Source organism: Aythya ferina, assembly GCF_964211825.1.
Source record: "Aythya ferina genome assembly, chromosome: Z".
In the NCBI taxonomy this organism is placed as follows: domain Eukaryota; kingdom Metazoa; phylum Chordata; class Aves; order Anseriformes; family Anatidae; genus Aythya; species Aythya ferina.
The window spans coordinates 64,809,257-64,953,435 of NC_140299.1; the positions used below are offsets into that span (position 1 = coordinate 64,809,257).

A 144,179-nucleotide genomic window follows, 5' to 3' on the forward strand; every position below is an offset into this window, starting at 1 on the left:
GAGCTGGCTGACATCATTGCGGGACCTCTCTCAATTATTTTTCAATCTGGAAATTTTCACTCTGGGAATCTGGAGAGGTCCCAGTAGACTGGAAGCTGGTAAATGTTGTGCCAATTTTCAAGAAGGGCAAGAAAGAAGACCCTAGCAATTACAGGCCTGTCAGTGTCACGTCAGTGCCTGGTAAAATTATGGAGAAGATGATCCTTGAAGTTACTGAAGCATACCTGGCGGTCAATGCAGTCATTGGTCCCAGCCAACATGAGTTCATGAGGGGTAAGTCGTGCCTAACAAATTTGATTTCCTTTTAGGATAAGATCACCCATCTAGTTGACCAAGGGAAACCAACTGATGTGATCTTTTTGGACTTTAACAAGGCTTTTGACATGGTTTCCCATAGGATCCTACTGGACAAAATGTCCAGCGTACAACTTAACAAAAACATCATACAGTGGGTGAGCTGATGGGCAGGGCTCAAAGGGTTGTGGTAAATGGGGCCACATCTGGCTGGCGGATGGTCACTAGTGGGGTCCCTCAAGGCTCCATTTTAGGGCCAGTCCTCTTCAATGACTTTATAAATGATTTGGATGTAGGACTAGAAGGTGTTTTGAGCAAATTTGCTGATGACACCAAACTTGGAGGAGTTGTGAACTCGTATGAGGGTGGAAAGGCCTTGCAGAGACCTGGACAGATTGGAGAGCGGGGCAGTCACCAGTCACATGAAGTTTAACAAAGGCAAGTGCTGGGTCCTGCACCTGGGACTGGGCAACCCTGGCTATACGTACAGACTGGGCAATGAGATGCTGGAGAGCAGCCCCGCAGAGAGGTCTCTGGGTGTTGCGGTTGACAGCAAACTGAATATGAGCCAGCAGTGTGCCCTGGCAGCCAGGAGGGCCAACCATAACCTGGGGTGCATCAACCACAGCATTGCTAGTCAGTCGAAGGAGGTGATTGTCCCGCTCTACTCTGCACTGGTGCGGCCTCACCTCAAGTACTGTGTGCAGTTCTGGGCACCACAGTACAAAAAGGACATGAAACTGTTGGAGAGTGTCCAGAGAAGGGTGACGAAGATGGTGAAGGGTCTAGAGGGGAAGACATATGAGGAGCAACTGAGAGCACTGGGCCTGTTCAGCCTGGAGAAAAGGAGGCTGAGGGGGCACCTCATCGCGGTCTACAAGTTTCTTGTGAGGGGGAGTGGAGGGGCAGGTGCTGACCTATTCTTTGTAATCAGCAGTGATAGGATCTGTGGGCACAGTGTTAAGCTGAGGCAGGGGAAGTTTAGGCAGGACATAAGGAAGAGGTTCTTCACTGAGAGGGTGGTTGCACACTGGAACAGGCTCCCCAGGGACGTAGTCACTGCAGCAAGCCTGTCTGAATTTAAGAAGCAATTGGACTGTGCACTTAGTAACATGGTCTAAACTTTCAGGTAGACCTGTGCAGTGCCAGGAGTTGGACTTGATGATCCTCATGGGTCCCTTCCAACTCGGGATATTCTATGATTCTGTGACTATTGACTTCAGTACTGAACCCTGGGGACACCACTAGTTACCTGTCTTCCAGTTGTATGGGCTTTCTCCTGATCAAAGCCTTTGGAGCTCAGCAGTTTAGCCAGTTTTTGATTCATCTCACTTTCCATTTACCTCGTCCATATTACCTCAGTTTATCTATAAGGATATTAAAGAAGAGTGCATCAAAAGCCTTACTAAAGTGGAGATAAGCAACATCCATTCAGATAATATCCAGATGTTAGGATAAGCAACCTTTCTCTAACATCCACCCTCTCTATGATAAGTAGCATTGAAAGGGTGAATTAATTGTTCATTGTGCCTTCTAATACAGGAGTTGAGAACATTTAATAAACCCAGTAAGTCACTGCTTAAGACACAGAAAAAGAGATTGTTTTTTCTTAGAGTAAAATACATAGGAAGGACTTCTACAACGTAAGAGATTAGAGGCTGCACAAGTTCACATGGATTTTACAGTAGACAAACTTGCAGAAGAGAAATTCATTAAGGATTATCAAACACAATAAATTACCATATCTTAGTAAGTCCCTGAGCTGTAAAACTGCAAGTTGGGTGAATGTTTGGATAACGTAGCACTGCCTGCTTCCTCCATCTCTATACTTAAAGCATGCCTTTTTTTGATTACTGTTGTAGATGCTAGGCTAGATGACCCTTTGATGTGATACTAGGTTATTCTCAGGCATTAAAAAATGCCACAGGACTTATACAGCACATCATCTCCCACCCATAGTAGTCATTTATCAAGTTTCTGGATTAACTTGCTACAAGATTATGAAAGATAACTATATTTAAATAAACATCACCATTAAAGATTAACTATAAATTCAGAACTTGTTCCAATTAAGCAGTAGGAAAAGACCCTGAAGAAAAATACTGTGAAGATTTTATCTCATATCCCAATCAAAAGAACTCCAAAATTGAGAATGCCACTTTAAAGCCAAATGTTTCTTAGTCTGCCAAGACTAAGGCTTTCAGTTTTTCAGCGTTCTATGAGAAATAACTAAATACATTTGTCTAACACTACTTTTTTATATACATTCAATTTGCTTAAATATCAGCTGTATCAAATACTAAGGATGACTTCTAATTGTACAAATGGAGACAGACCTAGTGAACCACCCAGATACAACCTCCAGGACAGGAATATTAAAGACACTTTTTTTCAGTTTTTCAGATCAGCCATGTAATCAAGAAATGACAAAGATTGCAATTTAACAGGCCAATATTTTATTGCTATCTGGAAATTTTGGTATCACGTGCATTACAGAGTGGATTTTTGAGATACCTGATACATCCATGAATTTGTAAAGTCTATTCATGTTTAAGAGATCTTTTCTTCTCACCCAAGATGTATTTGATAATATAGTCCTAAGATTAGCACTTCAAAAGAGGTATTTTATATTCTCACCTCTCACCTGAAATACAAGCCCTCAAGCAGTTAGAAGTACACTTTTACAAAAACAATGCTCCAGAGAGTCTGTACTACTCCTACAAAGCACAAAGGGTGTTCCTAGCCCATTCAGTCACATTAGGATGTATTTCATACATGGTGGCATTATGTAACAGGACTTATAAACCAACTCCCAAACCAACGCCCATACCTTAGTCAACAGACAGCACGCTCAGTAAATGAAGCAATCTAATGACAATGCTTTTTTATAGACTGCAAAGAACAAGGAAGGTTTAGTAAAAATAATTTATAAAGACACCTAAACGTGACTTAAAAATGCATGAATTTGGAGACATGTAAAATTTTATCTCAGTAAAGATTTCTAGTCTGATTTCCATCCTTACCACAGAGAAAAAGTGTTCAAACAATGGTTGTTACTTCATAAGAAAGTACCACAGGATGCAAATTTACAAGAACCATATTTTAAAATCTCAATTTATATACAGTCTAGTCATCAAATTTAATCTTTTTTCCTTGGAATGCTGTAATTTGAGATATTTGTTCCCGACGTCTCTTGCTTGCTTCCCATGAAGGATGAAGAGGCTGCTCCAAACACGGTTTCTTACTGTCACATTTAAGACCCGAACCTTTTGCAAATGGTTGCTTTTTGAGCTGTGGTTCCTTTTTGAAAAGAGCTGTGCGAGAAGTACAACATGAAACATTAAGTACAGCACAAACCTTCATAAAAATGTGCTAAAACTACTTTGAGATTATAGACATTTTCAAGAATTTATTAATGAGCCATGGGGCATACATTCACCTGAATGCTCACAAGCAAGATTTTCTCATCTTGCAGCCCAGTAAATTGTCACTTGGTAGACTGCATATAGTTAAAATTTATTATTACCGACCACACTGTAAATTTGTGCAAATATTCAGCACAATCTCAACTTTTTCTTCACAATAAATCAATCAGGAATTACACAATAAAACTGAGAAGGACTGAAATGATACCCTTGACTTGAAGAATTCCAAAATGGAACCACATACTATAAATGGAATAAAATATTGAAGAAGTTAAGTAATTACTCACAAGGTAAACTATGCGTTAAACACCATAATACCATCCGATTGCACTTACCATTACCTGGGCACAGGTAGCATTAACTGCTCAATGTAAACAGACAGAAAAGCATTTTTCTGTGTAAACTACTATGTACTGTGTACATTTTCCTATGTATTACTTTAAGTATTTTTAATAATCAAAGATAGGACATAGCAAATAACATCCAGAAATAAAAATGAAAGCTAAAAAACCTGACAATTTTAACAATTTAAAACAAAAAAATAATGTTAAAATTGTTAAAATACATGCCACAATTAAGACTAGCATAATTTGACTGCAGAGGCAAGAAAATCTCAAGATGTTTTTATTTCTACAACTTAATCAGTAATACATACCTGTTCTTCTGTTTTGGAGAGGCTGATCTTTAGTATTTCTAAAAACAAAAACATAATTAATGACTTTTCAAGAAACTTGTAAGATGATAAACACAAATAAAGAATCATCATCACCAAAACACTCGTGCAATGACATTTCAAGCATAACAGTAAAAACCACATATAGTTTTTCCTCTTTGTTAATAAATGACTAAAACCAGAAGTATTCCACACTGATTTGATTTGGATGCAATACTAGTTAGGAATGCTAAATGTAAATCAGTGCCTGTATGAATATGAAAAATACCTTAAGTATCAATAAAGCACAAGAAGACTTAAGAGTAGTTTAGGCAAAAAAAGCTGTAATGGGCTGAAATTCTTGTTTAGTAACAGCTACTAAAAATCAGAAAAAATTACATTACTGGGAAGGAGGGAGGAAATGAATTACAAAGCAACAGGAATAGGTTTACCTTCCTCTGTTTTGGGATTTCTGATTGGAGGTAGTAGACAAAGAACTGCAGAACACTGATTCTAGCTTCTTTGCTTTTGTACTGGACTTTTCTTCTTCTATGATCAAATCTTGCACTGTCCTAGATCCTGTATTCTTTTCTTTGTTCAGTACATTTTCCTGAGGCTTATTCTTATCTTTTACTAAAGAAAGATCACTAGCTGCCGTTATTTTTTTCTTTCTTTTTACTTTGCCAATGAAGAAATCGTCACTGCTATCACTGTCAGAATCTGATGTCTGGTTATAAAACCTCTCTTCAGTACTATCATCAAAGTACTCCTCTTCACTATTTTGTTCCAGGTCACTATCATTACTAATTGTTTTTTTCTTTGCAGTTAATTTGTTCATATTCATATTTTCTTTCCTTTTTTTATTGCCAAGTTTATCTCCTGTTTTATTCTGAGTGAATTGTGGCCTTTCCACTGTCTTAAATGAAAACTCTTTTGGACTGCATGTTCTCTCCATTTCCATAATTTTCTGTTCAGATTCACTGTCACCGAGTTCTTCAGCCCCTCCGTTAGTCTGTATTTTCATGTCCATTTTTGTTTTGGGTTCACATCCTTGCTTTTTTTGATCTGGTTTAAGTACTCGTTCATCCAAACTGCTAATGGAATGTTGTCCTGATTTAGGCTGTGCTTCTGGTGTATCCTTTTTTGCAGGACTGGCTTTGTTTGGGTCCTGTCTTGCATCCTTAAACGCTTTTACAGCAGCTATAAGAGGGGAAGAAGAAAGGTCATTTGTTGCAGCTATGTAAGTTAAGCATGTAAGTTATTTTAATAAAATAAAACATTTTTGCAAGTTAAATTTATTGTATTGAGTAAACATTATTTGAACGTCCTTATCAATCTTTAACTGAACAGCTGAGACAAATAATGTCTTAGGCTACAGCACAAACAAGTGAGGAAAACCAACTAATATGCTGTTTTTGAAACTAGGTTTAACTGTGAACTCATCTTCAGCTTATAATCACGGTTTTTAATTGCTTGGGATGTTTTTTTGCATGTAAAAACTGCTAATAAATATTAATTTCATTGGATATAATTAAATGGGTAGTTGACATGGTCTGTTATTAATGAAATAATTCCGTGTTGTTATTACTAGGACTTGACCCTTTTTAACATTGTTTTTAGTTCGAAAATTTGAGTTTAAAGAGCACAGGAGATATTCTGAAGAACCAGGAAAGATTCCATAGGGAATCTATAGGCAGTTTACCAGAAAGTCTAAGGGAGTAACTGGCAGAACCTTTTAGCTACCTTTGAAATCCCAGCTGAAATGCTCCTTTTACCTTTGTATCTGCTTGTTATTATTCTGCCAGTTCAGTCTTGTTTTATTTAGAGATTGTCCATTACATCTATTCAATTTTTGGAATTCAATTAAGAGCCCTGTTTGTACTATACTTTGTATCTTACATGCCATGTGATGTCCTGTCACGTACAAGCCTATTTCAGACAGCACATATAACTACAAGCTTGTGACACTTGCTCCACTGCAACCAGTTGAGGTAGCTATAGGTGCTGATACACTTTTCTTTTTATACTGGTTGTTCATATCAGGAATTAACATGAACAAGGGAACACATCTTCAAGCTACTAAGTCGCATGCAAGTTAATACACTGTGTCATACCTTTAAGTTCAGCAATTTTGTGTTTCAAGAGGGGGTGTGTTGCAAGTCTTGCAATGGCTCGCTCACTTGCAGTAGCCTTTGGCTATACAAAATAAAAGGCATGAACAGAATAATTAATACTTACAGAATAGGTCATGCTAAAATGCATACTAATGTGATTCTGGACTATTGAACAAAAAGAGAAAAAGCTTAAGACATTATAACATTTGAGGATTTCTCAGTTTTCTTGTATTACTGTAATTCTAAACGAGGAAAAATCTGGCTGCACAGATTGACAGAAACGTAACAGACAATTCTGCAATTTCTCAGCTACCAAAGAAGCATAACATGATTTTTATTTTAGAAGTACCAACCACATATTTCAGACCTAATGCATGGCTATTATATTTTCTGTTTCTGATACGTGTAAAGCAAATTCATGAACCCTGTGAAAAAATAACACTGTATTGGTAGGAGCCATTCTGCGTGACGGAATAGAGCTGCCTGCAGGAGGTACAGCGCAGAAGCCTTTAAAGTTGGCAAAATCACAAAACAGATATTGCAGGAAGATACATTAAAAGTGTTTGATAGGCAAGGTCTAACCTGATCTTACAGTCAAACAACCCTGAGTTTGATATGGTAGAATAACAGATCTACATAGACAGATTCAAAGATTGAGTACTATCTTAATGCTTTAATATGAAGAAAAAGTAGAGAGGTAGGAGGAGCTAATTCTACTTCTGACTTCCTCTTTTATAGGCTGGAATTCACAAGTACTAGCTATCATATCTTCAGGCTCTTCTTATCACTTGGCTTACAAAACAAAATAAGAAGTACCTAAGACTTTTTCAGGAATAGCGTTTTTTTTTATTTTTTATTTTTTTTTTTATTTTAGCTCACTAGGAAGATTTCCTAATGCCTGCGGTAGAATTTATGAGAAAGGATAAAAGACACACCATTCTCCCTTCCTCTTAGTGGTACTGTAATGGGTATATTATTAAATTGCTGTAACCCATGAACTGAGCTGTATGTTACAGGAATTACCACCTCAACCAATGGATGATGAGCCTTATAAAGAGCTGGGCATGTGCCCAGTGACCCAACCTGGGCTGGCTTTAGTGCCCAACAACTCAGCACAACCTGCTGCTTCTGCGTCTCCTGGCCTGAGTAACCACTGTAAGAAATGGAGCCCAAGTCACAGGCTGAATTAACTCGGTGAGCAGTTAATGGAGGTGCTTCACAGACTAAGGGAATGACAACCTCTGTATATAGTCAGGGTATGGGGGTAGTCGATAAGGATAATATAACAGTGAATAATATATAATGAATGAGTCCTGAATAACTCATGACCGAGCATGATAGAAATGGTATGGAGGAAGCGATGGAGATTGTACCAGGTCTGTCCTGGGATGAAGTCCACTTTCTTCATATCAGCCACACTGGTGCTGTGCTTTGCATTTGTGACTAAATCAGAGCTGATAACACAGCAGTCTTTTCGTTACTGCTGAGTGTTGCATGCACAGCATCAGGGCCTTCTCCATTTCGCTCTCAAGAGAAATGCACGTGATGTTGGGAAGGAAATACAGCTGGGACAGCTGACACAAATTGACCAAAAGTATATTCCATTTCACATTAAGTCATGCTCTGCAATAAAAGCTCAAGAAAAGGAGGAAGAGGAAGGATGTTTGCTGCTACTGCATTTGTCATCCCAAGAATTGTTACCTGTGATGAAGCCCAGCTTTATGAGATGTGGCTAAACATGTGCCTGCCACTGGGAAGTAATGAATGAATCCCTCATTTTGCTTTGCTTGCACACACAATTTTGCTTCACTTAAAAAACTGTCTGTATCTCAACCCACGCGTTTTTTAACTTTTGTTCTTCCCAATCTGTCCCCACCCTGCTGGGCAGGAGGAGTGGAAGAGTGAGCAAGCAGCTGGGGGGTGCTTAGTGCTTAGGGTGCTTAGTCTGGTCAAGCCACCAGACATACAAACAATACCTAAAAGATCACAAATGCACGTTTGAAGTATTTGGTTTCTTTGACATAACAGCGTCGAGTAGGGAATCCTACTAGGTCGCAGGCACGTTTTCTTCCAGCACTCATGCCACTTAAAATTAACAGTTGTGTATTCATAGGGTAGAGATGAAGGGATACTTATACCAACCACGAGAGCTGGAGAGTCAGTTTCTGTGCTTTGGGTCTGAAGAAAACAGCAAATCCTGAAATTTGGAATCTGACGTGTCCCTGCTAAGTTTCTCAATATAACAAGACACCACAGTTACAGCAAAGCCAGTATTTCCAAATGAAAAAACATTTAACTGGTTTGCAAAATGTAAATTCTGTTCCTCAAACAATGCAAAGCAAATCCAATTTGCTGTAGTTGTATAGATTATAAAGTGCATGCTGGATATGTCAGTTCATATTTTACGTTTGAGTTGTGCAGAGCATCTGGGAATTCTAGTACTTTCCTTTCTCTTCAAGTCTCTGCTATTACAGCATTATTGCTTCAGATCAAGAAAAACTGGAAAAATATTTCGCACATAGAATGTCTACAGCATTAAAAACACTGGCCGGAGAAGATGGGTCAGAAGATGAGTCCATTTCCAAGGGCCACAGACTGGCTTACTCTCAGGCTAGTCTAGCTCTGAGAACTTGGGAGTCTGGATTTTTGATTCCCATGTGACAGTGCTGTATGCTGCCACCAGATTCCTGGGACAGCAAGCTCACATTTCTGAAGATCAAACAGTATTTTCTTTGGAGATTTTTCTATAGCTGGAAAATGTATTTCTGAACTTAATTAATACACTTTTTCCCTCAGCCGCTTCCTGTGGGTTTTGAAAGAATATACCATGAAGTTCAGAAAGCAGCAGCAGCTTCTGTGCAACATCTGGTGTCCTTTAATTCAAATATTTATAGAAAGAGTTTAAGCATATACATGCCAATTCATATGGAATAACCACATTTTTTCCTTATAGCTAAATGCTTCACAAATGCTACTCACACTGACAGACAGCAGCCAACAAACATACAATATGACATTAACATTCTCAAAAAAATCCCATTTTTCTATTTTTTGGCACATCCAATGCTCAATTTATTTTTCCTCAAGTATTCTCCAGTATTCTCCTCAAGTATTCTCCATAAAGCCTTGGCAGAAAATAAAACTTAACAGAAAAATGCCAACTGTATCTATAGCAAGAACACTCCCACCCTCCACCTTCCCCCAGTATGTTTATTTACACAGATACTGGAAATGTAAATATTTACTTTCATAAGTTCCTGCTACTTCCTGTATTATTTTGCACTATTCATTTTTTTCATGCAAGAATTTCCTAATGTTTTTCATAGGAATGCTCTGCCTCATTCAATTTGCAACTGAGGCACTGCAAAATGAACAATGCAACTCAGCACTGCATGATCATACTTTTCAGCCATGGGCTGTATGCTACCTGCAGAAGAACCAGAAAGCTAGAGACTCCTCACATGTTTTATCTTGGTAAATAATTCATTATTTCATTATATATATACATATTCATGTATAGCATTAAAGACATTTACCATCACTGTTGTGTTTCACTAAACTCCATAGGAACATTTGACAGAATTAACTGCATCAATCATTGTGCCTTTCAGATCTTAAAATTAAAAAGAGAAACTTGTGTTCCTTATCCTAAATAGCAGATGTTGACAGATGCACAAACCTCAAAACATAATTTGTTAGTTATAGCAAATAAAGTAATCTGTGCTTAACTCATATGTACAAATACATAAGGACCCCCTACACAGGGGAGACAAACTTCGTAAAATGTGGCAATGATTGAGAAAAGTATGGACATTAGAAGCTTGTTAAAATAGAAACAGATTCACACTTCAAGTTTTGAGATGAGCTGGACAGGGGTCAGAAGTACGGAATGACTCTGAGGGCTGGCAGCACCATGTAAAAAAAAAAAACTGTGGTATGGAAATATCATGCAGAATTTGGGTGTGTAGTACTTGCCTCATACCATGCAGGAGATAAAGTGAGAACAAGAAAGACTTGGTAGAGATGGGATTTGCTGCCATTACTTGCTACATGACAGTAGGGCTTCTGGAAGAATTTAACAGCAGAAATGTGAGATTAATTTGGGAACATGAAGTGGAGACCTCTGACCATTGCTTCATCCTTATTACTCATCCTGTTCAACTTTTCTTTAGATTTTACCCTCTGTGCTACAATTATAACCAATAACAGGGAAGAAAGAGGTCATACTTTTATTTCTGTTGGGTTCTGTACAAGAAGGGACTGCCTTGCTACAGATAGCCTAACCATGACTACTACTAGAAGACTACCAACAAGAATTTCAGCTGGGTCAAAGGACAGTGCCGCCAAACAGGCAATGCTTGGTGGCCCTCCACCTGTCACTGTACATGATTTATTATAATACTCACATGGACACAGTCAGAAAACCTATCAATGAGCACACAGTATACAGTACATCGCTAAACCTACAGCACAAAAGTAACCTAGAAACACGTCATATTGATATTTCTATAATAACTGGCAGTACAGTCTAAAGTGCAACAGCAGCCTGATTTCAAAAGAAAACAAGAAAGAAATTAAAACAAAACAAAACAAAACAACCAACCAAACAAGCAAGCAAAAAAAATAAGTTAAAAAAAAAAGACGAGAGAATGCTAACCAGGTTAAGCATAAAAAAATCCCAAATTCTGGGCCAAAAGAAGATGTCATTGTAATACCCTTTGTAGCAGATTAGTAGAAGAGCTCTCTCTGTGCTAAAAACATCAGAAAACCTCTTAATCCACATATTGTTCCCAGAGCTCTAACTAGCTACAGCTGTCTTTCACAACAGCAGGAGGAATGCAGTTAATGTGGAGTCACAGGGTGTCTGAAGGTGCTAGATGATGGCTGCCATCCAAGTCCATCCCATGACCTCATACTGCTTTGGAAAAAGATCATTGAGAAAAGTTACTTTCTGACTGTGAAATGCTGTCAGTTCTCCCCCTTCCTTTATGTCTGCAAGACATATGGTACGCGTCTTGTGGCCATCAGATCAACTGAAGATATTGGTATGAGAACCAATTGGTTATCGATCACACTTGTGGCAGCGGTGCTGCCCTACAGCTCCTGAGGTTGTTTGGCTGTGTCCCGTCTTCATAGTGGGAAGATGGATCAGATAGAGGATGCAAGAAACAGGTCTTTGTTGGGCATGGCAAGAGTTTAAAAGAGTGACTCTTCCAAATACAGAAACAACAGCAAGCATCACACAGTATGCACAGGACAGAAACATCAGCACTAACTGCTTCAAATTCTGCACTGGAAATAGATAACCAGAAATTATTGGATTTTATTCAACTTTTACTCATTTTTTACTCAAGTCTCCCCGTTTTTCCATCTAAGTTCAAAATGATGGTACAGCTATTAGGGAGAAGTAGCTCTATGAGCTTAGTATTAAGGCAAGTGAGAAATTCTTATGGCGATTAATTCTGTATGGATTTCAGGAAATCACGCTAGTTTATTTATTTTTTAAACTGTAATATACGTATAATTTTTAAAATGGGTTGAACATTTTCCAGTTGAAGCTAAAATGTATGTCTTAACAGATCTAAAGCCTTTGTAAAAACCTCAGTATGACAATGTCTTGAAATAGAAAAACAGGACAAAAATTGAACAATTTCTCATAAACCACCAAAATACACAGTAACCCCGAAGTCCCCTTTGACTACCTGTTTATTGTTCCTAAGACTTGTCACAATTTATGTTGGCTCGCCTAATTTTCTGTTATTGCCATAATTCAACCATGAAAATATATGAAAAATTATTTTACTTCTCTTGTAAGCACAAGGAAGTTGTAAGGAGTTGAATACTCACAGCAACATGGGGTACTCTGCACAAACTTTTTGGTCACTGCAGAACTACGCACAATGCAAGTCAGAGGTCTGGAAAACCCAGCTGGTCTTGCACTGATGGCAGTAGCACTGTCTGTCACGCGAACATTGAATTCTACGGACTTCTGAATCCAGCTTCAGGAAGAAGCATCAAAATCTTCTAAATACTGCTGAGCTGCTTACACTCCTCTAACTTAACTTGTATGCATGGATCAAAGTTATTCTCCCCCCCGCAATCCATTCACTTTATTTACCCTCAAATCAACATCCAATTTAGCTTGTTTTGTCTCTTATCAAAAATAAGTACAGAGCATAAACCTGTTTCTATCATTGTCTCCCTCTTCATTTAAAATGTGAGTTTCCAAAGATGCCAAAAACTCAAACAAAATAGACTTCCTGCTGTTCTTTGCTGTATGCATGATGAAAAAATACCTACAGTCCATGCATTTAACAACGTTTAAAGGCACTTTAAGAACAAGTGTTTCAAGATCAACTTTATTTGGAATACAGAAGAGTCAGAGTTCCTCTGGATTAACCTGTCACAACTAATTTAGCCAACCGTACAACTGTGAGGTAAATGCTTACTTTTCAGGTTGGGAATTGGTCAAAAAGAAAGAGTGCTTCATCACAAACTACCACAGTGATCTACAGCAGAGCTTGGAATAAAACCCAGACCTGGCCAAGTCCAAATCATTTATTCAATCTACTGCTAATTCTTTCCTTCTTCTCTTTATGAATAAAATAACTCCTATGATTGTTTCAATAAAGAAAAGTCAGAGCAAGAAATCCAGAATAAAACAGGCATGGATTCCTAATTATCTCCTCATGGTGAACAGGGTAAACCCTACATGTAAGCTGAAAGAGCAAGACTGTGGGGAATCGCAAATGCTGCTTGCTCTTCACCTCTTGCAGGGCCAGGAAGAAGATGTCTATAATCCCATCAATTTGGCCTCCCACGCAAACAATAAACACATTTTGAAGAAAAAAGTCAATTTCTTAAGATTGTGAAAGAGGTCACAAAGCTAGCATTGTGTCAACTCCTCCTTCCCCTCTCTAAATTGCAGCAGTTCAACCTATTGTTAGTTAGTCTACCCCAGTGAAACCTCCGCTGACCTTCAACAAAGCCTAGAATCATGCTGAACATTATTTTATGCTGGGAAAAATGTGTGCATGACGTCGACAAATCTTCAGTAGAAAGCAGCTGGAGAGACTGCTAACAAAGACTTCTTATATTTTTAATTGAAATATATTAAATGAATACAAAATTACATGAATTGTACATATGGTACAATTAACCAGCATTAAGTATTTATAATTCTGACATATCAATTTAAAGTCAAGTACGTAAGACTACAGCATAAAGACTGCATGGTTTTCCATATATTTTGGAAAAAAATATATGCATTTTGTGTATTTTTGTATGTGAACATTGAAGCACTACATCAGTACAAAGTATTTGAGTTTTGCCAAACTGAATAAAAAAATAAAAAATTGGCACAAAGCACAGTAAAATAGATGCCACAGGAGAAGGAAAAAAAATCAGGCAAAAGACAATGATAATGAGAAACTAAAGTGGAAAGCAAAATATGAAGAAATAGAAACCCTGAAGCAAAAAATGTACTTTTCAGGGGGAACAGGAACAAAATGTGTCTTGGATAACAGGCGGTAGCTCTGAACAATACAAAGAGAAAGGTCTTTGCTACAAAATTCACACCGACTTCTTAAGAGAATATATTGACATTTAGAGTGAATTTCATATATAAATTAATTTGACAAGTATTCCATATCAGATCTGAAACCACAACTGACTTTTCCAAGCATGTGAAGTATCCTGAAAAGTCGATTGCTTGCAATTGGCCACCTAGAATGAGGGTCTAGAGGCTCAAAATAGGCAGTTTACTAACTCCAAATGGAGAGTTAGCTGGCCAGTCTCAAAATTAAATTTGAAACAAGTGCTGTTTGGGAAAACAAAATAAATTAATAAATAAAAGCTTACTTACACTTGCTTGCTTGTTATAGAAAAGACAACAGAAACACAAAGAGACCAGCAATACTCAGACATGCATCTGAGTTCCCAAGATCCAACTGTGCATCATGGGCATGTCCAAAGACTCAAAGAGTGGAAGCAGATGGGAGCAAACAAATTGGCAGTGTACAAGGATGAGCTCTACATTACTAGAACTGCTTAATGGGCCAAGAAGCTCACAGTACTCAACCTTGGATGATCCCGTTAAGCTTCAGAATTGAGATATCCACCCGTCTCCTGACAAAATCAGTTTGGAGACAGAACTCTGTACAGAACTTTTAGGGATGTAATCCTGAGATGTCCTTACAATATTCTGCTGCAAGACAGATGCTCAAACCTCAAAGCATATCTTGTCAGCTGGAGCCTGATAAAGCGGCATAGATGTGAGCACATACAAGAGTTTATAACAAAGAACCACTGGAGAAAGTAGACACAGTTCAGATCTTAAAACTTTTAAAACAGATGCAAAGCTTCAAAACTAACAGTTGAAAACAAGCTCTGACTTAATCGTGTATATTTCAAATCACAGGCATTTAAAAGAATTATCTCTGAAAAAAAAAAACACAAAACAAAAACAAACAAACAAACAAAACCCTACACCATTCTGCTCACACCTACACAAGCATTAACACCAGGGAATTTGCCAATATATAACTAAAGACTTGTCAGGTCAGCATCCTCAGATAAAACTTCAAGAGAGAGATGTGTTTACGTTCAGAGCACTGCTGCAGAACCTACGATGGCCAGGGATCTGGGGGCACAGAGGACTTACAGACTTCACAAATCCTGCACACACGAACCAGGGGTAGGCCATATTAGAATATGCTATTCAAAACAAGACAGAGTTTCTTGGCATCTCACATTGCAATTTTTGTGCACAATTGAAAACAGATTTCTTTTAATCTATATGTTTTGCAGCCACTTTCTGAAAAAGACAATGGAAACACAAATTCAGTTCACTGAAAAACTATTAAACATCTGAGATAAACATACTGATTCCTTGGCACCAAAATACAGATTTTCCATCATTAAGTCTATTGAGGGAGTATATGCATTTGAAACTCACTCTAATCATAAACACATGTCAGATATATATAGAAGCCCTGCTGTTACTTAAGAATATCATCAGATGATGAATGTAAAATTAATGGAAAACCTGAACGGTCACATTTTCTAGCAGGTAGTTCACCATATGGTGCACAGATTAACCACCTTTATGCTCGGAGGCTCTCAGGCATCTTCTGGGCCATTACATTATTGTTACTTTGGCATGCAGAGTGTTCCTGAAGTGCAATCACTCAACCCTTTCAATCATCACACAATTATTGGTATTGGAAAACCAAGAAAAACTACACCACCCTTCAAATGTAATGCTGTTACACTTTCAGTAAGTAACTGGTTACATCACATTTCCCATACATTCTCTTACTTCATGATCTTGCCATAGAGGGGCAATATGCTCTAAACCCATGCTCTCATTTTACCTAACCAAGACTTTTAAATGTACCTACATTCACTGACATCTGAAGAGACAAGTTGTTTCCTTAAACAGAATTCCAATAACTCAAGAAAATCTTATTTTTCCAATTATACAGGCAGGTATTAAAACTTTCAAGCAATAATGTCTTCAGGATTTTTGATATGGTTTCCAGTGTTACAGACTCATACTGAGCTGAAAGAATCTGAAATTTCATAACTTTTTTTTTTTTTTTTAAAAAAACATTTTTTGTAACTGTTAATTCCTTAGTTCTAAATTGCAAGACTTTAAAAATGACCTGGATAGGAAGGAGGGAACAAGTACGAAAGGTTTTGCATTTTATTTCTCTATGATATACAACAAGGAACTGATAGTTTCATATACGCAAATAAAAAGAGCAAAGGACAGCAGCAGCTGTTTTTCATTTTTAGAAATATCAGAAATGTCATTTATTCTATTCTAATTTTGTAACACAATTCTGGGTTACACCACAAAGCATATATATAGAAAGAACTTTTTCAATTTGAAATAGGTTAGTAGCTGGCAGTCTTTAATGTAATCATAATTGTTTAAATAGCATCAAACTCATCTTAACACAGTAGGTTCTGTAAGCAACAGGAACAATGGAAGATGACAACTCATGTGCGTTCCACCTCACATCTTCTCTTCTTGCACACCCTCTGTGGTGTTTCTCAAAACAAGACAAAGAGGTGATGAACCGCAGTCACCTTTCTCTCCCCACTGATTTGGGTTTCTCACTCCTACTCAGGGAAGAGCTGTTACACACAGAAATAACCTGTTGGAACTATGAGCTTCTAAAACCACGTCAGGTAACCTTGATTGAAATTGATCGGTCGGTGCCAGTGTTTAGAACAGACTGACGGCCAGACAGGGCTTCCTCATCTGGTGGAGCGCATCCTCCTCCCTGCCCCTTCATGTGGATGAAGTTGAAAAAACGATTACCTTCCCTATGGATACATAAAGGATGAAATTTAGAGGCTGTCTTTAGTAACCAAATCATACTGGAAGGAGGCCCCTTCCAACCCAAGCCATTCTATGATTTCTATGATAGAATCACAGATTGGTTTGGGCTGAAAGGGACCTAGAAGACTATATTGTTCCAGCCCCCTGCCATGGGCAGGGACACCTTCCGCCAGCCCAGGCTGCCCAAGGCCCCATCCAGCCTGGCCTTGAAGACCTCCAGGGATGGGGCATCCACAGCTTCTCTGGGCAGCCTGTGCCAGGGCCTCACCACCCTCTGGATGAAGAATTTCTTCCTAATATCTAATACAAATCTATGCTTTTTAAGTTTAAAGCCGTTCTTCTTTGTCCTATCACCACACTTCCTGACAGAGAGTCTCTCCCCAGCTTTCCTGTAGGTCCCCTTTAGGTACTGGAAGGCCAGTATAAGGTCTCCCTGGAATCTTCTCTTCTTCAGGCTGGACAATCATAGCTCTCTCAGCCTTTATGTGTAGGAGAGGTGCTCCAGGCCCTTGATCATCTTCATGGCCAACCTCTGGATTCATTTCAACATGCCCATGTCCTTCTCATGCTGGGGCCCCAGAGCTGAACACAGTGCTCCAGGTGGGGCCTCACAAGAGCAGAGCAGAGGGGGAGAATCCCCTCCCTCACCCTTCTGGCCACACTGCTTTTGGTGCAGCCCAGGACACGGTTGGCTTTCTGGGCTGCAAGAACACATTGACAGCTCACGTCAAGCTTCTCATCCACCATCATGCCCAGGGCCTTCTCCTCAGGGCTGCTCTCAATCCATTCTCTGCCCAGCCTGTATTTGTGCTTAGGATTGCCTTGACCCAGGTGCAGGACCTTGTGCTCAGCCTTGTTGAACTTCACGAGGTTCACCCAGGCCCACCTCTCAGCCTGCCCAGGTCCCTCTGGATGGCATCCCTTTCTGCCAGCACGTCAACCACAGCACACAGCTCGGTGTCATTGGCAAACCTGCTGAGGGTGCACTCAGTCCCACTGTCCATGCCACTGACAAAGATGTTCAACAGTGCCCATCCTAATACCAACTGCTGAGGAACACCACTCGTCACTGATCTCCACCTGGACATTGAGCTGTTGACTGCAGCTCTCTGAGTGCGACCATCCAGCCAATTCCTTACCCACCAAGTGGTCCATTCATCAAATTCATGTCTCTCCAATCTAGAGACAAGGATATAACGTGGCACTGTGTCAAATGCTTTGCACAGGTTGAGGTAGGTGACATAAGCTGCCGTTCCCCTACCCACCAATGCTGTAACCCTGTCAGAGAAGGCCTCCACATTTGTCAGGGACCATCTGCCCTTAGTGTATCCATGTTGGCTGTCACCCATCACCTCCTTATTTTCCATGTGCCTTAGTAGTTTCCAGAAGGATCTGCTCTATGATCCTGCCAGACCCAGAATTAATGAATTAAATAGATGAATTAAAGGTAACTGAAATGTCTTGCTATTACCAGCGGTCTTAAATTTGTAGTTTCTATAACCTAGTTTATGGTTTTCTATTTGCAATCATCATTCTAAGTGTAAGTTGTAGGACATTACTAGTACCAAACTTTTATTACAGTTGTAACTTCCATTTTCAGGACTTCTTAGTGCTTCTGTTTTCCTGTTACATTTTTATGCTATTATACTAAAAACAATTATTCACAACACAGTTCTACTCTCATGCATGTACATACTGCCCCATCATCCCTGTAAAGACAGCACCTTTCATTAATAACCTTAAAGACTCTGAGGAGGATATCCATTAAATATGTGATGACAAAAAAAGGGAAACATTATTCCCATTATTCAGAAGGGTAAAAAGGAGGACCCAGGGAACTACAGACTGGTGAGCCTCACCTCTGTGGCTGGGAAGACCATGAAACAGGTCATCCTGGAAGCAATGTAAAGGCACGTGCAAGACAAGGTGATCTGAGACAGCCAGCACGGCTTCACCGAGGACAAGTCGTGCCTGACCACTCTGGTGGCCTTCTATGATAGACTGACTGCCTCAGTTAACAAGGAATGATCAACCAATGTCATCTGCTTGGAATTCTGCAAAGCCATTGACATGGTCCCAACACAGGTTCAACAAGTCCAGGTGCAAGGTGCTGCACCTGGGCATGAACACACACTGGGAGAACTCACTGAGAGCAGCCCTGCAGAGAAGGACCTGGGGGTTCTGGTGGACAGAAAGCTGAAATAGTTGAAATGAACTTATTCCAATCTAAAGAAAGGACATCAATTTTGATATTGAGCTTAGCTAAGGACAGGAATACATTTTAACAGATCCTTGGCTTAGTCATTTAAAACCTGACAGGAGACAGCCTTTTCATGTCAGAGATGCATGTGCTACCCCCATGAAAAGCTGTCAAAGCTGCTAGTAGTTTATTTCAACACTGAACTTTGAAAGTATTCTTTCGAGGATGGACAGATGCAGGCTGTAACTAAACTGAGATCATATGCTACTCTGGTGCTGAAGATGATTGTAAGTTCAGTCTTGCCTACCTCTTTGCTCACAAATAGTGACCATACTGAGGCACACGGGTGGCAGCTCAAGAATGGAGAAGGATTTGTCAAAAAATTGACAGACTTTTTAATACTTTTTATACATTTTATTCTGACACAGAACTTCAGTTGCAGCCATAGTGATGGGTTCTAGACTAAAGTTTCATGGGCTGCACAAAGGACACACATGCAGCTTAGCATATCTTTTGTTTTTATGTATACACATATGCTTATATATTATTTATATGTAAAAAAGACATGCTAAACAACTCACAGTTCAAATGATCAATTTTGGAAGATGAGAAGCCTTCAGGAAAAAAAAAAAAAGCCAACCAACCAACAATCAGTCAGATTGTACAGAGAAAGTATTTACGCCTGAATGCGATATTCATCGCTGAATGCAAAATTCTTCACTTCATCAGTAGTGTTAGAAAGACCACAGACATTCCTGTTAAAGTTAACATCTGGTGTTTGACATGGAAAATTTGCAGGAAACAGTGGTTTCATACATTCAGTTTAACTTCCATTCAAACAGAATCAAAATACTCAAGACAAAAGGAATCCAACACTGCAACACTGATTCCCAGCATTAATCCAATCCTATTAGCCTGTGTTACAGGAAATTGTGCTACAAGATCAATGCAACACGTTTCCAAAAACATGTATCATGCTGACAGATGCAACCATTACATAAAGAAAAGCATATCTAGTGTCTGATATGCAAATCATTGTCTTTACTTCCATACTGAAAGGAAAGGAACTCAACACGATGTCTTATCATGTGGGGATTCTGTGAAAAGTATTTTTTACGACTCTCATAATAAACATTGCTGGGGAAGGGAAACATCATTGTACATACAAGGTAATACATATTCATTCTGATGCAAAACTAAATAAGGGTAACAAATCTGGTCACATAAAACTGTTTTGACAGTAATGCTCCCAATCATTGTTACAAACAATGAAAAAGGAGATGGATATTATTAAGAGTACTGACAGACCATCATTAAAGATCATAAACATATTATAATTATGCACTGATTATCTATACATAATTCCTAATTTAAGGAGAGTATTAACAACCTGAATTTAGATTAAAAAAAATCATGGGCCCCACAAGAAAAGCAGCTGTTCTCCCCAACATTTCTAAAATCAGGCCACAAAACAGCTCAGTGCAAAGACGTAATGATAAGTGCGTGTATTGTACAAAGCTGATGGACTGTAACCCCACTATTACACAAAAGACTGATTCATACAGTAGTTCTTTCCCTATGGTCTATGGATTGCAAAAAAAAAATATTTTCATAAGCAAAGTATGTTAAAAATCCACATAAGTAATTATCTAGTTATGCTGCAACATAACTACTAAAGGTACTAGCAACAGAAACAGAAGTTTTATATCAATAATAGAATCTATCCTAATCAGAATGTTTTTGTAGCCAGAATTCTTCAGGGGGGCCTTGGAAGGGAGGGAAGGCAGGGGATTGTGGAAAAATCCCCCAAAGCCCAAACGAAAGACAGCAACTATTCTCTGCTTGATCCAAAGCCTTTGAAGTTAATGGAAAGTCTTCAATTAAACTGCAAGGGACTTTGCATCAGGCTCCTTTTATGATTTAATGTATTTCCTCAGATTAAATCCACAGAGAATACTGCGTGTTCTTTTTTTTTTTTTTTTTTTTTTCTCTTTAATATATTTTCCATTAGAAAGTACATTTTCAAATAAAGTAAAGCCAGAATCACAAAATGTACATTTAGGAACGTCAACTAAAATTGAAACCATTATGGTTTTCAAAGTTAGAAAATACAGATACCAGCATTTCTCCTTGGATGCTGCTGTTTAATCAAAATTGTGTGTGATTCAAAAATGCCATCTTCCTTTCTTTCCTCATTATAAAATTAAAAATTACGAGAAGTACCAAATTTAAAATTTCCTTAATAAATTTACATTTTAAAAAACAAGTTTATGCGTAAGAGTAAATATTATGTTTGTGTAACCATGTCTTGTTCATGTCTTCTGACCTAAGACTTCCAGTTAGTGCTATACTCTGGGGAACCTGACGCTCCAAATAATTGCTTACTGAGTGTGATACTCAAATGCCTCAAAGTTGGCAGCCTTTCACAAAATGCTTTTAACAAACTATTGGTGTGAAATGCATTTTTATTGTAAATATATGAAGAAGGACTTAAAGCAACACAATCTCTGTGACTACCCTATCCTTGCTCTTTTTTTTTTTTTTGCTCGCTGATTACAGAGTTGTGAATTTAAGAAGTTCAAATAATAGTTTAAAAAGAAGGATATGAATCTAATAATTGCTATTTTAATTTTGCAATGTAAACAGTTTATTTGAAATAAATAATGGTGATACACCATCAGTCTTGTAACTTTATCCTTTGCTCCATACACCTTTTTGCCCATTCACCTTTCTATCTCGTTCTCATACTCTTCTTGCTTGACTTCTTCAGTCCTGCACTTGCAATCCAGTGAGTTCATGGAGGAGCTTGGTAGGTGGAGTAGTCTCTTCTCAAGTGTGAAGTAACAGCATTTTCATTTGATAAATTACAGAAAATCTTTTATTATTGCTGGTAATATTTTAGCTAGTTCTTAAATGCCAGATTTGTATGAGCCATGGATATTAATTTCACTCACCCCCAAAATAACCCCCAGAACTGTAGCATAAAAGCCTTTAAGCATCCATTAAAAACTGACAGACCTAAAGCTAAACAGCACTAATGTCATCCCTCCAAAATCATATGTTAAGTACAGCTGTTATCAAAAATCTTAGTGTGCACCAGGCTGCACAGTCAAATCCTGGCTTGTATCTACCTATGGCCATGCATAAGCTGCCTGAGATCCTGTTCCTAAAGCCTTAGAATTCCATCTAAATTCCAAACAAGACAAAGCTGGTCGCTGAACACGAAGCAATCCAAAATAAGCTGACCAGGCCTTACATTAACAAAAAAGCTTCTAAGGCCTAGTAATGGATTACATTTCTGGACTAGAAGAAATTTCTCAACACGCCTGGAAATTGCAGCAAGCTTTTCAGTAATGCTGAGACTCAGAAGAATATGCCATGGCACCAGGCTTTGGTGATCATTATAAACTCCAAGTTTGCTGCACAGAATCCTCTTTTCAGACAAGCATCTGCATACTTCAGACAAGACTGGAGGAGAAGGTGAAAATACAGGATTTAGCAGGAAAAGGTGGTTCCAAGGACCACACATGAGAGCTCAGTGCAGAAAAGGAAACCTCTGTTACTAATGTTATGTATCTAGGAGCAAAAAACAGAGGACATACATTTATCATCTGCAGATTGACTTGCCTACTAAGATACAAATCATGTGCTCAGTTTAAGCTGCCATAGTAATGTATACTGGTGCTCTATTCTTTACTAAAGGAAAAGTTCATCGGGTCCTTTGCATTTTCAATTTCACATTTTCCCCTAAAAATCTGAAAGTTAATGAATTTTGAAGCATGTAGATTATTTAGGAAAAAATAAGAATATTTTGATTTAAGGCAGGATGGCATTTAAGATCTTTGCCTGGAGAAGAGAGTTCCATTATGCTGCCGTAGGATTCTGTAATTCTCACTGTTCAAAGCACAACTTTTTTTTTTTTTTTTTTTTTCATGTTCTATATACTAAGTTTGTACTGGAAATAAAACTAAGTGAGGTGCTACAAGAAGTTAGTATCTGTTATCAGTAAGGGAAACAAAAGCAACTGGAGTTACGATGAAGGTGCTCATAGATGGATTACTGTCCTCTTTTTTTGGAGAAAATGGTATTTCTCTAATACCACAAAAATATGATTGCGTATTAACCTATCTATCCAGCCTCTCTTAACCTATCTAACTTACCTTGAAACTATGTTAACAGTAGATAATGGTTATGGCCCTTGCTAGCTTCTAAATCAGTTCTCTACTTATAATAAAGAACTTTTTGTATGATTAGCTTTTGATTTATACTTCTGGAGTGCTGGAGCACACCACTAAGAAACCAAGCCTACCATATCAGTTCAGGGACACATGCTATAAAGAACAGTTCAAAATGTATCGCAGTTGGAAGGCAAGTTAAAAGAAAAAAAATAGACAACAAAACTGGCACGTTTTTCAGTTTTAATGACTAACAAAAACATTCATTGCTGACAGTACACAACTGCATACAAAAAGTGCATAAAACTCATTCAAAACCTAGAAAATAGCTTTCATTTTTCAACAGCTGTATCTAAGCACCAACTATATACAGTTGAAGTCACATGGCAACATTTATTACAATCTTTACAACAGACTTTATCACCTGTTAATAGTAATGGTGCCAGCTGCAGCAATATTAAAAATGGGCTTTGAAAGTTTAATCAGAGGTGCACAAATGACTGCTCACCCACTGCTTCCTGTCTTACATTAACATGGCCAGCCCTATGACATTTTTATTAATGAAAAACAGAAAAAGTCTAGTGTCATGTGGCTGGTGAATTGCCAACTCACTCCACAACTATAATTTTGATTTGCTTATCAGGAACCATCAGCATAACAATCTTGACAGCTAAATCATAAAAACTGCAGTTACAGTGTCACTTGCTAAATGGCACAATTTTATTGTACTTCACTGAAATCTATGCAAACTCTTTCTAAATAGAAAAGTATGCTTATCTTATTCTGAAAAATATATGGGAAAACATAGTAATAGAACATAAAATCTCAGTGGGCAGAAGGAATGAAACAACTATCTTGACTACACGTCCACTATGCAAAACTAATATTCAGCATTCCACAGTGAATTAAAAGCAGATTGCTTTTTATCAATGAAAACAAACCTATTCGGAAAATGAAAACAGCCACAGGATGTTTTGCTTCAAATATTTCGAAATTCGAGTTAATGAAAAGGTAAACAATGTGTTCGACATTTCATGTGACCTACAGAATATTGATATAGATTTTTTTTCCCCAAATTTTATTATTTCTAACTAACTGTGGGAAAAGAAGGAATAATACATTGGAAAATTAACTTCTGCTAAAGCATGCAAGGGATACATTCTTTAGCTGGGGATATGCTATGGCCAACCAGTGAAGTTAAGATGGCTAAGCTACCACTTATCAGCAGTGCTGCAATGCTAAGGATAACCCTGCCACCCCAGAGGTTTCAAAGAGCATCAGCCACCATCCAAACACTTGTTTTGAAACAGGAGACCTGTTCTCTACAAAGCATGAGATGAACAGACTTTCCCACAACCACAAAACATTACCAGCCGCAGAAAGTAACACAAATAACAAAAGATCTTAAAAATCAAAACAATTCCATGAAGACACCTGTATTATCTGTTTTCAACAATTCCTGCTAAATGAAAGTCTATTTTAAATACATTTGGAATGCACTCAGCCAGGACTATGAAAACATGAATCCTATTATCTGGGAGGAATATGTATACCCATGGCTAGGAGAATCTCACAGACTTCTCTTACACTTTTCCCCTCTGCTTACATCTGAGTAAATGCTAGGAAAAGCAATGAATACACAAAATGAATGGGTAAGATTAACAATACCTCTTGTTATATTCTTGGCAATAGAATTATCCTCTTAGACAATAAAATTCCAACTATAAACCTGTAAACTCTTTTAAAACTCTTTTATTTCATCTGGGGGCTTCTACACCTTTTGAGAATGCAATCAGCACAAGCTTGATGCATTTGAACTCTTGGCAGAGAATCTTCTACAGTATTAAATGACAAAATGTTTTATTGTTTGAATTTTAGCACCCTCTTTAAAGTCCCTCTCCACGTGTCCTCTCTATCATGAATCTTTTCACATCTGCACCATTTCTGACACCATAGTAACCAGTAACTAGCTCATATTCAGAATGGAAAATGTTGGTCAAGTAACTTTAAAAAGAATGCTGCCTTTTAGCTCCTTGTCATTATCTCTGTGGCCCTTTCCTGACTCTCTTCCATCATCAAGAGAAGCAAAAACATAAGACACTTCCATCCAAACACTGCTCCAAAAATCCTGAATTCCTATGATATGAAGTGTACTATACTATCACACGGTCACAGAAGGGCTGAGGCTTACAGGGAGCTCTGGAGGCACCAGGTCCTGCCCCTGCTCCAGCAGGGCCACCCCAAGCAGGGTGCCCAGGACCATGTCCAGGTGGCTTTTGAAGATCTCCAAGGTGGGAGACTCTAGAGCCTAAGTGGACAAACTGTGCCAGAGCTCGGTCACTGGCATAGCAAAAAGTGTTTCCTGATGTTCAGACAGAACCTCTGATGTTCCAGTTTGTGCCCACTGGCTCTTGTCCTGGCACTGGGAACCACCAAGAGCCTGGCTGCATTCTCCTTGCACCCTCCCTTCGGGTATTTACATAAATTAATGAGATCCACCCTGAGATTTCTCCTCTCTGGCATACTAATTTTATTTTGTTTCAGTGAAATCCTGCTCCACTTTATGCTGATGGATGAACTGCACCACACATGGTTGTGCTTTGAAATAGTACAGTTATATTGCGCACAAGTGATGCCATTATAGGAGGAAATGATCCAATTCTACATGAAAACCTAAGACTGTCCATGATGTACATTTCAGATCTCTGACTCTTCCCAGTCCTCAGTAAACCACCCACAGGAATTTAGGAGAATCTGGTGGAAATACACAGTTTCATTTTATTTTTTGATTCAGAATTGCTATGTATAATCATTTCTGCAGCACCTTTTAGAAGGGGACGTATTTCTGCTCTTCTTCACTTTTCTTTTAGAGTGTTATGCCTGCTCTCATCCTCAGCTACTTATTACAAAGAACATCTGCACACTTCTGTGCCTTCATTGCATCCCTTACAGGTACACTCGTTAGTTAATATTTAGTAACATACCATCATTAGTGGGTTTCAGGAGAAGCACTGCATTGAAATTCATGAGCCACGGTGGTGTTAATATCCCACCTTTATTTCAGGCTAATGTTTTGTTCACATGGGTAAGCTTCTCTCTGCCTCTAGAAGTATTTAGAGCTTATTTTCAACTGTTGTTAAAAGCTTTGATTATTTACATTAACTGATCCGTGTATATACACTACATAAACATAACAAATCCATTTATAAAGACAGAAAGAACACTACTATGCTTGCTGGTATGCAACTCTAGTTACTAGGGATTAGCTGGCCAGCCCTGATGACAAGCTACTCATGCTAAACAACTATATAGTGTTTTGTAGACGTGTCCTAGTGGATACATTTCCTTAGAAAAGGAAGGCCTGTAGGGAAAACCTTATATAACATACACAAGACAGCATGCAAATGCAGGTACCCACCCACATATGCACCTTTTCCTAAGGAGCTCGCATACTCTCTCACACTCATGGAACAAGGTGCAGAAAACCAAGACCAACAAGCCTTACCTTTTTGCAGACACTTTCAAAGTTAATTTCTTTCCCAAGTGCAAGTTTGGTAACTTGATCTGGCTTTATTTCCTGTGGATGAAAGATATATTTATTCTTTAGACTTCACTAAACATTTCTAAGTTTTATGTTCCTCATAAACATGATAACTTTATAGCATCTCCTGTTGATTAACTAAAGGAAGAAATTCAGTTTGTTATATACAGACTTTTTTGTTGTTGTTTATGTAAATACTACATTTACTTAAAAAAATTAATTTAAACTTCAATTAATTTAAACATTAATTTAAACTTATATCTGACTATCTAATATTACTAAGGGAAATGGAGATTTTCAAAAGCAAAGTACGTAGAATGGTGAAGTTATTTCTAGAAATTGTCTGTATTGATTGTGCTTCATAAAAGCTTTGAAAGGTTATGAAATTCCACAATTCTCATAGACTCTGAAGTTACATCAGAACTGATCAACATATGTGTATATGTAAGGTTGAGACGATGAAACTGAAGTTGAAAAGTAAAATAAAATGATTATAAAAAAATAGAAATCCTTCTTTTCTGAAGGTAATACACATGCAATTTCCATTCCCAGACTTAAGAATTAACTACTGTTATGCTGAGCCCGAATACCTTTCACACATTCACAGTTCTGAAAAATTTCACAGATAACACAGATAACTAGTTATTCTGATAGCTATCATTAAGATCGAGATTGTATCTAAATGCTGCTGGCTTCAACACTTGAAGAAAATTATCCATACACTGAATTTCTGAAACTCCAGGAAAGCAGATTCCTTAAGTCTAAATTACAGCAAATCACAACACTAGTGGTCAATTAAGAAGAAAAATATAAACTGGAGGTGCACGTGCAAAATATTAAAGTTTGACAAAGTGCTGCATGTCCAGATGACTGTGTGTGCCTGCAGTTGAATACTATGCTTAGATTAAGACAAGAGAGACACTAACTGAAAACCCTTTCAAGCAATTACTGCAACTATTAGGTCAGAATAATTAATGTACTAGCCAAGATCAAATGTAATCAAATGTAAGTCAAATTTTGCAAGACATTATAGTTTACACCTCTAAAAGGAGATTATGGAAAGACTTTCATGTTTACTTATTACTTTCTTTTATTACCCTAATTTATCATCCTCGATAAATATTCCAATATTTCCATTAAACATCCCACTCCATTGTTAGGTTTCCATATTTTATCCTCTTCCTAACTCAGCTCTACAGCAGTCTGTGCATGTACTTGGTTCTTCCTGAAATTAGACAGTCATACCATTAATTTCAAAATCTTACATTGTTGTTCTTTCTGTATATTAAATCCGAGAGTTGCATCTTACCTAGGTCTTTAAGATACTGTGTAAATACGTGTCTTAAAACTATGAGTAGGCATATAATAGCAAGAATAAGCTAACAGGACAAAATGGAGAAACTAAAAAAAATAAAAAATCAGTTTTTGTGCATGTCAGAAGAGCTTTCTGACAACGAGACCTAGATGCCTGCAAAATCATCTCCCAGAGGTACCGGTGGAAGCCCAATCATTTGGCATGCAGAATCCAGACTGGAAAAACACTGGTGAATATAGGAAACAATCTTACACTGGCAGATGGACAGACTGCATGACCTAATAGAATCTAGAGATGGAAAAGACCTATGATTCAGTTTTCCATGACTTTCCAAAGCGTTTCACAGATGGTGAAAGTAGGACACAGTAGTTAAGTGACATGCTTACAGTCACATAGTTGGTTGGGAGCTATGAATGAAGCTCTGGAACCCAGTACTGTTCATTAAATTTAGCTGTTTCTTTATATTAAAAAAGAACAGGTAATTTATATGATCTTCACTAGCTTAACGTTGCAGAATCACACATATTGATGGAGCAGGAATAACAGTTTGGAATGTGAGGTCGTGAATGGAGCTTCACTGAAATGCTTAATATACAGAATGAGACCGTGAACCTAAAAAGCCCGAATTTATAAACATCTTCTTCACTTTCCTTAGATTTAAGGCAGAACAAGCATTTCTGATTTATATGGCCTTCAGCAATACCTCATTTTTGTGAAAGTAGCCATATGAGTGAAATTACTGGGCTATACAGACCTTTCTTCTGCCTCTATTAATGGTCAGCAGCAGACAGGAGAACAGGAAGAGAATACCATGATGTTTTTCCCAGCACAGCCTTCTCAACTTTGAGGTGCACACTGCTGAAGGATTCCCAACTCACAGAGAGAACCTTTGCATTTACTACCTGCTTCCATCGCTTCTACTGGGGGCTGTTGTAAGTGGCTGGTGCCTCCTATCTCCGGGACCCATGGATTCCTCCTGCCCTGCTGCTGGAGCCCAGCCCTGTGCACCTTGGAGCCCCTCTCAAACACCAGCACCTGTAGGATCAACCTACAACACCCGATGCAGGAAAAATACAGACACTCTGCTGGCCCCTACCAGTAGGCTGGGTGATGCACTGACACCCTCACTCTCCCCGTCTCAGCAGTATCTGTGCACAGGACGCGCTGTCCCTGTCTCCTCTCTGCAGCTGGCTGTTGGGACACATGCTATTTCTTGCTTCCCTGGCTGAGGTGGAGACCCTCATCTGCTCCCCTTGCAGGCTCGGGCAGCTTACACACTGGTCTGACTCTAGCAGCTGGCCCGTACTCAGTCATGCTTGTACTGCTGCCCTTTATGGTGTTCATTGATAACCATCATCCACCAGCACACCAGTGGATGCCAGATAGGATGCTGTTGTGAACGGTGCTGGCTGTACACCCAGAGGTCAGTAGTTTCTGTCATAACTCATGGGTTTCATCTCTTTCCTACGCGAGGAAGGGCAGCCAGCATGCAGGCGATTTGGACATGGTGATCCCAATAGCTGATTTTTGTTTTGATCATCCCCCAAGAAGATAATAAGTGACTAGAGACAAGCTGAACAGATCATTTTGTTCTGATTCCAAACTGTCCCTACCTCACCAACTATCACAAACCCTTTCAGAGACAGGGACGTGAGCAAGGTGGGGATCTCTGCAGGCTGCTGCACACAATGTGAAGCACATCAGCACTGTCTGACCTGCCTGGTGCCTGGGCCGAGCTGAGAGCTCTGGCAGGGACAACAGCGATGAGATGAGCAGGGAGCAAGCGAGCAGCAGCACAGGACCAGCCCGAGTCCCTGCACCAGGCCGTGCTGGCTGCTCCAGCAGCTGCTCTGCACTTTGGGGGGAAATCAGGCTAAATGGACCTGTCAGCCAGTTGGATCTTGTTAAGGCTGCAGGCAGATGACTAGGCCTTGGCCCGAGATTAAGCTGAATAAACAGGATGTGAAAAACTACTGGACATGACATAATAAAATTGCTGGATGTGACAGATAATGCGAGAAGCTGACAATACGGCTGGATTTTACAGATCTTTAAGGGAGAGCTACGTGAAAAACAGACAAACTCCAGAGAAAGCTTAAGGAGTACTGGGGAGCCTTGGGGAGGACATCTTGTACGGTTGACAGTACCCGGGTAGCCACACCAGTTACACCATGTAAAGCCAAATCGCCTGAAATTTGGGTGTGGGTACAGCAATGGGGACAAACGAATTACAGGTGGGCAAAGGTTAGACAGGAATGGAAACAGGGATGGGCAAGGCAGTGAAAGGCTGGGCTGTGAAACGTGCAGATGGGACAACACAGCATGCAGCCAGACAGCCTCGCGCAGCCCCTCAGCTCCACGGCCAGTACCGCAGGCAGAGATTTCACTCCACCACCCATGGAAATTTAGAACAGCAATTTTTTTTTCTATAAATGATGAAGTTTATTTAAATAAGCCGGAACTGTCTTGCATAGAAAAACAAGGCTATATTGCACAGAAGTATGAATTTTCAGATGCCATTTATGCTTTGCAATGTCATACCAACACTAGTCATGGTTGCTCAGATTACACTTTATCCAGGTGATACTGAGGAAGACACACATTTTAATATAAAGGGAATGGTAATGTAATTTATTGAATAGCCTTCAGAAGACAGGAAAGACAAAAAAACCTGTCGGATGAGGCTTTGACACATCTCAGAAATGCAAGATTTTTCACATAAAATGTATTCCCGGCTATGCTGTCTAAGGCAATTTTAGATGACTCAGAAGAAAAAGTTGCCAGTAGTGGCCTGTGGAAGCGATTTAGGAGTTTAAGTCCTCACTCTGTTAAAAACCATACCTAGTACGCGACCTCAATTTTGTTTTCACTAGTATTTTCCTTTTACCTTCATAAATTCTGTCATTTTTATCACCATGTTTTCATACGTTCTTAACTGTTCAAGTCTTAAGCCTTTCCTTATGAAATTTCACCATATGTACCCATCTTTATACAATGATTTTTTCTTACAATGAGAAAATTTCTTTAAAAAGAAATAAGTACGTGATTCAGGGTATATACAAGTAGCTAACACAAGACTTGCACCTAGTATCAAATATTTCTGTTGAAATCTCCCCTGTAGTTTGTTGCCTACTACTGCACTTAGATCTTTTAAAACAATAACTTTTTTTTTACCCTTGAAACAGTTTGTTTCTTACCCATTACTGCACTCAGATCTTGTAACATATTATCCCTTGAATGGGTGTTTGAGGCTACCTTCTCATAAACTAAGTTTATTACCTTTTTCTTTTGCATTTAATCTCATTTTGTTGTCCCCTGCCATTTTTTAGGTCCTTTAGTAAGGAGAAAGGGGTAGAAAATACATTTATTTCAGTATAGGTTATCAGATCCTTTTTTTCTATGAGTAATGATTGTATCTAATGACTAATGACTACAGTCTAACGACTGTATGGTTTCCTGTCACAAACAGTTTGCCACCTTTTCTAAGCCTCTAAATGTCCTGTATTTCAGCCATTCAGAGCAAAAGTATCCTTTGACTCTGAAAATACCACCATTGTGAAGCACTTACACAAAAACAGATTATATGCTCACAGTATAGCGAGTATATATATACTCACCATATATACTCTACTACATAGTAGAATATATTCCAAAGAGTGAAAGAAATCAACAGTGCTTTACCTAAAAGGTTATGTGTTTTTCATAAATCCATGGTAAGAGTACAGGTTTGTTTCAACTGTGAAGGCCTGTTATCAAGAAATGCAATACCCTAATTGGTGATTATGAAGAAAAAGTGACACTAACTTAAGCCATTTTTTATTCCTGACAGTTGAGAATATGCAAATACTTGGCCAGCAACTGTGAACTAAATATACTTACATTACATATGTATTTATATATATTTATACATGAGTTTATGAGTTGCTAAGTCTCATTAGTGGATCATCATAACAAAATTAATGAAACTCTGCCTGTCTAAAAATAAAAACAAAACAAACCCCAAAACAAACCCACCTCCAAAACTCATCCTCCTCAACCCCATTTTATCAGATTTGAAACCAACGTGTATAGTACGGGAAAAGAAGGGAATTTGGATAATATTCATAGCAGAACAGTAGGACAGAAAATTTGAGCTGGTAAGTAAAAATTTAATATTATCTAGTTAAGTGTGGCTTAAGCTCATTAATAAATTTATTAAAAAGATCAATGCTACACTGAGATATTTATGTTATTATAAAATTTCTATGTAATTTTTCCAATAGACCAGAATTAAAGCACTTCTGGGTAGGTAGCCACCTGCCAGCCAGAACTGACAAACTATTACCAAGTCACCTCCCAAGATCTCTTTTGAGTAATTAAGTGCAATGAAATTTCTCTATTACAGGATGAAAATTTGTCCTTACATAACCTAGGTAATTCTTTTTTTTTTTTTTTTTTCGCATTTCTTCTCATTTTCTACTACCATTTTTAAGAAAAGAATAAAATGGGATACAGTGTCTGTCTTGGTAATATCATACAGAAGAAGACGACTCTCATTCTGGACAAAAAGCCCATAGCCTTTCTGGCTCCTGGAAATTTAATCTTTCATTTGGCTTTATTATTTTCCTCAGTGGAATCCAGGCAATCCAGGTCACACTCATCTTTATCCATTACATTCAAATTACATAAAATCCTTCCAGAGAAGTCTACTGATTTGTTGCAAATTTCCATAACTGCAGCTTGAAGTTAGGTGAATTCAGAGAATGTTAAAAGCTGCTTGCTTATGACTGCAACTTCTGCAGTAAAGCTTTTCATGGCTAAAGACCCACACTTGTTTGAATTATTTCCTGTTTTGTTGACTGTCACAAGTAATCCTGAAGACCCATTTATCTTCTCCGGCTGAATGACACTAGAATGCCTGAATGATGCAACTGCACCATTTACTTTACCTGATGCTAAGACAGAGATTGGATAATCATTAAAATGTTTCATTCCAAACTGACAACAATATCGGCTGATATCCACTAGGTCAATCAATATAGTACCAGTATCTTGGTACTAAAAATTCTATTGCTAGCAGCCACTAAAAATGTCTGTTCTTAACATCTATGTGTTTCTATTAAAAATATGGCATGTTCTGAAATTGTGGCAAGTAAAAAACAGAATTTTTCCATCAGAAATTCAATCTAGAATTTCAATCTTTCATTGTAAAAAGACCTACCATCATCTGCTGCTGCTGCAGATTGCAAACAGACACTTTCTATAATGCTTCATATCCATGGAAAAGAAGGCACTATGCTGGAGTTAACAAATTTCAGATTACTGTTGCAGAAGTATGAGGTTTTAAGTCCAAAGGTGTGAATCCTGTAAGAGCTGGTAACAGCCTCACTGGAGGTAGATTGATATACATGGAGTCTAGGATGGCACTGTCAAGACCATCCCCGCCACAGGTCCAAATTTAACTGACACCCAGAAAATTAAGGTATACCAGCTTCCAAGTCACTCATTCAGAATAGCTGCCCTTCAGAAGTATCTAAGCATCTTTATGTTCTATAAGCTAAAAAGTTTTTTTTTTTTTAAACAGTCGTTTGGTAAAAACAAGCTTACCGATCCTAGAAGTGTCAGCTCCCCCACCAGCCCATGCAGCTGAAATGGGTATTCATGCTACCACACCTAGGAGCTGGGCAGATCCAGCACTTCAGGTAGCCTAGTTTGCAGAAACCCTTCATACATGTTGGAGAAAGGAAGGCCTTGTTGTGTCTCAGTTCATGCTAGGTTTAAATAAAATGCAATTAAAAGCACTTATTTGTAAACAGACAATGGCAATTACAGATTTATGAAGTGTAAAGAAAGGAAAGACAAGATACACTAGGGTTCAGTATCTCTCTGCCTTACTCTGGGTGATTGGCTGCTCTTCCTGACAAGGCAACACTCAGGATTTTCAATGTTTATGCAACATTTACTCTAGAGCCTGCACTTTTCAGACAGAGAAAGTGAGGGGAGTCAGTTTAGGAGTCACGGCCTTGGTCTCTTCCGTGACTCACTGGCAGACTTGATGTAAGCACGTAAAGATTATACAAATGCACAATATCCTACTGCCTATTAACAGAGACTATAAAGTACAATAATCAACCACTATGGGGTGAAAGTGTTTGGAAGGATCGATTCCCAGTCACTTTCATCTAGTATAATCTAAGACACTGTCAGAGTAGGGACCAAACACTGAGGCATATGTGCACTCAAAGTTCATATAAGCAAGACAAACAAAGCAGCACATTACTAATTTTATTATTATTTTTAATAAATGAAAATTACAGGTCACATTGCAATGAGGGCAGGAATGTCTTCTCAGATGGCAATGCTCTCTCTGCATGTTGCATGAACTTCTCACTATTAAACTGTTTTTACACTATCAATCTTAAGAACGTTTACTGATACTGTTTGAATAAATACTCTTTTGGAAGTTTGCATGTTTTCAGGAGCGACTTCATATTTTAATAAATGACTCCACCAGTTAAACTTCTGCAAAACTTACAGGCAACATAGTCTGACAGAAATTGGAAGTATGTGGATATATAGATTTAGTTTTCCACAGAAGTCGGGTTTTACTGTAAATACCTGTGTCATGAAGAACAAACAGCTACAAGAAAGCAAAACCACAATAGAAAGAGATCTCATGGAACATTTTTTGGTCTACCAGTCTAGCCAAAAAGGCTTTTCCCGGCAACCTGACTGGATGACTTGATACTATATCATCACACACTGAAACCAAGGGTTTCATCCAGTAAAAATGAAGACATTTTCTCTCTAATTGTAGACAAATTAAGTGAATTATAATTTAAATACATTCTCCTGTGTCATTACTGTTGAAGATTGTTATTATGTCCTATAGTAATTATGGTATTTTTCACTTATCAAAAATCTAGATCCTGTATTACAAAGAGGAAGAACAGTATAAAAAGAAAGTGTTCTACAGTTGTTAATTTTCCTAAAGTATACAGTCAAGAAACTATCACGTTTTTAATACAACTTCGCAACTTCCATCAATTGCCTTATTTTTTTTTTTTTTTTTAAGGAATTTAATGTTGTTCTAACTTGCCTTTTATTCAACGTATGACTTTTATTAAAAAAATCTTCCTTGAAATAATTCATTTTTAGTTTTGTTGTATTAATAACAACATGGGCAAGAATACCACAGTACAGATTAAGAAAAACAATAGAACTTAACTGTATTTTAAAATAACAAAACAAAAGCAGTCACTAGAGGAAATTTTCAGAGTGGAATAGAACTTCCCAAAAACTCAAAAGCTGCACAGCAGTCTTAGTTTAGATGAATACATGGCATTCAATCTTGATAGGAACTAACTGTCACTAACCTGTTAAAAAAAATGCACTCTGAAATTACATTTACTCATTGGGAATGTAAGAATGTATTTCTAGTGGAACTTGTCTAGCAATTGTTCTTTCTGTAAACTACACTGGTGTCAGGTTTTTGCTGGCACCAATTTTAAACATTACTAAATGTCTACAGTATTGCTGTCTCAGTTTAGATCCAAGTGAAATTCAATGTCAACCTGCAAGTTTTTATCTACTAAGTTTCACACTAGAAATAAAAAAATCAACTTTTCTGTTTATAATGTTGTATAGAAAAATAACGTTATTAAAATCCTCATCAAATAACACTACACAATATTACTGTAAACACAGTTTTGTCCAAATGGATACTTTCCTCTAGCTAAATATCCTTAATCTGATATCCTTTACAAGCTCTCTTAAAAGCAGAGAATGAAGCTGAGGGAAAGATACTTAGTCATACAGTTTAATAATAAAACAAAGCTTAAAACCAACTTCCCAAAACAAGAGTTAACATAGTTCATTTGTTTATGCTGTTGTAAAATACCCAAACTTTATTTGGCAAGTATAGGCTGCTCTTTTCTGCCACGTTTATAAACTAATTTAATATTTCAAGAGGTATGCAAGTCAAATGCCAGCAATTACATCAGTCTACAGAGATGAACACTGTGAACTTGGCATTTTGTTTAGTCAATTAGATTAAATGAATTGTTTAATTTTGGAGGTTCCCATCTCATTCAGTAGCCACATTCGGGGAGAAACGTTGTTTTCACCATACATACAAAAAAGTTAGGAAGTCTGTAATCTTGTGACAATTTCAAAAGTAGTAGGTATTATGAAAGTAAAGTACAATTACAAGGATTCAAAAAAAAAAAAAAAAAAAAAAGCTACACAAAAGGAAAAAAACCAACCTCACAACATTATTCAGTGCAGAAAGCATGATAGCATGATGAGGCCAAAATTATCATTATTTGAATATTCTTTTCTCCTCAAACATCTTTTGGTTATTAATGTCAATGTTCACTCGGAATAGTACAATCTGTAATTTCACTCTGTACTGGCAATTTGTTCCACGCTGCTTTTCTAATATTAAAATAACAACCACATGCAATTTCAGGGTTAACATATTTCCAAGCAGTCCTGTGTTGGCTGGAACTATCTTCAGTTTTGAATTACTATCCTTGGTATTCACAACCATTGCCAATAGCCTTCGTTGCCAGATGAACTGTTTTTGCAAAAATTGAAGAAAAACAGCATTGCCTGCCAGAAGGGGACGCTATGCACAGCTAGCAGAAAGCTGCCTTATTTTCAGCTAAGCCTCTCTTCTTCCAGCAGGAGCTGGGGCCAGCAAGACTGCATGCAACCAAAGAAGCCAGGAAGGATATACTATATTCTTACAATGTTCCCACTGAAGACAGTGACTGACAAATGGATGCAATCCAGTTAATAAGCCCTACCTGCTAGATGCTGGTTTTAAATGGAAATGGAAACAGAAATGAATAATGAAGACAGAAGAACCCAGAGAGGTGCAGAAAGTGACAGAAGAGCACGAATACACAGAGCCATATATACAGCCTCTTTTTGTGTACTTCCAGACAGCATGAAAAGAAAAGAGTTCAGAGATTAGTCACAATTGAGTAAGAAAGAATTCCCATTCTTCATTACCTTTTCTGGTGTACCTTTTCTCCAGGAAAAGTACTCCTCCATCAGTCTTTTCTTAAAGTGCATAAGGAAGAAATTAAATTACCTTTTGACCCATCCTAGAGATCTTGATCCTAGCAGTCTTAGCGGTCTTTGTCTTGGCCTCCACAAGACAAACTTGCTATTTCACTTGCCCAAGGTGAGAAAAAAGAAAAAAAAAAAAAACAAACACCACCGCAACTGAACAAATACAGAACAAGACCACCATTTCCCATAGTTTCTAAAATCTGAATTTCAAGGAAGAAGTCAATTGTATCATATGTCAATCATGTCCTTAACAGCCTATTCATATCATTGCAGCATCTTTCATTAACATTACAAGCTCGAATCATTTTGTACATATGTGACGGGCAAAGGTGGAAAGCAGGGATCTGTCAAAAACACACGAAAAATAGGATTATTTTCACTACCTACAGTTTTCCTAATTGGCTGCCAGAACCTCCTGATCAAAATATTAGCATTTAGAGCACAAAATAAGTATCCAGCATGAATATATGAATTGAGCATACCTCCAAAATCAGTTTTCACCTTGTACTCTATTGGATCCAATTTTCTTATAGCTTACATAGATGCTAAGGTGTATCTGATCATCCTTGCCACTCTTTAACACTTTATCTATTTTTTTTTTTAATTTAAAATACAGTAGGAAGATGCAGCACATGGGAAAACAAGACAGTCAAACAGGAACACACTGTCTTCTGCCTGAAGATGCTGAATAACAAAACAGGATTTTCACACAGGTGTCTGCAGTAACTCCAAAATCCACCTTCTCACTGGTAGTAGCCAATTTAGATCCAACAAAAACCAAACAAATCAAATCTTTAATTTGCACCAATACTACATGCATTATTTTGCATTTATGTGTACTGGATTTCTTTGTCATTTTATTGAATGCTGCTCACTTTTATGGTATTGTTCTGCAGTGTTTTAGTGTAGTATCTGGCAATTTTGGATTATCAAGCTCTGTCAAATTAATTCTCTTTCTCTGAACCATTTCTAGCACTGATCCCCATAAAATGCCACTGCTAATGTTCCAGCACCATGATAGCTAGCCATATATTCCTCTCTTCTAGTTACCATGTCTTAACTCTGTTATAAAAACAAATAAACTTCCTTCTATTGATCAAAAGCTTTCCCTTCCCTTCCCAAACAGAGGCCTTGGTGAAAGAGGGCCAAGAGCTGTTTGGAAATTTAAGATGAGACAGTGACTCACTGGGCAACATCCATTTTATCTATTGATTTCTTCAAAGAACTCCCATTGATTTGCAGGGCATTACTTTCGTTTTCTAAAGGTACAATTATTCTGCCTCATCCTGCTCACCCACATGTTCACTAAATCCGTTGTTTAATAAAAGTGCCAATGAGTCTGTCCAGCACTGAAGTCATGTTTACATTAATATTACATTCCCAGAACAGACTTTATACATATTCTTTGTAAGCAGGAGGCAACTGTGGGGGAAATAAGGTTTTACACACAAAAGCAATCAATTAGAATAGAGTCATAGCAGCTGCAGTCACCATTCTGAATTAATTAGTTTCCAAGTGACTATAAAGAGATTTACAGTAGGTCTCCAATTTCTACCCTCCTCCCTTCCTCACACTCCCCCCTCATTCCACCGATTAAGAGGAAAGGAGAATAAAACTTTTACTACATTATTCAAGAAAAAAAAAAAAGTCAACTGTGAAGAATAATACATATAATTTCTGTTTTAAAATTCTTCAAGAGACAGGAGTCCCAAAATGGACAGCTGATTGAGGGGACTGAACCAGTTTAGTACAACTCCACCACACTGACTACGCAGACTCACTGTTTACTGCAGATATTCTTCTTAGCTGCTCCAAAATCAATTGAACTACAAAGAGACTGGCACACAGCAAGAGGTTGACTAGAACTGACTCACAGATGGTCCTTTTGTAACGACCATCGTATTTGGTGACTATGAGTGTACCACAGCATGGGATGGGTAAAATGTAAAGAAAACATATGCAGTGCTTACAGACTTTCTTTTCTCAGATTCAAATGAGTTACGGAAAAACATAACAAAAAGGCCCAAGGTAGTGAGCTACAGTGAAATACATGAGATGATGGAAGAAATTAACAACAGAAGAAATATACATTTGGAATATGCAGACATGTTTTCACAATGAGCACAGGAACATGCTGACACTTCTGTAGTTATTTTGAGTAACAATAACTAAGTGTTTTTGTTTGCTGTCACTGCTCAATTTTCATATAAATTAAGTCATATGGGTTGCATTATTATTTTTTGTTTGTTTTTTTTTGTACTACTGCAAAGGTTGCATCTTCACTAAAACAAGCAATAAAATTACCTATGCAGGACTTTGAAAGAAGATGAAGTCTCATCTGCAAGACATATTTTTAAAAAAGTGAAAATAGCTTATTTTGCATCCTTACAAAAAATAAAAAAAAAGTAAAATTCTTACACAAGACTTGAGGAAAAAGCTTCATCTGCAAGACAGATTTTTAAGATAGTTGACAACCTTTATTTAGAACTTACTTTAATATTTTCCTTAAGTTGTCTCAAATCCAACAAAATGCTTGCCTTTGTGATCTGTTTTCACTTTGTAACTAAGAATCTAGTGTGCATATGAATAAAAGCACGTAACTGCTTCTATTTAAGTATCTCATCAATGATAAAGGCTTGAAAATGAAGGTGGTGATATATTTAATGTCTTTTACATTTAAGAAATACAGACCATCTTTTTATGCAGTCCAAAGCAGTATTTGGTGTAAAAAAAATCATTACTTCTATTATCATAATGCAATAAAACAGTAGGAATGGTTGTCATTTTTTTTCTCATCCCAGCTTGAAATTGTACAGAATAACCCTTTTCCCCCACATTTTCCTCTCTTTTTTTTTTTTTTTTAATAAACTCTAAGTATTTGTTTATGCTTGCCATCCAGAAAAGCAAACAAACTAACAAAAAAAAAAAACAAACAGACAACACAAAAACCCAACAACCACCATAAAAGTTTTCTCTGTCAAAATTATTAAGTTTGCTTAGTTAAGATATCTTGCCACCTGGAAAGTAAAACACAACAGCTATTTCTAGACTGGCTTGGGAAAGCAGTTCTCCTAAACATGAGATTTCTCGTTGTAGCATAAACATGAAGTAATGTATCATTGAAAATAATATCAACTGCCATAAAGTTTAAGAACAGAACAAAGTTTGCGATTATACCAACCTACCTTCTTGCTGTTTTGAGGATCAGGAAAAGGGGGTGGGTAGCAATACTCAAGAAAAGTGGGTACTACTGAGGAGCCATGGTTAAGTAGTGTCTTTACAAAGTATTCCCCTTTTCATATTCTCAGTTATCAGGAATATCAAGAGCCAAGCCTCAAGCCACATTAACTCTGGGAAAAAGGAATCCCAATAGACAGTCATTCAACTCATCACTCTTCTCTATACTTTTACTCCACCTCAGCCATGTTTTTAATCAAAACAAATGTTTTCATTTAAAAAAAAAAAAAAAGAAAAAGAAAAAAAGCGTTGTTATCATTTGCTTCTTAGGACAAGCTTATATACATAGAATCACACAATCATTTGGGTAAGAGAAGAGCTTCAAGATCTTCAAATCCAACCATCTCCCAGACCTACCAAGTCTCATCTCTACACCATGCCCTTTAGTGTTATGATTCGCATATCCCTTACATACCTCCAGGGATGGGGACACCGCCCCTGGGCAACCCACTCCAATGCTTGACCGCTCTCTCTGTGAAGAAGTTTATCCTCATATCCAATCTAAACCTCTCTGGCACTACTCGAAATCACGCCCTATCACTTGTCACCCCAGAAAAGAGACCAACACTCTTGCTACAATACCTTGCTCTGTATTCTAACGTCAATATAGTGTTTCTTAATTTCAGAAAGAGAAGGAAAAAAAGTCATTTGTAAAAGAATTTGTTTAATATCAGAAAGTTGTAGCACTTTTGAATGCTCAATAACTTATTGAGGAACTATCTCCAGAAGAATTTCACAGAAGAGGAATTCCATGGAACATCATAAATATAATAAAGAGTATCAGTGAGCACATTCGATGACATATCATCTCACATATCACAGTCAGAAGGGGAAGCCGGAGAGAGAACACACTGCAGAAGTAAAGGTTCGGGTTTTGTCTCTTTCAAATTACAGCAAACAACACTTTTACAGTCTAAACTAATGTCCAAGATACTTTAATAGTCATATAAAATATTCAAATACAGAAATACATGATGGTTGCTTCCTGATCTCCAGTCATGAGACACTGATTGCCACACAAACCTCTCTGCCATTTTTGCATGGCAAAAGGCCATTTATTTACCCCTTATCTGAAACAAGTTGACTTGCTGGTAATACCAGTTCAATAGTACGAACTGGGACAGAACAGAAAGTCTACAAGTTTATCCATTACAGCAGTATCAAATACCATTGTCTAGCCACGTGCAGGTACAGTAGTACTGCACACTGTATATTCTCAAGCACTTTGTCTACCTGCTTGTATTCAATATTGATTATGATGCTCTTCTACACACTCTTTGGAAGGTGAATGTATGGTATTGTATGGTTATTTGTGCACATAAGCATGCAACTCTATTGACTTATTCCTAAAGATATTTTTAATGAGGAAAAAGAACAGGTGACAGGATGACATAGCTTTCACACCCAACAAAAGCTAAAATATTTCACTGTACATTTACATTTTTACCTCTCCTAACTTTAAAATCCCTCCTGCTTAGGACTGCATAATGATATGATTATGTAGATTGGGAGAGACCTCCAGACCTAGTCCAACCTTCTTCCCAAACAAGCTCCAGAGAAGATGACTGCTCAGAGCCCTTGAATTCTGAACACCTCCAGTGGCTAAGATCCCACATTCAGGTTGTGACTCGAGCCTATTGCTCACCATTCTCCCACTGGATACCTCTAAGAAAAGCCTGGCTTACCTCCTAGGCTATAGTAGGTAGTTGCAGACAGCAATAAGGCTTCCCCTTAGCTTTTTTTTCCCTGACGAGTGAACACAGTTCTCTCCTTGTACTTGCCAGCTATACACTCTTCCTAATGCAGCTCACAATGCAGTTAATATTCCTTGCGACAGAGGCACTTTTGCATGTCATGTTCAATTTCTTGTCCACCAGGGTGCTGAGGTCCTTCTCCACAAAGCTGCTTTCTAGCCAACTGGTATCCAGTCTCTAATTTTGCATGGAGCTATTCCATGCCAAACACAAGACTACATTTTTGCCTTTCTTGAACATGTGGCTCCTCTCAATGAGCTCATTCCTCTACCCTGTACAAATCACCCCAAATAGCAGCCCTGCCTTCATACATATCATTTACACTCCCCAGTTTGGCATCATCCTTGAACCTGCTGAGCGTAAACCCCATACCACCATTTAGGACATTACTATAACACTAGCCAGTATCGGTAGTAGCATAGCTCCTTAGCGGACACCGCTTGTAACCAGCAACCAGCTGGCATGTCCCACCACTGATTACACCACTTTGAACTTGACAGACCAAACAGTTTTCCACCCAGTCTTATTGCCGGTTGCCTAACTCTCAGAATCCAGAACTCCACCATCACATGGTCACTGTAAAGGAGGCTACCCTAACCTTCATATTCCTGACCAGTTCTTTCCTGTTTCTATACACCCAGTCTAGCAGAGAATCTCTTTTCATCAGATTCTCGATCACCTGTGTTAGAAAGCAATCATCAACACTACCTGTGTGCGTCTACATTCTCCCAAGCAGTCTGTCCTTGTTTCCACTTTTGGTGGACTGTGTATGTGTTTGGGATCAGTTATGAGCTCGCTGTTCATCCATGCTGTCTTCTGCATTATGTTAGGTGTTTTCTACTTGAAAGAGCTTTCCATTTCAGTCATGACAAAACTAGAGGTATCGGTTAAATTAATACTCAGTTTTTATGGCAAATATAACCTGTCTTATAAGGGCATACATTAAGCAGAAGAGCAAAGCAATGCTATAGACAAAGTAGAATGTGCTGTGATGAACTCTAGGAGTATAATTCAGTGTTTCCTAAAATTGCCTGATATGTTGCACATGTATGCCTTAAGTAATGTGCACATGGGTCCATCCATCACTCAAAGCACCAAATTTCCTGTATTACTGCAGAGAAGCACATCATGCATTCCTAACAAGTGAGACACTTGCCAAAGCATGGACTTGCACTACTCTACTGAAGCAGAGCTGAAGGACTTCAAGTTCTACCCTTTCCCCCTTCACTGCAATGGTCTGAAAGTGGCATCCGGCCCATGCCATTGTGAAAGCAGGACCCTTCTGTTTTTCCTTAAGAAGCAACAAGGACCCCTCCTAAAATGATTATACATTAGAGTTTAAGAGTTTCCCACTACTCTTTCAGAAACCTTTAGAGGTTAAAGATTTTGTAATGTTAATATGAAAGTCTGCTATCTATTATGAAATAAAATATGCAAGATTTGTTGGAAACATATGCTGGGAAATAAAACAAAAAGCAAAACTGCAAAAAGGTACTCTAGTCCTCATTCTTACCTAAGACAATATTACAGTGAGATATTAACTGAAAGCAAGGCTACATAAGATGAAAATATTAACTAAATAGGGAAACACTACTGTTGTAAAAAAAAAAAAAAAAAAAAAGGCTTTTTGAAAAAGCATGACATTTCAGGATACAAAAATTCCATTCAAAAAGTCAGTATTAAAAACAAAATCTATTACGCTCCATAGGCCTTTTGTTCAGGACTAGATAACCAGCTTTTTAACCAGGCCAGCCTTTCTCATCCACAACACTATTACTTTCATGAAACTGGATGATTTTTGTTCCATTGCCAAAGATGATAAAAACTTCAGACTGAACTTCTACCTTTAAAAAAACAGTTTGGCTTTCAAATGCCTGACTATTACTGGAGTTCATACTTCTGTTCATATCTTGTTAAAATACAAGCTTAAGAAAGAATAAATTACAACAAAGTCTTATTTTTTCCTATTTCTTTTGTAACAAACTCATTGTTTTACAATAAATATTGTGGTTTAAGTATACTAGAAAAAACACAAAACATTGATGCCCATCTATATGAAGGGTTGTAAGGAGGACCCGGGAAACTACAGGCCTGTTAGCCTGAACCCGGTGCTGGAGAAGGTTATCAAACAGGTCCTCTTGAGTGCAATCACACAGCACACGTGGGACAACCTGGGCATCAGGCCCAGTCAGCATGAACTCATGAAAGGCAAGTCCTGCCTGACCAACCTCATCTTCTATGACCAGGTGACCTGCCTGGTGGATGAGGGAAAGGCTGTTGACATAGTCTGCCTAGACTTCAGCGAGGCCTTTGACACACTCCCCCATAGTATTCTCCTGGAGCAGATGGCAGCCCATGGCTTGGACAGCTACACTCTGGGCTGGGGTAAAAACTGGCTGGATGGCTAGGCCCAGAGAGTGGTGGTGAATGGAGTGAAATCCAGCTGGTGACCAGTCACCTGTGATGTTCCCCAGGGGTCGGTGTTGGGGCCCATCTTCTTTAATATCTGTATTGATGATTTGGATGAGGGAAATGAGTACACCCTCAGTAAGTTTGCAGACACCAAATTGGGGGGAAGTGTCAACCTGCTAGAGGGTAAGAAGACCCTGTGGAGGGACCTGGACAGGTTGGGTCAATGTGCAGAGGCCAATGGGATGAGGTTCAACATGGCTGAGTACCGGGTCCTGCACTTTGGCCACAACAACCCCATGCAGTGCTGCAGGCTTGGGGCAGAGTGGCTGGAAAGCTGTGCAGAGGAAAAGGATCTGGGGGTGCTGGTCGATGCTCACCTGAACATGAGCCGGCAGTGTGCCCAGGTGGCCAAGGAGGCCAATGGCATCCTGGCTTGTGTCAGGAACAGTGCAGCCAGCAGGAGCAGGGAGGTGATCATCCTCCTGTACTCTGCTCTGGTGAGGCCTCACCTTGAGTGCTGTGTTCACCTTTGGGCCCTTCAGTACAAGAAGGACATTGAGGGCCTGGAAGATATCCAGAGAAGGGCTAAGAAGCTGGTGAAGGGAACACAAGTCCTATGAGGAGCAGCTGAGGGGACTGGGGTTGTTTAGTCTGGAGAAGAGAAGGCTCAGGGGAGACCTCATTGCTCTCTGCAACTGCCTGAAAGGAAGGTGTGGGGAGCTGGGGGTCGGTCTCTTCTCACAGGTAACCAGTGATAGGACTAGAGGGAATGGCCTCGAGTTGTGCCAGGGGAGGTTCTGGTTGGAAGTGAGGAGACATTTCCTCTCAGAAAGAGCAGTCAGGCATTGGAACAGGTTGCCCAGGAAGGTGGTGGAGTCACTGTCCTTGCGGGTGTTTAAGGAAAGGTTGGATGTGGTGCTTAGGAACATGGTTTTATTACTGGTAGGGTGATGGTTGGACCATATGATCTTGGAGGTCTTTTCCAACCTTAACAATTCTGTGAATATCAAATTATTTTTTTCTTCAGGAATAATTTTCAGGACAGAGAATGCATAAGCATCCATTTACAAGCAATTTAATAATAGTTGTAATCAACTGCTGCTCTTTTCTAACAATTGGAAGATAATTTCCTTTCAATCTTATCAAATAGCCTTTTGCCCATGTATCACTAATTCTCCAAATGAAATATTGCAATAGCAACAGGTGCCATAATAACAGTATTCCCTGTGAGGTATAGGCTAGTCCTAAATACACAGTAAAGCAACTACATTAAGTTACATTAAGATCTAATTTCAGCAAAAAAAATGTAAACAGTTCAAAGTAAGTTGCCCACTGCTAATAATTTGCTAGACTATCAGTCATAATTCTGCAAAAGATGCTTAAAAAATACTACAGCTTCATAAATAGGGTAAGAAATACTCTACGATTGATAATAAACCTGCTCTGGCAGTACCATCAAACCTGAAAATTAAAGAAAATCCTGTACATATGTACAATTTTCTCTTTCAAGAAAGTGAAATCACAGTTGAAAGACTAGAAAGATCATACTGTTCTTCCCTCCCCAACCCCCCCATCTTTCATGAATTGTTAAATAAATATTTTGTATGGATTTGGCAAAAGAAATTCTGAAGAACTCAAAAAACAGTGTTTTACTCCAATAGCTTTGAGAACTCCTGCAAACAATTAACTCAGTCCTGCAACCACGTAGCTAGAATTTTTAACTGCTCTCCCTTCTCACAATGTATGTATCTTGTTGTGCCTGAGACATTATTACTTGTATTTGCCTATTAAGTTCTTTTAAATCTCCAGTTCTAACAATCAAAACACACACAACTAGAAATTAAATGTCATTCTAACAATAACATAACAATATAAGTGTTTTTTTTTTACATGCAGCCCAGCACCAAAATTTCTTACATTTTCAATATATGCAGTACTGTCAATGAATGAATATGTAGAATTTTTAAAAAGTATACACAAAAATAGATACAGTATTTAACCTGAAAAGTGAGTATCTAATTATGTCCCACTCCTAGGAATCTGTATATTTACAGTGAAATTATGTCATCAGTGTCTTTCTGGGTGTACTTGAAGATAGGAAAAAGCACACTCAAGAGTTAGTGGTAAGGCAACAATTACCAAATGACAGCAATTATATTCCTCTCCCTGTAATATCAGATGGTAATTAGTAAAGACTCAAGCTAGAAAGAGAAGTTAAGATCTTTAATTGAAAGTTCACTTTTATATCATTCTAAAGGAACTGTAGCCCTCAGAAGTCCTCCTGAGCTGCAGGCAATTGCTAACAACACATGAGCCATTCGGAAATTTTCTTTTTCCTCGTTATTGTTGTTATAGTCCAGATGAAAGATAACACCTCCTCCAAGACAGTGAAAAGGTTTCTTGGTTTAATGGTAGATGAATGTATAAATATAATTCTTAGAAAGACAAAGAATTCTCCCTCACTGGTATTTCAACCCCTCAGCTTTTTTTTTTTTTCCCCTCAGAAAAATTTAAGTTATTGCATTAAAAACTTTAACAACACAGACAAATGTGTCAAGGTCCCAGTGTTTCAGTCTTTCTTCCCACAGCTGGAAACAAATTATTTTTGAAATGTAACTCTACTCTTACTCCTTCTGAGAACATCAGCATAACTTAAGTCCTTCACAAATGACACTGTCCGCACTGTCTGTGCCAGCAGTTCCCATAAAGTGCTATAAGCTGGTGTTTGTTTTTTTTTTTCTCCTGGATATGTGGGAGGGGAAAGATGTTCCTGATGTCTTCTTGACTGATGGAAGAAAAATGTGTATTTATAAAGTGTACTCTCTTTGGCAACGGTGGGAAAAACTCAGAAGAAAAATTATACTATTTTCCTTCTCTGGGATTTTCAAAGATGTATTTTTTTTCCCAATCTTCACAAACCCTTCATAGCTTTTGCAACTATTAAAGAAGTTCTATATGCTCTAAGCAGTCATCCCAAATAATCTTTTATCCATATATACACATGCTGTCAGATTCTGGTGTAACATCCGCTTTCTGGCTCCAAGCCGCTTTGGCCAGAGTAAGTATTTTTTTGTTGCCGTCTTTTTCTCTAGATTTACAGCTCAGTATACTCCTTAAGTGTAAACATTCAGTAAGAGAGAAGGTAGAGATTTTTCTTACATAAAATGATGAATGAGTAGAATTTCATGGACTATTTCTGTTAATTATAAGGAATACGACCACTTTTTACTTTCTGGACACACTGTCGGTTTCAAAACAATTTGTGTCTCCTCTGACAAGTGCTTGGGATCCACACATCAAAACTGCTGAATTAGTCTGGATTACACAAACCTGCTTTAAGTTAAAACTTTGTAGAGTATTAATCAATGTTCCTTATTAACCATTTCTATTCTTTCTTTCCTAAAAATGAGAAAATACCTTATCATGTTATGTGAGGAGTTATTTCTAAAACACCGATCATAGGATCAGTAACTTAAAAGAAAGGTTGCTGGGTGTGATGTTTCACTGGTAAAGAAACGCCCATTATGACAGAGAATTTCAATGATTTATGTGAAAGCTGTCTTGTTTCTCCACTATGGTGAATGAGGAAAATTTCTATGCCAACTCTGAAAAGATCTCAGTCTAGAAATCAAAAGCGGTGAAAAAATATGTAAACAACTAGAGCCTTTTAGGCTGTGATTCATAAGAAAAGAACAGGAATCTTTATTTCATCTAAGAAACAAATGTACTCTAGAGCCGTAACTGTCTACTTATTCTTTTTAAAAGATGAAAAAACAAACCAAACAACAGGAGATGCAACCTTTTTTGCTATTAAAATACTACCAATATAATATGGGTACTTTTAACACAATAAAGACCACTAACAGCATGATTTCAGGCAACTGAGATCATTTAATAGCTGTTTGCCTGGGAAGTGGGAGAGCTTTTCTTCCTTCTCAGCTGCTCACTTGGAAGTCTCCTCACTCTATATAAACTATTTCAAAGCAAGCTTTGTTTGCCTTTAGCTCTCCAAATTACAAATCTACCCTCCCTCAACAATCAGTCTTCAAGCACTTACAAGTCCTGCACTCAGGAAACTTATGTAGCATTAATGAATCACTACTGACAGCTGAGGTTCTCCCTTAATTCCACATGGCTCATTCTCTGCTTGACCAAACAACAACCTCACAATGAAAGGTCTTTTTCAAAGCAGTGTTTCACAGTACTAGTAACAGAACCAGCCTTTTATCTCAAGGCACCTCTGTTTACAAGCCTGGTTACCCTTCCAGGGAAACGGACAGGCAGTCCAGGAAGGTAACTCAGTCCATTCCACATCTGATTCTTTCTGGAGATATTTCTGTACCCATTTATGATACAGAAACCAGAAAGCACTGAGTTTTTTTAACTGACATTGCAAACTACCTAGAATCAGGTGGGATAAGTCTAACTGCTGCTGTTCACTGCAGGTGTATGGTGAAAAAAGCAGACACATTAAAAAAACGTACACCAACAGAAACATCTCTAATGTACGTGGTCAATACAGTTTGAAGTACAGGCAGCCTTCAAGATGTCTGCGTGAGCCAATCCTGGAAGTAAAAGCACTATGCAGACAAAGAAACACTTCTGTTGCTTGACTACTGCTTAACACTATAGTACAGTGATAACCATTTCCTTTCCCCCTTTATTTATTTGTGGAGACTCTTTTTCAAATACTATGCTAAAAAACTCTGTGATTCCACCTGACAAATAAAGCAGTTCTTAATGGTCAATGAAGCCTCTTCATTTGTCAGCTTTTTTTGAAGACCAGGATGAAAAATAAACAAATAGGTAAGGGCAATCGCTACTGTTACCAGGAAAAACAAAACAAAAACAAATCATCAAATAAAACTTCTGTAATTTAATACGAAAACAGCTTTCTTGGCCTATAATCTTGTGCTCAGACCTCATGAGTATAATATATACCTCCTGTCAACACAAAAAATTGTTAGCATTACCTGCTAAAATTGAGATATAAGTAGTACAGAACATTGTCAAGTTAAAAGATACCAAAACAGCAACGGACAGCAAGCTGGAAGATGAAAAAGGCCTGAATCAAGCGCTACCAGTCCCTTGCAGCTACAATTTCAAAAACTAGTACAGAACTTTAAAGATGAAAGTAGTACACTACTGGCATCACATTTAAAGCGACAAAAACTGACAACAATGATGCTATGGTCGGGCATATAAAGCACCATTTGCACTTCTAAGTGGCATGAGAAATTTATTTCCTGCACTTTAACTGTCACAGTAGAAACTTCAAGCACGATTCATTTCTAAACAGATTCAAGTTTTGTTTGGCAAACTTAAGACCCAAATTGTCTTAACACCTTGACAGATGCACCAAACAAACACAGAAATATGGAAATGTTCATAATTTTCCAGCTGTGTTACAGTAATGGCCAAGCTGACTTTGGAAATACTTCAGCTAAGTTTCAGTAATGCAGTCCTAGAAAACAAAGCTTTTAATTGTTAAAATTAATTCATTTTAATATTTAAATATCTAAATATGGTATTACCTTCATAGCATGGATTTCTTCTATTAATCTCTCAACTCGTTTTTGGTTCTTTAATTTGAGGTCTTCTGAACCCCTGTAAATGAAGTCTGTCTTTATTAAAAAAAATCTGACTTCTCTTCACTTTTTTCTTCCAATATGGTGATACTAAGTAGCAAACTAAAAATATCACAAGAATGAGCACAATTCACATTCCCTTGCTGTTAAATAAAAATTTTAGCAGAGTTGAACATAATATAATGCTCCTACTGTTCAGAACAGAGGAAAACACACAAAATTTAGCAAAATAATCAGAAAGACAAATGTTATTTACTAGGTAAATACATGGTAATTACAATTCCAAACAGTAATAAGTAGGAGACACTGTTATCTCAAATATGATTACATTTTAAGATCTGTAGTACTTAAATATAAACATTCATTGGGTGGGCCTGTTTCTTATTTTTCACGATTTGCTAGGTTTGTGGGAAAACAGTATGTTCAATTTACACTTTGAACACAGTAACAGAGTTATCTTATGTTGTCTCCAGTGAAAAACATCACCAGTCACTTTGGGCCAATCTACAAATATTGTTTTAATTAACTTAATTAATATAAACTATTACAAAATAAGTATTATTTATATAACAATACATACTAAATATTTCTTAATATAAAATATTGCAGACAACTGCAGTGAGAAAATATTGGACAACTTACGTGCAATAGTAGAATAACCTCAAAGATCAGGTTTGATGCTTTCAAAAGCACCATAAAAAGTTGTGTTGGGATTAACTTCAAATATGCTAAATATGTTTAATAAATTTTACCCCTATTCTACTTTACAAAACTACTTTTTAGTTGGTATTTTGATTCTATCTAAAATAAAGAAAAAATAAGACTAATAAAACATATACATCAGAGTGCCTTCAGTTTTCTATGTAATAAATGTTTCTCCCTGTTATTTTGGAAGACATTTCAGATACTGACTCATTTATAAATACACAAACAAGAACACTGATATTTAAAACTGACTTTTTCAACTTCAGCTTCCCAATGTGTCTGGTTAGTCTGCGAATAGTCAGGACTCGGACTTTCTTCACATCTTTTCTCATCTTCACAACCTGTCAGAAAGATGGAAGACATTATAAAGATTGTGTTCCTTGATCAATTTCCATATACAATACATTCATTGCACTGATTTAAATTTTAGAAATTAGTTCAACAAAAAAACATTCTTGAAAACAGAGTGCATTCCCTTGCTACCCAAACCCAAGTTCAAGTGAATTCAGATTTCATTTAAAAATCAAACTGCTTCCATAAACAGAGGAAGAACAACCAGCAGTCTAAAAATGTGTCTGAGGTCTCAACAGAAGACAAGACATTCCTAACTAGCCATACTTTAATATTATTCTTTGAGCTAGACTGAGCTACATATTTGTAAAGACTCACCTTTTGCCTTCACTTTATTTTTGTCCTGGTGAAACAGCACCAGTACTTTTCCATTGTTAAATATTATGTAAAAGCATTTTGTTATGAAACATTTTGAAAGATATAAGGAAAGACTCCCAAGCTAAACATTATCTGTTATAGAACAGATTTTGTGATGCAAAAATCTTTTTATGTATTCGAATTGTTGAAAAATTGATTATATGAACCTGTTGAAAATAAAATCAAAGTGATTTTCAACTTGCTACACTCATTTTCAACTTTACACTGCCTACTTCCCAAAATGTATTTCAAAATAGAAAGTATTAAAGAAAAATGATAGAGATGTTCTGGTCTTGCTTCTCTCACACTAAGAGGTGCAGAATTGAAACTATTAGTAAAAGGTGGTACAAACAGAAAAATCTCTAGAATCTTTTGCTGTAAAGTTCCATCATGGGAAACCTTAGGCTGAGATGTTGCCTTCACAATGATGAACATTTTGAAGAGACAGGGACTTGATACTGACTTATGAAAGTGCTTTTTTAAGTCACAGAATCACAGAATTGTAGGGGTTGGAAGGGACCTCAAGAGATCATCAGGTCCAACCCTCCTGCCAAAGCAGGTTCCCTCGAGCAGGTTGCCCAGGTAAGCATCCAGACAGGCCTTGAATATCTTTAGAGGAGACCCCACAACCTCCCTGGGCAGCCTGTCCCAGTGCTCCATCACCCTCACCGTGAAGAAGTTCTTTCACATGTTGGTGCAGAACTTCCTGTGATCCATTTTGTGGCCATTGCCCCTTGTCCTGTCCCCACAAACCACTGAAAAGAGGTTGGCCAAATCCCTCCGTCTCCCACACCTCAGGTATTTATACACATTGATGAGATCCCCTCTCAGTCTTCTCTTCTCAAGGCTGAAAAAAACCCCAACTTTTGATATATCTGAATCACTATCTAAATATGAAAAAGATTTCATATTTAGATTTACAAAATATGAAATATTAAAGCATTAAAAATACATTGTTCCTGACAAAAAGCTAAATTTGTCTTAAATTCAAGCAGTATGGTTCAAAAGAAATTTTTAAAGAAGGGTAGAAAGGAGGATGTGGGGAATTGTGGACCGGTAAGCATCAACTCTGTGGCTGGGAAGACCATGGAACAGGCCCTCCTGGAAGCAATGTAAAGGCACGTGCAAGACAAGGAGGTGATCTGACACAGCCAGCACGGCTTCACCAAGGACAAGTCGTGCCTGACCACTCTGGTGGCCTTCTATGATAGACTGACTGCCTCAGTTAACAGGGGATGATCAACCAATGGCATCTACTTGAAATTCTGCAAAGCCATGCACACAGTCCCAAATGACATCCTCATCTCCAAATCTGAGAGATTTGAAGGGTGGACCATTCAGTGGACAAGGAATTGGCTGGATGGCTGCATCCAGAGGGCTGCAATCACTGGCTCTTTGTCTAGCGTGAGGCTGGTGACAAGTGCTGGGACCTGTACTGTTATCTTACCTTACTGTTATCTTACAACATCTTTACTACAACTCAGATTGAGTGCACCCTCAGCAAGTTTGCAGATGACACCAAGCTGAGTGGTGCAGTCAATACAACAGAAGAAAGGGATGCCATCCAAAGGGACCTGGACAAACAGGCTCATGTGAACCTAATGAGGTTCAACAAGTCCAAGTGCAAGGTGCTGCACCAGGGTTGGGGCAATCCCAGACATGAGCATGGACTGGGAGAAGAACTCATTGAGATCAGCCCTGCAGAGAAGGATTTGGGGGCTCTGGTGGATGAAAAGCTCAACATGAGCCAGCAGGGTGTGCTTGCAGCCCAGAAGGCCAACTGGGTCCTGGGCTGCATCAACAGAAGGTGAGGGAGGGGACTGTCCCCCCTCCTTTGCCTTCATAAGGGCCCACCTGAAGTGCTGCATCCAGGTCTGGAGCCCCAGCACAAGAAGGATGTGGACTTGTTGGAGAAGGTCCAGAGGAGAGCTACAAAGATGATCAGAGGGCTGGAGCACCTCTCCTGTGAAGAAAAGCTGGGAGAGCTCAGGATATTCAGTCTGGAGAGGAGAAGGCTCTGGGATGATCTTACTGCAGCTTTTCAGTACTTAAAGGGGGCTTATGAAAAAGACAGAGTGACTTTTTCCCTTAGCAGCCAATGACAGGACGTGGAGTGATGGCTTTAAACTGAAAAAAGGGAGATTTAGACTGGATGTTAGAAGGAAATTCACTCAGAGGGTGGTGAGGCACTGGAAGATGTTGCCCAGAGAAGCTGTGGATGGCTTTGTCCCTGGACTAGGCCCTGGCCACCCTGACCAGGGCAGGAGGGTTGGAACTGGATGGTCTTTAACCCCTTTACGATCCAAGCCACTCTATGAAGTTGGCAGCTCTTTCTTGAGGAAATACTTTACTTCCAATTTCTCAGAGGCAACATCAGACTGACTGTGTGCTGCCCAAATACCTAACAGTTGCCATCAAACCAGTTCCACCAAGAATATTGGCATTACAAACCTGCAACAAGCTAGACCAAAAGCAAACAAAAATTTTCAAAGTCCCTGTAGGAAAATATAGTAATAAACTATGATGTGAAGTTCAGGACCACAAATTGAGAAGATTATTATTTTTTTAAATGCATATTCTGAACACTTAATTATCTTTGTAGCTAAGTTACCTGCACAAGCAAGCATTTAAGTCCTAACTGTGCTCAGTAGTAGCTCTACCGAAGGCTGAATCTGTTAGAATAAAACAATTTATAGGGAGAGGACCTTTGAATACAGGTCCCAGCACTGTCACCTCTAAGAAGAAACACATTCAGTAGTGCTTCTGCTAAAAGGAGTGGAGGGAAACTCTTCTGGGGTAGTTATTCACACTTGCACAAATAAAAGTGAAAAGGTGTTGTTTGGGGACAGGCAAGATGACTTCACGAAGGGCAAATCATGCCTAAATTGTGGCCTTCTAGGACAGAGCAACAGCATCGTTGGACAAGGGAAAGCAACCTGGACTCGTGTAAAGCCTTTGGTAACAGTTCCCCACAACATCCTCGTCTCTAAGTTACAGAGATCCAGTTCTGGGGTCCCCACCATAAGAGAGACATGGGTAAGTTAAAGAAAGTTCAAAGGGAGCCCTGAAAAAACGATCAGGGAGCTGGAGCACCTCTCCAAGACAGGCTGAGAGACTTTAGCCTATAGAAAAGAAGTTTTCAGTGGAGGCCTTATAGCTACCTTCTAACACCTAAAGGCAACCTATAAGAAAGACGGGAAGAGACTCATTACTAGGTAATGTAGTGACAGGACAAGGAGTAATGGTTTTAAACTAAAAGAGAGTAGATTTAGATTAGATATAAGGAAGAAACTCTTCACTTCTTGGTGGTGAGGCTCTGGAACAGGCTGCCCAGTGAAGCTGCGGATGCCTCCCCTGTGGGAATGTCCAAGGCCAGGCTGGATGGGGCTTTGGGCAGCCTGATCTACTGGAAGATGTCCTTGTCCACAGCCAGAGGTTTGGAGCTAGATGGTCCCTTCTAATCCTAAGAATTCTGTGAAAAGGGTAAGAAGGTTTTTGGGCCAAGAATGACTGACATTTAAGATCGGTGTCCTGTTCTAAAATCTGAGTATCAGAAGTCAGTACTTTACCCAGGCGAAAAAAATCCTAAGGCCTACAGAGCACTTATACATCAGTGAATAGTAAAAGCCACAAGCACCAAGCCAAGTCTATGCTAAATAACTACACTGTTTAAGTTTCCACGCACTAAGGAAAAAATGCTTAAGATTACCATTTGCCATCTTGGCATGTAAACATATCTCTTTATATGATATCGAGGGGAATTATCACTTTTTTTTTTTTTAAAATAGAGCAACAGTTCACTGTAATACATCATCTTGTAAATGGAGGAGACAAAATGAACCTTCTGGTTGAATACGTCTTAAATACTAAATACATTCAAAAAGATGAAAACTGGGTATGCATGCTTCAAAGGAAGATGTTTTTCTTTTGTTTAATGACTATTAAAAGCATCTCCAAGCTACAAACACATTTGAATTCAAAGAATTCATACAATAACTTAACATGGTAGTTACTGCATATCCGAATACTAACTATATTTAACTTTCTCTCCAAAATATTTTGTAATGTATTTTTTTTACAGAAATATTAATGCAGACACAGCATGTTTCTGGGGCTTAAGTGAGCCAAGACCCAGCCTCTCCAGATGCCAGCCAATGAAAGCTCTGTAGACATATGACAGCAGGAATGAGGGAAGGTATTCACTCCTTGGCAGACTAGGCATATCAATTTATGTAATCCACAGTCACTTCTTTCACACGGGACAGCATGCATCAACTCTGTTCTTGGAAGTACTCATAAAGTTCTCAAGAAAGCAGTCTGCTCTTTGGGACAGAAATCAAAAAGTCTTTGCTTTAGAGTGTGCCTCAAACAATGGGTCTTAGACCACCAGTGCGGCTCCTAGGACTGATAGCCTCTCGTGTTAAAAAGTGAGACAGACAACTTTCCCTTGAGGTAAACAAAACCGTAACAAAAACAAAAAACAGACGTGATTTTTTTCAAAATAGTAATAAACATTTATTCACAATAGGTAAGATATTCTTTTATATAAAAGATAAGACAACAATACAGGAGTCTTTGCAATGCAACTTGTAAAGGCTGCACTATAAACAGGGTTAGACTTACCAATGCTTCAGTGCACGGTGACAAGGATTTTTAAACATACTTAGATGTGAAAGTAAACTCAAAAGAATAATTATAGCCTCAGTCAAAACCCCAAGCAAACAGCTTCTTCTATCAATAGCAACACATTTTAGGATTCCTAGAAATTCAGGAAGCATGCCGTTGTAAGTGGAAATAACCACTTCAAGGATTTTTTGCAATAAAGGACGTGGGATGCTTTCCATTTTGGAAGGCATTTTTTTATTCTTTAGAAAAACATTATCTAAGAAGCAATTGCTTCTATCTAAGAAGAATTGTTAAATACTAAGTAAGAACAGGTCACTTTTACCAGGACAAATTGACCTTCCACACATGTATTAGGAATAATTTATAAATTTTTAAATCTAAAAGAAATCACAGTGGAAAGGTGTTCACTTTTAACAACAACGAAGGCAGTGAAATGTATGCTGTGGTTTAACTCAGCGTTCAGATGAGCAACACTCAGCTGCTTGCTCACTCTCACAGGTGAGATGTGGGAGAGAATCAGAAATGTGAAAGTGCGAGAACCCAGGGGTTGGGATAAAGACAGCTCACTAGGTCCAGCAACAGCTGCATGCACAAGTGAAACAAAGCAAGGAATTCATTTGTGGCTTCCCATCGGCAGGCAGGTGTTAAGCCACTCCTGTGGGCAGCCCCCGCAGGCTCAGTTTGGGAAGGACGGCATCCCTGGGAGGGACCCCACGGGGAGCAGGAGCTGAGAGGGACCGTGAAGGAGCAGCAGAGACCAAGTGCCAGGGACTGACCACAGCCCCCTTTCCCCGTTTTCCTGAGCTACTCAGGGGGAGGAGGTGTTTTGTTTGTTTGTTTTGTTTTGTTTCTCACTGCTAATAACAGGTAGTGAAACCTGGATTACATATATCTCCCTGCGCTGAGTGTTTTCCCTGTGACGATAAATGTTATCTCTCTGCCCTTATCTCAACCCTTGAGCCCTTTCCATCATATTTCTTCCCTGTTCCTTTGAGGAGGGGGAGTGAGAGAGTGGTTGTGGTGGAGCTCTGCTGCCCAGCTGTGTAAAACCACCACAATCATGCCCACCATTATGTTGGGCAGACAAACACCATCACTCACAATATCCCTCCCTCCCTCCTTCTTTTCCCCAGCTTTTATTGCGACCACGATGCCACATGGACATTCCTTTGGCTGTCCTGGGCCAGCTGTCCTGGCTGTGCCCCCTCCCAGCTCCTGGTGTACTTCTTGCTGCCAGGGCAGCACCAGAAGCTGAAATGAAGGTCTTTGGCTCTGTGCAAGCACTGCTCTGCAACAACTGAAGCATCAGTGTGTTACCAGCATTCTCGTCCTCAATCCTAAACACGGAACCATACCAGCGAGTAGGAAGAAAATTAATTCTATCCCAGTCAAAACCAGGACAACATACTAGCCTGAAAGAACATTAGCATGTTTCAAAAGCTACAATGGTAGTGTAGGAGCTGCACTAAAAATTACATCCATTATACACTATGCCTTGCACAGATACCTTAAGTAAAATAGGTATTTCTACTACTACAGATCCCAATTTGTATTACTACAGATCCTAAATGAGGATAAAATACAAAAAGACAAACAAATAAAAACGTCAAAGGTTGCAGCTATTCTACACATAAAGAAAGCTCCATAGTCCCAACAGCTTGAAGTCTACAGCAAGCATTCCTCAAAATACAATGCACACCAGCCAGCTTCACACAAGCCCTTTTGAGTCATACGCAAAGTAGTGTCTCCTGTTTCAAGACAGGACGAGACATAAGATCACCAGGAAATTACTGGCCAGACAAGAACTGTAGAAATCCTCTCCTGTGGTTTACCTTTGCCCAAGGAGTGCAAGTTATTGAGAAGGACTATAACAGGAGTTACTGATTTCAGCACAACCCACGTTAAAGTGATACTGACCACAGAGGCAGGAGCTCCCAGGACTCACTGCTAGTAATGGCAGTGACAGGGAAGAGATCACGGATCCTCCTGGCAGCTTTGTCAGCGCATATGGAAGGCAGGGAGGTGACTCAAGACAGCCAGCACAGCTTCATAAAGGGCAAATCGTGCCTGACCTACCTAGTCACCATCTCTGATGGAGTCAATGTTTGTGGATGACACTAAGCTGAGTGGTGCAGCTGATACAACAGAAGGAAGAGATGCCATCCAGACGGGACGGCTTGGGAAGGAGGCCCATATGAACCTCATGAAGCTCAACAGCACCAAGTGCTGCACCTGTACCAGAACAATCCCCAAATTAACGTAGGCTGGGAGATGAAGATGGAGAGCTGCTCTGGAGAAAAGGACTTGGGGGTACTGGTGGATGGGAAGCTTGACATGAGCCAGCAGGGAACACTTGCAGAAGTGTTGGCCAGAAGGTGATCGTATTCTGGGGTGCATCAAGAGTGTGGTCAGCAGGTCAAGGGAGGGGACTGAACCCAACTACTCCACTCTCATGAGACCCTACCTGTAGCACCCAGCTGTGGGGCCCTCCCTGTAAAAGAGACCTGTTAGAGCAGATTTAGATTAGATATAAGGAAGAAATTCTTCACCATCAGGGTGGTGAGGCACTGGACCAGGTTGCCCAGAGAAGCTGTGGCTGCCTCATCCCTGGAGATGTTCAAGGCCAAGTTAGACAGGCTTTGGGAAGTCTGATCTAGTTGAAGATGTCCTTGTCCATTGCTGGGTATTTGGAACTGGATGGTCTTTAAGGTCCCTCAAACCATCCTGTGATTCAGTATCTGGCAAGAAAAAGAAATCCCCAATTTGCTCAGACGTATATACTTGGCTTGTTAGGTCAGAGGTTGTACTCTGTGATCTTGGAGGTCTCTTCCAACCTAGATGTTTCTGTTATTCTGTGAAGAGGCTGTCTGCCAAATCAAAAGAGGATGATCCCCAGGAAATATGGAGTCTAACAAGTCTCCATTTAAAGACATCATAAGAACTATATTTAACCCAGCATTTAGAGCTAAGAAAAAGAGAAATTAACAGCTTCAGCCACTGACTTCTTATTGCAGGCTGCTCCTGCCTTTGACAGGTGAAAACCACCTCCAGAGCTTTTCCCTCTCACATGGTAGCCCTACAAAACCTTCCCCAGTCCTCAGCAGTTTCACAACTGACTATGTCCAAGCGGGGGGAACAGAGGGAGAACAGAAACTCACAGAAGACTGTTTAACCACATCTTTGATCTCCAAGTTTCCTCCTGGTATCTTCTGCAAGAAATTCATCTGTTTTGAATAGTGATATTTCAGCCATAGTTGCCAAGTTACTTAATTTCAACTAACAAAGGACTTGACAGGTCTAAATTAGTGCCGGAATCAGTGCTGGAGTTACTGGAAGTTGTTTTTGATCACATACATTATGCCCTTTTAAATTAACAGAGCATAGACATTGTATAGAATAAAAAATATCTGCAATAGTAAAGAAATCTATTATGAGAGTCTCCCATACAAATTAATTGTTGCAAAAGAACTCTCATGAAAATGTTCATGTTTCCTGAAGAGAAACCTAGTGAATTTGTAAAGAACCAAAAATAAAAGCTTGTTTTCGGTTCCAAATCCTGAATCACGACAAAAAGGTCCTCAGATCTGTGATGGCAACAAAACCACATAAAGCAACGGGGACAATATGACAGTACAGGCACACTTCACATTCAAATTTACATGACTAGTCAAAGGTATTTGTGTTCACATTTCTAAGACAACAGCAGCAAAGTTCTCAGCGAAACACTACATGAGAATAAAATGTTATGCTTGGCCAATTCTGAAACTTGTTTTGAGGTCTGTACAGGCAACTTGCCTCCAAACTAAACTAGTGTTCAGCCAATTAGAAAAAATAGAGGAAAGTGTGACTAAAGATTTGTAGATGTATCAAGAAAGGTACGTGTCTATTCTGAACTATAGCATCAACTATGCCTCAAAAAAAAAAAAACCACAAAATCTTCAACTAATTATAATCCAATGGATTAAGAGCAAAAAAAGAAAAGCAACATTTTTATGCCTAAAACTTGTTTAATATAATATACTCTAAAAGACTGACAATTAGAAGATCTGTATAGATTTATAACATGAATTTTTTCTTTATAACATGAAAGTTTTTCTTTCATATTATCATGTGCAAAAACTAGTTCCATAAATGAATATACCTGAAAGACCTAGAACATCTTAAATTCTTCTTAACTTAAAGTTAATACAAGCTTACTTATGCAGCTGACCCCAGTTATCCAAAATTCATGGAAGCCAAGAAACTGATGGTCATGTCTTTTCCCTCTGAACAGTTTGAAGCACACACAACCGTTCTCCTTAGGATTCAGCCCATAGGGTGCTGAACATCTTGATCATGACCCAATAATGCACTTAAAGTATTAAACCCTTAAAAACAGCACTGGACAACAGATGGGAGTTTCTTCATCCACTTCTGCTTTATGCCAGCTCACAGTCTAGTTCGAGTTCCTGTACAGGTACAAATCTATCTGTTCTCATCATTGAAGGCCTCTGCATTGAACCTAATTAAGTAAAATAAACTCACCAAGAGGGGTTACGGTGTTCTGAAATATCCATACAATTACACAAACATGCAATCGATGAACCAAGACCTTCCTCCTCTCCCCTGGCACAGTGAGGTCCCTACTGTATGAAGACTGTATTCGGGGTCCAGACACAACTGAAGAAACTTTCATTTACAGTTTGAAGATACTCCAAAGCAATGCTCTGTAATTTTACATAGAAATGCTTGAGTCCAGTTGAGTCCATGAGAGACATAAGGTCTCTCACGTCTTTCCCTAAGAAAAGCTGCAACAAAACCAGATACATGCACTGGAAATGCTCTCATGGTATCAGCCACGAATCCTTTGATATTACATGAAGAAAAAGAGGGTAGTTCTGAGTTTGCTTCTGTACTTGAGGCCAACAGGTTCTATTTGACACAAAGTTCAAGCATAATATAAGAGTAGGATGACAACAAAAATTCAAGAAACTACCTTGTAAATTGCATCTCAGAAAAGAGCCTATTTTCAATACACCCAATCATATCACTACCAACAAATTCTAACGTAACTGCAAAAGCTGGGTCTAATGAACAAACTGTTATAAATGAAACAGCCACTAGCTGTATTTCAGCCTTAGAGGAGCCCTGTCATGAGAAAAGAATCCCAGCATACTGCAATAAGATTCTGTTCCATTAACAGCAGAATGGCTCAAGGCAAATAGAAAAAAGATGTTTAAATGTACCCAAAGGCAAACAACAGCTTGTTGATTGTATTTCACATTTTTTCCTGAACCCCCTAAAGTTTAAGTAGCCTTGCTTATATACAAAGGGAAAAATTCACCAGAAATGCACCAAAAACATTTGCAAATATTGCTTAAGTTATGTGCAAACAAGTTCCACAAGAAATCCAGTTTAAAAGACAAAAAAAAAAAAAAAAAAAAAAAGGAAAGAAAGTACTGAAGAGACATTGACTACTTAAATACATAGCAAGAAAAACATGGAACTAAGTAATGTTTCAGTTTTCACCAATCCTTCCTTTCCTAGCAGAGGGCACACCAAAAGTATTGGTTTCATTTTTGTTACTTGGCAGTCTGCTAACCAAGAAATTACCATGGCAACCTAGTATTCTAGACGTTAATTTTTGGTGCTATTTGGCAACAGAGAGCTTTCAAATTCAAAACACCTGCAGCTAGATCACTTATTAGCCAAAACTAACAATAGTATATAATCTTTTGAGTGAATGATTTCAGTGAAAAAATGTTTCTGGAACTTCATTACAAATATTTCTCTCCATTATCTGGAATGTCACTTGAAATATCTAATGATTTTTGAGATTCTTAGGAAAAGTTAGTAATTGCCAAGTTTACTTTTTTTTAAAAAAGTCACTATATTACAGTATATATTTTATACATGTCAAAATATCTGGAAGTAGTCAGTATTAGACTTATTACAGCTTCACGTATTTGCATTATAAAAACATATGTAAGCAGGGAGAGAAAGGCAGCAGGAATAACACATACACAGCGACATATAAAGATCAGGGCTCAGTCGTTCAGTTCCATGACAGTTTTACACAAATACACATCCACAAAAAATATCCTAACCTTACCAAAAAACAAACCAAGGTTAGTCTTCAGCCAGATCAGTTTCCTGAGTTGGTTCCCCTCATGGCCACATGAATGCTAGCCAGTTCCAGGGCAAAAGAACAAGGTGGGAACATACAGATGGAGATGGAGGGAGAGATGGGATACCACAAACCAGACTAAAATCAGTAAGCTATCCCTTTATTTGATACAAGGATCAAGTCCTAGCATAAGAAGAGCTAAGGAACACACTGTTTCTTTTAGCTAGGGTCTTCTATTTTATTACAATATTAGTCTTGCTTTTTCCATCTTCAGCTACACGCAATCACATTTGTACCAAGTGGACTGGGCAGGACCATAATGCATCAACACAAATGGTATGCAAGTTCATGAAACATGGGACAGCTTTTTTCGGGATTAAAACACAGCACCCTGCTGCCCAAAGCGGGCAGAGGTGCACTGCTGGAGGCACCTGCAGAGCAAAGCACCCGTAGTCTCTCAGGATTTGGGCACTCATGTCATCAGGCTCCCCACAAAGACTCCTTAAGATGAATGGGGAAAAGCTTGCTGCCCTCTTGGGCATGTTTCCACCTTTCTCATTGGCAAAGCAATGCACGCACTCCTTGTGAATTACCATCAAACCCTTTCTCTGCTGTCTGACTATGCTGCTTTCCTCACACCTTCTCAACTGAAGCACTGAAATGAGCTTTTTGGTATTATATTTTGAAATATAAATTTATTTATTTATTTATTTTTAAATACAGGACTGATTTTTCTCCTGTGTGGAGAACAGTTGTCATTTCTACCATAATTTCTCCAAATGGAAACCGCAATGAGTACTCAGACTGCTAGTATTTTCATCTAAAGGTTTTGAAAAGCGATTCAAAATATCTCAGATAGTTGGGAGGGAGTAAGGATAGTCTAGAATTACTTGCTCATTGCCAAAGACCGAAATTTAATGGATTTACTGCTGCAAAATCGGTGTCTCATTGTAAAGAGTCAGGCTGCATGCAGTACTTCAGAAAGCATTTGAGCTCTCAAGTCCAAACCAGGATCATGAGCTAGCTAGACATATTTCTGCACCCTAAAAAAACAGTGGTAGCTGTAAAAGGACAGAGTAAAACTAAACATAAAGAACTAGTCCACAGATGCCACACTACACAAACCAGCATAAGTTACCACATGGACAGAAAAAAAAAAAAAAAAATAAATACGTATATTTATATATATATATGCACACACACACAAGTCCTCCAAAACTGAGGACTAGCAGAAGGTGACTTTGTAACCCTATATTTAATTGATCAGCTGGACACACATTCGAAAACCCATAGCTAGCACTCTGCTGAAGTATTTCCAAGGAATGTTGCAGGGGGATGTGATTAAGGCAGTCAACACAACTGCACACTAATCAGTGGATTTATATGTTCAAGATTTCTTAATTAGACCACTGATCTAGCTAGAAGCCTCATGTGAATTTCATCCCTCCTTATGCTTTGATTTCACAGAAAAACAGTAATAGAAACTACAATAGTGATGTAAGAATTATCAGAATAAATACACATGAATAAATATTGAGAGTAGCAAGGGTTGTTTTTTTTTTTGTTTGTTTGTTTTTTTTTTTACTTTTACTCTTCAACAGGTGGACTTTCCAAAAGTAGATGAAGAAGAGTGCACTGCTCCCATGATAACATTACGAATTCTAAATAATCTGAAGCACAACATCATACCTTGACTAACAATCTGTGTAACTTTTTGCAGTCATCATACAAATCATGAACATTACCCAAGCACGCAGAGTTCAACTGGTGCCATAAAACAAAACAAAACAAAAACACCTCTGGCAGAACTGGGTATGGAACCTGTTCATACAACAGTCAGAAACACACCACCACCATTCCCAGTATTAAAGGGGAGGGAGTATTGATTTGTTGAATCTCCACCCAGTGTGTCTTAAATTGTGATGTTGCTACTCCCTCTTTTTCCATTTTGAGAAAGAAAGGCATCTTTCTATATAAGTGGCATGTTGTATAAAAAAAAAAAAAAAAAAAACAAAACAAAACACAACCCTCTTCAGAAAATATTCTACATTTAAAAAAATACAATTCATGTTAAAGTTTTTTAAAGGTTAGAAGTTTAACATCCTTTTATCTAAAAACAAGCTTGAGCAACACTGTTGAGCACTTGCCGCCCTCTCAGTTACGACAATTCACAAACTAAAGCATTAACCTTAATCACCAGTGAGGAGCTACAGCTCTCACTTCTGACTGCCCGGTACATGATCAGCAATGGCTTTAAATGTGCGTGAAATTCAGGCCAGCTGTCAGAGCCCCAAACCATCAAGGAATGGACTTGTCTGACCGAACATGTGGACAATGGACTCCTAGCTACGTAAGTCAGTAGGGATCTACCACGTACCAACTCCTTTGCAACAGAATCTGAAACTGGAGCAACTGAATAAGCGTCATTCCTTCTTGCAAGCAGAGAAGCAGCAGAACAACCAGCTGGCAGTTCAGCTGAAAGAACAAACCAGCACATCAGGTCATTTTCCCTTATTCTATCTCAGTAATGGGATATAAGCCACTCGAAAAAGGGCACAGTAGCAGTTTACCAGAGGAGAATGGTAAGAGAGTGAGTAAGTTCTGACAAACTGTAAACAGTGTTCTGTTGTAATCTTCTTTAGTCTCCCTCACTTACTTGCTCCTCTACTTCCACACAGCAGTTCACTGTTGAATATTCCAAATAACTGGCTAGTAAATCGTGCTGAATTAAATGATTTCAAGCATCCTCACAGCATTCTTCTTCTAGTTAACCAGCTGCTCCTTGCATGCCTCGGTTTGCTTTCAAAGAACTGCATGACATGGGCTTTCATGCATCATCTATCACCCGCCCACGGGCCTCCAATATCCTTTGCCCAAGCAGTCAGCATGCCACAGGAGCAACTGCAGGTCAACTGTCTCAACTCAGAATACAGGGTTCGGGCAATTAACGACTGCTGTTGCAATGAGATGGTGGTATTGGCCTCTTAAGTCACCACAGAAAACTTCAGAGTCCTGAGAGCCAGCACATTACTACTTTTCTCAGCTATCCTGTAGGAGCAGAGCATTAAAACTTTGTGTATTCTGGAATTAAATTTGTTAACCTAGTTTCTGAGGAAATTAAGTTTGTCATCACATTGTTTGCCTGTCAGTATCTCTCCCCAGTAACTTTCAGGCTTAAGAAACAGACACCAGGTCTGACAAATCACCACAGGCCAGAGCTCCCGCACATTTTATGAAAATTGGTAGCTGAATAGGTCACGAGAACTAAAATTAGCTTGTCAAGCATGGAAGATACATAAGCAGAATTCGTATCTTTTCCATGTGGGCTGCCAATTTGCATGCATACTCACTCACCAGCATGTCTGGCTCTGAACCAGCCCCAGAGCACCAGCCACATCTCTGGGTCAGCCAAACAGGTGGGAAACATGGTCTGTAACTACAGCTACCGCTTAGTGCTCACAGAGGGCAAATCCCTGGACAATAAGTAAAAAACTGTACAGACAGAGGAAGAACTGAGGATATCAGTATGAGGTTTTAAGGAACACTGGATGCAAAGTTGTAAGGCTTCACTGTTTCTGCAGCTTATGTATTAAGTATGTTTTACTCTTACACGTTCTTTGGGCTGATGCTTTTAACCTGGTGACCGAAGTTCCAAGGGGAATTAGGACCTGACACCTTGCTGAAGTGGATAGATGAAGGTGAGGTTCTTCTGTGCAGGAGATATCACGTAAAATGAGATATTTTTATTCTGATTTGAATTATCTTCAGCTCAGACTAGTCCCCCATACAGAGATAACAGGGAATGAGTGGGATGCCTGCGAAAAATTATAGTTGCACAACACCTGGCAAATATCTGTCTTAATATTACCAGAGAAAGAACTAAGTATTTTTGTGAAGCTGTCGTTCAAAAACAGCCACTCATTTCATAGTAAGACACCCACTTCAAACTCACCCACTTCAATGTCACCATACAGTTGTTATTATGCAGACAGAGAGGAATCATAAAAGGAAAATGGTTTCAAGTTAATAAAACAACACAAAACTTCATTATTATTTGAATGCTAGTACCAGCTGAGGAATGATAATATCGAAGAAACACTGGTTAAACTGCTTTTCCATTTCTCTGTAAATATGAAAGATAAGAAATGGTTTGTAATTTCCAGATTGTATATAAAGTACATCCAAACTGTGCTTTTGTGAAAAATGAAAATAAAAGTACTTCACATTATTATTACCAAAAAAAAACCAACCAAACACCACCACAAACGTATACATTTTTAATATCCACTATTTTTCTTGAAATTCTTCCTCAGCAAAGTATCTCCCAGTCCATACGTGTAAGAAGGGAAATCTGGAAAATCAAAAGACAGAAAGGCTTCTTCAACTATGTGAAAACTGCCAACAGAAAGAGGGGAAGGCCTCAACTATCAACTCCTACCAGTGAAGTGAAACTCAAACCATTAAGTTTAAATGCATTCTGGATAGAAGTAAACCATGTCTCATATTAAACCTTGTAGCAGGTAAACCAAATTTTCATCGTATGAGTAAATATCACCAGTACTGGTGGACAGTGGAGACAGGAATACGCAGCACTCCTTGCACTACACAGGTCCTGCAAGCTGAAGGAATTTCTGCCATGCAAGTGTACTTTAGCCGTAACATTTTTTCTTGTCTCTAATCAGTAACTCTGAAAGTTTCTACCTTCTTGTCTGAAGGCAGAAGTATGATTCTTCAAAAATTCAGACAGGAAAGAAAGTATATGCCTAGCAACACAGTACTGCATCATGAGGGAGATAAGCAGAGAGGTATGTCACAGAACAAGGGAGTATAAAGAAAGTGAGAAATGGTGTCCCGTCCAACAAGGTGATAAATCTCCAACCCTTGCCAGACCAAAACAAACAAACAAAAAAACACAGAACAAAAACAACAAAACACCACAAACCATAAGCCCTCTGTTTTCATGCCTGGAAAAAACAGCTGTGGTAATAAACATTTAATAAGGATGAAACATTCAGAATTTCAAAGGAAGAAATCCAGAAAGGGAAAGCCAAAGAAAAGAAAGGGAAAGAAAGGGAAAACCAAAGGAAAGAAAGGGAAAGCCATGAGATAACCTGAAGCCAGTGAAAGAATAGAAAAACGTATGTAATTTTCCATTTCCTAAATATTTTGAACTTTTCGATAGTTTTCCACAAAACTGTCGTCTTCCTTATTTTATTGATAAGTGCTAACAAAAGACAACTTCCAACTTATTTTACTAATGTACGCCTAGTCTAAGGCTGTTCATGTGCCCTATGCAGCCCCTAGCACAAAGCTACCTACCACGCATATCAATTACATATATATCAACACATTAAATGAGTACAACACCAGTTCAGGCCTACAGTGTGCTAATGAGTGACAAAAAAAGCCATAGCCTCAGGGACCACACTCTGATAACCACTGATAAAAAGGCAATTCAGTCTGCATAACCAATTTTTTGGAGTTGTTCAAAGAGGATGAGTATTCTGCTAGTGCACCAAAAAGTGGGGTGAGCTCCTGGTTTCAAACATTAAACAACATTAACCATGTGTCAGATTACAAAGCACAGCATGCTATTTCCCCTACAATGCCTGCCTCCCCCCCCCCACTTTTCTTCCATCAAGATCATTTATTCTAGCATGTCTCTGCATTTTTTTTTTTTGTTTAACAACTACAGATTAGGCCAAATAAATCTTAAAACAGAAAGAGAAGCCCTACATATTTAACAGCACTACCATATAACTTATTTAATGTACTTTTCAGCAAGTGTAGAAAATACAAAGAACACAGAGTTTACAGAGTTTAAAACATCCCTCCAGATATCTGTTTGACACTGTTTCACAAACATACCTTCAATTCTTCATTGTGCAGTTGACAAAACCCCAGATCTAGAAGATACAGTAACCATGCCAGTGTTAGTAAGAACTTACAGTTGCACAGGACGGTTCCTGCAGAACCTTCTTTGTTCTGACATGACAACTGCTCTCACATACACACCTGTTTTATATATGTTGTATTCACTGTTCAGCCATTTAGAACTTTCCTAGTTTTCCCACCTGAAGAGTGGCTTTTTACCCAGGCAGACAATGACAGAACAAGAGGGAATGGCTTTAAAATAAAAGAGAGGAGATTTCGATTAGAAGTTAGGAAATTCTTCACTGTAAGGGTAGTGAGGCCCTGGCACAGGTTGCCCAGAGAAGCTGTGGATGCCCCATCCCTGGAGGTGCTCAAGGACAGGTTGGATGGGGCTTTGGGCAACGTGGTCTAATGGTGGCATCCCTGCCCACAGGAAGAGGGTGAAACTGAATGGTCTTTCCTCCCCCTTCCAACACAAAACTTTCCATGATTCTAGTATTGGGTTTTGGGGTCATTCCCTTCTCCTGAAGCTTGCTGCTTGCTTCGTTGATCTCCAGATTTTCCATACCAAACATAAACATTTTCCCTTACGAAATGTGTCCCTCATTCCATTCCCTCCTGACACACATCGCCCACTGATCATATTTGACTGATGGAATACCTGAAGTTCTGTCCCTCCTCCCTTCTTTCCATAACCCTTGTTATTTCTGAGCTGCTAACAACAGCAAGCGATCACTTTGACAGCCTGTTGCTTTATACTCTTCTCTGGAATTCCCATCTCATCGTGCAATTAAGTGTTAGTTATGCTATCCTTCCTATGCAGCAGTCCCCCAGTGATCTTTCCCTCTGGATGAAATCCTTTATTTGTTCCTAGGAACCAGCTGCTATTCAAAAACAGTTCTTACCAGCCTCTCAGGCAAGCAGTCTACCGATCAGCACATAAGCATATCTACACAGGACCTCAGACTTTTTTCTAATGTATTCTCATAAAACTGCAAAGAGGAATGGCTAATTCTGAAAAAGATGAAGATAGCTTATTATCACAGAAAAAAAAAAGTAAGAAGCCATCTACTCAATGAATTGTAATAGGTAAAAAATTAATGGAAACTGTTCCCTTAGGTGCTTAAGGATTCAGATATTCACACCCAGCACTTACTGGCAGCTCTATGCCAATGATATACTGTAGGTACTGCTTATATAAAATCTTGTTTCTCCGTCCTGCTCAAATAATTTTTTGAAAGGGGTGGGCTTTCTTTGAATACTTTAATTCAAGACAAAATAAATTTAATTTCAATATTTTTAGTTTGAAAAAATTTAAGAGTTATACCTGCTGGAAGACGTTTTGTTTTCCATTGGCCCATTTTGCATTGCTGGCTAGTTTGCATTTTCCACTGGAAGTATCAAGGTCAGAATTTAGGGAAATGACCTACAAACTCCTGAACCGCAGACCAAAAAGAAAAGAGAAATAATGAAGACAAACATAATTTTAAAGCCATTTTAAAAACATGTTTGGAGACCTTTATTTGAAACTGGCTTATTGTCGTTTTAGGTATTTGGAAAAAGAGTAAGCCAAATCAGAAGATGGCACTCTTTTTCTTAAATAGCTTCCAAACAAAGAGCCATTCCAGGTTCACTGCTCACCTTACCTTAAGGCACACACGCCCTAAGAATGGGAAACATGAAGTCCCTAACATTTTACTCCTCACCCTGAGCTCCTGCTCCTACTGGGGTGGTACTCCTCACTTCTGCTGCCAAAAAGGACATGACATGTTTGAGATTGCATTCTTCCATAGTGTATTAATTTCAAAGACTTTCTGATCTGATTTCTTATCTTGCCAAGCTGCTAGACAATCATATCTTAAGCTAACAGATGTCCGATTCAACTTCTGAGAGATGCTTTATATCCAATGTTTGCATAAATAAAACATTTAAACAAGTCTACTAATGTATGAGAAACCAGCTTCCGTCACAATTGGATTGATCCAATCAGATCTCTACATTTTACACTCAAATTAGTGAATTAGAGCCCCTAAATTATCTCTGGCCAGTATTAAGCTTGCTAATGATTTCAATAGAAGTTCTCTAAGAGACTTACAGAAATACTTCGCTGGACTCAATTTTGGCCTGTTTACTCATTATAGAATGATGATGAACAGAACATTTTCATTCTAAAAACATGATAATTGATTCACATTCCAAGTAAATTTTGACTATATACACACACACATTTCATTTAGTACTAAATGCAATATGAATTCATCGTTGTAACCCATCTTTGCATCAGAAATAACGTATTTGTAACTGTTCATACAAAACCAGTACAAGATTTTAAAATCCCTTTCCCTGAGATGACTTCAAGGGCAATCAAAGAGTCACTGAATGTAGTAACTGATCACTTCTGTGTAAAAAACCCTAACAGAAATTTTTTTCCCTTAATTGCTCTCCACTACCAATCTCCACAGCATAAAATAAACTAAAAGAAACTTATCACTGGTGAATTTATCGTCAATTGTTGATGATAAATTCACAATTGATTACTATTCTTCTTCTAGGACACTCCTGTACCCTAAAAATCTAGTAGGAAAAAATGCAACACCATAATATTCCCCTTTTCAATCAGTTCACCCTTTCTTCTTTTTCATTTGGCAGCAAGCTTTATACCCAGTAATGCAAAGGTTGTAGAAAGATGTCTGCTATAACAGCAGTAAGCAATTCAGCACATTTACTACAATAAAAAGGATTTCTATAAGAATATATATATTTCAAGCATGCATATACACCTATAAATTACATCCGATAAAAGTCTAGAGTGTGTACTGCAAGTATCTCAGTTCCTTTAAAAAACAAGTTGCAAAGTTTCCCATGACTGTTTGCATGTTTTTTTCATTATTGTATACTACCACACCAAGGAACCACAGATGTTTTGTTTTATGAGAGCATCTTGCTAGCCTACGTGGCCTACCACACACACTTTATATAAACCACTTGAGTTAAGGAAAAGTTTTCATTTCTGTCCCGAAGTACGGTAGTTTGATAAGGGCTGTATACAATACTGCCAGAAGAAGGCAAAAAAAATAGGCACAGTTTGCCATGTTTAATTGATTCAGTAATCTGATGAAAGAAAATCTGTGTGAATGGCTGATCAGAATTTGCTGTTAATACTCATATAACTGATGATGTGGCAACTCTAGAAACTTTAGAAACAGCTGCTGGAACAGTTCCTAGAAAAAAAAAAAAAAAGCCACAATTCCTCAGAATTCTATCTCACAGAGTATAAGTTTGGAAATTTCATAAGCTTTCAAAAGACCTTTTCCTTAGGACATTTACATGGTCTGTAAAAGAATGTCAGTAATTTAACACTTGAACTGTTTTAAACAGAATTCAAGCCCAATGTAGCACAGTTTTTTCTCCTGCAAGAAACTGTTGTGCTTAGAATTATTTATTAGTAACACAACTAATGCAAGAATTTTTACATGCATTTCCACAGAGCTAAAATATGACTGCTGCCAAGTATTCCAGAGTTTAAAGAGAAAGCACTGCTAGCTTTCTAACTTTGCAGAGACTTGTAATTTACAGCAAAAAGTAGCAATTTGCCAATATATTGAGAAAAAAAAAGGAATAGATTAGCTATCTGGTTTTGAATTGTGTAGGTTTTATAGATTAAAAAAAAGGGGGGGGGAGGGTTAAACTCCTGTATTTTCTTATACCTTTCCAATGAAGTTTAGTCTGATTTCAGTGACATGTAAGAGACTGTGTGACCAGCTCCAATGAAGTATTTAAGACCATGCACGGATCCTGGCAATGCCACAATTCAGCCCACAGACAGCTTCAATTTCTACCACAGAACATCCCCAGACACCTGTACTTTTTTCAAAAGTATCTAAGTGCAAACACTTGATATCAAGATTAATTCTGAAGTGGTCACAGATGAGCCTAAAGTTGACCTAAGTTGCCTAAGAGATATCAGATACAGCAGATAGCTCAGGGTACCAGGATGGGTGCCCACCACCAGCAAAGAGTCTGGATTTTGTAGCACTTCCCAGAATTGAAAAGGTTAAGATTACAAAATGAGTTCAATGAGAGGGAGTTTAAGATAGCTGCTTCTGCTTAAAGAGAGTGTCTTGGCCAACATGCTACTGTAACATGGTGCTGGAACAAACAAGAATCACAAGCCAGAGACAAAATATTAAAAGAGAAGTCATCTGTAGACCTGCAAGAGGAATTTCTTCAGGGTAAATAGTTCTGAGTTCCGGTATTTCCTTTGAGGGAGCTCATGTATTTTATGTTAATTGGTGGATAAGCAGCCTTTGGAGCACAGCCAAGAACTTTTCCTAAGGAAATTCTCCCACTGGTTAACTATACGATGAGGCTCCCCTCACCACGTCAAGTCTACCTTCTTTCCTTGACAGTAGCCTATTATTGCTATTTGTTAAAACTTGTGATTAGTGCTCTCTGCTGGTGATTGAGATCGCAGGATTGAACTCATCTCAGACAGATACTATAACCTTTTCTAACAAAGCCACAACACTAAAATGCAGCATTTTCCTCAGCAGGGAGACACATGCCTTGAAAGAGAGCGTGGTATTTTGACATACGAGCAATCAGACATCTCGTAGCTCAGTGCAATACCAGGTAACTGGTCAGGCACCTCACCTCATACCCCACTCCCCCTTTAGACAGCTAAAAGGTCAGAGTAGAGGATTATTAAAGGAGCTCCTAGATTCACCACAGCCCAGAGGATAGCACACAAAATGGATCTTTGGGGGCAGCTACTATATTTCAAAGAGAAGCCTGCATAACCGCATTGGGCTGGCTGCCCAGTATTTCGGCCTGCTTTAAATACCATAATGCCTAACAGCACTCAGTCATTGTTATTTTGAAGGTTTCAGTCTAGGATTCTTTTTTATCACTGGTAAAGAAGGTCCAGGAATGCACTTAAAAACATCATAACATTCTTTAGGTAACACTAGCTATTTGGATATAATACACTAAAAAAAACCTCAACGCTCCCACCCAGTTTGTGCTCAAAAGTGAAAAGAGATTAAAAAAAAAAAATCTTGAAAGAAGACTGTGGGAAATAGAACTCCTGAAAATTACATTTCGACTTTACTCATTACAGGGCTGCAACTTGGTCTAAAAGCTCTTTTTCAGGTAAGAGAACAGGTGTTGTTTTTTCCCCTTCAGATACTCTTGTTCACATTTTCCAAAGATAAACTTTTGAAAGTGTAATAGCGAAATGACATGATTCTTCTTACATAAGGGTTAGTAACTACTCTCCAACGAACTCGTTCTGCAAGATTAGCAAGATCTAAGGACTCCTTTGGACTTCTCTTTGAACCCTTTAGTTTTCCTGTCCCTATAACCTTGATCACTAGTTGACTTCCACAAAAGGAACACCTGCTAGACAACAGAACTGTACACCATACAATCACCCTGGCTATTTAGGTTTGTTGGCTGAATGCTCTCCCCAGACCTTCTGTCTATGCAGAAGCAGAAAACCACCTTACCGAAAAGTTTATCCTGCTCAGAAAAAAAGGACGCATGGTCTTGTGGCTGCAGTGGGTGAGGAGCAAGAAGAGTGAGAAACTCCAGCACCTGATGCAGTGAGGCCCATGAAATCACAGCCTGAGAAAGATACAGCTGTGGCACGTCACATGTGACCATGATGCTACACTGAACAGCACAGCACTTCTGAAAGTGAAGACCCTTCAATGCTAAAAGATGGCCCAGTTTCTGCAGTCTGAAATGTGGGGGAAAAAACTAACCAGTAAGATACTGAATTACTTGCGTAAATTGTCATCAAACATCAATGAAAACACATAGATTTGTATCGCATCTGAGTGATGTGGCAGTCAAAATACTGAAGACTGGAAATAAGGAAGCACTTAAGCAACAGCAAATAAGTACCAGGGAGCAGTCCTGAACTACATTTTATCTGGAATGTCTCTCTGCAAAAATGGGGACTATTCAATGAACACAGAACTTCAAATTAATTTCATTTGAGGTAAGTTTTAAATTGAAATTTATGAAAACATGCTGGGCCTACTGGATCAGTAACAGAAATACACAATGTGCTAAGGGCTAGCTAGGATGCTGTGCTAATATTCTGCATTTAATATACTTACCAAAATGATAAATGCATTTCTGAACTGTACAAGTCAATTCAGCTTCAGGAGGAATGCGTGTGCCTCTCAAACATCCCCCTCCCTATTCTTCTTTAATAATTCCACCTGATATCCTGCTGAGAATACAACTTCTGGCTTCCACTATTACACAAAGTTTTATCACTGGAAGTTAAAAGAATATATTTGGCCTTACTGTTACAGGCTGATGCACAGCAATGCGTGAGTGAAGGTACGCCTAAGGGCAAGCGTGGTAACTGATTTTCCATTGATGTCTGTTACCTAAGCTGTGACTGACAAATGCAAAACCAGCCTAGGCTACACGAGGCAAACCATATATAAACATCTACAAATTTACATTTCCTTCTTGTGCTGTGATAAAAGATGCAAGTTTCACACAATTAAGGATATAACAAACCACAGTTTCAGACCATATGCCAGTCATTTTCCACAAGTTAAAGCTCCCTCCCATGGCTTTGTGTGTGATTTTTTTCCTCATCATTCACACTATCCATCATTGACTCTGCTGTACACCAGTTTAAACACTTAACCACATGTCCAGATTGGTTTCTGACCATGTCATTCATCCACACTGCAGCCAAGTCAGGATGACAGCCCTAAACTGAAAATGTAAAAGGGCCTGAGAACTGTCGTGCTGAACATTGCAGCACAAGGGTTTGTGACCCAGAAAACTGCTGAATGGAATCTACAAACTGGAGCTTGATTACGAATTTCCTTGTGCAGATTAAAGGAATTCTACATTTCTATTAGGAGCCTTAAAAGTTTGTGTGCATATATATCACTCCAAAGACAGACTTTTATCTTGACTTTACCTCGCAGTAAAAAAGGAAACCTTTGCACTGAGAAGGATAAATATCTTCTAAAAAGCACAGCTTTATAAATAAAGCTAGACTTTATACTGAATCAGTAAGAAGTTCACAACATCATTAATGGCAGAAATTATTTTAGAGCACGTACCTAATTATTAAATACAAATTTAAGAGAAAAATGCAACTAATACAAAGTTTCCATAACCAAACTTGGCAAATTCAGTTCATATGTCCCAGAGAAACAACTCTCAGCTCCGCAAAGGCTTAAGCTTGCTTTCCAAAATACAATGCCTCGCTAACACTCAAACTTAGGCCCTTACAGCACCAACTTAGGTACATATTAGAACTATGCATTTTTAGAAGTATTCATGCAAAGATCATTTGCATTGGCTTCATGGGCTTTCTGCAGCTTGATTCCTTGAGGTAGTTGTAACCAAATGAATTCCAAGAAGACAAAAAAGGGGGGTAGAGAGAGAGACTGCCTCTACACGACACAAAAAACACAAGATAACACTATTAGAGAAGCATGAATTCTGAAGAAAAAAAAGAAAGAGAAAAGAAAAGGCAAATCTGACTTGGTTTCCATTCACAAGCTTCTGTTCCATGCTGTTGTATATTGCTGATCAACAAAAATAATTTTTCACACTAAACACGTGGTCTTTCCCTTTAAACTTACCCTTGTCCATGGCAGTTGATGATTATGTGCTGCCATCTAGCAAACGCTTCCAGAAAAGTTTAGTTTATATGGTGCTTTTTTTTTTTTGTTTTTAATATTGCAAGATATTTTGTGACAAGATACATCAATTTCTTTTAAAAGCTTTATAAAATAGGAAACACATATAGCACAGAAGTATTTTTTAAAGATTTCTTCAGCCTGTATGCCTTTTAAGGTTAAACATGAGATAGGAATAGAAATATAGCTTACTATAGACAAAAAAAATGCATGTTATATTTTAACTATGTGCAAAAAAAAAAGTCACATCTCCTAAGAAATATTGTATTTTCCGCTTCCTTCTAAAAAACTCTAAACTTCAGTTGCCTCTTTCTGCAGCCATTACTTCTCCCTGCCACTTACTCTACCTTGGGCACAGAAATTGAATGACTGAATGTCTGAATTGAAAAAAAATAAAATAAATTAAAAAAAGAAAATCCTAACTTCTAACTTCATAGTCACAATATAGCACTGAAATTGCATCATGTTATCTGATGGCAGCAAGCTGATAGCTTCTTAAAATAGCAGATCTTGCTCCTTGTATTCAGATCTTGCTGTTTTCTGTAATTATCTAGGTATACATGCAATTAGAAAAAAAAAAAAAAGAGCATTTATACACTTTTGGCAGAGTATCTATTTGTTGCCCTGGAAACACTGTGACAGTTTCTGGGGGTGTTACACTGATATCAACAACTGTGCATGAAAAAATAAAACAAAGGACAAGCAGAATGTCTAAATGCATTATTCTGTGGATAGCTAAATAAACTGCGTTTTCATAACCTTGTCTTAATTCACCTTATCACAATGACCGCAGTCCATCTCAATTTTACCCAGAATCCTCACCACTCTACAAAAACTTTCAATCTGTTCATACAGTGACCAAATAGTATCACAGTTTTTTTTTTCCATTTTTATTTCTGTTAGATCAGAACAACTGAGAGCTTGCTGCTTCATGGAGTTACTGTTTTCTATCCAAATTACACCTTTTAAAAGGCTTGAGGTCTCTACAACTTTACACATTTTCTGAAATTATCAAATGAACTCAAGCTGTCAGAAAGGAGACATGTCACAGCCTTTTACTTGTTTAATTTCCTTGGAGAATAAGACTTGCATTATATTAACAAAATTTTAACTTTCACATTTCTCTGTTGAGAAGAGGTGGAATAATCACCCAGTTCAATATCTGCTTTCCATTTGTGACAAAATACTTGCACACTTCATGACGATACTGGCACCTGAAGTTTGAACTTTTCATTAACAGTGCAAGTTTTTTTGTTTGTTTCCACCAGAGCAGTAATACCTGATCCCCTGCCACTGAATTACACTGAACCTACTCAGACACTAAGTTATTTACTTCTCTCATCCAGAAACAAACTGAATAAATATATCTTATTAGCACAGAACAACTGTGCACAGAACAATACCCTCTTTCAAAGTGTATGAGTATACAGCTCTTACCTGTGCCAACATAGTTTATAGGAACACTGTAGCCACTGTGTAACAAAGTTTTTGCACACGAGTGACTATTCATTTCTTCAGTTACCATGTTTAGGTTATGTATTGAACACACAACAGGAAGTAATTGAAATAAAAGTCAATTAGTATCATGAACGGCATCAATTTATGTTACTGAGAAGTGTTCTTAAACTACTTCATCTTCCTGTACGTTGGTTAACAAAACATTGAAACCTATCAAACTAAGATTACGTGACTCCATCATATAGCTTATTAATTAATTAATAAAGAAGCGTATCACCTATTTGACACTTAAAGTTCTTTCTGTAATAATTAGCATGATATGATATATATTGATATAGCCTGACAGAGGAAGAAATGTGTATGATCCCTAGTGCTTGTTTGCTGCAGAACGCCAAAGCCACACCGCACAAAGCTGCTTTTTACTTTCCGTACGCCTGCCCTTAGCAGGCTGGACGAATATCCCCCCAAAAAAACGATAGTTTTAAACACCGGGCTTCCTGAAACCACCCCTTCACTCGTGCCCACACCCCACCACGCCACCTTTACCAGAGAAGGGCAGACATCTTTTAACGGGACGACAAATCCTCTCAGCAGCACCCCAGTAAACGGCGAGCGGCCGTTAAACCGTCCCCCGCCCCCCCCCCTCACCTCGTTGTTGAGGTTCAGCACCGGGCCCATGGCGCCGGGACCCCGCGCACGCCGCCGCCAAGCGAAACCCCGCGCATGCGCCGCGCCGGGCTGGAAACTCGGTGGTTGGAGGCCCGCTCTATGCCGCGTCTCTATGGTCCCGCTCCTCCCGCCCCGCCCCGCCTCAGCCGCGGCTTCCCCTCACTCCCCCCCCCCGCCCGTCCCAGTAACGGTCATAACGGTCGTAACGGTCGTAACGGCCCCTTCTCCGCCCCGCCGCCTCTTCCAGCCTCGGGGGTGCTCGTCAGCAGGCTGGGTGCTGGCCCCTGGATGGCGGTGTTGTGCCTGGGAGTTGCGCTGCTTGGTCTGGCGTGGAGGAGCTGGGGGCATTTTTGGCCGGTGTCCGGGCATCGCCTGTGGGCACACGAAGTAAAGCAAACCAAAAAAAAAAAAATAATAAAATAAACCAAAAGTACTTTGAGCGCGTTCACTCATAGTGCAGCAGAGGTATCTTTTTTTTTTTTTTTTTTTTTTTTTTTTTTCCACCAACAGCTCAATTTCAGGTTAAATCTGACTGCTTTTACCCATTATGCTTTGTTGCTAACTTCAGGTAGGGTGTATTTTTAGAAAAAAAAAAAAAAAAAAATTAAAAAAATCTGACTTGAGCAGTTCAGTCCTGCCAACCTAAAGACAGTCAGCTACGTATAGCATTCTTCGCTGTTTGGTACCGCTGAAGGCAAGTAGCCGTACTGGGAACTAGATGCATGTGATCATGGCTGCGTATAAACAGTTCCGGATGAAATGCGCTCGGTACAGTCAATACGATTTTAAAAGTCAAGGAACGTAATCGCATATCTAGATTAGATTTGTGTGCAGGATGTAAAACTAGAATCAGAAACTCAGTTTGGAAAGATCTGCCAAGGCAAACGAAGGGTACTTCCCTTTGTCATTATATTTTATGCAAAATTCCTAAATATGCCGTTCTTAATTTCCCTTGTGCACCTTACCAAAGAGAAAGACAAAAGGGCACCATAGAGCCAGCTACGGTTCTCTGGCTGTAACCACTGTCTGCCTGGCCTCACATGAATTAGAATTGTTCCCTGACTCTGTAACCCACTGGATCGTTACCTCAATTTTCCTTTCCATTTCCTCTGGACACTGAAATAAGTTGCTTTGGAAGTGTCTTGCAGACCCTGATGACATGCTTCTGGCCTTCTTCATCCAACGGTTTTATTTTCTCATTATTCACTCAGTCACTGGTGAAAATATGTGTTTTGCTTGCTTTTGCTTTCATCTTTTAAACTTCAGAGTCCTTCCAGAGTTTGGAATCATTGTGCCTCACAGCTGTTTTTTTGGCTCTTTCTCATACTATTCTTTGACTTAAATTCATTCTAAGTTGAGATTTTCTTGTCAGCTTGCCACAGTCAGGATGCTTTGAGGCATTGTCCTGTGTAACACTTCCATACCATGATGCTTTGTTCTGACCTTCCTTTCATCTCAGGATTTCACTCAGAAATGTCGGCAGGTTTTGTCAGCGTTTGAACACCTTTCTCTGAACCATCATCTCTACTTTGAGAACAGCTGCAGTCATGTGCATGTGGCAGGGTGTCAGCAGGACACGGTATGTTGCGGAACACCACAGGGGAATAGAAGCAGTAAGATATTTAAGGCAAAAGGGGTTTGTGGTTGGGTCCATTTCCCTCCCTTTATCTGGGCACGGCTTTTTTTTTTTTTTTCTCTCAGCTCTTTATGTATGTGTAATAAGAGAAAACCTCAGCATCACACAATAAGCAACTGAAATATCCAGGTATGAACTACTAAAATTGCTGCTTATGAAAGGAAAATGTCACAAACATAAATTGTTAAGTAATTGATGATGGATTGCAGAAAACAACCAACCAAACAAACAAAAACAACAAAAACCAATATGCATTAAACATTTAAACTTAATGTCCCAGATCTGAGTTCAGCACAAAATCATCCTTGTAGGCTTTGTTTTTCATATAAATTAAAGTATTATTTATATTCAGAAATATTTTTCAAAATTTAAACTATCAGAGCGTGGCTCGTTGTTTATTAGGTTCTTGGGAAGAAGCAGTCTCAAAGTTAATTCTGTTCCTTTAAAAACGCAGGGATGTGATCACTTAGAATTGAAATACATTGAATTTCACTAAAGAGTTCTAGGTGCATACACAACAGTGTGGTAGCTGTTAAATATGTATGAAGAACCCAAAAGTTTTAGAAGTTAACAGCAGAATATGAAAAATAAGTCTGCAATAACAAGAGCCATCGTCTACTTTTATATTCTGCCCTAAAAAGTCAAAATAACTCAAGTCATTAAACATTTTTAGATGTTATCACGGAAGTTTTTAAATAAGTTTTTCAATCTTTTTCTTATGTATATGAGAATTCACATTTCAATACTATAATCAAATTATTAACCTAATTTGCAATGTATACATCTTGCTAAGATTTTAAAAATAAGATCAGTTGCATTTTTTAACTGGTCTTTCTCAAAAGAGCATGTTCACTGGATTTTTGATGTGAATTAATATGATTGAATTACTCATAAAATACTGATTACAAGGGGTCCAACAAACTCTCTTACAGAGAAATAATGATAAGAAAATAAGATGCAGGTTGAGAAAAGGGCAGAGAACTGAGCTCCCTCCAATCTCTTGCAGGAGGATCACTCAAAAAGTCAGTTGCAAATGCACACTAAAGAGATTGGATGAGCAGAAGCTGCATGAGAAAATGGTAGCAAGATTAACAGTCTTAACGTTGGCTCGTTGTCATGCCACACAAACAACGTGTTGGGAAGGCTGAGAATGGAGAAGTGGGTCTGACTCTTGCTTAGAATGTATATGGAACCTCGGGAGAAAAATAAATAGGGTTAGTCCTAATATTGAAACCCTGGAAGGAGATTTGAAAGTAGGTAGTGGAGCTTAGAGATGGAAGGAGAAAGAAAGAGGGTAGGACAATATTTGGAGTGACTGATAGGGTTAGTGGTGCTGTCTGCCAGCTGTACTGTAAAGAAAAAGCTGAAGAGAATGAGTGGAAAACGGAAATGGATAAATAATGGCATAACATGGCTTTATCAGCACTAATGGAGAGGTGTGAATATGAGTGAATGAGAAAACTAAAACAGAGGAGAATTTAACATGCACGGGATAATATTAGTTACTTATGTGAATATATAAAACAAAGCATTATGACTTATTGTACTCTTAGAATTAAGAAATTATTTTGTTCCAGAATTTTAATTTTGTAAACATAAATTTTGTGTATTAAAAAGGCAAAAGGTCAAAGAACATCACATCGCACATTGTGCATTTAAAGAGGATATTTAGTCAGAAGTCAAATCAGCATTAGTTGTCCCTTCCATTCCCTTCAGGGAGATGCAGAGGGATACTTCCAGCTAAGCTCAGCTAAGGTCTTGCTGCTGAGAGTAACAGAATTTGAGCGTGAGTGGATTCTTAACCTAAAGTCCTCAGCTGAAGTTTACTTTTTAGGTAGGGTGAATCTTGGCATGGGTATCACAGATGTGAAGAAAAGCTCAAAAAATGGGAGGAGTGTAGTTGGTATTTAGTGTCTACCTAAGTCTGAAATCATAAGTGGATGTGATTTACTCCAGTTGTCATGAAATGTTTCTTGAGTGCTTCCAGTGCTAATTAAAAGGCAGTGTTTGAGTCAGTGTCAGTCTTCATCAAATTCGTGTACAAAAGCAGCTGGGGAATTGAGAACTCATAGTCTATTCCAAGGGACATCTAATTAATGAAGCACTTGTCCTCTCTCTCTTTTCTTTCCCCTTTAAAACTGATCTAGGAGTTAAGCCTCTGGAGAGGAGAATTCTAGCAGAATTCATTCAAGATTTGTCGTTAGGAGGAACTGAGTCAAAGGAATTTCTCAAACTCCAGAGACCAGAAGCTGACCTAAAGTTTTCTGCCGGGCCTATATACATTTTCAGTGATGTCTTATTTTGTTACAGCTTTGGAATTGCATATCTGCACGATATTGTTAGGTGGTGAGTTTATAAGAAGCCCATTTGGTATTTATGATACTTTTGATATATCAGGAAAGATAACTGACATACAAAAACAAATTTGTAAGGGTAAAAATTCTCTGAATTTCTTCCAGTCTGCTAATTAACGTGTTTTTACCAGAATGTGAAGAGGATTGCAGCACTTTACCTATGCTCCTTAGAGGGATTGTTTTCTCATCCTTAATGTAAACTGAATTTACATTAGAAAAAAAAATCTTTTATTATTATTTTTTTTTCCCCCGAAGAATCAACAACATGCAAACAGAAGTCAACAATGCACTGTAAGTCTTCCTTGAGCAATTAGTTATTCTCAGCAGTTCCTTGGAATTATCACATTTTCTATCCTGGTTCTTCTGGCTTCAAAGAAGCAGCTGCTGGAGTGTATCTCATAAGCATAAGCACTTCCAAAACTAAAGCAGGTTCTATAACATTTCTGTGGGGTAACATAGAATATGAGTAAAAGTTGTTGTATTAGCTGCCTTCTGTGTTTTAAGTTATCATACATATTTCAGAAACTGCTTTTATGTGTCTTTACTTGTCTATCTGTTACAGAATAGCAAAGGACATTCCTGGTCAATTAAAAAATGCATAGAACAGATTGTAGCAACTCAAGAGAAGTAAGTTCTATCTGCAAACACATATGAATCCATACAGTAGACACTCATTTGTATGTACCATTTCTCTAATTAAAATGAGAAAAAGATTAAAACTATGTTTAGGATAACATCTCTGCAGAATGTGGTTTGTGAAGCACGCTGATTTTTTTTTTACTTCATGTTTTTAAAACTGTTTTATATGGTACTGGCTTAAAAATAGTTTACAATAATCTCAGAAAGCAATCTGAAGCTGATGTTCATCCCTAAATACATTTTTATGATGTAGCTTTTTGAGGAATAGCTTGTAGTGGAAATTCTGCCTGATGAATATGTAACTTCTTCAGTGTTAACAGAACTGTGTTTTGAGGCTTTTAGAAAAGGAGATGAAAAATACAGATAAAAAAATTAATTCTTACTTTATAAGGTTGTACAACCAGCAAAAATGGCGTCATTTAAAAGCACTCTGTTTTGTTGCAGAAGTGTACATTATGTGATACAGCCTGAGTTTATGTAACATGTGATCCTCTGGCAAAGATTAAACTTACAGAGCTTCCAAGCCAAAACATGATGGAAAAAATCTGGTGTATTTCCAATGCCAAAGCAATTGCTGAATGTTTGCTGTGAAACCAGTAAAAACTGGACATAATTTCCTGGATTCTGAGGGCTTAGAATGTATTACTTTTAACTTCAAATACATCTTCTTTTCTCTGTTTTCAAAGAAACATCAGTGGTTACATTCCAGTTGCAGTATTCAGTTTGAAGAGATGTGTTTTTGGCATGGAAGTGCTGATAAGGGAATCACTGCCGTAATATTTATGCCACAGACACAGATACTCCTTATTTCTTAGCTTCCAGAAAATTTATGTTGCTGACTTTATGTTTCACTTTTGGTTTGTTTTCACTGAGAGAAAAGAAGAATTCCTTGTGGCAATTTATATATGAAATTTCCAGTAGTAAACATCTTGTACTTCTTAATCTGTTGCACTGAATACTTCTAATTTGTGAGATAATTAAGCCTTTTCATTATACATTTATTTGGCAGGTGGTTGGTTTTGACACTCTAACACAAGTACAATCACACATTAACAATCTCACTAAAATTTTAATTGACTTTTTAGTATTACCAGCAGAATCCAAAAGTTACAGAGCGGTTTTAAAAGTAATCTTTAAGTAATTTCCAATTTGTGAAAAGAGTAACTTTTTTTTTTTTTTTTTTAATATCACAAAGAGAAAATTGGATTGGCGTACATAACCAATGGAGCATGGATTCTGAACATCCTGAAGTGACCCATGAGGTAGGCAGTAGATATTGTTTTCATAGTTTTGGGCTCTGTTCTCTATATAATTCTCACTGTTTGCTAGGTTTAGCTCCTTCTTTCCCATATAAAATGGTCACTGGACATTCTGGGTTCCTTTTAATAGATTTTTCCAATCAGATGTGATTCTTGATATGTAACAGTTTACCAGCTGCACAAACCTGATATTTAAAAATTATTTCTAAAAGGAAAATGAAGAAATGTTTGGATAAACATTACTTCATTCTTCAGTTTCTAATGTTTACAAAATCTGTAGAGTCCATATCTGAATCTAAGATTATATTTTGTAATGATTTGTAGTCTAAATAAAGAAGGAAGGGAAGGCTTATAAAGATGAAAGAGATTTAAACTTCAGAATTGCAGAGAAAAAGAAGGGGCTTTCTGCTAATTTAAAATATCCTGATGTCTGTCCTGTTACCACAGTCTATAAAAAGTCTTACAACTTCTGTCTTAGAATAGGAGAATCTAAATAAGAAGTAAAAAAAGTGCAAACGCAGGCACACAGATTAAGTTGTTTTGTGGTTTTGTTTTTCCTTTAGATAATAATAACAAACCCCACAGTATATGTAAGTTTTGTGTATTTACTTTTCTGCTATTACACAGAGCATTGGTAAGTGATGAAAAGAATCACAGAATCATAGAACAGCTTGGGTTGGAAGGGACTTTAAAGACCATCCAATTCCATGAGGGCAATCCTCTTCCTCCATCTGTTGGTCACACCTCCTGAGATGCAGACCCGGACACACTGCTGGCACACCCTCCTGGCTCATGTTGAGCTTTTTGTTCACCAGACCCCCAAGTCCTTCTTGACAGCTCTGCTCTCAGTGAGTTTTTCTTACAGACTCTGCTTATGTCTGGGATTGCCCTGACCCAGGTGCAGCACCTTGCACTTGGACTCATTGAACCTCATGCGGTTCACACTTGTTTAGGTTGTCCAGGTCCCTTTGGATGGCATCCCTTCCTTCTGGTGTATCAGCTGCACCACTCAGCTCGGTGTCATCTGCAAACTTGTTGAAGGTGCACTTGATCCTGCTGTCTGTGTCTATAAAGGGCCCATGCAGTTCCTAACTGACCAGTGTTTATGGTGCAAGTTATAACTCTGTATTTTTTGTTTGTTCTTAAACTTAATGTCATGTCTTTGGGGAACACATCTGTAGTAGATTCTAGCACTTTGGTCATCTGACTTCCTGTTAGAATAATAAACAAAAATTAGTTAACAGACATGAACGGTTTGGACAAATAAGGATTCATTCCTATTTATTATTTTTTCTCATGTAATTTTCTAAGAAGGTAGACTATCTGTAGTGAGTGGAAGAATATGCTAAAATATTCAAGACTCATGGACTGTATTACTGCATAAATAGGCATCTTTCATGATTTGCTTCATGTTTTCCAAATTAGTCTCGGCCTTTGAAGAGTACACTGAGTAAAGGCTCTGTCTGGTGATTGTCAGTGGTTTCCTGATTTTTCTTACTGTCTTTTTTCAAATCTCCTAAATTTTTGTCTGTTTGTTCTTGGTTCAAACTTAGTCTACCTTTCTTTTCTGTAATAATTTTTCATCCTGTCATGGATACAATAAGCTGTGAATCTGAATGTATAAGCATTTTTTTCCCTTTCATTTTGTCTTTCAGATGCATTGAAGTTTTCAGTTAGCACTCCAGCAATTCTATCAACCTCTATATTTTAATCCCTAATAACTGTATGAAGAATATTCTAATTTCTGATTTGATTTTTCTTCTTGCTTTTTTTTAGTATTGGCAAAGTTTTTAAGCCTGCTAATAAAGAAGTTATCATACATCAGTGTGTCTTTTTTATCACTGTTTGACTTCTCTGCGTATGTGTGTGCATATGTGTGCCTTCATTTTGATACTGCATGAGAGAATAAATAGAAAAGTCTCTTGTACTACTGATAAAATCTTACAGGAATCCATTTACAAGGTCATCAGCATAAGGTTGGTGCAGCAGCACTAAGTTACTGTAGCTCTGTACATGTTTCTTTTGAAGCAAATAAAATAGGAAGGGAGCTAATTGAATTTCTCGGACTCCCCGTTGCTTCTGCTGCCCTTAGTTTATCCTTGGAAACTCCTCAAAGCTTTGACAACAGTGGCAAGAAACTGTGCAGTCACAATATTCTGAAACTTGCTGTAGGCTGTTGGCATTTTATTAGTTTTGGAAAGGAATGATTGGCTTACAGTAAGTAAATATACATATGAGTTTTCCTGAAAATTGTCATTGAAAGTGCATATTCATAACTGAATGGCAGTTATGGTGATATAAGGTGAAGATGATGGGTACTGTACAAATAACAGTTATTTTCTGAAGAAATGCATGCACATAGTGATCTTGTCTGCCTCTCTGCCTATGCAGGTACAAAATCCTTGCAGCCTGTAATAATAGCTTGATTAATACCTGATTGTAATTCTTTCCTTCATGGCAGTCATGCCTGAAGAATGAACAACTATATTCAGTTTGTTCCAATCAAAATGGCACATATTTCAAGAGCAATTTTCAGATGAATATATGAATAAGAAATCCTGTGCAATGACTTCATATCCTCTCCTTTCTTGGTGTCCAATAATGTATAACCACCTTTAGGATAATTTTAGAGAGAAAGACTGCTAAGAGAAGGTCTTTTCAGACTGCTCAGCATTTAAGAACTGAACTTACTGAGGTCCTAAGTGGCTTGCCCAAAGTTCTTGCACAGTTTGTGATCAATCCAGAGAAATAAATTTGATTTCTGTTTTTCACCTTCATGGCCTATGTGCTGCACTAGTGACATTTAATCAATGCAAAAGCATTGTTTTCCAATGGAAGATTATGTTGCTTCTTCCTCTGGTTCCTAATTCGTTTATTTATAGGTCAAAGGCCTGAGTCTGCATGACTATCTTGCATTGCAATAGTTTTGGAAAGCAGATAGAAATTTGATAGCTCAGCATACTTGGGACTTCTCTGTGTAACTTTGTAGAGAGAAGGGTGCTTAGTGGATGGGGGAAGAATTCTTCTGGATTCTGATTGTATGCCTCATCTGGATATGGAAGCTCCTGGGGAAAAGATAGTCAAGGACAGTCCTCAGCTACTTCATTGTTCTCTGCACTTATTGGCAGCATGTTATCCAGATGCTTTAATTTATGTGAGGATCAAATAAGCCAATTGCAGGTCTGGTAGAAGTTCAAAACTGGCAAAAATGCATTGCTGAGCATAGCTCAACTGGGAACATGAAAATCTAGGCTGAAGTTGGTGCAGTGCATAAGGACCCCTGTGCGTAGGCTTTACAAATAAAAAGTTTGGCTTCAGCTCATGGAAGTGATTAATCCATTTAGGCAGGGCTGTTTCATACAACTTAATTCGAAGTCTCTTGTTAAAGCTCACTAAGTAAGATTAGAGTCTGGAGGGAGGACTTCTTAGGGGAGGGGCAGAAGGTTAATCCTGTTCTAATGATCTTACTGATAGGGATTTTTTTACTTACTTTCTCCAGAAGGTATTTATTTTAGAAATAATGAGTTCACTTACGATATCGTTGATATGCGGAACAAGTGAAAAAGTCCAAAAGCCGATTTCTACACTGCTTTTTAAATGATTATGTAGTCATTAAAATAATTAACGAGCCTCCATGGACTATGCAAGTACAGCAAGAAGAATAAGCAAATTTACCTTGTGTGCATACCCTTAAAAATGCTGTGAGAGTAATTGATTTCTGTGACCTAGTGGCAAACCGGGAAACCTGAAGACAAAAAAAAAAGTTCAAAATGACCTATTTTTTATTTTAAAATAGTGGTCATTTACACATTTTTTTCCACTTGCTGTTTAAAACACATCTTTTGTATCGTAGAACAGCATTTAAAAGGGCATCAAGAAAAAAAAATTTTTGCTTTCTATTCCTTTCTTAGTCTTTCAATTTATTGAATTACTATCAATAAACTACCACCAGTATATTCAAAGAAGTTGCTGAACAATGTTTGTTTTGCCATATTGCTTTCACAAAGGCTAGCTAAATGGCTGAAAATCCACAGTTGCTGTCATGTATGGTATTTTGGATGATTCTGTTATTGAATAATAAAATGCATGCTCTGCCTGATGTCCCTGATTTGAGTAATCTGTAGTAGCTTACTCTTGTAACATTATCACTACTAAGTGATAAATTCTTATTTTCTGATTTTATCAAAATTTAGATATTTTCTGCAGTTTTCTCTCTAGAGTCAAGGTTTTGCTATTCTCTCTGTTGTATTGCTTAAGCAATGGGTTCTAGAGTCCTCCTCATGCTCTCTGTCTCTCCATCCCAATAAACACATTCATGGAACAATTTCAAAAAGAAAAAAATCCCTCTTGGCATATACTCTAACATGAGTTTTGAATACTTTCATAAGGAATAGTTGTTCTGGTACCTGTGGTGAAGAATGAAATAGAACTAAGCCCAGCCACTGGTCTTTGAGTAAAGCATACAATATCTCCCTCTTTGGTTTCTGAGTTCTAGTTTCTAATCCCCAATTTTTTATTTTTTATTTTTTTCCCAGATGTACTGAGTAAGTTTATCCCAAAATTTTTGTTAGCTTTGAGTTGCCTATAATTTTTTGTTTGTTTGTTTTTTTGTTTTGTTTTTTCCCAGCAAATAATTTATTAACATTTGCCACTCCCTGCGCCATATCATTTAGAGCTTATGTAACTAAACCTTGTTCATTATTACATTCATCAGTTCAATGGCAAAAGACAATAAATACTTCTTTAATTGAGGAGTGGTTGTACTGGCAACAGTAGTTAGTGCTTTCTGTCATGTTTTGAAAACTTAAAAAATGAAAGAATCTTGCAAAATCTTCTTTTACATGATTCAAAAGCCCGATTTGCAATTACTATAATCCATCTAAATGAAGAAGTCCTACAGAGTTTGTTATTGGCTATTATCAGTAGGAGGTCTAGAAAACACCAAAATTCAATTATGTGCATGTTCACATGCATTTTGTGGTGTATTTGTAGTGATACATTGATCAAATGTATTTTCAGTCTGCTTGAGTCAGCAGAGAGAAAGCAGTTTATAATAATTTCAAAGTAATATTGTCCAAATTCCATCTGCTTTATGAATAGAAATCCATGAAAATACTCATTGAGTACTGTAAGCAGGTCTTATGTCACGTGTGTGTAGTTTGGTAATTCTACACCATAGCAATCGCAGCCTGTGAAAATAGTTAGCCATATGGTACAGGTCACGGGACATACTACATTTATCAGAACAGTAAATGTTTTCTTTCTTTTACAAGAAGAGTAAAAATTTAAAGTTGATACTGGTATGTTATTCAACTACCAATTATACAGAAAGAGACAGAGAAAGATAAATTTTCCAGCTTTTAATATCACCAAGCAATGCCTTCAGACATCACTCGAGTCAAATCTAATCATGTATTACATGATTAAGATTTGTAAGACAGCTGGTCTTACAAATTTTGCCCACTAACAAAATAATAGCCTGTCTTCTACCACAAAAACTTAGAGACAGCTTTGGGAAGGGAGTATTCACTGATTTAAGGAGTCTTTCATGCGTTTATGTGTGCCCTATCTTCTGATATGCTAATGCTGAAATCCTTTTATTCTTTATTTATAACGAAGCAAGTTAAAAATATTGCTGGAGTTAATCAGCAGTGCTGGAAGGGACAGCTTTCTAAAAGTTCACACTATTTCTCTGAAAGTTCACACTGTTTAAGAGAATTATTTATTTTTAAATCTTCAAGTGGAATCTTGACAGTGAAGGCGAGATGTGAACATGTTCAGGTCATAACAGTTCCCACTTTCAAGACAACAAATGCTCCAATACTTTGTATATCATAACCTGGTTTAAATTCTCTGGAGTTGTTTTCTCTTATCTGTATTCAATATCTGAGACCTAGAAAATATCTGACTAAATTAAAAATCTACCAATATTTTTTTTTTTTGAAAGACAAATCAAGTTATAAAGTCCTTGTTGTTATTTTGTTATTTAAAGCTATGAGAAATTGGTTGCAGTGTCTTTACTGTTTTTAAAATTAACCCATATATGCTCTCTGGTATGACAAGTTTATCTGTTCTTCCAAAATTTAAGTAAGTTTTGGTTTATTTAGAATATGTATGAACATATAATATACATATATGCAAGTATAAGTATATGTAATACAAATGTATAATATATATAAATGATGTAATGCTTAGATAATATCTTGATGTTAAGGATGCAGTTCACAATTTTTATGAATAGTGGGTGCAAAGACTTTCATTTATCAAGACCTCGTAGCTTAGTATATTGCTGGAAATAATTTTTGCATGTACAGCCTTAAATCCTATGCTGGTGTATAAAACTTTCTTCTAAAAAGTACACCAAGCTTTGTCTAAAGGTTACTTTAATATTCCCCTCTCTCTATGTAAAATGTATCACAGTTAGAACTTTGAATTTCCTTAAATACATAAAATGGTTCCTGCCACCTACAAGCTACTGTCATTCAGGTTAATATGAGAAGACCAGCTGACATCTGCTATCTCTAGACATTAGCAGAAATATGAGGAACAGAGTTACAGGAACAATAATACTACAGTTGATTCACTGTATTGATACCAAGATGATTATTGTACCAGCCTTCTATAAAAAGCTGTCTTTACAAATGGTCGTTGCCAATATGGCTCATGGCAAAGAGTATGATGGGCAGTAGCTGAAAGCAAACCTGTAAAATCAGATTACTGCAGCTGAAGTTAGTGGATAGAGTTTAAGAATTTCTCAAATATTTGAATTCTTTTAGAAAAGGCTTCTTTGCTACTGCAGAACAGGCAGGAGAATTCAAGATATGTAATATGTGAAGCAGTGAGAGATGCTCACAGATACCGCTCAGCCAAAATATACAAATATATACCAATCTATACATAAACACAAATACACAAACATATACAAATCTATACATGAAGTAGTCACATATATAAGCAGATGTAGCTCAACCAACAAAAGAAATGTGTTTCTGCAGTTGTTCCTTTTGACATCTTTGCAAGCAGTAATGCAACTTAGGTGGCATTCCCTTCAGAAAAATATAACATAACAAAGTGCTTTTGAAAAGCATTTGGACAACCTAACCAGTCACATGTAATCACGTAGATGCAACATGATATGACATAGACTGCTTGTAAGGAAAGAAAATGGAGGAACAAGTATCCCATGGGTTATGTTCCCTGCCCACCGTATGGAGCACAAAGTGTAATGTTGTCATAGAAAAACCACCTTGCTGTACATGCTCTGAGATCCTCACTGGAGATGCCCCTATGTTCTTCTGACAAGAAAGGACAGTTAGTTGGCCTGTAGGGATAAAGGTGGTGCATAAATATGCTTACTTGTATCTGTCTACACTATACCTTTTGAAAAAAAATAGGACAACCAGTTCGGAAAAGTCTTCATGGTCACTGGTGATTTAACATTTTTTTGTTTGCAGGTACTGAAAACTGGTTGGCCACAGAAGTGCCTGCTGGTGAAGCTGCATTGCACTAATTATGGTGCTCCACCTCCATTGCTAGCTTTCATTTCAGTTATGTTTTTGCCTATGAATTTGCTGCCTGGTAACTTGCAAAACTGTGTTAGGTTAGAACTTAATTAGATAAATTATAAATGAATTAGATCATGAATAATTATTTATATGTGGAGTACTGTTTTAGTATTTTTTATTCTCTACGGTTAGTTAAAAAAGATGATGTGCTGTTAGTTTCCATTACCATACTGATAGGTGCTTAGTTATTAATACATATTCATGACGCTCTTGGGGTATTCAGGGTGCTGAAACAAATAGCTCTTGGAACACTGACTATTGCTTCAGCACTTTTTCCCAACATCTGCTTTGTATTTCAACTTTCTGCACTCCCCGATTTTCTTGCCCAATCTGGGCCTCACCGTAAAACAGAGCTGCCAAAAGCGAGAGGTGAAAAGAAGTTTCTGGTTCCTTTAAGCTGTGGTCAGGCAACACTGTTCTACAATGTTTTCTTTTTATACAACCAGACACCTGAGCATGCTCTCACCTTTATTCTACATTTTTTGCATGCAGTTAAAGCTCTGGCAAAACCTTATGACTGAAAAAAGGCAGGAAAAAAAAAAAAAGCCTGATAGATGATTCTCAGCTTCCCAAAGAGGTTTTAGAGATTGGGGTCTGCAAATAGATCTGCCAGTCTGTTTGTCTGGACAAAGTCCTTCTTCACAGCACAATAAATTGCCCAGACTTGGTGGGTACTAATCCCTCTTTTGAGATCTCTTACTTCAGAGGTGCAGGAGGCTCCACAGAATTGTGAGGACTGGCTATCATGCTCCATCATTCTGCTAGAGCTGGGCCAGCTTTCACTGACAAGAACTTGCATTATCACCCATTTCCCATGTCGTCAAGCATCCAGTGGAGCACGATATTCCTTAAAGCAGATTTATGGAAACTAATGTGTCTCCAGATTTTCTTAACAAAAAAAAAAAAAAAAAAAAAAAAAAGCGACAACAACAAAAACAAACAAAACCAGAAAATTATTATTAGAAAATTTTCAATGGATTTTACAAATAACATGTATAAGAGTATTATAGCTGAAATTTCTCTAGAGAACATTGACAGGTCAGTCATGAGCTGCCAAGAAAAAGCACTCTGACTGTGGAAATCTGACATTAAATAGGCTGACACTGACACAAGAGTGTACTTCCCTCATAACAAAGTTGTATTTGCACTGTGGTTCAACATAGAAACTACTCACAAGTAATCTTTGTGGCTGTTAGGTAGCTATTATCATCGTTTTCATGTGTGGAAAACATCCTAAAGGTATCAAGGAACTGAGAAAAGACTGAAATCTGTTGACCTCTAGGCCTTTGCCTTAACAAAAAAACACTGGGAGGATAAAATAAAGGATGAATAAAAAGACTGTTAAAGAGAGATTGCTTCAATAATTCAGGTCATAGTAACTCTTGTGAAAATATGATATGATCAAAGATGGGGACCTACAACACCACTGATACTAATTTAGTAGCACGTGCCATTGAAGCTATTGTTATATATGCAGAAGTGCCTCGCTCAGTGCTCTAAGTGTAATGTTATCAGTCTTAGTGTCTTGAAATTCAGAAATTTATTACTCCCTAGTGCAGATTAGTGGTGTCTTCAGAGACTTTATCATCATTCTCAGGCTGCTGTATGACAGCGTTTCAGATGATGCCAGTCATATCAATGGAAATAAAAGATTATTGCACAAGATCTGAAATGTGAATAGTGACTTTTTCTACTTCAGGGTTTTGTAAGATGGGGACAAGAATGTGATTTTAAAACAAGATTTGTGTTGCCGAGCTGACTCGTGTGAGGTAGAGCTACAGACACTTTTAGCAATATCACCTAGAATTTCTCCTTGCCTTCCTGAAGGCCAGTGTAAGAGCTTCTTTACTCTTTTTGAAAGGAAATGAACTGATGGACATGAGCAGCCTGCCTGAAAACATATTGCTGATGCAGACCTTTTACTCAGAGTACTTAAAGTTTGTGATTTATTGTTAAGACAAATGAGTGGCAGAATATTACCCTCCATTTATGTTCCCATGCATTTAATGAGCACATAATGTAACACTGAAGCAATTCTCTTTTAATTGGACCAGACTCTTGCATGCACCCAAGAGAAACTCTTAATCTAACATGCTATACCTTATAGCTATGAATTATAACTTTTTAAAATCTATCAAGATTTTAAAATCTATCAAGATTTTAAAATGGAAATTTTCATGAAAAGCTGTTGAATTGTAAAACTAGATGGTCTTCAAGGACTCTTCCAATCCAGATCTTTCAATGATTGTATGATTCTATTATCTGTCACAGAACAAATATATATCCACTTTCTATGGGGGCTAAGTTTTATAAAACAGAAGATTTGTTTTCCTTATTATCTTCCTAATACACTTGATTGCAAATTGTTTGTGTTGCAGAATTTCCAGTTCAGCTGAGGACACTGAACTATTGCTTGTATGACAATAGCTCTTAGGACATTTTGAATAGTTCCCCAGTATTTACACTGGCAGGGAGGGGTTGTGCCTACTTTTGAAGGAAAGAACAATTTTCACTCTCTTTTCCCATGGTGTATAATGATCCTAATTAGAAATCAAGATTTTTCTTTAGAAACCAATACTGAAGTCTTTTAGTGAAAGGTAATACTTGCATGAAGTTATAATTTGGCTGATTGTCTGTGCTGCTTTGCATGTCAAAAATCCTATGAGGTATTAGTGTAAGGTTTAGGCAGGAATTCATTTTGAGGCTGTAAGGCTAATTTATTATAATATGTTGAAGTGTTAAAGAAGAGATGCGATACAAATTCTTGCCTGTCTTAATATGTCACAATGAATATATTGTCAATCTTAGCTAATTACCATTGCCAATGCTTGCTGTGAGACTCTATTTTAAAAATAGCTGATGATCTAATGGCAAATGGAAAATTAAAATTCTCTGCTGACATATCTATCTATTGTTCCATCATTGTACATATAATTTCTAAGAAAAGTGTAAATTTTTTTAGCACAATTCTAGTATCTTAGTGATTGCATGTTTTACTTATAGCTGTTGAATTCGAATATAAATCCATTCAGATTCCTTTGAATTACTAAACTCTGAACATTCTACAAAGGAAATATACTTGAGTAAGTGGTGTTATATATGAAGTCTCAAGTCAATCTGATCTTTGTAATATTTATACGTATAAAAGGTATAAAAGCTATAAAAGGTATAAAAGATATAAAAGGCAAGTAAACACTACTGGATGTGCGGGGAGTCTACGCTCCACCAACATGCACACACAAACATCAAACATTCTAAATATACAGAACATTGCTTTACATACTAAACTCGAATACGCCTTTAAATATGTAAAATCAGAAAACGTAACAAACAAACCTTCAAGTTGCATGATGTAACAGTCTACATTTTCCATTCCTTTTATTGATTACAAACAAGTCTCCATTTTCCATTCCCTTTGAACAATATGTCTCACTTTAAGTTGTCAAGCAACTCGGCATACAGGCCTTACGTATCCCGTCCTTCCTGGATCAAAGAAAAGCATATCCATCTCCTTTTCAAGGCCAATAGGCCTGGGACAAAAAGCACGTCCAGGTCACCAGGGGACAAAACAGCAAAGGCCTTCGATGGCTGTAGAAGCGGGGGGGCCGATGGCGTAGCAGCGGGATCAGTAAAGAAGCGCGCAGCTCCCTCACTGTCTGGCAAACCGCACGTGTCTGACTGTGGGCCCACATGGCTCTTTAAGGCCTCAGAGGCTGCTCGCCAGGTGCCGAGCAATCCCGCTGCAACCTTGTCGTTTTTAGTTGCAGAATGCCACGCCTTGACCTCAATTTGGCCCCATATTTCAGGCTCATTAACTGTCTGACTGTTAAGAAGGAGAATAAGCTGTAAGCTTGCCAGGACAGTCTTTGTTCCTAAGGACGTCCGATTCCCCCTAACGCGCAACTGCTGACCAGCGAGGGGCAGTTGTGTGCGCGGCTGCGCTTCTCTCAGCTTGAGCTTCTTCCCAGCTCCGCTGCGCCCATTTGCAGCGACTTTCTGGACAAGCTTCTCGGAGCGGTTTGCTGAGTTTGGCCGAGCCCATCTTCCTGAGGCCATCAATGTGCCTGTTCCCATCCTGGTCTGCGTCCCGCTAGCCTGTTCCTTTTCATTCCTTCTTGCTACTTCTCTATTGATGCCATAACTTCATCGGGTTGCCTTGTTCATCTTGAGGACAGGCTCCCCTCTTATAGCCTTCTCCCCACGGCAGTCCTTTTCCAAAAGAGCTTTTCATTGGTCAAACAACTTTGCATCTACCAACAACGGCAAACACCCAGCAACATCCATGCCTTAATGGCTGGAGAACAAGCAAGCCGAGACTGCATGGAGTCTCCTGGATCAGCCTTTGGTATTCCCTCTAAGCTCTTTTTCATTCCTGATGGCCTCATCGTTCAGAGTCAGACATTCCCACCAAGCATGGGGCTTGCTGACCCCCGTGGCCACACTCCCACATCTCCCCCTTCTTCATTCATACCAACCATCTTCTTGACAGGAATTCGTATGCCATATATGACAGTGGCATCCCTGGCCATGGCAGGGGGAGTGGAACTAGGTGATCCTTAAGGTCCCTTCCAACCTGAGCCACTCGACATTTCTATGCCCGTAGGATTGTGTGATTCGACGAAGAAGACCAAGACACTGTGTGTGGCAGGGGGACAACTCTTTATTTGGATGACAAGCACGTGTGCCCTGCTAAAGGCGCGGGGGCCTCTTGCAGGGCTGGGGAGAGTCCGGGTTGCTGTCGGCCCTCCTCTTCCTCCTCCGCCGGGGCCTCCCAGCTGAGTTGTCCCTGCCCTGGCCAGGACGAGAGGGCTCATGGCTGCAGCCCGGCACCACGGCATCTTCTTCTGCCGCCTGTCGCGGCTCTGAGAGGGGCTCCTCCTGCTCCGCGGGGATGGGTGCGGTGGGCGGGAGGTCAGGACCCCCACGCAGGGTGGCACCGGAGGTGCTGGGCATCTCGTCGAGGTCAGAAGCCTCCGGGCTGCTGGAGGACAGCAGCATGGTGACAGGAGTGTCCCGGGGGGAGGCAGCAGGGCTGGGGGTGGGCTCGGGGCTCTCTTCTGGCTCCGAGGTGTCTTGGGAGCCCTGGAGGTCTGGCTCCCAGGTGTCTTGGGAGCCCTCGAGGTCCACCTCAGGGCCGTTGTAGAGCTGGCTGGCAGGCCGCGGTTGCAGGAACCCCACGTGCTCGAGGTACTCCTCGCTGCACGTCTGCAGCATGATGGAGATGAGGCGCTGCACAAAGCTCAGCGTGTGGCCCTGCAGCAACGGTTGCAGCTCCCGCACCAAGGCCTGCTCATCCAGCCCGTAGCGGCACAGCCAAGCGATGACGGTGGCCTCCAGCATGTCCTGGTCCCACCAGGCAGCGTCAAACAGCTCCCTGGCTTGCTGTCGCACCCAGGAGCGCAGCGGACCGAGGACTTCCAGGTGCTCCCTGAAGAGGGCCGCCCATTCCTCGGGCAGGAGGCCTCCCACGGCAGGCTGGGGCACTGGCTCTGCAGCCCCCTGCTCGTCCTGCTGGCTGTCATCTTGGGCCTCTGCGTCGGGGGCAAGCTGCACCTCCAGGAAGTCGTCCTCCGCCCAGATGGAGTAGCGGATGGAGGTGATGTGCTGCCTGCAGAGGGGGCAGGTGCTGCTTCTCTTGGCCCAGCGCATGATGCACCCGAAGCAGAAGTGGTGCACACAGGGGAGGGTGTAGCTGGGCTCCTTGGGGGCCCCCTGGCACACAGGGCAGGTGACGTCCTGGGCCTCACTGGCCATGGCGTCGGCTCGCTGCAGCGGGCTGGGGAGAGCTGCAGATGGGGAGCTGCTTCCCCTGGCTGGCACCGCTGCCACAGGTGCTGTGTGCTGCAAGAAGGAGAGAGGCCAGGCTCAGTGGCTGTGGCGGAGCGGGCAGCGGCAGTGCCCCGGCCCCTCAGCAGGACAAAAGCCCAAGCCGAGCCCCGGGCCACGTGTCCCCGCACAGCTCACCTGCACTGCTGCGAGCACTCCCCGCACAGCCCCAGCTGCCTGAGCCAGGCAGGGCCGGGGAAACGCAGGCACTGGCTGTGGGGATGGGCACTGAGAGCAGCTGCCAACAGCCCCACAGCACAGCTCCAACTAATCCTCTCAAGAGATCCTTGCTCGGCACTCCAAGCCTCGCACACACGCTCAGCGGGAGTCCAGGCACGAGCCAGGCTGGGCCAGGCTCTGCCGGCGCCCCAAGATAAGCAGCGAGGACTGTGAGGTCACAGCCCATTGCCGGCTGACCTCAGAGCCCATCGCTGCCTGAGCTCAGAGCCCAGCGCTCTGGGTGACCCCCAAAACCAAAGCACGTGTCTGAAAGCACTTCCCAGACAGTCTGTGAACTGCAGCACGTTTGCTGCCATGACCACTTCACTGGGAGGCCTGTTTCAGTGGCCAAGCCCCGTGAAAAAGTTGGTGAAAAAGCTTTTCCTCACCTCCAGCCAGACCCTCCAGTGGCCCACCTCCTTGCCGTTCCCTCGAGTTTTGTCAGTGTCCCCAGAGAGCAGAGCTGAACAAACACGGGGACCTCATGTGCTTCTCATCCATCTTACTCTCCAGAGCCTTGACCACTTTGAAGCCCTCCTTTGGACACTCTCCAATAACTTGATGTCCTTCTGTTCGTGTGCTGCCCAAAAGTGCACAGCGGACAGGACTCGAGGCGCTGCTGAAAGAGCGCAGAGCAGAGCACAGCAATCCCTGCCCCCGCCCGGCTGGTGACGCTGTGCTGGAGGCAGCCCAGCATGCGGTTGCCCCTCCTGGCTGCCAGGGCCTGTGCTTGAACCACGTTCAACTAGCCTTCGACCCAAAGCCCCAGATCGCTCTCTGCAGGGCTGCGCTCCAGCCTCTCGTCCCCCCGACTGTCCGTACCGCCAGGGTTGCCCCTTGCCAGGCGTGGAATGCCTCACTCGCTCTTGCTAAACCTCATCTGCTTGGGGATTGCCCAGCTCTCTGATTTGTCAAGATCTCTCTGCAAAGCCTTCCTCCCCTTGATGGAGTCAGTCACTCCTTCCTGTTCAGCATCAAGCCTAAATGGACTCCATCTGCCCTCAAGTCCTACATGCGAGTCAGTCAGGACAACCCTGAAGAGAACAGGCCCTAAAATGGAGGCCTGTGGAAGCCCCTAGTGACTGGCCGGCAGCCCGATGCAACCCCATTTACAGTAACGCTTGGAGCCCGACCCGTCAGCCCCTTGTTCCCCCATCGCATTCTGCATTGCTCTAGCTGTGTGCTGCCCAATTTGTCCAGAAGGAGACCGTGAGAAACAGTATTGAAGCTGTGCTGAAATCCAAACGGGTGCCATTGGCTGGCTTCCCTTGGGCAACCAGATGGTTGGCCACTTCATGAAAGGAAATCAATGGGGGTGGGCAAGTGATGGGGAGGGGACATCGCCAGGGCAGCTGACCTCCACCAACCAAAGGGACATTAGAGAGCACCTGAGGCCACACTCAGCAAGAAAAAGGGGGGCTCCCGTGGGGAAGGGGCTGTCCTCCTGAACAACCGCTACGCATTTTGAGGCCCTGCTTCCCAGGACATGGCCGAACATGGCTCGTTGATGGGAAGTAGAGAATTTTTCTTTTTCCTTCTCTCTGTGCTTCCGCGCGGCCTTATTGTTCCTTTGGTTTCTTTTTCTGCCCATTCCCCTTCCCTTTCATTAAAGCATTCTCATCTCCAAGCTCGAACTCTTTGTGCTGAATTTTCTCCCCCATTTTAAAAGCCGCTCCTCTGTGTTCGCAAGAAGTGAAATAATTTGAATTCCTAGCTTACTTTTTGAATGATTTTCCAATAGCTTCAGCAAGGTCTGTGGGACACCAGAACACCCAAATCATTGCCATCTCCCCTGGGTGATTTGTAGCACCATTGCCATGCGTGTGATGGATTGGATACCAAATTTGTGGAAAGGTTTAGGTGAAGTGGTCGGACTTAAGTGTTTCCCCCTGCTATTTGTAGAGATGCTGATATCTCTGAGAAAAGCAAAGTCTTGGAGCTCAGGCAATGTCCCAGACAGACAGCTGATGCAATCTTTGTCTCCAAAGAGCTTTTCCCCCTCAAAAGAAAGCAGTTTGTGCCTTTTGCAAGGAATTGGCTTCTAGCCAATGAGCTGGTGAATCCGCAGGAGGATACGATAGTTGGGTTGGAAGCGACTGCAGAGGTTTCTGCTTGAAGCTCCTGCTCGAAGCAGAGTCAGACGCAGTGTTTGAGGGCTTTATGCCGTGCCATCTCCAAGCCCTGCCATGGATGAGGCTGCACGCTCTTTCTGGGGCCGATGGCGTAGCAGTGGGATCAGTAAAGGAGCACGCAGCTCCCTCACTGTCTGGCAAACCGCACGTGTCTGACTGTGGGCCCACATGGCTCTTTAAGGCCTCAGAGGCTGCTCGCCAGGTGCCGAGCAATCCTGCTGCAACCTTGTCGTTTTTAGTTGCAGAATGCCACGCCTTGACCTCAATTTGGCCCCATATTTCAGGCTCATTAACTGTCTGACTGTTAAGAAGGAGAATAAGCTGTAAGCTTGCCAGGACAGTCTTTGTTCCTAAGGACGTCCGATTCCCCCTAACGCGCAACTGCTGACCAGCGAGGGGCAGTTGTGTGCGCGGCTGCGCTTCTCTCAGCTTGAGCTTCTTCCCAGCTCCGCTGCGCCCATTTGCAGCGACTTTCTGGACAAGCTTCTCGGAGCGGTTTGCTGAGTTTGGCCGAGCCCATCTTCCTGAGGCCATCAATGTGCCTGTTCCCATCCTGGTCTGCGTCCCGCTAGCCTGTTCCTTTTCATTCCTTCTTGCTACTTCTCTATTGATGCCATAACTTCATCGGGTTGCCTTGTTCATCTTGAGGACAGGCTCCCCTCTTATAGCCTTCTCCCCACGGCAGTCCTTTTCCAAAAGAGCTTTTCATTGGTCAAACAACTTTGCATCTACCAACAACGGCAAACACCCAGCAACATCCATGCCTTAATGGCTGGAGAACAAGCAAGCCGAGACTGCATGGAGTCTCCTGGATCAGCCTTTGGTATTCCCTCTAAGCTCTTTTTCATTCCTGATGGCCTCATCGTTCAGAGTCAGACATTCCCACCAAGCATGGGGCTTGCTGACCCCCGTGGCCACACTCCCACATCTCCCCCTTCTTCATTCATACCAACCATCTTCTTGACAGGAATTCGTATGCCATATATGACAGTGGCATCCCTGGCCATGGCAGGGGGAGTGGAACTAGGTGATCCTTAAGGTCCCTTCCAACCTGAGCCACTCGACATTTCTATGCCCGTAGGATTGTGTGATTCGACGAAGAAGACCAAGACACTGTGTGTGGCAGGGGGACAACTCTTTATTTGGATGACAAGCACGTGTGCCCTGCTAAAGGCGCGGGGGCCTCTTGCAGGGCTGGGGAGAGTCCGGGTTGCTGTCGGCCCTCCTCTTCCTCCTCCGCCGGGGCCTCCCAGCTGAGTTGTCCCTGCCCTGGCCAGGACGAGAGGGCTCATGGCTGCAGCCCGGCACCACAGCATCTTCTTCTGCCGCCTGTCGCGGCTCTGAGAGGGGCTCCTCCTGCTCCGCGGGGATGGGTGCGGTGGGCGGGAGGTCAGGACCCCCACGCAGGGTGGCACCGGAGGTGCTGGGCATCTCGTCGAGGTCAGAAGCCTCCGGGCTGCTGGAGGACAGCAGCATGGTGACAGGAGTGTCCCGGGGGGAGGCAGCAGGGCTGGGGGTGGGCTCGGGGCTCTCTTCTGGCTCCGAGGTGTCTTGGGAGCCCTGGAGGTCTGGCTCCCAGGTGTCTTGGGAGCCCTCGAGGTCCACCTCAGGGCCGTTGTAGAGCTGGCTGGCAGGCCGCGGTTGCAGGAACCCCACGTGCTCGAGGTACTCCTCGCTGCACGTCTGCAGCATGATGGAGATGAGGCGCTGCACAAAGCTCAGCGTGTGGCCCTGCAGCAACGGTTGCAGCTCCCGCACCAAGGCCTGCTCATCCAGCCCGTAGCGGCACAGCCAAGCGATGACGGTGGCCTCCAGCATGTCCTGGTCCCACCAGGCAGCGTCAAACAGCTCCCTGGCTTGCTGTCGCACCCAGGAGCGCAGCGGACCGAGGACTTCCAGGTGCTCCCTGAAGAGGGCCGCCCATTCCTCGGGCAGGAGGCCTCCCACGGCAGGCTGGGGCACTGGCTCTGCAGCCCCCTGCTCGTCCTGCTGGCTGTCATCTTGGGCCTCTGCGTCGGGGGCAAGCTGCACCTCCAGGAAGTCGTCTTCCGCCCAGATGGAGTAGCGGATGGAGGTGATGTGCTGCCTGCAGAGGGGGCAGGTGCTGCTTCTCTTGGCCCAGCGCATGATGCACCCGAAGCAGAAGTGGTGCACACAGGGGAGGGTGTAGCTGGGCTCCTTGGGGGCCCCCTGGCACACAGGGCAGGTGACGTCCTGGGCCTCACTGGCCATGGCGTCGGCTCGCTGCAGCGGGCTGGGGAGAGCTGCAGATGGGGAGCTGCTTCCCCTGGCTGGCACCGCTGCCACAGGTGCTGTGTGCTGCAAGAAGGAGAGAGGCCAGGCTCAGTGGCTGTGGCGGAGCGGGCAGCGGCAGTGCCCCGGCCCCTCAGCAGGACAAAAGCCCAAGCCGAGCCCCGGGCCACGTGTCCCCGCACAGCTCACCTGCACTGCTGCGAGCACTCCCCGCACAGCCCCAGCTGCCTGAGCCAGGCAGGGCCGGGGAAACGCAGGCACTGGCTGTGGGGATGGGCACTGAGAGCAGCTGCCAACAGCCCCACAGCACAGCTCCAACTAATCCTCTCAAGAGATCCTTGCTCGGCACTCCAAGCCTCGCACACACGCTCAGCGGGAGTCCAGGCACGAGCCAGGCTGGGCCAGGCTCTGCCGGCGCCCCAAGATAAGCAGCGAGGACTGTGAGGTCACAGCCCATTGCCGGCTGACCTCAGAGCCCATCGCTGCCTGAGCTCAGAGCCCAGCGCTCTGGGTGACCCCCAAAACCAAAGCACGTGTCTGAAAGCACTTCCCAGACAGTCTGTGAACTGCAGCACGTTTGCTGCCATGACCACTTCACTGGGAGGCCTGTTTCAGTGGCCAAGCCCCGTGAAAAAGTTGGTGAAAAAGCTTTTCCTCACCTCCAGCCAGACCCTCCAGTGGCCCACCTCCTTGCCGTTCCCTCGAGTTTTGTCAGTGTCCCCAGAGAGCAGAGCTGAACAAACACGGGGACCTCATGTGCTTCTCATCCATCTTACTCTCCAGAGCCTTGACCACTTTGAAGCCCTCCTTTGGACACTCTCCAATAACTTGATGTCCTTCTGTTCGTGTGCTGCCCAAAAGTGCACAGCGGACAGGACTCGAGGCGCTGCTGAAAGAGCGCAGAGCAGAGCACAGCAATCCCTGCCCCCGCCCGGCTGGTGACGCTGTGCTGGAGGCAGCCCAGCATGCGGTTGCCCCTCCTGGCTGCCAGGGCCTGTGCTTGAACCACGTTCAACTAGCCTTCGACCCAAAGCCCCAGATCGCTCTCTGCAGGGCTGCGCTCCAGCCTCTCGTCCCCCCGACTGTCCGTACCGCCAGGGTTGCCCCTTGCCAGGCGTGGAATGCCTCACTCGCTCTTGCTAAACCTCATCTGCTTGGGGATTGCCCAGCTCTCTGATTTGTCAAGATCTCTCTGCAAAGCCTTCCTCCCCTTGATGGAGTCAGTCACTCCTTCCTGTTCAGCATCAAGCCTAAATGGACTCCATCTGCCCTCAAGTCCTACATGCGAGTCAGTCAGGACAACCCTGAAGAGAACAGGCCCTAAAATGGAGGCCTGTGGAAGCCCCTAGTGACTGGCCGGCAGCCCGATGCAACCCCATTTACAGTAACGCTTGGAGCCCGACCCGTCAGCCCCTTGTTCCCCCATCGCATTCTGCATTGCTCTAGCTGTGTGCTGCCCAATTTGTCCAGAAGGAGACCGTGAGAAACAGTATTGAAGCTGTGCTGAAATCCAAACGGGTGCCATTGGCTGGCTTCCCTTGGGCAACCAGATGGTTGGCCACTTCATGAAAGGAAATCAATGGGGGTGGGCAAGTGATGGGGAGGGGACATCGCCAGGGCAGCTGACCTCCACCAACCAAAGGGACATTAGAGAGCACCTGAGGCCACACTCAGCAAGAAAAAGGGGGGCTCCCGTGGGGAAGGGGCTGTCCTCCTGAACAACCGCTACGCATTTTGAGGCCCTGCTTCCCAGGACATGGCCGAACATGGCTCGTTGATGGGAAGTAGAGAATTTTTCTTTTTCCTTCTCTCTGTGCTTCCGCGCGGCCTTATTGTTCCTTTGGTTTCTTTTTCTGCCCATTCCCCTTCCCTTTCATTAAAGCATTCTCATCTCCAAGCTCGAACTCTTTGTGCTGAATTTTCTCCCCCATTTTAAAAGCCGCTCCTCTGTGTTCGCAAGAAGTGAAATAATTTGAATTCCTAGCTTACTTTTTGAATGATTTTCCAATAGCTTCAGCAAGGTCTGTGGGACACCAGAACACCCAAATCATTGCCATCTCCCCTGGGTGATTTGTAGCACCATTGCCATGCGTGTGATGGATTGGATACCAAATTTGTGGAAAGGTTTAGGTGAAGTGGTCGGACTTAAGTGTTTCCCCCTGCTATTTGTAGAGATGCTGATATCTCTGAGAAAAGCAAAGTCTTGGAGCTCAGGCAATGTCCCAGACAGACAGCTGATGCAATCTTTGTCTCCAAAGAGCTTTTCCCCCTCAAAAGAAAGCAGTTTGTGCCTTTTGCAAGGAATTGGCTTCTAGCCAATGAGCTGGTGAATCCGCAGGAGGATACGATAGTTGGGTTGGAAGCGACTGCAGAGGTTTCTGCTTGAAGCTCCTGCTCGAAGCAGAGTCAGACGCAGTGTTTGAGGGCTTTATGCCGTGCCATCTCCAAGCCCTGCCATGGATGAGGCTGCACGCTCTTTCTGGGGCCGATGGCGTAGCAGTGGGATCAGTAAAGGAGCACGCAGCTCCCTCACTGTCTGGCAAACCGCACGTGTCTGACTGTGGGCCCACATGGCTCTTTAAGGCCTCAGAGGCTGCTCGCCAGGTGCCGAGCAATCCTGCTGCAACCTTGTCGTTTTTAGTTGCAGAATGCCACGCCTTGACCTCAATTTGGCCCCATATTTCAGGCTCATTAACTGTCTGACTGTTAAGAAGGAGAATAAGCTGTAAGCTTGCCAGGACAGTCTTTGTTCCTAAGGACGTCCGATTCCCCCTAACGCGCAACTGCTGACCAGCGAGGGGCAGTTGTGTGCGCGGCTGCGCTTCTCTCAGCTTGAGCTTCTTCCCAGCTCCGCTGCGCCCATTTGCAGCGACTTTCTGGACAAGCTTCTCGGAGCGGTTTGCTGAGTTTGGCCGAGCCCATCTTCCTGAGGCCATCAATGTGCCTGTTCCCATCCTGGTCTGCGTCCCGCTAGCCTGTTCCTTTTCATTCCTTCTTGCTACTTCTCTATTGATGCCATAACTTCATCGGGTTGCCTTGTTCATCTTGAGGACAGGCTCCCCTCTTATAGCCTTCTCCCCACGGCAGTCCTTTTCCAAAAGAGCTTTTCATTGGTCAAACAACTTTGCATCTACCAACAACGGCAAACACCCAGCAACATCCATGCCTTAATGGCTGGAGAACAAGCAAGCCGAGACTGCATGGAGTCTCCTGGATCAGCCTTTGGTATTCCCTCTAAGCTCTTTTTCATTCCTGATGGCCTCATCGTTCAGAGTCAGACATTCCCACCAAGCATGGGGCTTGCTGACCCCCGTGGCCACACTCCCACATCTCCCCCTTCTTCATTCATACCAACCATCTTCTTGACAGGAATTCGTATGCCATATATGACAGTGGCATCCCTGGCCATGGCAGGGGGAGTGGAACTAGGTGATCCTTAAGGTCCCTTCCAACCTGAGCCACTCGACATTTCTATGCCCGTAGGATTGTGTGATTCGACGAAGAAGACCAAGACACTGTGTGTGGCAGGGGGACAACTCTTTATTTGGATGACAAGCACGTGTGCCCTGCTAAAGGCGCGGGGGCCTCTTGCAGGGCTGGGGAGAGTCCGGGTTGCTGTCGGCCCTCCTCTTCCTCCTCCGCCGGGGCCTCCCAGCTGAGTTGTCCCTGCCCTGGCCAGGACGAGAGGGCTCATGGCTGCAGCCCGGCACCACAGCATCTTCTTCTGCCGCCTGTCGCGGCTCTGAGAGGGGCTCCTCCTGCTCCGCGGGGATGGGTGCGGTGGGCGGGAGGTCAGGACCCCCACGCAGGGTGGCACCGGAGGTGCTGGGCATCTCGTCGAGGTCAGAAGCCTCCGGGCTGCTGGAGGACAGCAGCATGGTGACAGGAGTGTCCCGGGGGGAGGCAGCAGGGCTGGGGGTGGGCTCGGGGCTCTCTTCTGGCTCCGAGGTGTCTTGGGAGCCCTGGAGGTCTGGCTCCCAGGTGTCTTGGGAGCCCTCGAGGTCCACCTCAGGGCCGTTGTAGAGCTGGCTGGCAGGCCGCGGTTGCAGGAACCCCACGTGCTCGAGGTACTCCTCGCTGCACGTCTGCAGCATGATGGAGATGAGGCGCTGCACAAAGCTCAGCGTGTGGCCCTGCAGCAACGGTTGCAGCTCCCGCACCAAGGCCTGCTCATCCAGCCCGTAGCGGCACAGCCAAGCGATGACGGTGGCCTCCAGCATGTCCTGGTCCCACCAGGCAGCGTCAAACAGCTCCCTGGCTTGCTGTCGCACCCAGGAGCGCAGCGGACCGAGGACTTCCAGGTGCTCCCTGAAGAGGGCCGCCCATTCCTCGGGCAGGAGGCCTCCCACGGCAGGCTGGGGCACTGGCTCTGCAGCCCCCTGCTCGTCCTGCTGGCTGTCATCTTGGGCCTCTGCGTCGGGGGCAAGCTGCACCTCCAGGAAGTCGTCTTCCGCCCAGATGGAGTAGCGGATGGAGGTGATGTGCTGCCTGCAGAGGGGGCAGGTGCTGCTTCTCTTGGCCCAGCGCATGATGCACCCGAAGCAGAAGTGGTGCACACAGGGGAGGGTGTAGCTGGGCTCCTTGGGGGCCCCCTGGCACACAGGGCAGGTGACGTCCTGGGCCTCACTGGCCATGGCGTCGGCTCGCTGCAGCGGGCTGGGGAGAGCTGCAGATGGGGAGCTGCTTCCCCTGGCTGGCACCGCTGCCACAGGTGCTGTGTGCTGCAAGAAGGAGAGAGGCCAGGCTCAGTGGCTGTGGCGGAGCGGGCAGCGGCAGTGCCCCGGCCCCTCAGCAGGACAAAAGCCCAAGCCGAGCCCCGGGCCACGTGTCCCCGCACAGCTCACCTGCACTGCTGCGAGCACTCCCCGCACAGCCCCAGCTGCCTGAGCCAGGCAGGGCCGGGGAAACGCAGGCACTGGCTGTGGGGATGGGCACTGAGAGCAGCTGCCAACAGCCCCACAGCACAGCTCCAACTAATCCTCTCAAGAGATCCTTGCTCGGCACTCCAAGCCTCGCACACACGCTCAGCGGGAGTCCAGGCACGAGCCAGGCTGGGCCAGGCTCTGCCGGCGCCCCAAGATAAGCAGCGAGGACTGTGAGGTCACAGCCCATTGCCGGCTGACCTCAGAGCCCATCGCTGCCTGAGCTCAGAGCCCAGCGCTCTGGGTGACCCCCAAAACCAAAGCACGTGTCTGAAAGCACTTCCCAGACAGTCTGTGAACTGCAGCACGTTTGCTGCCATGACCACTTCACTGGGAGGCCTGTTTCAGTGGCCAAGCCCCGTGAAAAAGTTGGTGAAAAAGCTTTTCCTCACCTCCAGCCAGACCCTCCAGTGGCCCACCTCCTTGCCGTTCCCTCGAGTTTTGTCAGTGTCCCCAGAGAGCAGAGCTGAACAAACACGGGGACCTCATGTGCTTCTCATCCATCTTACTCTCCAGAGCCTTGACCACTTTGAAGCCCTCCTTTGGACACTCTCCAATAACTTGATGTCCTTCTGTTCGTGTGCTGCCCAAAAGTGCACAGCGGACAGGACTCGAGGCGCTGCTGAAAGAGCGCAGAGCAGAGCACAGCAATCCCTGCCCCCGCCCGGCTGGTGACGCTGTGCTGGAGGCAGCCCAGCATGCGGTTGCCCCTCCTGGCTGCCAGGGCCTGTGCTTGAACCACGTTCAACTAGCCTTCGACCCAAAGCCCCAGATCGCTCTCTGCAGGGCTGCGCTCCAGCCTCTCGTCCCCCCGACTGTCCGTACCGCCAGGGTTGCCCCTTGCCAGGCGTGGAATGCCTCACTCGCTCTTGCTAAACCTCATCTGCTTGGGGATTGCCCAGCTCTCTGATTTGTCAAGATCTCTCTGCAAAGCCTTCCTCCCCTTGATGGAGTCAGTCACTCCTTCCTGTTCAGCATCAAGCCTAAATGGACTCCATCTGCCCTCAAGTCCTACATGCGAGTCAGTCAGGACAACCCTGAAGAGAACAGGCCCTAAAATGGAGGCCTGTGGAAGCCCCTAGTGACTGGCCGGCAGCCCGATGCAACCCCATTTACAGTAACGCTTGGAGCCCGACCCGTCAGCCCCTTGTTCCCCCATCGCATTCTGCATTGCTCTAGCTGTGTGCTGCCCAATTTGTCCAGAAGGAGACCGTGAGAAACAGTATTGAAGCTGTGCTGAAATCCAAACGGGTGCCATTGGCTGGCTTCCCTTGGGCAACCAGATGGTTGGCCACTTCATGAAAGGAAATCAATGGGGGTGGGCAAGTGATGGGGAGGGGACATCGCCAGGGCAGCTGACCTCCACCAACCAAAGGGACATTAGAGAGCACCTGAGGCCACACTCAGCAAGAAAAAGGGGGGCTCCCGTGGGGAAGGGGCTGTCCTCCTGAACAACCGCTACGCATTTTGAGGCCCTGCTTCCCAGGACATGGCCGAACATGGCTCGTTGATGGGAAGTAGAGAATTTTTCTTTTTCCTTCTCTCTGTGCTTCCGCGCGGCCTTATTGTTCCTTTGGTTTCTTTTTCTGCCCATTCCCCTTCCCTTTCATTAAAGCATTCTCATCTCCAAGCTCGAACTCTTTGTGCTGAATTTTCTCCCCCATTTTAAAAGCCGCTCCTCTGTGTTCGCAAGAAGTGAAATAATTTGAATTCCTAGCTTACTTTTTGAATGATTTTCCAATAGCTTCAGCAAGGTCTGTGGGACACCAGAACACCCAAATCATTGCCATCTCCCCTGGGTGATTTGTAGCACCATTGCCATGCGTGTGATGGATTGGATACCAAATTTGTGGAAAGGTTTAGGTGAAGTGGTCGGACTTAAGTGTTTCCCCCTGCTATTTGTAGAGATGCTGATATCTCTGAGAAAAGCAAAGTCTTGGAGCTCAGGCAATGTCCCAGACAGACAGCTGATGCAATCTTTGTCTCCAAAGAGCTTTTCCCCCTCAAAAGAAAGCAGTTTGTGCCTTTTGCAAGGAATTGGCTTCTAGCCAATGAGCTGGTGAATCCGCAGGAGGATACGATAGTTGGGTTGGAAGCGACTGCAGAGGTTTCTGCTTGAAGCTCCTGCTCGAAGCAGAGTCAGACGCAGTGTTTGAGGGCTTTATGCCGTGCCATCTCCAAGCCCTGCCATGGATGAGGCTGCACGCTCTTTCTGGGGCCGATGGCGTAGCAGTGGGATCAGTAAAGGAGCACGCAGCTCCCTCACTGTCTGGCAAACCGCACGTGTCTGACTGTGGGCCCACATGGCTCTTTAAGGCCTCAGAGGCTGCTCGCCAGGTGCCGAGCAATCCTGCTGCAACCTTGTCGTTTTTAGTTGCAGAATGCCACGCCTTGACCTCAATTTGGCCCCATATTTCAGGCTCATTAACTGTCTGACTGTTAAGAAGGAGAATAAGCTGTAAGCTTGCCAGGACAGTCTTTGTTCCTAAGGACGTCCGATTCCCCCTAACGCGCAACTGCTGACCAGCGAGGGGCAGTTGTGTGCGCGGCTGCGCTTCTCTCAGCTTGAGCTTCTTCCCAGCTCCGCTGCGCCCATTTGCAGCGACTTTCTGGACAAGCTTCTCGGAGCGGTTTGCTGAGTTTGGCCGAGCCCATCTTCCTGAGGCCATCAATGTGCCTGTTCCCATCCTGGTCTGCGTCCCGCTAGCCTGTTCCTTTTCATTCCTTCTTGCTACTTCTCTATTGATGCCATAACTTCATCGGGTTGCCTTGTTCATCTTGAGGACAGGCTCCCCTCTTATAGCCTTCTCCCCACGGCAGTCCTTTTCCAAAAGAGCTTTTCATTGGTCAAACAACTTTGCATCTACCAACAACGGCAAACACCCAGCAACATCCATGCCTTAATGGCTGGAGAACAAGCAAGCCGAGACTGCATGGAGTCTCCTGGATCAGCCTTTGGTATTCCCTCTAAGCTCTTTTTCATTCCTGATGGCCTCATCGTTCAGAGTCAGACATTCCCACCAAGCATGGGGCTTGCTGACCCCCGTGGCCACACTCCCACATCTCCCCCTTCTTCATTCATACCAACCATCTTCTTGACAGGAATTCGTATGCCATATATGACAGTGGCATCCCTGGCCATGGCAGGGGGAGTGGAACTAGGTGATCCTTAAGGTCCCTTCCAACCTGAGCCACTCGACATTTCTATGCCCGTAGGATTGTGTGATTCGACGAAGAAGACCAAGACACTGTGTGTGGCAGGGGGACAACTCTTTATTTGGATGACAAGCACGTGTGCCCTGCTAAAGGCGCGGGGGCCTCTTGCAGGGCTGGGGAGAGTCCGGGTTGCTGTCGGCCCTCCTCTTCCTCCTCCGCCGGGGCCTCCCAGCTGAGTTGTCCCTGCCCTGGCCAGGACGAGAGGGCTCATGGCTGCAGCCCGGCACCACAGCATCTTCTTCTGCCGCCTGTCGCGGCTCTGAGAGGGGCTCCTCCTGCTCCGCGGGGATGGGTGCGGTGGGCGGGAGGTCAGGACCCCCACGCAGGGTGGCACCGGAGGTGCTGGGCATCTCGTCGAGGTCAGAAGCCTCCGGGCTGCTGGAGGACAGCAGCATGGTGACAGGAGTGTCCCGGGGGGAGGCAGCAGGGCTGGGGGTGGGCTCGGGGCTCTCTTCTGGCTCCGAGGTGTCTTGGGAGCCCTGGAGGTCTGGCTCCCAGGTGTCTTGGGAGCCCTCGAGGTCCACCTCAGGGCCGTTGTAGAGCTGGCTGGCAGGCCGCGGTTGCAGGAACCCCACGTGCTCGAGGTACTCCTCGCTGCACGTCTGCAGCATGATGGAGATGAGGCGCTGCACAAAGCTCAGCGTGTGGCCCTGCAGCAACGGTTGCAGCTCCCGCACCAAGGCCTGCTCATCCAGCCCGTAGCGGCACAGCCAAGCGATGACGGTGGCCTCCAGCATGTCCTGGTCCCACCAGGCAGCGTCAAACAGCTCCCTGGCTTGCTGTCGCACCCAGGAGCGCAGCGGACCGAGGACTTCCAGGTGCTCCCTGAAGAGGGCCGCCCATTCCTCGGGCAGGAGGCCTCCCACGGCAGGCTGGGGCACTGGCTCTGCAGCCCCCTGCTCGTCCTGCTGGCTGTCATCTTGGGCCTCTGCGTCGGGGGCAAGCTGCACCTCCAGGAAGTCGTCTTCCGCCCAGATGGAGTAGCGGATGGAGGTGATGTGCTGCCTGCAGAGGGGGCAGGTGCTGCTTCTCTTGGCCCAGCGCATGATGCACCCGAAGCAGAAGTGGTGCACACAGGGGAGGGTGTAGCTGGGCTCCTTGGGGGCCCCCTGGCACACAGGGCAGGTGACGTCCTGGGCCTCACTGGCCATGGCGTCGGCTCGCTGCAGCGGGCTGGGGAGAGCTGCAGATGGGGAGCTGCTTCCCCTGGCTGGCACCGCTGCCACAGGTGCTGTGTGCTGCAAGAAGGAGAGAGGCCAGGCTCAGTGGCTGTGGCGGAGCGGGCAGCGGCAGTGCCCCGGCCCCTCAGCAGGACAAAAGCCCAAGCCGAGCCCCGGGCCACGTGTCCCCGCACAGCTCACCTGCACTGCTGCGAGCACTCCCCGCACAGCCCCAGCTGCCTGAGCCAGGCAGGGCCGGGGAAACGCAGGCACTGGCTGTGGGGATGGGCACTGAGAGCAGCTGCCAACAGCCCCACAGCACAGCTCCAACTAATCCTCTCAAGAGATCCTTGCTCGGCACTCCAAGCCTCGCACACACGCTCAGCGGGAGTCCAGGCACGAGCCAGGCTGGGCCAGGCTCTGCCGGCGCCCCAAGATAAGCAGCGAGGACTGTGAGGTCACAGCCCATTGCCGGCTGACCTCAGAGCCCATCGCTGCCTGAGCTCAGAGCCCAGCGCTCTGGGTGACCCCCAAAACCAAAGCACGTGTCTGAAAGCACTTCCCAGACAGTCTGTGAACTGCAGCACGTTTGCTGCCATGACCACTTCACTGGGAGGCCTGTTTCAGTGGCCAAGCCCCGTGAAAAAGTTGGTGAAAAAGCTTTTCCTCACCTCCAGCCAGACCCTCCAGTGGCCCACCTCCTTGCCGTTCCCTCGAGTTTTGTCAGTGTCCCCAGAGAGCAGAGCTGAACAAACACGGGGACCTCATGTGCTTCTCATCCATCTTACTCTCCAGAGCCTTGACCACTTTGAAGCCCTCCTTTGGACACTCTCCAATAACTTGATGTCCTTCTGTTCGTGTGCTGCCCAAAAGTGCACAGCGGACAGGACTCGAGGCGCTGCTGAAAGAGCGCAGAGCAGAGCACAGCAATCCCTGCCCCCGCCCGGCTGGTGACGCTGTGCTGGAGGCAGCCCAGCATGCGGTTGCCCCTCCTGGCTGCCAGGGCCTGTGCTTGAACCACGTTCAACTAGCCTTCGACCCAAAGCCCCAGATCGCTCTCTGCAGGGCTGCGCTCCAGCCTCTCGTCCCCCCGACTGTCCGTACCGCCAGGGTTGCCCCTTGCCAGGCGTGGAATGCCTCACTCGCTCTTGCTAAACCTCATCTGCTTGGGGATTGCCCAGCTCTCTGATTTGTCAAGATCTCTCTGCAAAGCCTTCCTCCCCTTGATGGAGTCAGTCACTCCTTCCTGTTCAGCATCAAGCCTAAATGGACTCCATCTGCCCTCAAGTCCTACATGCGAGTCAGTCAGGACAACCCTGAAGAGAACAGGCCCTAAAATGGAGGCCTGTGGAAGCCCCTAGTGACTGGCCGGCAGCCCGATGCAACCCCATTTACAGTAACGCTTGGAGCCCGACCCGTCAGCCCCTTGTTCCCCCATCGCATTCTGCATTGCTCTAGCTGTGTGCTGCCCAATTTGTCCAGAAGGAGACCGTGAGAAACAGTATTGAAGCTGTGCTGAAATCCAAACGGGTGCCATTGGCTGGCTTCCCTTGGGCAACCAGATGGTTGGCCACTTCATGAAAGGAAATCAATGGGGGTGGGCAAGTGATGGGGAGGGGACATCGCCAGGGCAGCTGACCTCCACCAACCAAAGGGACATTAGAGAGCACCTGAGGCCACACTCAGCAAGAAAAAGGGGGGCTCCCGTGGGGAAGGGGCTGTCCTCCTGAACAACCGCTACGCATTTTGAGGCCCTGCTTCCCAGGACATGGCCGAACATGGCTCGTTGATGGGAAGTAGAGAATTTTTCTTTTTCCTTCTCTCTGTGCTTCCGCGCGGCCTTATTGTTCCTTTGGTTTCTTTTTCTGCCCATTCCCCTTCCCTTTCATTAAAGCATTCTCATCTCCAAGCTCGAACTCTTTGTGCTGAATTTTCTCCCCCATTTTAAAAGCCGCTCCTCTGTGTTCGCAAGAAGTGAAATAATTTGAATTCCTAGCTTACTTTTTGAATGATTTTCCAATAGCTTCAGCAAGGTCTGTGGGACACCAGAACACCCAAATCATTGCCATCTCCCCTGGGTGATTTGTAGCACCATTGCCATGCGTGTGATGGATTGGATACCAAATTTGTGGAAAGGTTTAGGTGAAGTGGTCGGACTTAAGTGTTTCCCCCTGCTATTTGTAGAGATGCTGATATCTCTGAGAAAAGCAAAGTCTTGGAGCTCAGGCAATGTCCCAGACAGACAGCTGATGCAATCTTTGTCTCCAAAGAGCTTTTCCCCCTCAAAAGAAAGCAGTTTGTGCCTTTTGCAAGGAATTGGCTTCTAGCCAATGAGCTGGTGAATCCGCAGGAGGATACGATAGTTGGGTTGGAAGCGACTGCAGAGGTTTCTGCTTGAAGCTCCTGCTCGAAGCAGAGTCAGACGCAGTGTTTGAGGGCTTTATGCCGTGCCATCTCCAAGCCCTGCCATGGATGAGGCTGCACGCTCTTTCTGGGGCCGATGGCGTAGCAGTGGGATCAGTAAAGGAGCACGCAGCTCCCTCACTGTCTGGCAAACCGCACGTGTCTGACTGTGGGCCCACATGGCTCTTTAAGGCCTCAGAGGCTGCTCGCCAGGTGCCGAGCAATCCTGCTGCAACCTTGTCGTTTTTAGTTGCAGAATGCCACGCCTTGACCTCAATTTGGCCCCATATTTCAGGCTCATTAACTGTCTGACTGTTAAGAAGGAGAATAAGCTGTAAGCTTGCCAGGACAGTCTTTGTTCCTAAGGACGTCCGATTCCCCCTAACGCGCAACTGCTGACCAGCGAGGGGCAGTTGTGTGCGCGGCTGCGCTTCTCTCAGCTTGAGCTTCTTCCCAGCTCCGCTGCGCCCATTTGCAGCGACTTTCTGGACAAGCTTCTCGGAGCGGTTTGCTGAGTTTGGCCGAGCCCATCTTCCTGAGGCCATCAATGTGCCTGTTCCCATCCTGGTCTGCGTCCCGCTAGCCTGTTCCTTTTCATTCCTTCTTGCTACTTCTCTATTGATGCCATAACTTCATCGGGTTGCCTTGTTCATCTTGAGGACAGGCTCCCCTCTTATAGCCTTCTCCCCACGGCAGTCCTTTTCCAAAAGAGCTTTTCATTGGTCAAACAACTTTGCATCTACCAACAACGGCAAACACCCAGCAACATCCATGCCTTAATGGCTGGAGAACAAGCAAGCCGAGACTGCATGGAGTCTCCTGGATCAGCCTTTGGTATTCCCTCTAAGCTCTTTTTCATTCCTGATGGCCTCATCGTTCAGAGTCAGACATTCCCACCAAGCATGGGGCTTGCTGACCCCCGTGGCCACACTCCCACATCTCCCCCTTCTTCATTCATACCAACCATCTTCTTGACAGGAATTCGTATGCCATATATGACAGTGGCATCCCTGGCCATGGCAGGGGGAGTGGAACTAGGTGATCCTTAAGGTCCCTTCCAACCTGAGCCACTCGACATTTCTATGCCCGTAGGATTGTGTGATTCGACGAAGAAGACCAAGACACTGTGTGTGGCAGGGGGACAACTCTTTATTTGGATGACAAGCACGTGTGCCCTGCTAAAGGCGCGGGGGCCTCTTGCAGGGCTGGGGAGAGTCCGGGTTGCTGTCGGCCCTCCTCTTCCTCCTCCGCCGGGGCCTCCCAGCTGAGTTGTCCCTGCCCTGGCCAGGACGAGAGGGCTCATGGCTGCAGCCCGGCACCACGGCATCTTCTTCTGCCGCCTGTCGCGGCTCTGAGAGGGGCTCCTCCTGCTCCGCGGGGATGGGTGCGGTGGGCGGGAGGTCAGGACCCCCACGCAGGGTGGCACCGGAGGTGCTGGGCATCTCGTCGAGGTCAGAAGCCTCCGGGCTGCTGGAGGACAGCAGCATGGTGACAGGAGTGTCCCGGGGGGAGGCAGCAGGGCTGGGGGTGGGCTCGGGGCTCTCTTCTGGCTCCGAGGTGTCTTGGGAGCCCTGGAGGTCTGGCTCCCAGGTGTCTTGGGAGCCCTCGAGGTCCACCTCAGGGCCGTTGTAGAGCTGGCTGGCAGGCCGCGGTTGCAGGAACCCCACGTGCTCGAGGTACTCCTCGCTGCACGTCTGCAGCATGATGGAGATGAGGCGCTGCACAAAGCTCAGCGTGTGGCCCTGCAGCAACGGTTGCAGCTCCCGCACCAAGGCCTGCTCATCCAGCCCGTAGCGGCACAGCCAAGCGATGACGGTGGCCTCCAGCATGTCCTGGTCCCACCAGGCAGCGTCAAACAGCTCCCTGGCTTGCTGTCGCACCCAGGAGCGCAGCGGACCGAGGACTTCCAGGTGCTCCCTGAAGAGGGCCGCCCATTCCTCGGGCAGGAGGCCTCCCACGGCAGGCTGGGGCACTGGCTCTGCAGCCCCCTGCTCGTCCTGCTGGCTGTCATCTTGGGCCTCTGCGTCGGGGGCAAGCTGCACCTCCAGGAAGTCGTCCTCCGCCCAGATGGAGTAGCGGATGGAGGTGATGTGCTGCCTGCAGAGGGGGCAGGTGCTGCTTCTCTTGGCCCAGCGCATGATGCACCCGAAGCAGAAGTGGTGCACACAGGGGAGGGTGTAGCTGGGCTCCTTGGGGGCCCCCTGGCACACAGGGCAGGTGACGTCCTGGGCCTCACTGGCCATGGCGTCGGCTCGCTGCAGCGGGCTGGGGAGAGCTGCAGATGGGGAGCTGCTTCCCCTGGCTGGCACCGCTGCCACAGGTGCTGTGTGCTGCAAGAAGGAGAGAGGCCAGGCTCAGTGGCTGTGGCGGAGCGGGCAGCGGCAGTGCCCCGGCCCCTCAGCAGGACAAAAGCCCAAGCCGAGCCCCGGGCCACGTGTCCCCGCACAGCTCACCTGCACTGCTGCGAGCACTCCCCGCACAGCCCCAGCTGCCTGAGCCAGGCAGGGCCGGGGAAACGCAGGCACTGGCTGTGGGGATGGGCACTGAGAGCAGCTGCCAACAGCCCCACAGCACAGCTCCAACTAATCCTCTCAAGAGATCCTTGCTCGGCACTCCAAGCCTCGCACACACGCTCAGCGGGAGTCCAGGCACGAGCCAGGCTGGGCCAGGCTCTGCCGGCGCCCCAAGATAAGCAGCGAGGACTGTGAGGTCACAGCCCATTGCCGGCTGACCTCAGAGCCCATCGCTGCCTGAGCTCAGAGCCCAGCGCTCTGGGTGACCCCCAAAACCAAAGCACGTGTCTGAAAGCACTTCCCAGACAGTCTGTGAACTGCAGCACGTTTGCTGCCATGACCACTTCACTGGGAGGCCTGTTTCAGTGGCCAAGCCCCGTGAAAAAGTTGGTGAAAAAGCTTTTCCTCACCTCCAGCCAGACCCTCCGCTGGCCTCTCGTCTGTCTCATGAAAGCTGATCAAACCTGTGAAATTAGCTGTGGAATGAAAAGAAGTACAGATCCATAAGTACTTTAATGGACAGAGAACAATGGTGATGAGAGTATCTATATACTATACTGTGTGGTACCTGAGTGTGACACTTATGGAATAAGGCTTGGAGGTTGTGTCTCAATAAATATTATAGAAATACTATTTTCCCCCAATTGACTTTATCTGATTAGTTCATAAACTATTCTCTGCTACCATATGTTTATGGAAGGTCTTTTCTTTTCAAAGGCTTACAGATAAAAATAGCTTTTTTTCTGATATATTCCCCTTACTTTCAAAGCTGTTGACTTTTTATTTCCACGTAAGAAGAAAGAAGGTGAAATCAACAATTTTCTTCCTCCAAATTTTGAAGATGAAATAACCACCGTTAACCGGGAAGCCTTAAAAGGGAACTATATGTTTCCTTGTTAAACACCTTGTTTCTTCTGAAAAATTTTCCAGAACTTTGTCCCTCCCATGGGATGCTGTCCTTCCCAAACTGAGCCTGCGAAGGCTGCCCACAGGCAGCAGCTCCTCAGTAACTGCTCCCATACGGCTCCCTACCATGGGGTCCATCCATCCCCCAGGAGCAAACTGTTCCAGCATGAGTCCCCCATGGGCAGCACCACTTCCCTTGTCCTGACGGCCAGTCTAGTTCTAATACAAGCCCTTGGCCTTCTTGGTCACACTTCTTGACCACATGTTCCATAATAACAATTTTCAGTTTTGAGGGTGGAAAAGCCATCATTCAAATAGAATAACAGAAAATTGACATTGCATTGCACCTGAAGTACATTTTAGCAAGTTTAAAAAAAATAATAAAATCTTAACAGTAAACGTATCTCATTTTATTTTATTTTTGACATACAGTAACCATGGTAGTGGTAATAATAACCATCGCAATGCAAACTACTGTTCATACCACCTTGCTTTTCTTTACGTTATTTCTCAATGTCTGAGAAAATCACATTTGTTGGATTTGGAATGGTTAATGTATTATAGCATTAAATACTAATTGCTTTCCCAGTAATTTTTCTAAAGTAATTTTTCAGTAATTTGTCTAAAGTAGGAGAAGCGGAAGAAATGAAGTCTTCACAAAGACAGTAAGCTAACTCTGAAACAACAAAACTGATTCTTGCACGTGGGATAAAACTGTTTCCTCAGCTCTGTGTCTCTGAGCTCCATCTTCCCTTGTGGCTGTAAAGACTATTACTAAGGTATAGATTCAATCTCCCTAAGCTTGTTGTCCATAATAAAACAGAATAAATCTGTGTGGACTTGACAGAAGCATGAATGATGCATTTTGTTAGAATTTGGAGATTTTTAAGGAAACGGGAGCCTGCAAAATGCAGACTGGTTCAGCAGAAATGAACCTGATCATGCAAGAGCAGTCCATTGTGCTGGATCATCAAGAATGCTGTCAGAGCAATCCTGGCTTCACTCCCATGTTTTAGTTATTGCTGAGAAGGGCTTGCACAGCCCTGCCAGTCAGGAGGCTGTGGTTGCAAAAAAAAGCTGGGAGGCAACACAGCTAGGACATCTGAGCCTAACTGGCCAAAAGGGTGTTCCATAAAAAATATTGGCAATATAGTCAGGCAAAGCTGACTGAAATAAAAAAAACACTATCAAATATTGTTTTGCATTAAAAAAGGCGCTTTCTCACTTTGATAGGAAATAATGAAATGGAAGAATGTGTGTCGATCTGCTTGAGGGTAGGAAAGCTCTGCAGGAGGATCTGGATAGGCTGCACCAATGGGCTGAGGTCAACTGCATGAAGTTCAACAAGGCCAAGTGCCGGGTCCTGCACCTGGGGCACAATAACCCCAAGCAGAGCTACAGACTGGGAGAGGAATGGTTGGAGAGCTGCCAGGCAGAGAAGGACCTGGGAGTGATGGTGGATAGTCAGCTGAATATGAGCCAGCAGTGTGCTCAGGTGGCCAAGAAGGCCAACGGCATCCTGGCTTGTATCAGGAACAGTGTGACCAGCAGGGCTAGGGAGGTGATTGTCCCCCTGTACTCAGCTCTGGTGAGGCCGCACCTCGAGTACTGTGTTCAGTTTTGGGCCCCTCGCTACAAGAAGGACATCGAGGTGCTTGAGCAGGTCCAGAGAAGGGCGACGAAGCTGGTGAGGGGCCTGGAGAACAAGTCCTACGAGGAGCGGCTGAGGGAGCTGGGCTTGTTCAGCCTGGAGAAGAGGAGGCTCAGGGGCGACCTTATCGCTCTCTATGGGTACCTCAAGGGAGGCTGTAGCGAGGTGGGGGTTGGCCTGTTCTCCCACGTGCCTGGTGACAGGACGAGGGGGAATGGGCTTAAGTTGAGCCAGGGGAGTTTTAGGTTAGATGTTAGGAAGAACTTCTTCACTGAAAGGGTTGTGAGGCACTGGAACAGGCTGCCCAGGGAAGTGGTGGAGTCACCATCCCTGGATGTCTTCAAAAGACGTTTAGATGTAGAGCTTAGGGAAATGGTTTAGTGGGGTCTGTTAGCGTTAGGTCAGAGGTTGGACTCGATGATCTTGAGGTCTCTTCCAACCTAGAAAATTCTGTGATTCTGTGATTCTGACGGGAAAACAAATTCTTAAACAGAATCTCTCTGTGTTGGCATTGTACCTGAGTCAAGGAATTTCCAGGTAAACAGAGCTTTCAAAAATAATATCAAATAGCTTCAAAGTAAAATAAATAAATAAATAAGTAAAAAGTGAATTAGAGAAAAGTATAAAAAAAGAAAACAAAGATAGAAAACAAAAAAATTATATCTCATTGCCAATGAATTTTTGTGCCTTTATTTAATTGCAAATGAGTAAATGGAAGAAGTTATTAACAATTCAAGGAGAAAACTAAATTAAATTGAAGGGGATAGTAAAAAAAAAAAATAAAATAGTTGCATTATTAAATCTAATTTTCCCCAGAGGAAAGACATGACTAAACCATACTGGCTTCAGGGGTAATAAAGCACAGGTAATAAAGGAAGTACAGTGAAATAGAGTAGCATAAATGTCAGTAAATGCACATACATATTAGATTAATGTATTTTGAAAAAAAGATAAGTACATATTTTGGAGATAAAATATTAATCCTTTTGGCTGGTGGGCTATGATGTAACTGCAGAAGGTAAGAAAGAATGAGTCATGGCAAAAATACCAAATAGGAAATAATAAGTTAGAATAACTTTTGCAACTGCCTATTATTCACCCTAAATAAAAGATTATGCAAAACACTAGAGGAAAAATCCAAATTTTGTGAAACTGTACTGTGTCAAGCCAAGCAGTAGTTGCCAAGCTTCAGCTAGAAAAAGTAGGTCTGAAAACACCTTAATCCTTGAATATCTGTAGTCTAGCCCAGAACAAAATGATGATTAAAGCCAGAAAAGGAAGTTATAGTGAGTGTTAAATAATCCTAAACCCCATATCTGTGTAGAGCTTCTATAAATGATGCTGTGTTTTATCAATATGAGAAAAGTGTGCGTTTCTCATCGCAAGGAATTTACAATTTAAACAGGGCACAGAAATAGCTCCATAGCCTGTAACAGCAATGAGGAACATGAGAATGTGTAGCCAGTTTCCAAAGCACAGGAGAACAGGGTGGCTATTCTAGGTTTTTGAAGCACAGGTTTGCACATCTCAAATATTCAGAATGGTTTTCATGGCCAGTTGTCATGCAATGATGATATGTACTGTTACACCTATTTGTCTGAAGTGGCAATTTTCCATATACTAGGACTGGTGTTGGAGCCATGTGTTTTAAAACATGAAGGGGAAAACAACAAAAAAATGATACAGTGGATAATTGGTAAAATAGTGAGGTTATTGAGGAAAAGCAAACAAGGAAAGAAATTAAGGTGGATGTTGGAGGCTTCTGAGAAGTCAAAAATTGTACCACAAGAGATAATAAGCCAAAAACAGATAGCAAAATAAAAACGTTATGATTTGTAAGAGTGAACGATGATTTTGACCACGACTTTCTAAACAGACAAGCAAAGGTAATTATAACCTAGACAAGTGGCAATGCAATTGTTATAGAAGACCGACATCTAGTAAGAGAAACACAAAAGCCCTGAATTTTGAGGAACTTAAAAGCAAACAACAGCAGACTGAATATGGGAGAGGACAGAGCAAAAAGATTGTAGTTAAGGAGCTCTATAAAAAAGCTCTAGTGGGTACTGAAGGATATTAAAACTTTCTGTTTAAATGAGGCATAACACTGCAAATGTTTGCTATATACTGGCAGTATATACTGTAATATATTTGATATTTTGCAGAGGTGGGACCTTAATAAGGAGAGCTCAAGGAGAGCTGATTAAGGTAAAAAATGCATAAAAAAAAACAAAGTAATGAGAACATCTAGTTATCATGGAAGAAAATGTATTCTGGGGTTAGCTGTCAAAATTGATAAAGCTGAACAGTCATTTTACTACTTACATGGCTTATCATAATACTTTAATAATCCATGACAGGAAATAAAAATGAGCTTCCTTTCCAATCAGTCACAGGAATTTTATTGGGTGACAGTGTAGTAACATTTTGTGCCACAATGGTCAATTAAACCTTTGTGAAGTTATGATTGATATTCATGAAATTTGCATTATTTGACCTTTATTACGTTTGTGGAGTTTTATTCCTACAAGCAATGGGTTTTGGGGTTTTGGTTTCTTCTTCTGAAACCTTGAACCCTGACCTACTTGTGACACCACTATTCTGAAAATCGTTACTTAACCACTGAAGGAAGCCAAGATCCACAGGTGAGAACATGAACTGAAGTCAAGCACATGAAATATATGCATTAACTCTGAGTCATTATTATTTGACACTTTGTTGAACTTTGAGTTTTAGACTAATCTAGCTGGAGACAACCATTTCTTGAATTAAAGTTGTAGTTAAGTTTGAAAGTGCTATAGAGCCAGGAGCCGAGGGTAGCATAGAGACCAGCAGCACTCTGAGAAGTGTGGTGTGGGGCCGGCACAGTGACCAGGAGCTGCTAAGGGCCCCGTGGCCTCCACACCATCCCCAGGCATGGGGCAGGCAGCCACACACCAAGCCAGCAAGGTGCAAGGGGGCCAGCAAGGTAGAAGGTCCCATGTAGGTCAGGCAGAGGAGGGCCTGACCTCCTGAAGTTCACCCTCTGAGCAAAGGCAAGCAGGCCCCAGGGAGGTTTCTCCCATTTTTTTCCCCCAGTTGTCTCCCAGCAGGCTGCTCCAAGCCCACCGGGATCCAACACACACAGGCTGGCTATCAGCACAACCCCCTGGGAGAGGCTGCAGAGTGCCTTGCCCTGGCCTCTGACACCATGAGGTTTGAAATTCAGGTGTGATTTTAGGATTGTGTTTGCTTTACTGATCTGAAATATGTAGATCATTATTTTGACAGAGTTTAGATGTTTATCACAAATTGAAGTGGGGATTAAAAGCTGTTTAAGCTGAAATACGGACTGATAAATTTATATTATTGTTGTTTTTTAATGATGCTTCAGTTTTTGTTTATTATTCATAGTGTTCACACATTTTATGCTTGTCCTCAAAGCCTTATATTCCTTTAGCAGTCATAGTTTTGTAAATACCATTAGACATTGCAGTGCATTCTCTGATGAAAATTCCTGACTGAAATAACAAATTGTGATTGTGTAACTGAATGAAACTTTACATATGAACAATTAATTTTAGGCAGACTTCAGAATACTTCATTTCTAAATTAAATCTCAGTAAAACAATTTGTATTGTTATTATTGTTATCTGCATGTGTTCCAAGCTTTGTCTTTAGTTGCAGAAATATCTATTTTCTCTTAATGTTTGCTAAAAATATATACTTTAAAGTATAGAAAAGTGGTCTAGAGTGTTGTAGACATGCAACTCAAGTTTGTAACTCATCTTAGGTATGGATCGAGTTTCGTTTGCAGAATGGTAACTGGCACACAGAAAATCGATGGTACCTTAAAATGCATCTCAGAGAGGCTCTATTATTGCTGTTGGTTAGGAAGAATGAAATATTAGTTTGCAGTTAGAGAAACAAAACAAAGCAATCTTCAAAGATTTCCTTTTCAAAATAGACCACATTTAAGTTTTATCTTTAAAATTAATATCATTAAGTTAGAATACAAAAACAAAGGAATATCCAGGACCAAAATTCCTTATTTTTTGTATGTATCCTGTGGAAGGAGCACATTTAAATTTCTGTAGAAATTAGATAAGTTTGTCTCCTCTCATCTTGAAAACAGTGCATTTTCATGTATAGATTTCATTTACACATGGAAATGATGGTAAAGCTTTTAGTTACTGAGATAATGTTTAGATTTTAGGTTGTTGTGATTATTACAATAATGGGTATGATACTTTACTCAGATAGTTACAAATATGATCCCTGGAATGAATGCAGTGCTTTATTCCAGCATTTTCTGGGAATGCACTTTCCCTTATAAAAGCCCATCATACTATAAAACTGTGTTTTATTTTTGAAAGGTTTCCTTTTCCAACTATGATGGGACTCCTCTATGTCAGGGCAACTTGTATGTTTTACAAGTGGTGTGTGACAACTAAAATCATGGTGACTGTTTTTTGTAAACACTGGAAGTATGAAAGGTATGATAAATGTGATTTGTACATCCTTACAATCTCTAGCACTCTTTAATTTTGTATTTATACAGTTAGTATTATATTACATCAAGCCAACTTAATCTATTGTTTCTGATAGTAGCTGAAGAGAGTTAACAGATGATTCTCGTCGTAAATCACCATGGCTAAATAGTTATTAGTGCATAAACGTTGCATACAAAATTGTTAAGCACATTTTTTTTTTTTAAAGCAAGGATTTCACCAGTAAAGAGTACATCAGCCTATTTTGTTCATCTGTTCATACGCATATAATCTCTATTAAATTTAGAACAATGCAAATTCCATTGTGACTTGTTCTTATGTATCAGTTACAAGAAAGCATCAATAATGTCTTGTAGAAGAGTGCTCCAGGATATGTATTCCTAAATGAGCCTCCGAGATTCTTGGTATTGACTCAGTTTTTCTGTGTGGAGTACAGCAATTTGTTTGTGACCATAAGCAAGGAGAAAGGGGCACAAATTTAACTCTCCATACTTCATGCACACTGTTCCCACAGCAGACGTTTAAGGTTTAATAACAAATTAATAAAGTTTTTGCTGTGTCTCAGTTGAAAAATAACAATGCTTTTGGGATAGCAGAGAATACAGAAAACTCCTAAGTGTAATGCCATGAAACAAATAGAACAACCCCAGACAATCCTCATTTTGTCATCACCACTGCCATTTTCCTTCTGATATCAGTCACAGCTTCCCATTCCCTCCTTCACTAAGTAAGCAATAAAATCACCTAATGAGAAAGGAATATGCTGGAATAGCTAGTTGAATCTACTCACCATGAACCCAGCTCAACTATGGAGCTGGTGTGGTGGATAGCCAAGAAAAAAGAGAGGGAGGAAATATCAGAATGGGTGGGTAGAGTCCTCCTGAGGGAGAGCCTGGGCAGTTGGAGACGTGGAAGGAGCAGGGCCAGCACTGCCTGCACAGTGAGGTGGGCACCAGGACAGGTGCAGGACAGCAGCCCCTCTCTACGTAGGGGCAGAGTTGCTAGCAAGGAAGCACAGTGTTGCAGTCAGCATGAGAATGACCATCCTGGAAGAGGCTTTCAGCCCAGGTCTCCCTAATTGCCATGGAGGTTGTCAGTGGCTGCAGAAGGCTGCTTGCCTTCAAAGTACACTGCATGCTTCTCTCCTGACCTGTAGGCCCTGGTGTAGACCTGTCCCAGCTTTGGTCCCACTGAAGGCTTTGTTCTGTGTGCTGGGCAGGCAGGTGCCAGGCTTTCATTATCCTGGCTGAAGGACTTTGGCACTGAAGATGGACTTAAAAGGGGCCTAGAAGCGCTTCTTTGGACAGTGTAGGATTGCTTGAGGCTCTGCAGCAATGCAGTGGTGGTGCACCAGGGTGATCCCAGCATCAGCTGGAGATCTGTCCTGACACAACAGAACTGTTGACATGACTGGAACTCTGGAAAGAGGATATTGCTGTCCAGGTCGTGTGGTTCAGGGACGGTCTGCTGCCTCTCCTCTGAAGGAGGTGGTGGCCTTTGCTGAGGTGTAGAGGAAGAAGAGGTGGAAGAAGTGAGGAAACTGTAGTGTCAAAATGGGCAACCAGGAGGCTGACAAGGGTCTTAGGTGCCCCTTCTCACCAGAATGGTGGCTTGTTTTTGTTTGTGTTTTCACTCAATTTTCCTTTTAAATGGCTATGAGGAATGTTGACATATCCCCCTCCCCACCTCCCCCCCAGCCCTAAATTGTATGAGTAAAGAGAGACTTGTAAAAGACAGGAAATGTTTTATACAGTTCTTGCGTTATATGGTTCTTGAGCAGTCAGGGTTTGATAAATGGAGACTTAAATGAGTTCATGATATTTCTACATTATTCAGTGTTCCATCATCCTAACAGAGTTATGATGCTAATAATGATGCTCATTTTTTATACATCTGACTGTTTTCAAAAGCAAAGAAAGTTAAGGCAGCTAGTGTTTACAGGGACTGTAGTGTTTTCGAGAAAGCCAGAGACTGCACATGGATGCTCTGAGCATTTTGAAAACAGTAACATGATGGCCCATTCTGGCACTAAACAGGAATCTCCCCATTATTTTCCTATGTTATGAAAGGTTATAGAAGTTATAAATTATATAAATTGTAATATACATTGACAGGAATTCAGATTAATTTTAGTAATGGAGCCCTGTTACAAGTCCCTTGGAATATCCTAGCATCTGAGAAGTTGTGTACTTGTAAATTTGTATGTGTTTGAATGTAAAATATGAAGACATTTACATTCTGTTCCTTAGACTGCCTCTTTAAAAGCCTGCCTGCTTTTAAACAGGCAGATAGAGTTGGATAGATCTGGTTGTTAAAGTGTGTAGAGCAACTGTCAAAAGAAATTGAATCAATTCACTGAACAAAGTGAATTGTTATTGACCTCTCCGAAGAGTATTTTATAGCTTGGTTTACTGTCAAGGAAAAAGTCATGCAATACTCTAACTTTCATTAATACCATCCTGGTAAATGCCATTTTGAAATAATTTAGCAAATGACTTTTCTAGATGAGCTCCATCATTCATTCAGTTGTTATTTAAGAATATCATAAAGATTTACCAAACAGATTAACAACGAAATGACCAGGCATTATTTCACATTTCTTTGAAAGAGTTAAATATTGCCAAGAGGTTATAAATCAGCAACACTGACAAAGAACATTGTTTATGAGTTGAATAGGGTGGAAATTGGAAGTGACAAGACACTGTTGTGTTATAAGACTTCTTCAGATGTAAATTGGAAGAGGTACTATATGGTCTGTTTATATGTAATAACTTTGATAGGATCTGAATAACTTAGACCACTCACTGAGCTGTATGCTGGTAATGGTTCATGCTAGACTGTGGCACAGATCTAAAAATCATTTCTCAAAACTAGTTTTGGATCTCAGGTTGAATCCGATTTAGGGACTCTGCAGCCTTAATTTTTATAAGAAATTATTAATTATTATAAGAAAGTGTTACAAGGACTCCCACTAAAATATGTGGAATAGGTACTGTTAATGGGAAGTAAGACCTGAAAGAATCTGCTGGATCATCAATGTTAGTCTGTGGAATGATATTAGACGTTAGACTCTAGGTTGTTGTGTGGGCTTGTCTTTACTTTTTTTTTTTTTTTTTTTAATGGGACAGGCTTAATTTTACTTGCAAAGTTATGCTTTGATGCATAGACAATCACAATCTGCTTTATAAATGCTATTTAATTCAATATATTATCACAGAATCACAGAATTGCCTAGGTTGGAAGAGACCTCAAGATTATCGAGTCCAACCTCTGACCTAACACTAACAAGTCCTCCAGTAAACCATATCGCTAAGTTCAAGTTGAATTGACCTTTTTACCATCCTTGATTGTTCTCTATCTTAAGTTAAATTAAAATTAATTTAAGTTAAATTTCTTCATAGCGGTCTCTCTGGTGTTGCAACTTGGATTTCTGACCAAAACAGTACTGATAACATACCGTGTTTAGGCTATTGCTGAGCAGTGCCTGCACATCCTCAAGGACTTCTCTGTCTCTCACTGGGGGTTAACAAGAGGCTGGGAGGGGACACAGCTGGGACAGCTGACCCCAGCTGACCAAAGGGACATTACTGACCATACTCAGCAATAACAAGGGTTTTGGGTTGGTAGCACTGTCACCTGGGGACTGGCTAGGTGTCAGTTTATTGTGGAGGGTGGTGAACAATTGACTTTTTTTTTAATTTTATTTGATTCTTTCTGTTTTCTTTGCTTATTAAATTATCTTTACCTTTACCCAGGAGTTTTTCTCACTTAAGGGCAACATGGACTAATTTGGTCAATCCAACACACATTTTGTTTTAAAGATGAATAATAATTTCATAGCTGAAAAAACAGTAAAATTCTATTCTCAATAAACAACACTTACTGTAGCATTCAGAACTTACCAGATTTTAGAGCTACAGTACAATTCCTTTTTTTAAAAAATAAAATCTTAGTATGAGTTATTTGTCAGAGAATTCATTGAAATATAAAAAATCATAACTTATCTAGAAGCAGACTTATACATACACTTCACGTCAGTCATGTAGCTAACACTCTTTAAAATAAGCTCAGGTTAAACATTTGACTCAGAGGGGATTACTCATGTTCATATAGTTAAGAATTTATTTTAATCTTTTGCTGAACTAGCACCATACACCATATGAATCTAATCTGTGGATCTACAAATTAAAGGTCACTTTGAAGATCATTCAGTACATCTACTTACAGGAATGAAAAGAAGAATTTTAAGAAACCAGGTGTATTTAATCTCAATTTGATAAAAAACATTAAAGGAAAACCTGTCGCTGTGCAGTTAGATCCACTTGATTGGATTGGAAATAACTGTCTGGCTGAGCTCCATATCTCTTTTCATTACAATTTCAGCACTGAGGGATAGTAAAAGAGTGGAGGAGAAGCAGCCCTTGTTTAAAGTAATGTTGCTTATATTGCTGCTTAGCCAAGGAATTAATAGCTGGCTTCTAGGGAATGTGGTTGGCATCTGGTTCATGGCACGATTGAGAGTGCTGCTACAGCAGCTTGAATACTAGTTATTTTATTAATAAGTTACTCTTGTGCATATTTATTATATACTACATCTTCTGTCAGAACTATGCTTCCTGAGCAGAAGCTTTATTTATGGTTGTAATTCCTTTTTCATTACTTATCTACAGTGACCAAAGATGAACACTCAAAGGTAGATATACTATATAAAATAATGCCTGGCTGATCGACTGACTGAATCAATTCATATTTATACTATATACATCACCCAAGGTCCCCTCAGGGCTTTTCTGTAATTACAAGAAGTAGTAAAATATTGCCTTAAAGAGCCAAGGTAAATGCTAAATCCTGAATTTATTAGCCTGAGAACTCTGCATCAGCACTCTCCAACCTTAAAAGTGCCGAAGCAAAAAACTTTTTATGCATTGTACAGCTTAGAAATAGCAACCAGGGATTTTTAACAATCTGGAGGAAAGATAACATGGGAAAGATAGATCTGTGGAGAGAATATAGTAATATGACTCTACTTCAGATTTAATTTGTATCCAAGATGAATGTTGTTATGACTCCATTTTTTTTTTTCACAGCTCCCACCCTCTGCCCATACTTTCATAGCAAGTCATCAGATCTTGTTATAGTGACAGCAGATGGGGAAGAAAATCTGATTTTTGTACAATGAAACTAACATTGACAATGAGCATGTCAAAATCATTGGTTTAAGTTTAATGTAACTCCACCACTGTGAGTCAAATTTAATGTCACTGAAGGTAGTGAAACTGTGCTACTCAAAAATTAGTCAAAATAACACCACAAATCCAAAAATGAGAAAATTAGAAAGAATAGAAGTAGACCTTGAAAGATTTACTTGAAAGATTCCTACTTGAAAGATTCACATTTAATGGTGAAGTGCAGTAGGTTTCATAATTATAACATAATGATGTATTCACACACACAGAATCACACAGAATTTCTAGGTTGGAAGAGACCTCAAGATCATCGAGTCCAACCTCTGAAATTATTGAGTTATAAGTTCAGATCTGTAACAGGACTGCTGGAAGCTGTGGATCTGAACATGACTGAGCTGTAGTTGAGCTGCCCCTCCAGTGCAGCACTTGGTCAGGAAGCTCTCCCAGGGTACCTGCTCTGTCATCTCAAGTACCAGCTTCTGTAGAAGAAAGGTATAGAAACAATATAATACTGAAAACAAAACAAAACAAAACAAAAAACAGTAAATTGATCAGGGCTTAAAATTACAGATACAGTTTTAAATAATCTGCTTCAGACTCATACATGTGACTCAAACACTGTTTCAGTGGCTGGCTGGCTGGAGAGGCTTTATATTATCAACAAATTAAATACTTAGTGCTCTGCTGTAACTGCAGGTTTTTCAGTGGTTACCACCTTCTATCTCCACTCAAAATCTTAGAATCAACTTTACATTAAATTTTACCATTCTTCTTGCACCCCAGCCTTTATCCCACCTGATACTGAATTCATGGTGGTTATTCTACCCTTTTATGGCTTTGAAAGATGGATACAGCTGTCAACACATCGTTTCACGCTGCAGAAACATTGAGAGGAGCGCCTGAATGGAGTGAACAACTAAAATAGGGAATGTGCTACAGGCTGGCTCTCAGAAACATACTTTTCTTTACACTTGCATTCAGTCCTTTAAACCTTGTAATGCTCAATATGGAGAGCTGCCAAGCTGTGTCTAATATCCCCGTTGGGGCTTATGCAGCCCAATGGCATGGTATTTCTGCATGACAAATCACTGGGTCTCCGATCAAACTGTCAAACTCCATATTTCAGTGGAGAAGGAAGCAATTAGCTGAAATAGAATCTAAAACAGCTCAAATGTTGGCAGCAAAGGTGATAAAATCAAGGATTGGTTTGTAAATTAATGAATTAGGACATGAGCACTCAGCACTGAATAAAAAATTATTTACTGATTCCATTTTTGCTCTGGGATCGTGCATTTTTGCAAGAATTCTCACCTTTAATCACAGCCTAGCAGGGGGGAATATATTTTGTTAGGCATTCTGCCCTCAGCTTCATTTCATATTCTCGGGAAAGAAAAGTATTAAATCCTTCTATTTTTTTCCCTAAAATTAGTAAATTCATCTTAACCATTAGGTACTCCAATCTATCAACTGACACCTAAAATTGGATTTTGAACTGCTCAATTTGTCTGTTTTTAAAAGTATCTTCCACTGTTGTGTACACTAAGAAGTAATGATATGTTCACAAGGATATAAGTGGTAGATGATGCTACACATATTTATTTTGGATTCATTATAATCACGGTGGAGAATATTAAGGTGTTACAAATGACATAGGACAAATTTAAAAATAACAAAAATAAATAAATAAATCTGAACTTTATTGAAATTACTGAGATGCACCCCAGAGATGGTTGTCTGGCTGCCAGGGCACAGATGAAACTAACCACCATTTTTTCAAGTAATGAAAAAACAAAGAACAATATCAGTGAGATACTGTACAACAAAATAAAAGAGCTAATTAATGTCTAGAGAACAAATAGGAAATGTAAACACTATGTTTAGTTTTCTACCTTGAATGAAATAGTAGCTTTCTTTTAATAATAATGACACCTTTCTTAACATTTTACTGCAGCTTCAAATCATTTTAGATTTGTGATACCAAAAAAGTGAATGGAACTGTTTTTCTCTGAGGACATTATTATATTATTTTCACGTCCATATGCTGTTTTGACAGATACAAAAAAAGTTTTAAAATTACATATGTGGAAAATGCAGTTTTCAGAAACAGTAGAGATTTCTTAACTAAAGTTATGAGGATTTTTTTTTAATAAAGAGATTACAGGATGGTTTATCTAACATAAAAATTAGGTATTATTTGGAAAACACATAAATTAATATATTTCAATGTATTTAATAAAAGCATGGAAAAAGTATATATTTTTATGAGTAGAGTTTGAATGATTTTTAAAATATATTTATTTATGTTTTTTATGAGATTTTCTAATGCTTCTCTCAAACCAGCTGTAATTTTGCCATTACTTCAGTGTACAAAGGAACTGACATGGAGAGCCAAGGATACTGCAGTTTCTAAACTTTTGATATTGCAGATATAGTTATCTGTACCCATATATTAGTTTTGAAAGGAAAATAGGCTCAGTAGCTTCTTTCCAGATACGTTCTTAAGGGTTTAAAAGTTTAGCTTTTATTGTAACCAAACCATGAAGACAAGCATTCAAGATAAAAATCTTGATTTCTTCAGATCTTAAAACAAACACAGTAATGATTAAGAAGAAGCAAGAAAGATGTTAATGAGTTACATTTTTATGACCTTATCCTTTAGGAGATTTGCTTTTGCAATTAAATGGAAATGGATTCTGATGCATCATCAGCATTAATGCTGTTCTTTGTTTTAAAATCTACTGTAATAATATTATCTTTTTCTACATTGTGGCTCAATGTTTATAAATCTACCTTTCACATTTACCAGTTAGAGTTTCTTCAAGAACAAATAGAAAGTCTAGATTGTAAGGGAGTGCAATAACAACAACAGCAACAATAAATATATTGCATAGAAATGCCATTAGGTGCTGTGTAGTTTTTGTGTGACTATGCTGTTTTAGAATAGGTATTTACTTTGGATTAGGCATTGATGTACTTGAAATTGCACCAATAAAGACAGGCAGGTCTACTGAGAAGTAAAAGGAATTAAATGAGATCTTAATTGAAATTCATATTGCAATATATAACTGATATACAAAATTTGTTTATTCAAATCTTCAAAAGACAACCCTAATATTGTATAAAACAGTTTATAATTTTAGACAAAAAAAAAAAAAAAAAAGAGCAAAATATAGGTTCAAATACGGAACCTGCATTTAGTTCATTGTTCTCTTTTGCTTAAAGTATCCAAGCCAATTTTAAGTGCTGATAATATTTTGAGAAGGTATATGCCAGCATCTGTTAAAAATATAAACTCAGGAAGGTTTTTAAACAATATATATTGTAATTGCTTTCTTCATACCAGAATTATTATTTTATGACAAAAAAAATAAAAAAATACTGTTAATCACCATTACAGAAAGAATGTAGGGGAAGTAATCATAAATATGGATTCATGATTACGATGTGACTTGTTGCTCTGCCACTATGGTGTGTGCACTATTTTGATGGATCTTGCCCTTGTCATATCTCCACATGGTGCATTCAAAACTGAGCTTAATACTAAATCTGAACCTCATGGACCTATTTATCACCACATGTTATTAATTTTCTGAAAGTAAATATCAGAATTGTGAGAAGTCTTGGTATGTATTAAGGTAGATTTCAAAAGAGGTTGCAGTTAATTACTTATTATTCATGTTCTGCTGGGCATCATTGCATGTATGTATTTGGTACATGAGAAAGAAGTATTTGTCAGGGCAGTTCTTATTAATGGCAATAGGCAGAACTTTCTACACTAAAACTTCAATAGTTCATTGCCTTGAGCATCAGCTAATTCATGTTTCAGAGTCTCAGATTTATACAGAATAATTTAGCATCTATTGCTTCCAGTCATGATAATTTAGCATCTATTGCTTCCAGTCATGACTCTTTAGCTCCTATTTTGTTTTCTTTAATCAAACGTGAAACTTTTCATAAATGTCATTTCTGTCTTTGAATGACCTTGACCTTACCATTTTATTATCAGGTTTGCCATAGTTGCACAGAGCTGATCACGAAGTATTAAACTCACATTTATAGGGAAAACACCAAAGGGGCATCTGAGCTGACAGTTTACACACTAACATTTCCCTCTGACACATGAAATGATAGAACTTGGAAGATCATTTGGCCATGCCTTCATCTCTAAATTGGCTCAGTTTCATTCATATCAACAGAACTGGTTAGAATAGCCTAGTTAGCAGAGAAGTTTTCTTAATAAAATGAGGATAATCTTTATAAAAAGAAATGAAAAGCCCCAGAAAAAAACCTTTTCATTAAAGGATGGGTGTATGTTGTACCCTTCCTTCCCACTTGTACCCATTCTGTGACCTTCTGTTAAGTACATGTATCTAGATACCTACACATTGCTCATGAAACGAAGTCTGACCCTACTGACTGTGATGTGAAACCTCTCAGTGGAGAAACAAGAAAATATGCTTTTCCCACCTGATGGTGAAAAAGCCTCTGGTTGCCAGAGACAGAAGAAAGCAATCTCACTTTAGCGACTCATTTGGTTTCTTGTTCCATTAATTGCCCCTTGTCCTCCCACTAGCAGAGAATTCTGAAGAAGCAGACTCAGGATTTGAGGTCCTTTCATGATTGTGGATGAATATGAAACAGGTTGAGTATATTAAATCTGCACAGTAGTAAAGGGGAAAAGCACCACCACAATCAACAAACGAACAAACAAAACCAAATAATCAAAGAACCACAACAACAACAAAACAAACAACCCCCTCCTCCCCCCCCCCAGCCAATTGGCAGATTCCCTTGTGCTCTCCCACCGGTGAAAACTGCAGTTGCAAGGAGCTGTGCCTTTCAACTTACACATTCTGACAAATCTTTTTCTGTTGGTGTGCCCCACTCTTTTTCTGTGAGAGAAAGTTACAAAACCTTGCAGCATGTTTTGATGAAGGAATTAAGAAAGAGAAATAAAAATGCACTAATGGCAGGCTGAATTAATTTCCCCATGAAAGTCTAGCATATACTTGTGACACACGATAGTAATTGCTGAGCACTGCAGCAACTTTCCCCTCTGTTTGCAACCCATTCCATTTTTTATTAGTTTGTCCCAAGTATGGGGGAAATGAAAGCAGATAATTCATTTTCATAAAAGAAAAAACAAACAAACAAACAAAAACCATAAAACCCAAACATATCCACCCCAACACCATAAGCTTTTCAGCTCTAATTCAGTGTTCAACAAACACTGAAATGACTTCACATTGAAGTCATTTGTCACACATCTCAATAGCTTGAGTTACACAAAGACAGACTTGCAGGTTGATAATATGCCTGATTACCTAAAGTGAGCATGGAGCTGGCTGTGTATGAACAAGATGTTCTAATTTTGTAAATGGTATTCTGGAAAAAATGAACCAGCTTCTATGCAAGAGAAGTTGTAATATAATTGCACATGCAAAATGGGCCTAATCATGCCTTCACACTCCATTACCCAGAGCAAAAGCATTTCTCCTGTACTTCTCTAGCCCATCAGCCTATTTTAAATAAGGCAGCCTACAGCAGCTTCTGTTCATAGTACTGTTTTTATTTAACAGTTAATCTGAGAAATGTTTTTAAAGCTCTCACTCTTCATATAAGCTAATTGCTGCTAGCTGATGGGCTGCACTGTCAGTTGCAGAGCAAGTCTTATTATGTTTTTATAGCTCTGAATATCAGTTAGCAGGCCTTACCAATTCTTTATTCCTTCTCTGGCAAATTGTTGCTACACTGAACTATAAATGCTATTTGGAGCAGAAGATCACGCCATCTGTTAATCAGTGTTCAATAATGCTAGACTTGAAGGTAGTCTTTTGTTTTCATTACAGTGTCAGCATCTTCAAGGTGATATTCACCTTCTTTTCTAATTTGGGCAACAGATGTCATATATTTAGATCTGCTGTTTCCTATTCTCAGTTTGCGTGATAATGTCATTGTCTATGTTGCATAGTTGTTACTGCTCTCCTTTCTCACTCATTTAAGTGTTTTAGAATCTCATCTTTAGTAGGTCTTGCGTTGGTTTTACTTTCTTTTCCCTTCTTCTTATGTGTCATATAGAAAAGGTTTGATCATGATTGGAATCAATGATCATGACTGTAATCAATGAGCTCATTGTAGCTGAAATTTCTGAAATTTTAAACATGTTCCTCAGTACTGTCCTGTAGGGCCAATTCAATGTAAATTCATATGTATACAATTCATCATATACTTGTTTACATAATTTTTGTTCAGTTGTAAAATAGCTCTCCATATCAAATGCTGTGAATAGTAATGAAGAGTTTTTTGTTGTTGTTGTTGTTGTTGTTTTTTTTTTTTAAATTGCCCTTTTCTGATGTGATCTTGGTATCAGCTGCCCTTTTTGTGTAACTTATGACTGATTCATGACTGAATTATTGTCACTAGGGTACTGAGGAAGTTTTAGTAGCCTGTACCTGATAGATGCATTCTGTTCTCACCCATCTCTCATTAATACATTAATACAATCAGTCGAGCACAGTCAAGTTTGTGTGGTACTCTGCTTTTGGTGAACCTAAGAACCATGTGATAGATTACATAAGATGATTTACTGTATGCAAACGTGACGCCCATCTACAAGAAGGGCTGGAGCGTAGACCCAGGAAACTATAGGCCTGTCAGTTTGACCTCAGTGCCAAGGAAACTCATGAAGCAGAATATCTTGAGTGTCATCACGCGGCACTTACAGGGCAAGCAGGTGATCAGGCCCAGTCAGCATGGGTTTATGAAAGGCAGGTCCTGCTTGACAAACCTGGTCTCCTTCTATGACAAAGTGATGTGCTTAGTGGATGAGAGAAAGGCTGTGGATGCCGTCTACCTTGACTTCAGCAAGGCTTTTGACACCATTTCCCACAGCATTCTTCTCAAGAAACTGTCTGCTCATGGCTTGGACTGGCGTACGCTTCGTTGGGTTAGAAACTGGCTGGATAGCCAGGCCCAAAGAGTTGTGGTGAATGGAATCAAATCCAGTTGGAGGCTGGTCACTAGTGGTGTTCCCCAGGGCTTGGTACTGGGGCCGGTCCTCTTTAATATCTTTATCGATAATCTGGATGAGGGGATTGAGTGCACCCTCAGTATGTTCACAGATGACACCAAGTTAGGTGCGTGCGTCAATCTGCTCGAGGGTAGAAAGGCTCTGCAGGAGGATCTGGATAGGCTGCACCGATGGGCTGAGGTCAACTGCATGAAGTTCAACAAGGCCAAATGCCGGGTCCTCCACCTGGGGTGCAATAACCCCAAGCAGAGCTACAGGCTGGGGAATGAGTGGTTGGAAAGCTGCCTGGTGGAGAAGGACCTGGGAGTTGGTTGATAGTTGGCTGATTATGAGCCAGAAGTGTGCTCAGGTGGCCAAGAAAGCCAACAGCATCCTGGCTTGTATCAGAAGCAGTGTGGCCAGCAGGTCTAGGGAAGTGGTTGTCCTCCTGTACTCGGCTCTGGTGAGGTCACACCTCTAGTACTGTGTTCAGTTTTGGGCCCCTCACTATAAGAAGGACATTGAGGTGGTCGGAAGAATCCAGAGAAGGGCAACAAAGCTGGTGAGGGGTCTGGAGAACAAGTTCTACGAGGAGCGGCTGAGGGAGCTGGGCTTGTTCAGCCTGCAGAAAAGGAGGCTCAGGGGCGACCTTATCGCTCTTTATAAGTACATTGAAAGAGGCTGTAGCGAGGTGGGGGTTGGTCTATTCTCCCACGTGCCTGGCGACAGGACAAGGGGGAATGGGCTAAAGTTGCACCAGGGGTGTTTTAGGTTGGATCTTAGGAAGAACTTCTTTACTGAGAGGGTTGTGAGGCATTGGAATGGGCTGCCCAGGAAAGTGGTAGAGTCACCATCCCTGAAGGTCTTTAAAAGACGTTTAGATGTAGAGCTTAGTGATATGGTTTAGTGGAGGACTTGTTAGTGTTAGGTCAGAGGTTGTACTCGATGATCTTCTTGAGGTCTCTTCCAACCTAGACAATTCTGTGATTCTGTGATATATATTACAATGTGCTGAATTCCTGTCCTGTGCCATTTTTACTTTAGTTTAATTCCATTGATTTTGCACTTATTCTTGATACATATCTAAATGAGAATAAAATGATTCCCCTAGTCACTGTAGCATATCTTCCTTTTATCTGGTATACATTACAATTATATTTTAAACTTATTGATTGCTGAATAACATGTGAATAACAAACACACGGTGTGTGTAATATTGGTAGTACTGTATTCTATTACTACTATTTAAAGGACAGCGTACCAGTGCCAACTCCTGTTGGCTTAAGGCAGAAACATATTAATCCTATTCTTTTGTGCACAGATGAGATTTTTTTTGTGCGCAGATGAGATTTTTATTATTTTTTTCCCCCTTTGGCAAGATCAAGAAGGGACTAGAAGTCTAGATGGACTAACAATCTTCCATTTAACATTGGCTATATTTGGCCCAGAGTAAGGTTTTCCAGTATCATGATATCTGGTCATAGGAAGCATGAAAACATGCAGAGAACTGTTTCTGGAGGAAGTTAGATTTTTTTTATTTTTCTGCTCATGTAATGGTACCCAGTATAAACTGCTGGAATTCTAGGTGATGTCTGCAGGAGATACCATCTGGTTTGGTCAGTAAGCCTGGGGAGAGAAAATGTACCCAAAAACTCTAGAATGGTTGTGCTTGTGCTGTTAAGGATGAAGACATATATTGTACTAATACAGAGTGCCTTAGAAATTTGTTATACAAAAAAAAACATTGATTAGTATTAAATACTTTCAGAAAACATGTAGCTATCCTTTCTTTCTTTCTTTCTTTCTTTCTTTCTTTCTTTCTTTCTTTCTTTCTTTCTTTCTTTCTTTCTTTCTTTCTTTCTTTCTTTCTTTTTCTTTCTTTCTTTCTTTCTTTCTTTCTTTCTTTCTTTCTTTCTTTCTTTCTTTCTTTCTTTCTTTCTTTCTTTCTTTCTTTCTTTCTTTCTTTCTCTCTCTCTCTCTCTCTCTCTCTCTCTCTCTCTCTTCCTTCCTTCCTTCCTCCCTTCCTCCCTTCCTCCCTCCTTTCCTCCCTCCCTCCCTCCTTTCCTCCCTCCCTCCTTTCTTCCCTTTCTCCTTTCCCCCTCCCTCCCTCCCTCCCTCCCTCCCTCCCTCCCTCCCTCCCTCTCTCCCTCTCTCCCTTCCTTCCATTCTTTTCCTTCTTTTCTTCCTTCTTTCAATGAATACAGTGAGGTAAAAAGATTTACGTAAGCTTTTTAAGAATGTTTATCTATCTCATGAATTTCACTTAAATAATTGTAAAAGAGTGTTCATTCAAATGCTAAATGAAATACTAATTCATAATAGCTGGGAAGTGTACAGAAAGTCATATACGGCTTGTCTTCAGCACAGTTAAATAGGTTCTGTTAAAGGTCTGTATAAACAATCTCATGGGGAGTACTGAAAAATGACAGACATCTGAAAGATTAAATTTTAATTTATTCCTATCACTCCATGTATCCTCTGGTGTGTGACAAGGAGAGATGCACATGGTACCATGCCAATCCTGTCTTGGCAGCACTTCCAGTTAGGCAGAGATCTTTAGAAATGTTTCCTAGTGACTAAATTTGAACTTCTCAAACTCCCTTCCTTTAATGAGAAATTGTATCTAAGAACTTCATTTCACTTTAGCTGATACTGTGTTTTCATAAAAAAATTTAAACATGGTGGGGAATGACTTTACTAAATCTTATTATGAAATAGCAGTATCTCACAGGTGGCCAAAAAAAGCCATGATGGTGACAGGGATGTCACTGTCTCTCAGGATTCAGCATAATGAAATAACACAGATTAAATAAAATTAAAGTTTTTTCTTTGTGTATTGCTATTGCTTACGTCTCCTGTTTTTGTGCTAGGGTAGCAGTTTGCATTACTACTGCTAGAATCTATAGAACATATCAGAAAAAAAAAATCATTAAAGATTAGAGAATATTAACAGCAATCTTTGTGAAACTCACTGACATCTTTTTCAGCATTTTCAGAAAGAAAACTTTCTGGAACCTATTTAATCTCCACTGGCATGCTTAAAATTTTGCTTATATCATCCCGCTTTTATTCAGTGCTCTGAAGTTCAGTGTTCCTATATATATATATTGTCTTTCTGGACCAAGGCTTTGTGTACTTTGGGTATTTTGATCTTGGGCAGTCCTTTGAGAAGCTGGGTATGTGGGCTGTGGACCAACTCCAACTCAACAAGTGGGGCACAAGTGTGTTGGTGGGAAGGCTGTCTGGGCTGATTAACAGGGCTTTAAACTAGGTTTGATGGGGGAAGGGAAGGGAGCTAAAAGTGAGAGAGAAGGGCTGGAGGAAGTTGTCACTGATGTCACTGTTGAAGATAGTAGGGAAAAACCTCTGAGTTGTTCCACAGGATTGTCTGAGGGCTCAGAGAAGGTAATGATCCCAATACCCCACCCGGAATCTTCTTCTTGCATCCCTCCAGGGGTAAATGCGCCTGCTGCCTAAACTGCCTGTATACCAATGCATGAAGCATGGGAAATAACCAGGATGAGCTCGAGATCTGTGTTCAGCCGCAGGGCCATGATCTCGTTGCAATCACAGAGATGTGGTGCGACAGCTCACATGACTGGAACACTGTCATGGAGGGCTATATCGTTGTTAGGAAAGACAGGCTGGGGAAGCAAAGGGGTGGGGTTGCCCTTTATGTGAGGGAGCAATTAGAGTGTACCCAGCTCCACCTGGGGAAGGGTGATGGACAAGTGGAGAGTTTGTGGGTGAGAATTAAGGGGTGGGCAGGTATGGGGGACACTGTTGTGGGGGTGTACTATAGGTCATCAGATGAGGAGGAGGGGGTTGATGAGGCCTTCTACAAGCAGCTGGTAGTAGCCTCATGATCCTGGGTGCTGGTTCTCATGGGGGACTTCAATTATCCAGACATCTGTTGGGTAAGCAACTCAGCCAGGCATGCGCAGTCCAAAAGGTTCGTACAATACATTGAAGATAATTTTCTGACAGAGGTGGTGGAGGAGCCGATGAGGTGGGGTGGTGCTCCTGGACCTTGTCCTTACCAACAGGGGTGGGCTTGTTAGGAGTGTGAAGGTTGGGGGCAGCTTGGGATGCAGTGACCATGAGATGGTGGAGCTCCAGATGGAACTTGGTGGAAGAAGTAAGGCTAAAAGCAGGATTGTTACCCTGGACTTTTGGAGAGCCAGCTTTGACCTCTTCCAGGACCTGCTTGGGAGTATCTCATGGGCTAGGTTGCTAGAAGGCAAGGGTGCTTGTGAGAGCTAGGCAACATTTAAACAGCACTTCTTCCAAGCTCAGGATTGGTGCATCCCTAAGAGTAGGAAATTGGGACAGGGGGGCAGGAAATCTGCGTGGATGAGCAAGGAGCTCATCGACAAGATCAAAAGAAAGAGGAAGGTCTCTGAGATGTGAAAAAAGGGCCTGTCATTTTGGGAGGAGTATAGAAGTGTTGTCAGCACCTGCAGGGACACAATGAGGAAGGCTAAAGCCCACCTAGAGATGAGGCTTGCAAAGGAGATAAAGGATAATACAAAAGGTTCTTTTTAAGTATGTAAACAGTAACAGGAAGACTAGGGATCATGTGGGTCCCTTTCTGAATGTGGAGGGTGTCCTGGTAATGGGAGACACTGAGAAGGTGGAGATACCAAATGTTTTCTTTGCTTCAGTCTTTGTTTTATTGACTCTCCCCCGGGACTCCTCAACCCTGGAGGGAGAAGGAAAGGTCTGGGAAATGGAGGGCTGCCCCCTGATTGACAAGAGAGTGGTTTGGGAGCGTCTGACTGGGATCAATGCACACAAATCCATGGGCCCTGACAGGATGCATCCACATGTGCTAAGGGAGTTGGCAGAGGTGATCACTGCCACTTTCCATCATCTTTGAAAGATCCTGGAGAACAGGAGAGGTGCCTGAAGACTGGAGAATAGCCAGTGTCACTCCAGTCTTCAAGAAAGGCAAGATGGAGGATCCGGGAAAATACAGGCCAGTCAGTCTCACCTTTGTCCCTGCAAAGGTGTTAGAACAGCTTGTTCTGGGTGCCATCTCCAAGCAACTGGAAGAGAAGAAGGTTATGAGGAGTAGTCAGCAAGGATTCACCAAGGGGAAGTTGTGCTTGACCAACCTTATTGCCTTCTATGGTGGCATCACCAGCTGAGTAGATGGGGGGAGAGCAGTGGATGTCATCTACCTTGACTTTAGCAAAGCTGTTGATACTGTCTCCCACGACATCCTGATAGCAAAGCTGAGAAAGCGTGGGATAGAGGAGTGGACACTAAGGTGGGTTGAGAACTGGCTGACTGGACAAGCTCAGAGGGTGGTGATTGGTGGTGCAGAGTCCGGCTAGAGGCCTGTGACTAGTGGTGTTCCCCAGGGGTTGGTGCTGGGTCCGGATTTCTTCAACATCTTCATCGACGACCTTGATGAGGGAATAGTGTCCGCCCTCAGCAAGTAAGCCAATGACACAAAGCTGGGAGGAGTGGCTGACAGGCCAGAAGGCTGTGCTGCCATTCAGCGAGACCTGGACTGGCTGGAGAGATGGGCAGGAAGAAACCAAATGAGGTTTAATAAGAGGAAGTGTGGAGTCCTGCACCCAGGAAGGAACAAGCGGACATACCAGTACAGGCTGGGGGGCAACCTGCTGGAGAGGAGCTCTGAGGAGAAGGATCTGGGGTTCCTGGTGGACAACAGGTTGACCATGAGTCAGCACTGTGCCCTTATGACCAAGAGGGCCAATGGGATCCTGGCATGCATTAAAAGGAGCGTGGCCAGCAGGTCAATAGAGGTGATCTTTCCCCTCTACTCTGCCCTGGTCAGGCCTCACCTGTAGTACTGTGTCCAGCTCTGGGCTCCTCAGTATAAAAAACACAGGGATCTCCTGTAGAGAGTCCAGTGTAGGGGCAAAAAGATGATACAGGGCCTGGAACATGTTCCCTATGAGGAAAGGCTGAGGGACCTGGGTCTGTTCAGCCTGAAGAAAAGAAGGCTGAGAGAGGATGTTATCAATGTTTATAAATACTTGAAGTGTGGGAGACAGAGGGATTTGGCCAACCTCTTTTCAGTGGTTTGTGGGGACAACACAAGGGGCAATGAGCACACAATTGAGCACAGGAAGTTCTGTACCAGTATGCAAAAGAACTTCCTCACGGTGATGGAGCACTGGAACAGGCTACCCAGGGAGGTTGTGGAGTCTCCTTCTCTGGAGATACTCAAGGCCTGTCTGGACACCTACCTGGGCAGCCTGCTCTAAGGAACGTGCTTTGGCAGGGGGGTTGGACGCAATGATCTCTTAAGGTCCCTTCCAACCCCTACAATTCTGTGATTCTGTGATATATTGTCTGTGGTTAATATGACCCTAAAACTATCGTAGGTGTCTTAAAAGTAGCCAATAGACTCTGTGGTAACAGAACTTCCATCAAGTAAAGTTACCCTAGTGAAAGGATACAAACAAATGTGACAATCCTAAACTTCCCCACTTACCTCCTTCCAAAAAAAATATGTTGTTCATCATTTATGTGAAAACAAAGTAAAAAATTGAATAAGCAGAAAAAGAGGTAAAACATGCATTGCAACTCTGAACTTTCTGGTATGTGGCCTCCCAATTGTAATGGGAGGCACAGTGTTAATGTGACTACTCTAGCAGCACTATCCAGAGGCTGCAAATTGAGGGAGGTCTGGAGTTCTCAAGACCTTCTGAATGAATGCTCCCTAAGAGTCAGCAGCCAATGAATTACTGAAATATGGACTGCATTTTTCTTAAATATTTTCCTTTGGATTTCCCTTGGGAAAAACAAAAACAAAAACAACAACAAGAACAACAACAACAACATCTAGTTCCACAAACCTTTTCCTGAAGCTGTAACCTTGCTTTCTAAGAGCTAAACAAGCCTCAGCCTAAGAAGCTCATCTTTTATAGGACCTATGTTCCTTTAAAGTATGTCAGATATCATCAGCTCTAACAATGCCCTGCTATATGGCACCTTAACATTTTCTTGGGCAAAGAAACTGCCATCCCACACCAAGCAGGATGAAAATCCAACCTTCATATTTTTGTGCTAGTGCTTAAATCAACAGCCTTCCTAGCTACTCTGACTGGGGGATATTGCCTCTCTTTATTCAGCAGCTACTTACCTGTAGTATAGGAGGTAGCTGCAGAAGTTTGGAATTTTGGTACCTAATTTTCCGTGCCAAAATCTGGTAGTTATTTTGGGCCTTTATATATATATATATGTAAATATATATACACACACACAAACACATATATAATTATATTTCCTGCATTGCAAAAGAGAAACATATATGGGTGCTCCTTGTGGTTTGCCGTTTTTAAGCTGGCTCTGTAAACTTTCAGACAAGCTGTTCTTCAGGCACTTTTTCATAAATTTTGAGTCACAGTGATTGTTACCATCTTGGTAGGTTCTGTAATCAAGAAATGAGCTCAGTTGATATTATTCATGAAATATCTTCTGTATGTATGTATGTATGTATGATCAATTAATGTACATGTATCCTTTAATCTGTTCAGCTTGATCCATCTTTCTTTCCTCCCCCCAACTCCAAATATATTTTGCATTATTTATACAATTGTATTTATTGATCCATACACCTCTGATAAGGAGACAGTGATTAAAAGTCTTTCATTTCTATAAAATTCATGTTTCGAAATTTGTATTAGTTATTACTATTACTATTATTATTATTATTCAGATGCTCTCTTTCTAACCAACAGCCTTTGAAATTTTTGTTTCTCTTCTTGTGTGTCCATGTGGCTAACCACTTCATGTGATATACAAAGCAAGGATCCATAAAGGATCCATAAATTCTTTTTTTTTTTCTTTCTTTTTTTTTTTTTTTTCTTTCTGGAGAAGAGAAGAATTGGAAGAGTGTAATGTTACCATGCTTTATTCCTAAGGAAGACATTGATATTAATATCACTATATTATTAATACATTATTATTGATATTAATGTATTGTCATTTTAAATGAAATCAAATTGACTAATATAGCCTATAATCTTTTAGATTTTAGATTACATTATTTTAGATTACATACTCCTTTTTTAAGAAATCTTTTCATATACATTTGGTGTTGGAGTCAATGCCTTTTGTTACCCATTTTAAATGCATCACAAAAAAGGGATGCATTGTTATATTGCATTTATTATTTTTATTTTCTGAAGAAATTCTTTACACAGACATTTTTCCTTATTTGGAGTTCACACTGTAAGTTGGAGATTTTCATTGTTTTTCTGCAAGATTAAATTAGTTATCGGAAGACCATTTGGATTTTGTCTGTCCTAGGGACTTCCTCTACCAGCATAGCTACATTTCCCACATTTGCTGTAGATATACCTTATTTTTAACCCTTTCTCTATCATTGATCATCTTTATATATTAAGCTGCAGAGTAGCATTCATGAGTTTGTTTTCTCAGGTAATGAATCATTTTCTTTTTTCTGGTCATTTTATTATGTATCTTCAATCCAATCTTGGACACATATCAATGAAAGGATTATCCATCACCATAGTTCATCAAGAGTCAAGGTTTTTAATAAGAACAGTAGGCACTCAATTTTTTCTCTCCTCATGTTTTAAATATACACCTGCCTACAAAGAAGTAGAATTGTTTTGATGATTTTCAGTGGAGAAAGAAGAATATTTTGTGAATAATGCCCCCAGTTTGAACAATTTGAAGCCCATGTTGGTGTTGCTGTCTTTGTATAAAATTTAAGTAATTATATTTGTTTATTCATGCTACTACCTACACAGAGGTTTTCTTTACTATCTAATTTTTGTACGGGAGATGGTCTTCTGTAACATGAAAATTACATTTTTTTCATCTTTTAAAACACAGCAAAATACATGGAAACCATGAAACATGAAATAGTGGTATATAAAAAT

The 144,179-nt window shown here is 41.3% G+C and overlaps 1 protein-coding gene and 1 long non-coding RNA gene across 4 annotated transcripts; one reads left to right on the forward strand and one right to left on the reverse strand.

The window, feature by feature from the left end:
• Nucleotides 1–2,727: 2,727 nt before the first annotated feature.
• SRFBP1 (serum response factor binding protein 1) lies at nt 2,728–78,053 on the reverse strand. Of its 2 annotated transcripts, XM_084503007.1 has the most exons (9): nt 69,465–69,504; nt 68,132–68,169; nt 51,076–51,164; nt 50,065–50,137; nt 26,717–26,788; nt 6,486–6,567; nt 4,824–5,571; nt 4,375–4,412; nt 2,728–3,608 (listed from the first exon to the last, which is right to left on the reverse strand). In XM_084503007.1, exons 1-9 carry the CDS (start codon nt 69,496–69,498, stop codon nt 3,421–3,423), a joined length of 1,362 nt encoding a protein of 453 aa, XP_084359133.1. In that variant the 5' UTR covers nt 69,499–69,504; the 3' UTR covers nt 2,728–3,420. The 2 variants fall into 2 exon arrangements, with proteins under 2 accessions (XP_084359133.1, XP_084359134.1); XM_084503008.1 differs by lacking the exons at nt 68,132–68,169; nt 69,465–69,504 and adding an exon at nt 77,929–78,053.
• Nucleotides 78,054–78,366: 313 nt separating this feature from the next.
• On the forward strand, nt 78,367–85,640 carry LOC311427434. Of its 2 annotated transcripts, none has more exons than XR_014687356.1 (6): nt 78,367–78,414; nt 79,409–79,528; nt 81,733–81,931; nt 82,502–82,566; nt 83,774–83,840; nt 85,493–85,640. It is a non-coding gene; the product is annotated as an uncharacterized lncRNA (long non-coding RNA). The 2 variants fall into 2 exon arrangements; XR_014687357.1 differs by lacking the exon at nt 78,367–78,414 and adding an exon at nt 78,507–78,643.
• The last annotated feature ends 58,539 nt before the right edge of the window (nt 85,641–144,179 follow it).

What these genes read in the sequence shown, in the direction of transcription:
- SRFBP1 (XM_084503007.1), bottom strand. Translation starts at nt 69,498, where the DNA reads ATGGGCCAATGGAAAACAAAACGTCTTCCAGCAG. An exon ending in CAAAATTGCTGAACTTAAAG is followed by an intron (nt 5,572 to 6,485) that starts GTATGACACAGT and finishes CCCCTCTTATAG; the next exon opens with CTGCTGTAAAAGCGTTTAAG. An exon ending in AAATCCCAAAACAGAGGAAG is followed by an intron (nt 4,413 to 4,823) that starts GTAAACCTATTC and finishes TTTTGTTTTTAG; the next exon opens with AAATACTAAAGATCAGCCTC.